The sequence below is a fragment of the Hyaloscypha bicolor genome (genome assembly GCF_002865645.1).
Source record: "Hyaloscypha bicolor E unplaced genomic scaffold K444scaffold_39, whole genome shotgun sequence".
Lineage (NCBI taxonomy): Eukaryota > Fungi > Ascomycota > Leotiomycetes > Helotiales > Hyaloscyphaceae > Hyaloscypha > Hyaloscypha bicolor.
Genome location: NW_020194541.1, coordinates 466,279 through 588,174, shown reverse-complemented (window position 1 = coordinate 588,174; position 121,896 = coordinate 466,279). Strand labels below are relative to the sequence as shown.

Genomic DNA, 121,896 nt, shown 5'->3' with positions numbered 1-121,896 from the left:
TATAAGGGAACAAAGTCAGCCGACTTCTCTCGACGGTTCTCTGTAGGAGTTCCACTACTTTCGCAAGCTTCTGATCTGGGCTCCGGCAACACCAGAGGCTCGAATCGTCACCTCACCCAACTGAAGAGCAAGACACCGGGAAAGGCCCGCTGCCGCCGAGCTCCGATCGCACAAAGGGTTCGAAGCTCGGGTTTCAACTTTCAAACCAGTCCTGCCGTCCGAACTTTCGCTGTCACGATTCGTCTATTGTCGATTTTCGGCTCGTTGCCAAAACCCCAGCTCACAATCGTCTGATATTGTTTTTAAGCAAAAGGAGCACCCTCACCAACATACTTTTAACGTAGAATGTTCTTTGAAGTTGAGGACAGTCTTTGTGAGAACTCGAAGAGCTGCTGCCTCTTCCCCCCCTTCACCCAACTAGTTCCTCGACTGCGTCATCTCGGACGATGAACTGGAAGAAGCTACGCGTGAGGGGTCTTTTATACCTTCTGTATTAGCATGGCCAAGCCTTCCAAACCAAGCCTAAGCACAATGAAGGTCCATCTCTCCATCCTTCCCCTCAAATCCTTCATGTGGATGGAAAAGAGAACGTAAAAAGGGACTTAAATATTGCTTGAAGGGAGTTTCTGCTGTATGCAAAGCGCTTTTATTGCCGTCTGTACTGACGAGCATGAGCTGTATATGTAAATGTCCATCCCACCCAAATACATAACCTGAGATCCAAAACGCCGATTCCAGAGCGCCAGATGCATAGCATCACCAAGCCATCTTGTAAATATCCATCATGTGATTCCCGTTCCCGTCCATATATGCACAACATCCTATTTCATCAATCATAAACCATGCTCATTTCCGTGCCCACTCCACGCATCCGCCGGTTCAGAATTTCGCAAAGCTCACAGACTCAACCGATCCAAACTCAGCCTATCCCTACTCGTGTTCCTCCTCACAACACCCAGCTTAAAATACCTTTCCTCACCCGTCGCTGTCCGCCCACCAATATACCACTTCTCTGTGCCCAACACATCTTTGAACCCTTCCGAACTGGAATCACTCCCCCTCCGTCCTCTGCTCTTCGGAATATACCGTCCATTTTGCATGCCCTCTCCTGCCGTGCCAGGTGAATTCGAAGGGCCAGGCGATCGACTTAACGGCGACGTGGAATGTGTGCGTGGGGAATGTAACGCAGATAGTGCCGTCGTGGTGGCACTGGAAGGTTTTGTGGATGTCGTTATGGACCGTGGTTGTGATGGTGAAGTAGTGTGTGTTTGGTGTTGTGAGGGGGAGGAGGGAGAGGGTGTCGCTTTGCCTTGTTGTATGGCGTTGTGTGCCCGGAAGGCGGCGAGGACGTTGGCGAAGAAGGGGCGTTGGGTTGACATTGTGTTGTTCATGAGTCTCTCTATCCTCCAGTCTTCAGGAGGAGAGGAAGGAGAGGAAATATGGACAGCGATGGGAAAGGAATTCGCGGAGAGCTCGGATTGCGGGGTGGATCCGGATGTGAGAAGATAGGATATTGGGACAAGGCGAACGAACGGGTCGGTTTGACCCGCGGTGCGAGTGAGAGGCAGGACTTTGAAGGCTCTGCTCTGCCGGCCGAGTATGGCTACTCACAACCAGCCAGTCGAAGAGAGAGTTCCCCGCTCGAGAGGCGTCGTCCGCTGGTATGTTCGGTGTATCTAATCGGCGTGCATGTAATCGAAAACCGTTGACTCGTCAATTCTGCTGCAGTGCGATCCTTCTGCTCAGGTCACCCAGGTTGAAGAAGATGAGAGGTGGCAGCAGTTGGTGTGGAGGGGAGAGGGCGTGGAGTGCGTAGTTGAAGAGTCTAAGTGGGGTGACGGAGGAGGAATGGAGGCTTTTGATGTTGTTCAAGGCGAGGCAGAACTCGGGATGTCAGATGTCGCTCCGTCGGGACCTCGCTTGATGAGATAATGCGGGACGATTGGGAGTGGGGACATGGGGGCCCTCTGCCAATCAGACGAGAGCAAATCCAAAGCAAGCAGGGAAATGCGGAGAGAGGAATAATCCGGATTTTGGGCAGCAGCCTGCGCCATTATTACTAGGCACGGCGTTTGCCTTGGCCCGTCGGGGGAATGGATTCGAGGAGGAGGAACACCAGATAACCGTTCTTTGTTTTGTGGCCTGATGCCTTTGAGAAGGCCTCCCTCCTACTTCCAAGCTCCGTCATTGTGGTTCAAAGAAGCAAATTCAGACTCAGCCCCGATTTGAGGCGGCCAATGAGATGGGAAGCTATGCGGGACATGCATGAGTTGTCCTTTTGATCGTGATAAGGCGATGCGGGATGGGACGCGGGTTATCAAAGAGGAGGAAGCCTTCCGTAATGTTGGTCACGTGGGCCGAAGAATGTCGAACTCTCCCATTCCTAGATACGTGAACTCTAAACAGGCAAAGTTGTTAAATAGATAGAGCAGAGTTATACAATAGTATAGTAGCTCTGTTATAGCGCAATTGCGAGCGGCTCCTAGTCTTTTGCTTAAGAAGCAATTAGTTGCTGCTTGACGCTCTTCTCTCACTATCCCACAATAGCGCAAGATGAACTAGACCATCGAATATCACTTCTAAAGCCAGCGATATCCTAATAATGAGTACAAAATATGTGATTGAACTTGGAATTCAAATTTTCACTGACTTCCATAAAACCACGTGACCATCAATTCTGAGCCTCCAAACATCTCGATCCCGGCAGCCGCCGACCCATCGAAATCCAATTCGCAGCACCACCTCACCTCCCTCTCTCTCAATTGAGCCACCACAACACCTCTTCCCACAAACCCAATACAATGTCCGGCGAAGTACGTCTCTCCCTCAGCTTGCGCTCCCTCTTTCCCCTCTTCAATGTCACTGACTGGATCTCTACGATAGTTCCACCCCTCAACCGGCATCCTGCCACCAAAGGTCCAGCCCAAGTATCAGACTTACAAGAGTCCTTACGGTCCGAAGTGAGTTTTCATGGTGACATAAGAGAGGGCGAAGTGGGAAGATGGGAAGAAGCTGATGGATGCAGATACACGGTGCAAAACAATCTTCGCGGATGGACCTTCAAGAGTGCTAGCAGACTGTATGTCTCCTTGCACCTCCACACGCACTGCCGAAACACGCACAAATCATAAATTGAATGGGGGAGAGTAGGATGGGCATATGCTGATGTGGTAACAGGGGAATGACACTCGCCGGCTTCGGCGGCGTCGCAGGCTTCTTCGCGGTCTACTTCTTCTCCGACGTCCCGCGCGTACGGAAGGATATCTGGCAGAAGATCCCGATCATTGGGCAGTATTATGTGAAGGAGGTTCCGGCTAGTGATAATGTGGGTTCAGACTTCCTTTGCGTCCGAGTTGGGCCTTGTGATGAGGAGAGAAGGAGATTTGAGATGGAATTGTAGGATTGGTGAGGCAAGGAACTGGTTCTGGAGAACGAGAAGAGGAAAGGAAGGGGCTGGGGGGAGCAGGGGATGGCGAGTGCCTTCTCTTCTCTTGCTTTGCAGAACCGCTCGCAACACGGGATTGCGGACAGGCAGTTTCTTTTGTTTCAATTCTGCTGCGAATAGTGCTGACATTCCGCACAGCCCTTCTAAACGGTGAACAACCGATCGAGTCCAGGGTAGTAGAGGTGGAGGTTTGGGGGGAAGAGCGAGCATGGCAGACACCACATTGTACAAAAGACTGCGAGAAATAGACCGTTGTTGATTTCGAACCTGGAACTTTTGCAAACCAAGTTCATGATGATGTTCTGGATATATATGGCGCGGATCCTGGCGTCGAGTGGGAGAGTGAGGCGACAGTTCCACCTCGAAACCATTGCAGGAATTGAGTAGCAAGCGTGGAGGGTCACAGCACGGCCAAGTGGTCTCCGTGCAGAAACCCTACCACTATCACCTCTCCCAATGTACCGCCAGTTCTTGAACAGTCGAGTCCCAACCTTTCAGCTATTCCCCAGTTGCCGAAACATTCGAGCCCTGTGTCCTTTGAAAGTCCCTGGAGTTGTGGAACATTCATATTCTGTCCCTTTCGAATATCCCATGGGCTATAAAGATTCGAATTCCGCTCATTCCAAACCTACCCATCTGTGGGACATTCCATATCTCCTCTATCCCACTACACCCCCAAGGTGCGTTGGTCTCACCATATTCACCTCAAGCGAGAACGATAGGGTCTATATAAGCTCTGCATAACCGTTTTCACACCATCATATTTCTCAATTTTTTTAAATTTTTTTTTGAACTGCTCATCTGCAATCCGAACGCAGCAAGAGGGAAGAATTAGATTGTTACAGACATAGTCCATCCCTCCCCATCGCTGTTCACTCTTCATTTACAAAGCATGGATGAGAGTAAAGTTATATATAAAGGTACTTGTAGCTATCCTTTGCAAGAGGAGACGGACAGCTAGCAAGGGGTAAAAGAAATACTAAAAAGGTCGACTTTCTTAAAGTCCTTTAAAAAACTATAAAAGTGTCTAAAACTATTAAAGCAATATCTCTAATTATAAGTCTATACTTACTTTTTTTTAATTAAAGGTAATGTGGCGGGGATTGAGCTGACATTTGGCTAATCACGTGTCTTTCACGTGATTCCTTGGCTCCTCATTCCTTTTTGTATTTAGCATTCTTCCTTCTCACGAAGAGGACCTTAAGCAATCCAATACACACTTCACCCGCACGATGCCTCCTTGATTCGTGGTTACACCCACTCGATTTCTTGTCATGTGTTATGTCCCCTTGTACCCCTCTTTAGTAATAAGTATAGGGTATTTTCTGGGCAATTGCCTGGAATATAGGGGTATTTCGAAGTTAATTATCAAAGAAACAGGGCAAATAGTGGGCCGCGAGCACAAATGCTCTGAAATCCTGTCACTTTATACCGAGATCTGCGTACATCGTAAATACATGATTAATACCCTCCTCCGCTTAGGGCCATAGGTACTAATATCAAAGTGAACAAACTCTATTCCGTAAACCTTGTAGTGAAAGATATCAGAAAGAAATAGAATTTCAACCGAGGGATGAGTAGCTGTTAAAGTAAGGGCCAACTCCAACCAATCACTCGATTTTCAGCACAAACTAGTCAGTTCGAACCCCCTTTGTTTTATACTAGTTTCAGGTTGAAACCCTGGCTATTGCAACACGTCAATGTTGATTATTAATTGACTCGCTGGTGGGAGCCGATTATGCAAGGAAGGAAATGTTTTCTTCTTCTTCAAAAAGTCAGCTGATCTCCAGCATTTCTCGGGCTAAAAGTCACAAAGTGGAAGTACATATCAACCCCCCCCCCCAACAAATAAGATCTAAATATTTTGCGCTCCACACCCTCCTCGCCTTCAGCACCTCGATCTAACCGGCGGTCTGGGTCGTGGTGAGAGAAAGGGATATATACGCAGGAGACGTGGTGCTTGTGAAAGTTGCAAACAACGGAAAGTACGCTGTAAGTGAACGTTGGAACCACACAGAGATTCCCTGACTCATCTACCATGGACCTGGCTAATAAATTCAGGTGATGGCGAAAATCCTTGTGCACCTTGCCATGTTCGTCCAAGTTGAATCCGACTTCATAATTGAGACTGTCTAACGTAACGCTGCTTCTGAATAGCGTTCGAGCACTGTTTGTCAATACAGCAACAGCCCTGGCCGACCGAAATTATCCTCGCAGAGTAGCCCTACATCAGATCATCGGTCTGCGACCCTCCTTGCCAGCCCCTCATTTGGTCAACCTTCTCATGATCTTCTGTTTCCTTATGAAGAAAACAGCTGGCCTTCAATACCACAGCTTACCAGCTTTAATGAGGACGCCCCTTTAGTTGGAGATCTTTCGGGTTCAGGTCTTTCATGGCAAAACTTATGCGGAACTCCTGATTCCACTTTCCGGGAATTCATCGAAGAACCACCACCACCGAGTATTTACTCTCCGCTTGCTAAAGGCTTTTCGAAATGTATACTAGAAAACGACTTGAGAACATTGCGGGACCAGCAAATGCGCGTCAGTCCTCCTTCGGACCTGTCGTCGCAAGATCAGCGGGCAAACAGGACTTCCCAAGAAAAATGGTTAGTGGAACCAGCGTTAGGAAAAACTTAATATTAATTGGATCAATTCATTAGTGCCATAATCTTTTTATAGGCAAGCCACCTCTCTCTCTTGCCTTCCACGCAGCTTATGGCTAACCAATCATAGTCCGTGCACCAAGCATTGAATTCTCCGCCAAATCAATATTCTCTGATTTCAGATTCGTGGATAAATGAAATATTCAAGGAAGATAATCAAATTTTAAGCACATTTGACAACCTGAAAGCTCAAGAATGGACAATAAAACGGCCCCCGGTTTCATCTAATCCACGTGAATCAATCTACGACGCGAACACCCAGTCCTATATTGACGGTATTTGTACTCAGACAACTTCATTCTATGATTTTACAACAAGAATAGCGTGCTATGATGAGCCTTTTGGGTATGTGCATCAGCAGAAATTCAGAACGAATTAAATTGACATCAAATCCCAGTTTATCAGTCTTTCTGACAAAAGATTTCTTGAATATGGTCGCATCCCAAGTTCTAGTGGAAAACACCAACTACATTCTCTCTATTATTTTACTAAATGCTGTTCTCGCAATCGGTTTCTATATAGTAAAAGTCGAACGAGGTGGTGATGTCACAGCAGGACTAGCGGAAGCCTACGCGCGGTTTGACGTAGCAGAAAAGTACCGGAGTCTACTTGCGGTAGGAGAGCACTCGAAAGAGAAATTCCTAGTATGGGTCTTACCTTCCTACTTTTGATATTGCAAGGAAATACCCCTAACGTTATCATAGGCTGTATTGACAATGGTACCCCTCTTGAAGTGTGAAGCTTTTTGAAAAGGCACCTTAGTTGACTATTTCATAGCTTCTATTTGCGCGAAAATGCAGTCTCGAATTAGTATCCAGTCTGCTTACTGCAGCAACTAGTACAGCAATGGCTCTTGTTCTAACCAGTATCAGCTCAATACAAGAGCTGTGTGGTACGGAACACGAGCAAATATATCTTCAACGAGCATTCTGGCTCTTGTATTCGATAGAGAAATTTCACTCGCTTCGTCTTGGCCGTTACTCGGTGCGTATTTTTCCTCTCATTATTCCGCAAGATTGACATCAAACGTTAATGTCTGAAAGAGGATCGAAGACGACTTCATCGACCATCAGCCACCTACCCAAGTCCCCGAACGCAGGAATTCATCCCCTTTTTCTCAACTATGGGCTGTGCACGAAGTAGAGCTCGATAGACTACTCCCCCAATGCCGCTTCGCAAAAATCTGCCATTTAATAACCAAGCAACTCTACACACCATCTGGACTCCAAAAATCACCCTCAGAGCTCTCATGCAGCATTTCTCAACTAAGCGCTCTCTTGAAGGAATGGAAAGACTCGACCCCTTCTTCCCACAAACCACTCGATGTCGGAACTTCCTCCAATTATCCACACGCACTATCCAGTGCAACTCAGGAGTGCCTCCACCTGTCGTACCAGTATTATGAGGCTCTGCTAGCAATCCATGGTCGTTGGCAACTAACTGATCCTTTACACCTGACTGCAGAAGATAATATATCTCTTAGCCGGAGTAGGGAGACCTGTTCTAGTGTGGCCAGAATGGTGCTGCTGATGAGCAGTGAGATTCGACTAAAAGAGCTATTCTCTGATTGGTAAGTTTCACCCTTGCATTTCTCTCGTTAGGGCCTTTACATCTAATCTCCACTAGGGCTATGACGCAACTTCCTATGTGTGCAGCTTTTATACTTTTTCTTGATCTCTTTAGAACAGAAGAAAACGATGCGAAAAAGAAAACCCTTCCGTATTTGAGTATTGCAGATGGATTATATGGTAAACTGGCAATACTAGGAGAAGGGCCATATGAAGAGATGCTCAGTTTAAGTGCTTTTGCATACAGAATATAAAATGAAGAAGATATCCAATACTTAGCATGGAAACCATATCAAGCTTGTGTGACGGACTTGGCCCCGACCTTCACGTACCTTCTCTCTGACCCACTCTCCCTCAGTGTTTCGATTTGCCCACCCTCTCCTCAGCCCGGGCCCAGGATCGGCAATGATATCTCATTTCGGGTATTAATTCGTATTAATACCAGAATTATAGAATATTATTATTATTATTAATTATAAACTCAATCTCTAATTTATAAAGTACTAATTAAATATTATTTTAATATATTTCCTGAATATATTTATTATTCTATTAAGTTTCTAATAATATATAATTAAAAATAATTAAAAAAGTCTTATATTAATAAATTAAAGCTACCAAAAACTCTTTAGTTTAATTAAATAATGCTTTATAACTCAGTTAATATTATAGGCCAGGCCTTTATATAAAGAAAACTAGTAATTTAATTAATTAAATAAAATTCTTTAAGAAAAAAAAAAAAGAAAAAAGAAATACAAATTGTATTTTATAAAACATTCGAGCTTTCTAAATAATACGTAATTACTTTATTAATTTAAGAAAGCACGTTATATAATATAGGCCAGAGCCTTTATTATATAATCTAGTAAAGGCTTCTAGTTAAATATATAAATCGGGTCTTAACCTATTATAATTAATTTAATTCTTATTTCTAATTTCTTTTATAAGGGTTTTAATAATATTTTTTATTTAATAAAAGTATTAATTTCATAAAGAGGCATACTTTATTATTTAATAATAAGGCATTAATATTAAAAGAATTAGTATTTTTTTTAAAAAAAAAATTAATAAGTTTATAAATTTGCTTAAATAGTACCTTATAATTATACTTATACTCTCTAGCTATATTTGTATAATTACTAAACCTCCTTCTTTGAATTAAAGTAACTGCATTATTATTACAACATGATTTAATAAATTTATCGTTCATTTTGTCCTGCTAGTAAACGTGATTTTTCGCGTTTTGGTGAGGGACTTCGGTTAAGCGGGAGCTCGAGTACATTGCTCCCGTGGCTCGCGTCTTAGGAAACCACGGCCGCCCGCGCTCTCTAGTTCGCTGCGCTGGTCAACCAAAATTCTCCTCTCTTTTCTAGGTATTAGGGCGGACGTGGGTGTTGTAAGTAAGCATTGCGCCACCCGATTAAGTTAGCAGGGGTCGACTTTAGAGTCGACTTCGTCAAAGTCACATAATATATCTCTATAGCCTTGTCCAAACAACGACGTGGAATCATGTGCAATCGTTGCCCCTAATGCAACCTTCGCAGTTACTGAATTGTGGGTCGCGAGGTTACAGAACCGGTGCGAATTTCTATATGCAAACCGGCAGCTATTTCTAGATGAGGTTGAGATGCCTGCCGATTGGGGAGACGTTAGATGCCGTTTGTGGAGTGTTCGGAGCAGCCCGAAGAGGATTTCAAGGCAAGCAGTACAGAATTGGAGGCGCCTGGATTGAATTACGAAAATGGCTCGCCCGATTTTAGGCTGATTTTAATACTAAGACGAACATTTGCCAATTATCGTACTGTTTGTTCGCAGTTTCCTACAGTGGCTTGTTTAACCCATGCAGAAGCGTATTGCGTGTAGGTGTCTTGTTGCAACCTGGCAACCTTCTTGGTTCTTTGTTGGATAACAGAGACTGCTACTGGTGATTGGCCCAGCCACCGCGTTTCGGCTGGGGGCATAAACAGCATAACATGAGCATGAGTTTCTTATGATATCTGGTCCTCAAGTCAGTTCGAAGACAAGATTAAGCTATCCCTGATTCTTCACAATTCAATATATTATCCTCCAAATCATGGTTATCGAATCCATCCTACAGAGGTTTTGGCAAGTTGCCATTAAACAGTGGCTGCCATGTCAACAAATTAACTTAATCCGCAAGAAGGTAAATTTCGACCTTGTGCAATCTTGGGCCTTGCCGCACATATTCCTTGGAAATCTGGAATGACATTTACATTAGCCCGTGGGGTATTTTACTCCAAATATCGATTATTTGCGACTCTATCACAAGAGGCAAGTTCGCGTATCTGAAAGCAGTCCACATTACTAACGACCCCATTTCCAGATCTGACAATAATATCTACCGTGACCCAAACAAACGAAGGGACCGCTCTTATAAACCCAAGCGCAAGAAGAATAAGGGTAGAAAGAAAACGAACTCCACAAAAGGCTCTAGTTAGTCCGGCATTAAATATGGTGGTGCTTCATGGGGGATTGGGAAGGAAAAAGCGGCTATGGAAGCCGAGTTTGTCGTCAATTGCTGCGACCGTAGGCAATTCAATTCCGTTCCATGAGCTTGCCTTCCACAACCTCTAGATTCCTAAGTCCTGTGTCTGACAATATTCCTCCTTCTGATCCCACTGCCTGTCAAGTCGAGATTGAAATTCCTGGTAAAGCGTATGAGGCCGTTGTTGGGTCAGATAGCAATAAATTTGAAGCATTACTCACTCAATCGATTATTACGTGAGAAAACAAATATAAATGTTGTTATTACATACTATAAGAAATAAATTATAAGAGATTCTTTCTAATACTTTACTTTACTCTTTTAATTAATATCTCTTATTAATATATTATAACTTTTATTATATTTTTTTTTTAAAGTAAATATAATTACTTTTTTAAATACTTATAATAGGCCTAATATATTATTATATTTTCAAAAAAAAAAATTATACTTTTTATTTTTCTATTATTTTTATATTAGTATTCTTTTTATATTACTTTTCTTATTTTTAATAATTTAATTAATAAAGAATAAATATAAAAAAGTAATTAGTTTAAAATAAGTTAATATAATTAATATAAGAAATATATATTATAAAAGATTTCTAATATTATAAAAGGAAATTAAAAAAAAGATTAAAGGAATTAAATTCGAATTTATAAAAGTAAATAGTTTTTATATTATAAAACTATAAATGCTTTTAATATAATTAATAATATTATATTTTAAAATTAAAGAAATTTAAGAAATTTAATTTAATTTATAAAAAAAAGAAATAAAAATAATAAAAATAATAAAAGATTTATATATAATTTTATTATAATATATATTTATTTATATATAATAAATACTAATTAATAATTCTTATATATTTTTATTATTTCATTTTATATATTATTCGAGGCTTTTATTTAAAAAAGTATTATAATTTAGTTTTTAATCTTATTAGTTAATATAATTATTTATATTTTATTACTTATATTCTATTACTTTTAAAATATATATAATATAGCTATTTTATTAAAGAAATATATTTGAAATATATTAAAGATATTTAGAAAACTAAGTCTCTTATAAACTAGTATACTATAAGATATATATATTCTTTTTAAATAAACTAATTTAGAACTATTAGAAATATAAATATTATTAAAATAATAGAATTTCAAAAATATAAATAATAGATTTTAGAAAAATAAAAATAAAAAGCTTTAGAATCTTTAAAAAAATTAGATAGTTATATTTTTATAAATATATATTAATAATATATTAAAAATCTCTTTTAAAAATCCCGAAAATTAAAAAATCTTATATAAAAGCTATTTTTTAATTAAGTTTCAAAATAATAAATATTTATAAACTAGTAATTTAATTATTATTCTTAAATTCTATTTTATAATTTTATAGGCCCTATATATATACTAGTAATAAAATTACTAATAATATATATAAAATACTAATATATTAAAATTAGTAAAATAATTATTATTTAGAAATAAGAATTATAGTATTATAATATTAATATATAATTCCTAAATCTACTAAGCCTAATAGAATCTAGTTTACTAGTTAAGTTATTTATAGAATATAAGATTATATAACTATATCTTATATTTTATATCTTGTTATTTATATCTTATTACTTGTATTTCTTTTCCCGAATTCCGTAATTATATATATAATTCCCGAAGAAATAATTATACTAATAATAAGTTATATTATAAATTTCTTATTTTCTAAATATTATAATTATAATTATAAACTTATATTTTTATATAATAAGAAATTAATAAAGTTTATAATTTTATTATTATATCTTTAAGCTTATTTACTTATATAATAAAACTATTTCCTATATATATTATTATTTAAACTATTATAATTATAATACTAAGCTTTCTTTTTAAGAAAATTAAATTAAATTATTAATTTCCTTTAATTATTATTAAAATTATTATATTTTTTCTCTTTTTTTCTATATAAATAAAAAATAGTTTTAATAATTCTATTTTTTAAATTAATATATAATATATACTCTTTTTAGTTTTATAAGTAGCTTTATTAAACTAAATAATATATTTTTATGAGTTAATAAAATTAGCTTATTAATAATTTAAAGAAAGTTTAAATTTTTAATTAAAAATATATATAATAATAATATATTATAGCTTTAAAAGAATAATAAAGAATTATAGTTTTATAATTAAATTTATATCAAAATATATAAAAGAAAATAAGTAAAATAATAAACTAAATACTAGAAAGAAATACTTTTATTAATAATAAATATATTAAAAGTCAAAAATAAAAGGCTTTAAAATATAAATAATTATTTTATATAACTTCTTAAATTAAGACTTATAATAAAAGTTATAAAACAAGAAATAAAAAACCTTATTATAATACTTTATTATAAAATATATATAAAAGTAATAATAATTATATTAAAAGTTCGGGAATTTAAAAGCCTTTTTATTACTATTTCATTTTTTATTATTTCGAAGTTTTTTCTTTAATTATTTTTTAAATAATAAAGTATATAATAGTAATCTTTTTATTATATATATTAGATTTATAATTTATATTATATATTTTAAACTTCGATTATTTAATTTCAAATTAATACTTATATATAATATATTTAATATTTTTTAAAAATTAATTCAAGCAGAGAAGCTTTCTTTAAATATTTAATTAATAATATTACCTTATTAAAGCTTTTAATAAACTAAATTAATTAAAGCCAGAAAGTATACAAGAAGTTAACTAAGAGCTAAGATTCTTTTTAGTAATTATTTTAAGTACTTGTATATAACGGGATATTACTAGAGCATTGGTTTTAGGAAGTTGCTTCTTTTAACTAGGGTTATCTTTAGAACATATAATGCCAAGCCGCCCAGGTGAACCTGGTCCATTATATACAGTCAGTCCAGGCGGGTAGTCCAGGCCCACGTAAAAAGAAAACAGCCCTGCCCACCCATTGGGAGCGCTGTTGTGGAGTGCTCTGGCGGAGCTCTACTACAGTTAAAAGTCGTTATTAACAGCAGCCCTTAATCTATTAACTTCTACTGCTAAAACTTGATATTACAACAACGACGTCTATGCAACACATGCATATGCCTATCTTTCTAGTCAAAGTGCGAGAGAAGCGATTGAATTGCTAATATAACGAGTGTAGACCTCTCAAGTGTATATACTACTATAGAGGGAAGCGAAATGGCAGTTTCCCAATTGGTAGCGTGACAATCACTTGTAAGAATAGAAGCGGACTTTGAAAAGCCGCGTGCATGTACCCCAATTTCAAGACAAATAAGAAATCCGCCACTTGCAATAACCCTTCATTCCATCAACTTTTGGTCTGTGTTCATTTCCCTTATATCCGGACTCAGAAATCTTGCTAAAAAGATGCAACTGAAGTCATATAACCAGAGCGACTTAACTCAAGTTTAGAGTTCTTGGCTGGTTATTGAGTCTGAGGACTAGGTTCCCTATTCTTCGGTGACAAAAGCTCTTGGCTCACTGATGAAAGAGCGCCCATCAACCTCAGTGGTGGATCCTCTCTTTGCCTTCTCAGCCTCAGTGACGAAAGAGCGCTCGTCGACCTCGGTGGTGAAGCTACGTTTGGCATTCTCAGCCTCAGTGATGAATGAGCGTTCGGTGGTAAAACCACGCTTGGACTTATCCGCAGTAGTGAAAGAACGAGGTTCGGTAATGAATGACCGTTCGGTGGTCAAGGATCGAAGCTCGCTAATAAAAGCACGCTCCTCAACCTAGACTGAGGTTCATTGAAGTTAAATCTCTTTGCAAAGCAGCGATCTGTTCCCTACAGCAATTTTAACATCCATTCGAAACCATCGCTCAGCGTGACGCGCAAAGGTACTTACACATTCAAAGTACCAGACAGCAACTCCAGCGTCTCAATATGCGTAGAAAGCAGACCTTCAAGTCGTCTGATTTTGTCCCGATCAACCACGAACCCCATTTTGGCTTGCAGTTTCTTCAGCCCCTTACCACCTAGCTTATCATGCAGCTCTTGTATTGTACCTAGCAACTCATTGACATCACTGCTAAGTCCCTTCACGACCTCGTCCCATCTCTGCAGATGAGCCTTGATCGCTGAACTTGCATCGCTACTTCGCAGCAGGGTTTCGAATTGCGCTAGACACCCTTGAAGAGTCTTGAGACGATCATAGACGCCACGAATCTCCTTTGGGGCACTTTGCGCTCTGTCTACTGCCGCAGTGATTTCGGCGATCAGGCCCAGAATGGCTCTTGAGAGGCCGGCGGCATCCATAGTGAAATGCACGGACGAAAGTCAGGTCGTCCGCAATGCTCAGTGCACTCGCATCCTCTGACAGCAGTGCATGTGTTATGGCCACAAAGTTGGGCTTCGTGGTGCAGTTTATAGGACTTGTAGATTGAGTTGTGGGCATGAAAAGAGACTAGGCTATCCTGCGATGGCACATTCATCGTGCAGCGACACGTGATGTTCAACTTAAGCAAGAGTTCATGCAACCGGCCACTTGCCGATCTGGATCTAGGGCATGGTATGTGCCACTTAGGAAATACTAAGTATTGAAATGTCGTTATTGGTTTAGTGTGAGTAGACCATGAAAACTTCCAGGCTGAACGTTAATGGAAAGTCAATGGTTCTTAACTGCCTCCGTCTATGAGAAATTAGCGCTCATGTCCCGGATGACCTCTATAATTACCGTATTATCTGGTGTATATGACCATGGTCTTATAGCCCGTTCCACACCCTAAGAATTCGCCAGGGAATGGTCTTAAGCCTAAGAGGGTCTAGTAATATGTCGATCCCACTAAAAACCGCTTAGTATATGGTGTTATACTTACCCCCTTAATTCCTCACCCCTTTATTCCTCACTCCAATTCTCCCTTCTAAACTCCCACCCGCACCACCAATTGCTCTTGATATTTTACGTACCCAATTGATTCCATATGGCTCCCGGAGTTGTGCCTGCCATACGCCTATCTACCTCCCTTAAAAGGGGGCAAACCACTATCTAAACAGCCCTCAATAGTAGCCTAATATTCAAGTCTCCTCCACGTTCTGGGCCAGCTCCCAAACCTGCTAGTCAAGCTAATACTATACTTGGCAGACATATAATTGGTAGTCCGAGAGAGAAAGAGGTTCAGGAGCTTTTTGCGGCTATTCGTCTTATATAAAGTAAAAATAGTAAACCAGGAGATATTAATATTATTTAGGGGCGATTTCCTATAGTAAAAGAGAATAAGGAATTCGATTATATACTAATAAAATAATACGCCTACTTGCGGAAGCAAAAGTTAGCTACTATTAATTACTTTTAATTAATATAAAAGAAGAAGCAAGATAGTACTTATAAGCGTTTTTCTAATTAATATACTTCTAAAAAGCTCAAAATTATATATAAGTTATTCCGCTATTGAGATATAAATAAGAAGGCAATTTGATCTTAAAAAAAGGCTCTTTTAGGGGCAAATATAGCTATTCTTATATATAGGAGCCTATAATAGAATAGTAATTAAATAGCAATTTTAAAAAAGCAAGAGAGAAAGGAAAGAAAATATTATATAAATAGATAATTTACTATACTTAATAAATATATACCGAATTATACCCTAATTAAATTATTTACTATAAATATAGCAAGAAGACTTATCTGGGCTTTTAATTTTCCTCCGGCTAGTATAATAGATTTAGAAGATAATATGAAATTTCCTTAAAATATAAAATAAAAAAAGTATAAAAGTTTCCTAAATAACTAGAACTAGTTATTAAAAATTAGATATAATTCAACTATTAAATAATAATAATAATTAAGGGGAAATTAATTATTAAAATACTATAAGGCCCTAATTACCTAGTTATTAGTTGAATTAAGCTATTAGAAATCTGTAATATAAATTAATCTCCTATATTATTTAAGTATCTTTATAGATAAATATATATTAAAAAGGGATTAGTAATAGTTCATTTAAAGAAAGAGAAAGCTGGCTATAATTAATATTAATTTATACTATAAATCGTAGTCTTTATAGATAGAGTTCCTTACTATAAGCCTCTCTTAATCTATAAAGAGAAGCCGGAAAAGGGGAATTCTCAATAGTAAATAGAATATAAAAAGTATTATCCTGGTATAGAGATGATTTTTAATAAAAAGACTTGGGCTAATATCTTTAATCTCCTTAATTAGGTTAAGAAATAGTACTTCTATATCTCTATATATTTTTTCTATAAATATGAACCTCGAATCCTTACCCTTAATTTCTTTAAACCATATATAAATAAAAAGAGAAAAGAAAATAGAAAGCCTGAATTAGAAAAAGCGAGAATTAAAAGAGAAATAAAGGAAAAATTATAATAAGAGCTCTGTAACTTATTTAATAAGTTAAAGATTATAATATTAATTATTTCTAGAGATTATATAAACTATCTTTAAGTTCTTAATATTTTAGTTAATAAGCTTATTAAGATATATATAATAGAATAATAGAATACTTAGATTAATTAGAATATAGAGCTATATAAATCAGGAAAGTAGTTAGTTAGAAATTACCGGATTTTAATAAACTATTAGATTATATATATATAGAAAAGGGTTTATAAAAAGTATAAAGAGGCTATTATTAAATGCTTCCTGAATATAAGTTTAGTATTACCTATTAACGGCTTATAAGATTATCTTTTAAAGATACGAGACCTTCTATAGCTTATATACGGCAATTAGTAAAAGGTAAGAGCATGCGGCATTACTTGTCGTACACGTGATTTACTTTACTAACCCTACCAAAATCGCGATTTTTCAGCCCATACTCTAATATAATTCCCAAAATAATTAAAGTACTAGATTTATTAAGGCTTTAGTATATAGTAGCCATACCCTTACTATTAATTACATCTTCTAGCTTATAAGTAAGCCTTTCCGTCAAATATTGCTATTCTATTAGATTAACTTTACTCTATAGCTCTTATAAGACCTCCTTTATATCCTTAATTAAAGTAGAAACAGTTTCCAACTTTATAATCTCATTTTTCATCTATTGCCAGACCTTCTTAATTAGATTTAAATCAGGAGAAGAGGGAGGCTAATCAAATCCACGTAATCTATAACTTTCGGAATAGCTTTGCTATACCCTTATGAATCTTTGCCCCGTCTTCTATAAACTTCTTCTTTTACTCTATAATTAAGGAGTCAAACCAAGGAAAAATAATAGGATTAAGGACTTGGTTCAAGTAGGCTATACTATAAATTCCCTTCTTCCCTGGCTCCTTTACCAAGAAAATAAGCAGGGACTTCTAATCCTAGCTAATCGCTCTCCAAACTATTACACTTACTTTACCACTCCTGTATAAAGATTATATATAATCTGGGTAATTCTTCTCATCCGGCCGACGTATAACCCAAATTCTCCCTCTCTGGTAAGGCCTGTAACCTCCCTAATTTGGCTATAGCTTTTCCCTTACTGGCGGAGTAAGCGAATAGTAGTATAAACAGGAGTTCTCCCGTTCTTATTAGGTTAGTAATCCTTAAGAACGGACGGAGAGAGGATATTTGAGATTTCTGAGTCTGATTCTGAGTCTTCTATTATTATTATATAATAATTAAAGAAGAAAAATGGTAGTTTGTGAGAAAAGAAGTGGTGAAGTGTGGGTTTCGGTAAGGGGTAGTCACGTGTTCGCTTAGGTGTACGACGAGCAATGCCGCATGCTCTTACTATAACGGCTGGTATTACATGGTTAGTTTCAGCCAAAGGGGTTAGTTTCAGCTAAGGTTTCAAGCTATAGTTCAAACCAAGCTCGCTTCCAAAGCTCGGCGTTTCAGTGGTTTTGGCCATACCTACTTATCCACTGCCACACTTCACTCCTTCTCTCCTTAGCTTTAGGTTCTATAGAACATTAGAATTATAGATCTTTGAGTATCGTTCTATTACTTTGTTCCTGCCGTTACAGGTACCGGAAGGAGATAAGGAGAACCCTATAGTAGTTAATAGAGAGGCTAGGGAGATAATTAAGGTTAATAATAATGATTTAGGCTATTTATATACTATAAAAGAGGTTATAAAAGGAATTATAATTAAGGAGAAGGATAAGAATAATATAACTACTAATTCAGGTATAGAGTTAGAAGAGAGGTTTAATCCTGAGATTAATAGACTATCTAAATCAGATTTTAATAAAGAAGTTAATAGAAATGAAAATATTAATAATAAGAATATATAAATATAGTTTTATTATCCTTTTCTATTATATTTTCTAGTAAAGCCGCAAATTATATATATTGAGAATTAGCCAAGAAATCTGCCAGAGATTACTTGAATTGCCTCAAACTAGCCAATTAAAATTAGCTTAGTAATATAAGACCATGGTTTTATATTACTAAGCTATTGCACCAGGAATTGCTCTGGAAATGGTCTTTTATTAGGGGGTGGTCCTGAACGAGGGGGGGGTCATATACACCAGATAATACGGTATAGGGGGTTACAGCGCTCTGACGGAAAGATTACAGGGCATTATAGCGCTTCGACACTGTAATCTCGAGATTTTTGTCCGCTAAAATCATAGCTTTCCTTGAGATGAATAATTAGTTCTATGAAAATTAATTATTCTCCTTAAATTGTTCTTCGAGAACATGGGCCAATCGTTGATTCAGACGACCGAGTAGCTTTCACTCCACATACCCTGACCCTGACCTCAAATAGCCTATTCCCATCATCCCGTGAATGACTAATAATTCCCCCCTAAATCGGATTTCAGCCTCACTCGCTTCTCGAAGCTTCCAAACTGGGGTTTCAGGGTCTCCTTACCAACCAAGCAAGGCTGACGCCTCGCCGACAACCCCACAGCCCCTCAAACTTCGTCCTTGACTTACTTCTTCCCACAATATCAGCACCTGTTCCATATTCCCGGATCATCAGGCGTAGTTGCCTAGATCCAAAGCCTGCCTATCCCCGCAGTCCGCCCGCGAGGGAGCGCTGTTGGCCGATTACGGCGCACCGCCAAGTGCCAACGAGGCTGAGCTTTGCCCCACTACAACGAACAAGACACCCCTCCATCACCTCCCCCTCTTTGATGTTGACTCTTTAACGACAGGCACGTCATCTCTGCGACACTCTCTCTCTCTCCTGCGACATCTCTCGTCTACAATCCAGAAGAAGGCAAGGAAGGAAAAAGGACAAGCGTACGCGAGCGGCGCTAAATCAAACTACAAAGAACAGAGAAGGGAAAGGAACAGATGGCAGGACAAGATACCGCGGCTGACCCGGCGAAAGCGCTGGAGTGCAAGGAGAAAGGCAATAAGTGTTTCCAAGCCGGTGATTACCATGGTGCTGAGGAACTGTATTCGAAAGCGCAAGTCCCCGTTTCCGGTTCCCCCTTTGTGCCCCCCTCTCCCCCCTTCAAGTTTGCGAAGTTCCCCCACCAAATTACAAAGTACTCAAAGAATTCTTCTGACGACTCTCTTCCCACAGTATCTCCTACGACCCAACAAACCCCCTCCTCTACACCAACCGCACCCTCGCCCTGCTAAAACTCCACCGCTTCCCGCTTGCCATAACCCTCTCCCAACAATGCATCTCTCTATCTCCTCCCCCTTCCATATCCCTCAAAGCGCACTTCCAGCTCGCACAAGCGCAGATCGCACTCCACCACCCCTCCGAAGCTCTCGAGTCAGCGAAAATCGCGCATTCTCTCTGCGTCGAGGAAGTGATTGTCGGCGGGAAGGGCGCAAATAATATTGGGCCGATCACGGAGCTGGTGTTGAGGTGTAAGAAGGAGCTTTGGGAGTTGAGGGAGGAGGAGCGGTTGAGAAGTAGACCGAGCTTGTTGAATGAGTTGGTTGCGGGGTTGGAGCGGGATCGGGAGGCGTATATTTCTGTACTGAGGGCGGAAGGCAAGGGGAAGGACGTGGAAATAGAGAGTGTGAAGGAGAGGTATAAGGGGAAGATTGGGGAGTTGAGGAGGACTTTTGAGTTGGCTGGCGTTAATGGGGAGGAGGGGAAGAGGAGGAAGGTGCCGGACTGGTGTTTGGATGATATTACGTTTTCGGTTATGTTGGATCCTGTTGTCGTACGTATTCTCCTTGCCTTTTCTCTTTAAATGTGTCCTGGAGATGGCTTGCTAATGGACGATCAGACCAAAACAGGACAGTCCTACGACCGCTCCTCAATAATGGAGCATCTCAAACGCTCACCTACCGATCCGTTGACCCGCGAACCGCTACGAGTTGAAGATCTAAGGCCAAATTTGGCATTGAAAGCGGCGTGTGAGGAATTCTTGGAGGAAAACGGGTGGGCTGTCGATTGGTAGATACTGGTGGACGAAGTGGGGCACAAAGAAGAATGAAATCAGAGAGGACAGCAACGCGGAGACGAGGAGAGTGACATTCATGTCGGTTCAATCACAGCTGGGAGCGAGGAAGTAAAATTGCAGCCTGCCAGCCAGAGAGAAGGCGTAGAGCAGAGAATGAAGAGAGATGATGGGGATGATTGTATGGTGCATGTACGGCGTTTGGGATTTGAGCGAACTTCGAAATTCATTTCTGCATTTCTGAGAGTGGTTTTCGGGTATATTTGAGGCCGCTCGCGGCTGTCTCAGCCAGTATGAAATGGATTCTACTCAATCTCAACATCGGGACACTACATGTCAGTGAACTGAGCAGGTTGGTAGCGGCGTGAATTCTTGCTTCAAGTGAAGTCCTTCAATTACAGGTTACAACATAGCCAGCCATATTCTTGCCTATGCGGTCATGAAGTTCTAGCCGAGTGGCGCTTTCCGCCCCGTTTTTGGCCAAAGTTTGGTAGAGTACAAGAATGAGAAGGAGGATTCGTACTATGTATAATGTTCCACATATGTATCGTATTGTACAATCATACCTCCACCCCACCTGCATTCCTACGTCTCTATTCACAGGATTGTTGATTTACTTGTTAGGAGAGAAGAAGTGGTTTAGATACCTCGCTGTCCCGGGACACCAAGTACATTGCATCATCGTCCTCCCGAGCTTCAAAAGTGAGGGGCGCAGCGTTTGATAGCTAGGTAGAGAGAAGGTGAAAATTTATATACTCCGCTGTATTCGGAAAGACAGGGTATTGCATCATTGGCCTAAGGTCATCGGGAACATAAAACACGTGATAGCCACCGCTTTCTGTTCTCGAGATCGGACTATATAAGGTCTTATTCTACATTGTGATAGGTAGGTAATATACCCGAGCGGCAATTCTTGCGAATACGTAACTTCGTTCTTACAAATAACAGTCCTTTCCACACTGGAATGATCCCATGGGCATTTCCCATTTCCGTCTTTGGACCTGAGCTACTGCTGCTTTAGCCCGAGTCTTGGGTGAACATTACTAGGCGCGGCATGAGCATGCATTAAGAAACCGCCTTAGCACTCGCAGGGGCTTGTTTTGGCTCTCTCAAGGCAATGGTTGCGAGGGCTTAGCGCATCGGGGGGGTGGGTTAAGCTTGATTGAACTTCTTTTTGGAACTTTTTTTTTAGAATTCTATTGCCAAGTATCGTTTGACTGGCCTTATTCACTCATGTTCTTGCAATTACTTCCTTTTGGCTTTAGCTTCGAAGGCTGCGGATCAAAATCAGGCGCGCCGGTTCCCTCAGTGTTTGTATCTTGTAGATTTGGCTCAAATTCATCCCTTGAAAACGTACTTGGAGTCTTTTTATATCGCGATTTGGACTATGGCATCTGTTCTTTTCAAAGTCAGCTTCGAGTTTTAACTTTTCAACCTTCCTTGTAGCTCCCCGATCTTGCGAATAATTATGAGTCTTCGCAGGAAATGCTAAGGCAAGGATTACGTGACGGCGAAGCTACACTTGACAGCCAAGAGAGAATTTAACATGAAAAGTATTTCGAGTGCGCTGTAGTACAAACTCCTTACCTAATGCATAAAGTGAGTCTTTTAAATGTTGCCCGTCTTGAGGTTCCTCCTGCTCGGAATTAATCTCGCTACGAGTAACAATACAGGTTATTGGTCGCCGAACCGCGGGGCGCGATTTGGTCTTCAGACAAATAGTTATTGATGGCTTAGGCATGGAAAATAATCATTGACGGCCAGTGTGTCAAATGATTAGGTTTGATTTGATTAGACCCCCACCTAAAATCAAATCAAGTCAAAATCAAGCTAATCAAATCGTACTTAATTATAATCAAAGATAATCAAAGATAATGAATTAGATTTATCACGTGACTACGCACATGACTCTGGAGCTTCGGAAGCCGAGATAAGGTTAAAATAAGGTCTAGGCTAGCCATATTCGGTATCGCTCAAGGTGCTCTTTACTAAACCAGGCCTAGCACTAATTAGTAAGCGAAGCCAAAGGCGCTAGAACCTCTATGATTTCCAGTGATTTGTTACTACTAATAAAAGAACTATAAATAAACTCTTATAGTAATTAAGGAAGAAGAAATAAGAAAGGAAAAGAGAAAGAAATTTCTGAAGAAGAAAACTATTAAGATAAGGTAATATTGCAGTAGTAGTAAAGAGCTTGAATTGAGCTAAAGGCTATCTGCAGGCTAAGGAAGCACTGGCCATATGCTAAGTCACGTGCAATGGCACCACGTGACTGGTACCACGTAATAAAAACTAGTTTGTTATTTTAGATTTAGACTAATTTTATACTCTTATATATACTTTATAGATTTTATTTATATCTAATTAATATAGCTATTAGTTATTTAATAATCTTTAAAAATGCCTAATAAAGTATATTTTTATATTATTATATAATAATTATAATTAATTATAATAAAAATCAATCTAATTAAATCACACTTAATTATAATTAATTAGCCTTGATTATTTTTTGATACACTGCTGACGGCATGGTTATGTTATGATGCGCTGTGAAGTGCGGAGGTGGCGTTAAGGAAGCCGGGTGCATCTCGAACCTTAACTAAGCAATAAATATGCAAGACCCGAGAACTTACTAGTTAAATATATGGGCTTTCCGATGTTTGAATCAAAATCTGCCTGTTTAGATCTATAGCCAACTTCCAAATTTTGCTTACACCGCACTATTACATATATCAAGGTCCCACTGGTTCGCGCTATCTGGGCTGGTTCACTATTTACAAATATTTCCAATGAACCCCCTCCCAAGTATTTGCGCATATTTCAAGACATATATCTCTTTTACAGTAAACACAAAGTTGTAATTTGGGAGTCGTTTTGGAGTACGTTTCTACCTATCTGTACATAGATGGTTCTGAGTTGAAGTCAGTAAGCAGTTAAGTGTTTTTCTCTCGATAAGGCATACCAAAGTGAGGGCATAGCTTGCAGATAGAGAAAGGTCACGCACATTGCGATTCGGCTCTCGGTCCAGATGGAACCATAATACTCGAGGACAGAAGAATGCCGGGTGCGTGGTTGGGCGAGAAAGAAAGATTGTCAACGTATTTAAGGAGGCAAATAGGAAGAATTCGTGGCGGAACTTGATGCTTCTTCCGAAGCATAGTCAAAGTTCCGATCGATCGCACCTCTAATCATCTTGTATACATTACCGGTAGCTGGTGTTGTATCTACGATGTCGCTCCAGAAGTTAGAGTTGATGCAAGTAGGGAAAGTCGTAGGATTCTTACTGAGGGAGTTTGGGTTTTGACACTAAGTAGTTGTCCACAAGCTTCAACCGTTTAAGGCACTCGGCATCATCCCCAAAGCTAATAAATTGCAGGCCAACCTGTTTCTCCGGAAGGTTGAACGCAACCAGTTTACCCACCATCTTGTCTATAGCCGGTACAATGTCGCATAATGGAGTCCATATGGCATCCGTGAAGATATACAAGTTCAGTCCGCGAGTGATTATATTTTGCCAACTCTGGCGCTGAATTTTGCTTGCGTACTCGCCTAAGATCTGTTCAAGCCGAACACTCATGTCGGTGTAGCCCAAGCCTTCCTCGTGTTTTCTCTTTTCGACGATGGTAACGAGTTTTGAGGAAGTATCTTCATTGTGCTTGGCATTTGATTGAGCGAAGTACAAGTCGATGCCGTCTTTGTCGAAGGACTTGATCATGTACGCCATAATGCCTAGAAGTTCTGTCATATCTTCCCAGTGATGCTTCCGCATGGACTCTGAATCGTCAATGATTATCACCTATTGTCATTAGTGTTGTAACAAAAAATTCATTGATGCAAGAGGAGCTTACACTATCTCTATCCTCCAAGAATTTCAGTACCCACTGGTCACGAAGAACAGGATCAGGATCTCGACTCCACATCGAAGTGCTTTTCTTCCGGTCTCGCCACAACATTGCCTCGTTCCTAGACATGTTTGCGACAACTGAGCGCCGATTCCTTGAGTTCGCAAGCAAATTCGTCGATACAGGAGTGGCTGGAAAAGCAACTGGACAACAAGTTGAAGGTCGAACAGGTGGACTTACAGCTCCCGTTAATGGCGAATATGGCTCACTTTCATGCGAGTTATCCATAGCGTTTGGTCCAAAGACATCACCATTCGTTACTGCATGTCCAGAGTTATGGGAAAATGGAATAGATGGCCTTGCAAATAAAGCGCTTCCTGGTGCTCGGTCGATCATGGATGATATTTGAGGACCATCTCTGGTGATCTTGGGCCTGATCGGGTGAACGGGCTGCTCACTGTATCGACGAGTTTCTGTATCGTAATTCTCGAAGAGAGTAGCCGTGCCTTCAAGGGGGGCACTGGTGACGTGGCCGTGCCTGCCCAACCGTGACCCGGATTCGAATGCATGCACGCCTGGTAGTGTTCCTTGGCTGCCCGACATTAAGGTCGATTGGAGCCTTACAAGTGACTCAGGCTGTGATTGATTAGAGGAACTCTCCGAACTACTCGCCGCAGAGTTGGTGTGTATGGATGGAGGCGTAAACTCGGTGCTCCCAGGTCGCTGGTGATTGTCGTAGGGGCGCACGGGAGGGTCCATCCTCTGGCCCTGCGCCCTCAAGGAGCGTGGCAGTATGTCATCAGGGATAATTCGATCAGGCGAGCGTGTGCGAAAATCATGCAGGGCTTCAGCAAATATTGTATGGGCCTTTGTGCAGAGAGTCTTGGCGTCACCCCGATGCGTTGCATCTAGAAGCATTTCTTCAATCAATGGAATGAGAGTCGGTGTAAATGTGTCGTCGGAGGACTTGAGCCTGGACTGAACCTCCCTGTGCCACTCCCCAACTATTGGAAGCCTATTGATGCCATTATGGAAGCAGTCCCCATCGTGAGAATCCGGGATTTGGTTAATGGCTTTCCGGCGAGCTTGTCGATACTGTATCAGATTTTTATAACCACCGCTCATCCAGACAGCAACTTCGCTAAGAATACAGCCTAGGGAAAAAACATCGACAGCTTTCGTCACTCTCAAGCCTCCCTGGCCAAGTATGGAATCGGGTCGATAGCATTCTGGGGCACCTGGAAGCGAAGTCCGTAAGAAACATTGAAGCATAATTAGGTAGAAATGGGGCCTTACCATAGGTACGGGTTCCTTGAGCATCTGGATCAGAGTGATCTTGGTCAGTGGGGACGATACGCTTGGAGTGACTGGTACCAAGATCTGCGATCTTGAATACAGAGGCGTATTGGGAGCTATTGCCTAAGTCGCTCAACACGAGGACGTTTGCAGGCTTGACATCTTGATGAAATCTGTGAATGTCAGAGAGCAAACCGACATGCTGGTTGGGAACTTACATTACTTCATGACCATCATGTAAGTCTTTCAAACCCCTGACCAAACCTAGAACTCTTTTCCAAAGCCGAGCAATATCTATTCCGTCTTTTGGTGGCATATTCAATTGGAGATATTGTCCGAGTGAGCCTCTGTCTGCATATTCGAGGATACAATGCCAAGTGCTCCCATGTTTGAACGCAGTGTAGAAACCAATGACATTCGGAGACGATCCTACAGCACGAAGCTTCTGAAAGGTTTGCACTTCATTGGTCCATGATTTCTCAGCATCCTTGCCTTGGTATGTTTTGAGGACGAAGATAGTCGCGGATTCGTTTATTGCATGCTATCTGCAAATCAGCAAATGGAAAAATCTCACTGGGCTTTTGCATAAGTGCTTACCGCTAACGTAGGAAGGGTATTGTATAATGGGTATATTTCAATTGTGGATATCGTTGCACTCGCACCTTTAGCTATCTGCTGCTTTTTGGTGAATGGCAGAACGTAGTCCTTTTCGAGTCTTCGATTGCAGTTGGCATCGATACTCGGAGGGCAGAAGCTCCATTGTGCATGGCAAAAATCCTCAAAGAATGTCGGCGCCGTTGGATCAAAGGGAAATTGACTGGGACGAGCATGAAGTCTGAATGGGAGGTGTTGATCATTGAGATCGTCGCACCCCATAAACACTGGGAGAGATTCAATTTTCCCGATGTATATCAGAATGCAAAATATCTTCGAATATGCGCTCACGACTCCTTTGGCACTTATCGGAACCGCTTGTCCTTCGTAGACGGCGCCGAGCAATGTGTTGAGAACCTCGCATTCATTGGACTCCAGGTGAGCACTGAGAAGGTCGTATGGCAGGAATGGCGCGTCTCCAGGGTGGCCCGACGATTTGTGGTTTTCCTTTAGCCAGTGATAGAAATTCTGGAAGGGTTCGCTGAGGTAGAAGCGTGGGGTGTTCGATTGCGACATAACCACAAGCCAGGTGTAGCACCCACCCGGTCGACGGACCAAAAATACTGGTTCATCCCATAGCAGCTCTAATATGTGAACAAAAGGGCGAACAGAGCGCAAGACAAGAACGACAGCTACTACGTTCGATGTCGTTGAGGTGAAAACATGTCGTGATCGATTATTCTCGAGGATTTGGACGAAAGGCAGCAGCTCTTGACTTCCCGAATCTCGTCACTCTGGAGGAACTAGCTACGGTAGATCAACAGAACTGTAAGCCAAAAGCCAAAATGGCAGGGATTTCGATTATGCGCCCGAACCATGATTGGCTTTTGGGTCCGAATGTGGCTGACGGGACTTGGGATCTCTTTGGCAGTTAACCATTGCCCTAATCGCCGTCATTCAAGAGGCCGTGGTTAACCTTACCCAGGCAACTAGCAGCGAGACATTGATCCAAAGTAGCAAGCATGCTTTTGAAGCAAGTTAGCTTTCTTGAAGCGGCGAAGACGGAATGAGACTACACACCGTAAATTTTACGCGTCATCCATAGCGCTCCAGTCTGGTAGAGGAGCCATCGCTCCCCTTTCTCCGTTCTCGCCCACCGTTCTGGCGCGATCGTTTGTCGCAACAACTTCAAAGCATGCCCAAGTCGGTGGAGAAATGGAAGATGTCGAAGATTGGCAAATGAAGCATGCTTAGATCGGGAGCCTCTTGGATTTATCTGCTTTGGACCTCGTTCGATTGAAACTGGGGCCGCTTTTGACTGGCTATCAGCTGCTCCACGACTTTTGAGGCTCTAATTCCCAATTGAGATACCGGCATAATAGAAACAAGATACGATTGTACATGATTGGTTTTCATGCAAGAAAGCCTCGAAATTGTTGGAAACTTGGCATTAGATGTCACAGAAACTCCCCCGATTCAATTGCTGCTTTAAGTGCACGACGCCCACGCGCTTCTGCAACTTCATCAGGAGATTAGCTATAAAACGCAGCCTGGCGAGCTTTCTCTAGTGAAGCCAGCTTCCCCGAAATCTAGCCATTCCCTGGCTTCGAAATATATCCAAAGTTTTCCACAAACAAACTGCCAAGTAATCGAAGGATCGCAATGAGTAACTACGAATGGCGTACAGTTCCTTCTTATCGTCTGTCGCAATCTGCACTTGACAGCTTCCTGGTCGGCATATTTGGGAACATGAACTTCTATATCAGGGTAAGCGCCCGAGTGTGACATGGATCAAGAGCTGAGTGAGAGCTGTGTAGCTTAAAATTGACGACTGGGAGTTTTGGGCGGATCGCGATCTGTCTGATGTAAGTCGCTGAAGGTGTGAAGGAATGGGGGGGCGCCATAAGTGTTGACCAGTGCAAAAACAGGGCGAGAAAGAAAGGCTGGACGAAAAGCGTGTGGGTTGAACAGCTTTCGGGGCGAAAGAGCCTCGGGCGGCTGAGTGGCCGAGTAGGGTTGTGGAGCGGACAGGGCGGAGGGCGCAGGGTAGAAGGCTGAAACTCAACTGAAGTATAGGCGTTTGGCTCGGTCCAAGAACAATTGATGAAGGATCAGGCGATGAAGGGGTTCAACTCCAAAGAAGAATAATTTGAAAACATGTCTTAGAAGGTGAGGTATTTTAAATTAGCTTTCAGCACTAGAAATGCCAATGTGTCACATGATTGTCCTTCGCCCCGAGTTTCCAACATTCAGTCGACTTATTTTCGTGTCATTCGCCAGAACGCCTTGCGCTGAGCCTCAGGGAAAGCCCTTCTCAGGAGACACAAATGGCCCAAGCCTCATACACCGCCATCATCATGAAACCGGGCGTCTCTCTTCAATTTCTTCACCATTTCATAATCCTATAGACTTCACTTTCAGAGCCGCGCATCTCCAGATGCTGAAATACTGAAAAAGCCGCATACGGTGGCGGTTTTGTGGATTCGCACCCTCTATCCAAGATGACTGCAAACGATGAAAACAATGCCTTTCGCGATTCTCTGAGCAACTTCGCTAGCTACCCGAGGAATCTTGTGCATCACAACACCTTTGACCATGTTCTCGAGGCACACGTTGATAGATTGGACAAGCAAGACGAGCGGTTGTTTAGCGATGAAGAAAAAACAGATGTCGAACTTTGGGAGTCTGGAGTTGGTCCTTCTGGTAAGGTACCCCGAAAATGAGTTGCAATCCGCAATGTTATGTTAAGGAGTTGCAGTGTTTTTGTCTTTTCGCTTCAATAGCAATTCGCAACTATGGAAGCATTTCCTGGGAGTGCAGCTCTTTGCGAAGGTGGACCCGCAATGCAGATTTATGTAAGAATCCTATTTCTGACTTCTGATATCTCTATCATACAACTCCACTACATACTCCTCAATTCTAACCGCCGTTCTTAGGTTTGTGCATGCGGATCACTCAAGAGCCAAGTTGAAAGTGACAAGATATATGCTCGTGACTGCGTTCACTTATCATCAAGTCATGGCCCGCTTTGTCGACTTTTTATTCTCTTTTGGGAGACAGGACTACCCTAAAGACTTTCACTTCAGTGGATTGTACCATGAGACTCACTTGTCAGACGATCAGCCCAGCTTAAGTTTGAGTGACCTTGGAAGGTCTGGCATAGATTTCAAGATGTGCTATAATCTTAAGTCGGTCGAATCATCTAGCAGCCAGCCACAATTTCCGTGGTCTGTGAGGCAACTGGCAGTATATCATTCATTCGATGTCGTCACCGGGAAAAGTTTCTGGACTATGATCAAAGGAGACGCACTCATCAAACGACGCATAAAAGCTGCGACCGAGCCCAGCAGCCATCCAAATTTGGACTTGTCAACCGCATTGCACTCCTTTCTTGTGACGCTTACTGTGCAGTTGATTATCTTCGATTGGTGTCGTGAACAATGGCGTTGGTATATAAGTTACTTAGAAGAACTTCAAGAGATCACAACACGGCGAGCTTTGACAATGAGCTTTGACCGACCTGCCCTCCCGCCTTCCAACAATCCCCCTCTACGGGCTACAACAGCACCAGCTGGGAAGGTAAAACGCGCCTTCACGCAAATAATCAAACGGGCTGCCTCTGCTACTGGAACTCTATCACCACCAATACCACTGCAATCAATACCTCAAACTGCTCCCCTCCGGCCAGAATTCGAACCCGATCTTAGTAACACCAAAAGCTTCTCGTTCTCTGATCTCCAAAAGGTGCAGTCTTATGAGGAAAAGGTCAGGGAACTGCTTCTTGTCGTCGGATCAAACATCAAGATTGTGACAGCTATCAAGGACTACTACATGGAACTAGTTGAATCCTCAGGGTTTCCCGATGAGGTAAAGCTTGGGTCTGCGAGAAAGACTCAGGACTTTAAAAAAGCCGTTCTCAGTATTGTAAATGATCTCGAGATGCAGCATTCGCGCGCTAGCATGTTACTTTCAACGCTGACGAACCGCAAAGGACTGGTAAGGAAGCTCTCTTTCCCAGCATGTGTTTACTAACAGCATCTAGTTAAATGGCGTCTTAGAATATCGTAGCATGGAGGCTAGCAAGAGATTTGCTGAAAAGGCCGAGGCTTCAACGAGAGAAATCCATTCCATGACAGAAGAGATGAACGCCCTAACCCAAAAAACCAAACAAGAAACGGTCTCCATGCGTATCATCACGCTGGTAACTCTTTTCTTTTTACCTGGCACCTTCATCTCAGTATGCCTATTCAGCTTAACTTACTTTTGTCCGCTCCCATCTCCTTTCATCCCAGATAGTGTTCTTGCTAAGGCCAAGCAACAGACGATTATGAGTACAGATATACTTCAATATTCAAAAATACCCAATACCAAAGATTATGAGGAAGATTACTCATCAGCAGCACTAAAGCGATATGTTAGTGTCACATTGCCTTTAATGGCGTTGACTTTTCTGGCGTGGTGGGTGCTGTACTGGTGGGTAGATAGGAAACAACATGTGAAAGCTCTCAAGGACCAAATTAAGAAGATGAACAAAGGGGGACTGGCAAATTTTGTGTGAATGGAACTGCTAAAGTGCTTGTGGCTCCATGGGTTCGGGGAGGCGGGCCTCCTATTGGAATTGGCACATAATGGACGCAAGGGTATAAAAGGAAGAGGAATAAGGCAAAGCAAAATCCGTTTTATTGAAAGATTATTAGAGGGACAACTTTTGAAACTTCGGGATTGTAGAGTGTTATCGGATCACTAGAAGGAGTAGCAAAAGACCAACTTTCTTGTGTTATGGGAAGGATTATGTTTTAAATATATATCTTGGCCGACATTCAGTGAGCGGGACCCAAAAACATTGCTTGCATAACTTTAGTGTGCGACCATTAGTAGATAAAGCGAGCTTATATGTGTGGATTCTTAACTTAGGATAATGGTTGCATAAAGCACCGACCAAGACTGCGAAATTCAGCGGCCGTCTAACGGTATGGTTTATGGTCAGTGTGTCAAAGGATTAATCACGTTAATCAAATTAATCAATTAAGGTGATTAGATTATGATTAATGTAATTCAGATTTTTTTTTTTGATTAGATTAGAATAATTAAACAGATTAATCATGATTAATCTAATTAATCTGTCACGTGACTGTAATAAATCACTATTTACTTAATAAGTATTAAACAACTAAGGCACCTATCAAGTAGTCCTAGTTAAACTAAGCTAGGGCTTATGTAATAGTAGCTATATACGGAGGACTCGGCCATAAGTCTTGCAACTGGCAGGGGTGGGCGCCAAGCCTAAGAACGCCACATAGCTCTGGCATAGCAACGGTGCTTAGGGCCTCAGTTGCCTGAAGGAACATCGCTATTAGTAATGTTTACAGGGCTTGAGTGCTGTTATTTAAGCAGGACAAGCCTGTAAGGCCCTGTAATTATGGCGGCCTCTGGTTGCCGTGCAACGCTCTTGCAATTTAAGCGAGTGTGGCATCAAACCCTGACAGTTGCAAGACTTTTGGCCGCGTCCTCCGTACTAGCTTTTAATAATAAACTAGTTATTTTCCTATCCCTTCGTCCGGTGAGACATTGCCAGGCGCTAGCAAGGGGGGTGTGGCTGCACGCAAGCCTTTTGAAGCGTAATAAAGCGAGGTGAGGCTTGCGTGCAGCCACACCCCCCTTGCTAGCGCCTGGCAATGTCTCACCGGACGAAGGGCTAACTACCTATTTCGCGTCCAAGCGCTATGGTTGCCCTGCCAGCAGCGCTATTTACCCCTAAGGACATCTCATACCTTGCGAATGTCTCATAGCGCCTCTTGAGATCTGCTTAGGGCACATGGCCTGGAGCCATAGGGCCTTACAGCGGGCTCAAGCCACCAAATTGTATCCTGAGGGGTGCCAAGGGTCCAAATGCCCTGTAATCCCGTCACTTTATGCCGTGATCTTCGTAACCTTTGAATACTCAAGACCAATTGTCTTGTGAAATAGATTTTGGCTGCGTACAGACATAGTCGTTGTTGTCATGTCTTTCGCTCTGTGTTCTCATATCTACCCCATCCTCCAGCACTGAAATGAATCAAAAGATTGGCATATTTCACCCGTCCTCTGATTCCGCTCCTGGGGAGAAATCCTTCTCAACCTCCCTTGACTAAAAGTATAAGTGGTAGTAAGCTCACAAAGTATGAGACAGCATGAAACCAAAACATGGATCGGATGAAAAGTATCACCGAAAGGTGCAGATATATTGAGCGAGTGACTATCCTCCAATTTCCCGACTGATTCAACGAAAGTGCAAAGATGATAATAAACAAACGAAAGACACCAGTAAACTATGCAACGCTAAAACAAAAAACGAATGACAGATAAGTCTAATCCAAAATCCAAACGCTATGCGAGATGCTCATCCATTCACTCCGGGTCCGACCCCACCCCATCAAATCCATCCAGTGTACGCTGAGAATCTAGCAGTATTGCCTGCCCTGGGTATCCCGAACAGCAAAACCAGAGACACCATACTTGTCGACTTGGGTGTTGGCCATATCTAAGAATGTGAGAGGCGCATCACATCCCTTCTGGGGGTTGTTGCCTGGCGACAGAGTCTGGAACCCGGTGCTTCCTCCAAGGTCGTATTGAAGAGTCACATTCGTTGGCAAATTGGGGCTAGAGTACAGAGTGCAAGAGCGCTTGCCATCATCGCCTTGCTTGAAAGCGTGCTTGAACACCCAATTAGTGCAGGACTCGGGAGCCTCAAGGCAGCGAGCTGCGCAGTCGCAGGCATTGTGGATGCCGTCGCGGAAGAAGAGATCGACTTCGGTGACAACACCAGTGATATCGATACCAGGGAAGTATCGGACACATCCACCATCGTTGGAAGGAGCTTGGAGGTTTGGGAATTGGTTCTTGGTGATCTTCCCTTTGCAGATGGCGTAATCGTTATACTGGTCGCCTGATGGGAACATGTTGATGTCGCTGTTGGAGTCGTCATCTTGATCGCGCACGCGGAGGCCCTTAAGGGTAGCACCGAGGACGGTGGAGCTCAAGATAAGAGCGGAGAGAACGGTGGTGGTTTGGAAATACATTTTGGATTAAGATTGATTTGGTGACTTGAATGAAGGTATTCGATTCGACTTTTGTGATAGTGTTGAAAGATCGTGGTGTTGGAAAAGGAAATCGAAGGAAATAAAGAGAAAATAGAAAAGATAAAAAATGGTTGTTTTGATTGTTTTGTTGTATGATGAGGAACTACTTCATTGATGGAAATGGGACGTTATATAGAGCTTTGAGCAACTGATCCATCTCCATATGACTGTACCAGCATCTCCACGATACATGGTGGTCGGGTTGACCGGTGCTATTCACAGAGCATCATAAAAAATATTTCCAAAGCATAGCTGCTGACTTCAACGCCCAAAATCCCAAAAGGCTTGAATGTCACCTTGGGCCTTCCGAAAGAGCAAAATATTACGACCTCCCGTTGGACTGACGGTGAAGGTTAAATGACATACTCCACATCTGTCATTGGATATTTCTCTATTCAATGACAGAAAAATATGCATAAATAGGTGGGATTTCTCCGTTTGGTCGGATTTCATCGACGAGGCTTGCCTGACAGGTGCTGAAGGGCTGAGCGACGCCAGGTTGGATTTTGTGGAGAGCTTAAAGTGTGCTGTTGCGACGTTGTGATTTGCTTGGCGTCGGCGACGTTTCGGGCTGTGCTTACTCAGGCTATTTATTAAGATTAGGTGCCTAAGGCACCTACGGGGCTGAACGCCATGGTGCACTATGGGGCTTCATACCCTGTATCCCTTCGTCTGGCGAGACATAGTCCACGCTAGCAAGGGGGGTGTGGCTGCACGCAAGCCTCTTCAAGCGTAATAAAGCGAGGTGAGGCTTGCGTGCAGCCACACCCCCCTTGCTAGCGTGGACTATGTCTCGCCAGACGAAGGGATACTCGTTCGGCCGGGCTCACCTGGTTCTCGCTTAGCACGCTTACCAGGTGAGGGAGGGCAATACGCAAAGACCACCAATACGCAAATTTTTTCCCGCCACCCCACTATTGATTTTCCAACCTACTAAAATACTACCCAAATCAGAAGCTATTAAAGAGCGAATTACTAGGGCCTCTGAGGCTATAGATCAAGATCCTAGGCTAAAAGAAATAAAGGCTATAGTCTAGTTTATAGTCCTATATAATTAATTAATAGCCTGGTAGAGGAATTATCTTATAAGTAACTCTCGGGATAGATATAATAAAAAACTCTTAGTACTATAAGATAAGTCTTTAAGAGATTATCTCTTAATACTCTATATATCTGAGCAAAGTCCTAACCTGGAAATAATCCAAATAAATACCTCTAAGCTAGTTTATTATAATACTAGTAATATTAATTCCTCTATATCTTATAGATAAATAAAAGCTTAGATTACTCGTAACTATAAGTTCCTAAAGCAAATTCGAGAGAAACTAATATTTATAAAATATCTAAGTATATATATTATAAAGGATATTAAAAAGCATTTTACTAATTTTAATAAATATAAAAGAAAATAGAATATTTATATAGAAAATATATCTAATTTTAATAAGAGCAGCTTCCAAATTAGAATAGTAACGGGAAATATTATATATATATTACTAGATTATAAAGTAGTATATAATACTAATCTAGATAATTAAGAATTAGTTATAGTTATAGCTATAATTAATTATAGTAAAAAGAAGATTCTTATATATATTATTTTTAAGGAAATATATTATCTTTATAAATATTTCCTATAGATACTTAATAGTAATATTAAATTTATATACTTTTTTACTAGTTTTATAAATAATTGCCTGAATTTATAATATCTTAAGTATTTTATTAAGTATTATTCTCTTTTATAAACGGATATCTATAGAATCTTGATTTTTAATAGATATAGTTCTTATTTATCTAATGAATTTTTATATCTTTACTAGAAAAATTATATTTAATCTTTTAGATTACCTATATATATAACTTACTTTCTTTAATTACTTAATATTATTATTTTCTAATCTTTAAAATACTAGTTTTAAAAAGAGTTTTATTAAGAGATTTTTAATAATACGGAGAAGTTTAATAAAACAGACTTCTTTATAATTTTCTAGAGGTTTTGGGATAAAGTTTTTAAGAGCCGGTATATTATAATCTCTTTCTTTAAGAAAACTAGATTAATATCTCTTAATCCGCTCAGAGTTCTATAGAAAATAAAGAAGTATAAAGAGCTTTTAAAGTATCCGTAAACTCTAACTTCTCCTTTATAATACTCTTTACTAATTTTACCTTCTTTTCCTGATTTTATTACCCCGTTACCCCGTACTTCCACTTATAAAGACTAGGCAGATTAGCCTATACTATTAATACTATATATACGAAAACGAGATATTAACTATATTAAAAGTTATATAATATAATTAATAAATAGTATACCTATTACTTCTTTGGTTTTATATATATAAGAGAAGGTAGAGGCGGTATTAGAGAGGTCAATTTTATCTAGTACCCTTACTAGATAAAGGATACTAGATCTGGGTCTTGCGGAGAAGAAGCATTTAGCTAGAAAAGAAGGAGCTAGTAAGATTATTCAGAAATATAGAGAGATTATTATAGAGTAAGGGAGAAAGTATATTAAGGCAGATAATAAGGATAAAGCTCGGGTAGTTAATATAAGGCATACTAGGCTAAGTAAGCCTTGGAGAAATAAGTACAAAAAAATAATATAAAGGTTTGAAGCTAATTACTAGGACATAATTAATTAGAAAATAAAGGCTACTAATTACGATTTATGGGAAAAATAGGGGTTGTAGTAGGCTAAACTCCATAGTTCTATATATATAGCGAAAAATTTGTGTATTAGTGGTCTTTGCGTATTGCCCTCCCTTACCTGGTAAGCGTGCTAAGCGAGAACCAGGTGAGCCCGGCCGAACGAGTAGCTGGAATACCCTGTATAGCTAGGATGCCCTGTAATGTGCCCTGTAAAGATGAATATAGGTTTAGCTGGCATAGGTAAAGGCTCAGCGGGTTAGGGTTTAGTACATGTGATTTACAGCGTTCAGGGCCTATATGCGGGGGCTACTTACCACTATAGAACAGCAGTCAATTCATTATCGTTTACTTGGTTTACATTGCTACCTACGTGACCTCAGCTCCACAGCCACTCAGTCATGTGATCAGTTGTCTTCCTAACGAAGTTAGGACTATGCTATAATGTGGCTGGCTATATTTGAAGTCTGATGGGTACTAAGCTTAAGAGTAAATTTATAAAAATGTCTGCTGGTAAACGAAATTTTCTTAAATCTAACCAAACAAACTTCCACTATCAATATTGTCCACTTGTCAATCTTCGGCTTCCTTGTATCTGACAAATCATAATTACAAAAGCATCCAGAGTTATCTGAATAGGGATATTAGAATCTTATCTTTTTAAATTCTCAAAAAATTTATTGCAAAGATATGGTATTCTATTAAGTGACCTGGGAGTTCCAGGCTGAACTTTCCAACTCAAGGGTCTTCTTGCAGAGATCGGACAGGTCCATGTCGCTCGGAGGGACGCTCAAAGTGAGCTCAATGCTACTATATTGTGATTGAAATCGTGCTTCTGATAGCATTCATGACCACCAGAATACCCAGCACCCTCTTCTTCCTCGAGCCGCATTATAACCGCGAAGGCCCAGCCTACAGATCACTGTTTATGCCCCCTCATTTCATAAATCTCTCGAGAGTGAAGTTCCTGGCCGTATGCTGGTGGCGGCTGTGCTGGATTGTCTCCAAGTTCATGCTAGTCACTGTATATCAGCCATCTGCATTCCCGAAAGGACGGGATTATGAGAGGCCATACACGAGGAGTACCATCCAATTCATGTCGGAGTTGAATGGGACGTGCAAAATACCGTTCCATCACAGGAGTATCCCCTATCTGTTGGCCTTGTGCATCTCTCTTCTTCCTCACAAACCAGGCGATACCCCCCACCATAGCAGCCAGACCCAAGAGCCCAACAATACTGATACCAACAATGGCACCTGTAGAAATACTTTTCGACGACCCAGGTGCAGCCGAGCCTGGGTCTCCTGGAGATAGTGGTGCATCAGTCGCCCCCTTACCCCCGATCCCGCCCCCAGTTTTAAGAATCGTTGTTGCTTTTTTCGAAGTCGTAGTGCGTGAGGCAGGATTTTCAAGAACGCCAGTGCTACCGGGATAATTTGGGGATCCAGCACTGCTCTGGGTATCAGCGAGTGGAGAACTAGTAGCGTTCTCCAAGGGTGAAGGGTTACCAGCGGTTCCTGGATGTGAAGGATCGCTCGTAGTCTTTGAGGGTGAAGGGTTATTAGCAGCATTTGAGGATGGAGAATCGTTGATAGCCTGTGATGGTGCAGGCGCAGGAGCGGGGTCAGGATTGGTAGTAGGCTGTGTGGTTGAAGGATTGCTTGTTGCTGACGCGGGTGCAGGACTCTTTACTACACTGCTGGGACAACATTGAACATCATTCGGGCCCGGGCACTTATTTGCAACGAAAGTGTTGGCACAGCTGCTGCCGGTCCAAAGACAAACGCCATTTGCGGAGCCGGTATTGCAAGTTGCGACGCAGCATTGGATATTGTACGCTCCTGGACAGTATCCTGCTATATATGCTCCCCCCGTGCAGGCGTTGGATGTTTTGTCACAAAAGCCAGAACCTAACGGAGTTTTGCATGTTCGAACACAGCATTGGATATTATCTGCTCCGGGGCAGTAACCTGGTACACTTGTTCCGGCGCAAGACGATGTTGAGATGCAGGTTCCAATGCCAGTCTAATCTGGTTAATTGATGTGCTGAGAAGGGACAAGATATGATTGAGAGTGCCTTTATCTTACTGGTGTGGAACATGACGTATCACGAGGTACTAATGCGAATTCCCAACTAGCGGCCAAGGCAGCTCCGCCGAGAATGGTAACCAGGAGTCCGATTGAACACATTCCTCATCGCCACCGAAACTCAACCAAAAATGAAGGCACAAGACATCATGGTCTTCATGAATAGGAAAGAATGAAAGTGCTTGGCATACCTGGGCGGGGAAAGAAGGACTTCTCCAGCCTCAGGGCGCTCCATCACAGCACCCCCCTTTTTCTGCAGGCCGCAAATTAATGTTGATAATTGCCAGCATCAACCGTTGAACGTGATCCAGTGGTTCTCACTCATCCCCTGCCTGACCTATCAACAGAGTCCATTCTAGTAAATGACATGTGGGAGAGCCCGGTCCCCGCACTGCCAGGAAATATTAATCCTGGAACGATGTGCATTTTTACGCCCGGGTTCAAGGGGAAGAGCGCAGAAGATAGGGCCAGTTAGCGAAGCAATTGCAGGGAATCTACGCTTAAATTAGAAGCTTTTCAGCTCTTTGATGATCCTTCAGGGGCTTCGCGTAAGCTGCGGCTGGACATTGAGCCGACCATTGGTCACTATTCGTAAATTAACATTGCACCGCTCGAAAGATCCAAGCCACCACGAGGTGGTATCCAAAATAAGGTTTCAAAACTGGAGCTCGGAAGTTGTGATGGATCTAATAGGAGGAAGTCTTTGATTTCCCAGATTGTGACGTATCACGTGAGGGACCAGCTTCGGCTAAAATAGGGGTTCGCGATGTAAGCGATTTCGATTTCTGGCCACCAAAAAGAAACGGGAGCTATGGGCGGAGCCCGGGAAGACGCCCAGCGAGCCCTGTCTTAGCTGACAGAAAAGAAATTTTAACAGGAATCAAAATCTCTTGCTACCGGATCCCCAGATTGATGCGATCAGCAACATCATTGACTGGTACCTCTCAGCTGTACTCAATTCTTAACCAACGAAAGATTTCCTCGATTTATTACTTATTACAATAGTGAGTGAAACGGCAAAGTCTCGCATATAAATATTAACCCAAGCTTCATAGCCAGGTCACTTTCCTTCGGGAGAAATGGGTGATACCTCAAAGTTTGCAGCATCCATCCTCCTTACTAAGGCCCACAGCTAGCTAGTCGACAAAACAGAGAAGCGAGATTTGATTTTCTGATTTTCGATTTCTGATTTTCTGATTTCTGATAATTATATATATCTGCCCCTCTATTTTTAGGATATTATAGTAGGGTTTTTTCTCTCTTGTCCCGTAACTACTATTATATATCCTGCTTTCCAGGCATACTAGTACTAGTTTAAGGGATTATATAAGATCTCTGTCTATATATATAATTAGCCTTCCTAAGATATTAATTTTTAGAGCTCCTTATTTTTAATTATTTATATTATTTTATTACTAGTACTAAGAGTCTTAAGATTATTATTTCTACTTATTTAGCTTTCTATTCTCTTTACTTTTACTCATATATCTAATACCTATATATAGTCCGAAATCTATATAATAATTAAATCCCTATTATATTAGTAATTTAGGGAAGATTTAAATTATAATAGCTAATATCTTTGAATTATATAGGCATTTTCTAGATCCTGAGAATATATTTACTTTTAGTTATATTTATATATTTTAGCTTTAATTATATAAGTTTTCCAAAGTTAGAATACTAGCCGGTTAGCTATTAATCCTATCTATTTATAATTATAGAGGTATATTTCTTTATACTAATCTTATAAATAGATTAGCTTGCGAAATTATTTTCTTTATTATATCTTTTAATTACTAATTTCCTTATTATACTTATTTATAATATATATATAATTATTAGGAAATATAGAGATTTCTTTATACTAGCCTGTTTTACGAGGAAGCTAGTAGCTTATTCTAAGGGAATTAGTATAGAGTTAGCCTATATTAAAGTTATAGCTTTAGGAATCTATAATAGAAAACCTTGTATTTAGCTTCTCTCTATATAAATAGCTAGGTAATCTATATCTTATTTATTTTATATAAAAAGCTCCTTTATTAAGGCTTTAAGACCGGTTTTTAGGATTAAGGCAATTACTTATATATTATAACTTCTCTAGGAAATTAAGTAGTTATTATAAAATTAGAACTTATTATTTCTCTTTATAATATTATTAATTTTAATTATTTAAGCTACCGAGATTACCTTATTTCTAATTATAGAACTATATTTATTACTATTATTACTTACTTTCTTTATTATATGAGTTCTTATTTATAGTCTAGACTTTACTATAACTGACTTCTCTAGCTTTATTCCTAATACTAAAATAGATACTATTACTCGCTTCCGGAATAATAATAACCCGGCTTTACCTATAGTACTAGTAAATCTCTCTATTAATAAAACTTAAATTATATATCTTATATAGGTAATACTATTTACTACTATTTCTAGAATACCTTACTTTTAAAAACCTAATATTACTAAATTCCTAAATTAATATAAAAGCTAGTACTAAAACTATTATATTATTAGTTTAGCTATAGTTTCCTGCCTTTTCTAGTATTATTATATAATTATTATATAATATATTTATATAATACTAGAGTGAGTTTTAAATAATTAGGCTATTTTTAGAATTATTTTATATTAGAAGTATTAAAAGAAGAATATTTACTAAATAATAAGAATCCGAGATTTTATAAAGGCCTTAAAAAAAAAAGACTATACTAATAAAATTAACCTATAAAAGTTCTATTAATAATATATCTTCTTTTCTTAATATCTAGTAAATAATTAATTACTTAAAGACTATATCTAAATATTTTAGTTCTTTAAAGAAATTTCCTTATTTCTTTATAAAAAAATTATTCGAAAATATAATATAAAGCTTAATATTTCTTATATAATAAATTTTAAGGCTTTTGCCTTAATAGCTATAAAGTATTATAAGTTAGATTAAGCTAATAAGGAAATAACTTATTACTAAGACTATTTTTACTTTTATAATATTTTTATTAATAGCCTTTAAGCTTAAATAATTACAGAAATAGATCTTACTTATTTTATTTCTATTTATACGGAACTAGACTATTACTAGCTATTAGTTAGTATATAGCTTATAAATACTAAAGTTCTTATATTAGATATAGCTAAACTTATTTAAGTTATATAAGTATTAGTATTATTTCTTAATAGTATTTAGGGCTCTTTTCTAAATAGTAATATACCTAACTCAAATATATAAATAGTACTTACTAGATCCGCTTTTCTAAATATAGCTTAATTTCCTTAGTTTTATTTACCTATTTCCTAATAAGAACTATTAAGACTTACTAGAGCTAGTTCTAGATATTATTTCTTATATTCTTTTTCTTTCTATTAGTTTATTTAATACCCGGAAGTACTAGCTCTTTATATAGCAGGGATTATATATTTTAATTAAGTAAATTAGATCTATACTAGTCTTATAAGTTCGGGAAATATAATATTTTAATTTATTTCTAGAATTAATAAAATATAGTAATTTAAGCTATATTCTTAATATATAAATTAGAATATTTATTCTAGTCCGGAAACTAAAGTTTTTTCTTTTTTTTTTAGTTATAAAAAATATAACTTATATATAAATTCTAATAATAAAATAAGAGATTTTACTTAGACTAATAATAAAGATAAATAGGTTATAGTTAATACTTCTAGAATAGAGAAAAAAAAGAATAATAAGCTATATAAAGAACTAAAAAATAGTTATAATTAATACCGGATATTAAAGAATTATTAGGAAAAAGAAACTAGTATTATTATAATATAATATTTTAGAAATAGGAAATAAATATTTATTATAGCTATAGATAAAAAGAAAGAAAAGACTTAATAAGATAGTTTTATACTAGACTAGCTATAGCCTATTTTTATATATTTAATTTCTCTAAGAAATTTTACTATTAAGCCTATAGCTTTATTTATAGCCCTTATTTATCTTTTATTTAATTCTTGCCTAAAAGTCTGGTATCTAGTAAATAAACTTCGAAAAGAGGCTAAGCTAGAGCTATTATTAAATAAGATTCTTAATTAGAAAATAAAAAGTATTATAACTCGAAAGCTCTTATTAAATTCTTTAGCTTTTCTAAAGCTAGTTTTCTAGAGCCCTTAATATAACTTATTAGAACTTGGCCCTAGTATTACTATTACTTTTTATAATCTAGAAAAAAATAAAGAGAACCTATATTATATAGTATTTATATTTAAGCTTAGTATATATTTTAATAAAACTATTTAAGTTAAAGCTATAATTAATACTAGTACTAAAATTAATATTATAACTTAAGGCCTTATAAATAATTATAGTTTTATAATTATAGGAAATCCTTATTTAATCTTAGTCTCTTATAATAAGAAATATTACTCTTTTAAAAAACTTTATAAAAATATTCAAATTAAAATTAAAGATATATTATTATATATCTAGATCTTTCTTATTAAAGAAACTAATTATTAACTTATTTTTAGGTAATTCTTTATTCTATAAACTAATTTTACTATTAAATATATCTAATTAAAAGCTACTTATATAACTATTTTTAATACTAGAAAAAATAAGTTTTTTATAAGCTAAGTTATAAAAGTATCTAATTTATAAAACCAGATTTAAGAAAATATCTTTCTTTTAAATAATTAGAGAATTCTAAAAGAAATATTAGAATTAGAAAAAAAGAGCTTTTAGGGAATATTTTTATTTCTTTTTTAAAAATTTAGGAGAAAATTATATATATATTTAATTTGGGATTCTTAGTAAGTACTTCTTATAATATTTCTTTATATATAAATATAAACTATTATATTTCTTTATAATTTAATATTTATTTTTTTATATAATAATAAAGCCTTTTTCTAATAATATTAGTTAATAGGCTATATAAACCTATTATAAAGAAAATTTGGCTAGTAAACTTAAGTAAAAATACTAGTTTAGCTTCTAGGAAACTAGATAATTAGAAAAAAGTACTAGAAAAAAAAAAGAATATTAATATACTAGGAATTAGATACTTTTTTTAGTAATTAATTCCGAAGTTTTCTTATATTATTTCAGGTTTATATTTAATAAAAAAGAAAGAAAAGGCCTTAAAAATTAGTCCGGAATTATTATATAAGAAAAGAGATTTATTATTTATAATATTAGATAATAAAGAAAGAGCTTTAGCTTAGGATTTTAGTTATCTAGAGCTATTAAAACTAGAAGTATTTCTATTATTAGAAATTCATACTATTCTATATAAAGCTTAATAGAAACCTAGCTTTTTAGTATTAAGGATATTAGCTCTAGTAATTAATAAGCTTATATAGAAATAATTAAATACGGGAATTTTTAAATATTATAATAGGCCTTATAGGAATCCTTACTTTCTAATAAAAAAGAAAGAGGCCTTTAAATATTATATAATATAAGTAGCTTTATAAGTAAATAAGATTATTATTAGGAATACTAACTTATTTCTAAATATAAATAAGTTCTCGAAATATTTTACTAGCTATATAATTATAAGTTTAGTAAATTATTTCTTAAGTTATAATTAACTTCTTTTAGCTAAGAAATATAAAAATATAATAGGATTTATAACTTTATATAAGCTTCTTTACTATATTAGAATTCTCTAAGAAAATATAAACTTAATTACTTAGTTTATTTAAATTATATATTATATTTTCCGAGATTTAATATTATTAGTTTATATAGCTTACCTTAATAATATTAGAGTCTAGGGTCCTATTACTACTTATAATAATACTAAAGACTTTCCTAATATCTAAAGATTTATATAAGAATATATTTAGAACTTAAACTAGATTCTTATATTATTAAAATATACTAGATTAACTATATCTAGCCCAAAATTATAATAATATATAAATAATATCTAAATTATTAGTTATATTTATTCTTTTAAAAAAAGATTACTAGAAACTATAAAAATTATTAAAATTCTAGAATAGCTAGTTCCTTAAGATATTATATAAGCCTATATTTTTATTAGTATTTATATTTATTATTAAATCTAAATTATTTACTTTACTAAGATTATAGCCTTTATTTATAAACTTTTCTAGAAAAATTAGATATTTATCTAAATATATAAATACTAGCTTATAATAGATATTTTTAAAACTCTTTTAACTTCTTTTCTTATATTAGTTATACTAGACTTCTTACTAGATACCGGATTAATTATTCTTATAATAGATACTAGTTTTACTAAATAGGATATAGTCTTAATATAAATTAGCTAGTATAATAAAAAGTATTATTCTATATAATATAAAAGTAATTATTAGAATTAAGTTAAGGTATTTTATAATATTATAAAATATAAATATAAGAGGATTTTAAAGATATTTAAGAAATACTATAGCTAGTTCTATAAAGTAAAGTTTCTCTTAGAAACTAATATAAATATTCTAATTATATAGCTTAATAATATTACTTTAGACCTATTCGGATTATTACTTATAAGATAAATTACTTAGATCCGGCTATTTAACTTTAATATTAAGTATATAGCTAGAAAGAAGTATATAATAGCTAATAGTTTATTATACTAATTATATATAATTCTAGAAATAAAGAAAAAGAAAAAGAAAAAGAATATTAAAGACTTTATAAATACCTAATTATTTTTTCTAAGAATTATACCTATTTATATATCTAGCTTAGTATTACTTATCTAAAATATTTATTCTTATTTAATTATTATTATAGAAAAATAACCCGAAATAGATTCTTATCTAGAAAACTTCTATTTTATATATTACTAATAATATACTTACTAGTTTATTATACTTATTTAGCTAGCTAAATAAAGTATTATGAAATATTAGCTATTTAAGAATAATATTATTAAGTTCCTTATATAAAACAGAATACTTTTCTAGTAAAATCGAGATATATCTAGAAAGATTATTAATTTCTTAGAAAAGTAAAAAGATATTAAGATAATAGCTTATAAGATTAGGGATTATAAGCCTAGAAAAGCTATTTTCTATAAAATTATAAACCGTTTTTAGTAAAATAAATAATATAAAGATATTAAAATATATATTAAGAATTATAAATAATATTAATTTATAGCTTATATAAAAATAAAAAATAAGCTATATCTTACTTAGGTATAAGTACTATAATATAAGATAGCTTTAGATATAGTTTATATATCTTTATATTTGAGTAAAAATAGGCTAGTATTAGCTAGAAAAAAAGGCTTGGGATAAATTAAAGAAAAAGTATTAAAAAATACTAATACTTAATTAATTACTCGATTTATTTTTAAAAATATTATTTATAAATATAAAGTTTTTCTAGAACTAGTTATAAATAGAAAACCAGAGAATAATAATACTATTATAAAAAAGCTTATAATAATATATAAAATCTATTATATTATTATTTCTGCCTTTAATTCTCTAGCTAATAAAATAATTAAGAGAAAATATAAGCCTATAGTTACTACTCTAACTAAAGCTACTAAAAATAGTATTAATAATTAGGTTTTCTATTTTCTAGCTATATTTTAGGCTAATTAAATAATAACTAAAATTATTACTAGTTATATACTTTTTTATTTTAAAAAAAGTCAAGAAAGTCTTTTACTAATAGATTTAAATTATTTAATTTAGAATATATTATTATAATATAAAGTTTCTTTTATATCTAACTTATTTATTATATATATATAATAGCTTAAGTAAAGAAATATAAACCTAAATAAAGTATTCTTAGTAATATACTATTATTAGGAATATAAAAAGAAAGTATTTAATAATACTTATATCTTAAAGCTATCTGGATATTTTTTTATTAGAAATATTATTTTTCTTTATAATACTAGGCTAGAAAACAACTATTTATTAAAGCTTTATTATTATTAGAAAAAACTATTTAGAATCTTTAGGGCTAGCTAGGTAATTAATACTTTTATAATTATAGAACTAGATAATACTTTTTAAATAAAAACTATAATTATAAGCTATTTTAAGAAATTTATCTTTTATAATATTATTCTAGAAACCTTATATAATTCATATTACTAGAATAAAGAAATATTAAAGCAGATCTATAGCCTAGTTTAAGGGAAATCTAGTATTTATAGGGAAATACTATTTCTAGAAATAGAGATTAGTATTTTAGAAGAAAAGAATATTAATTTAGATTAGGAAAACTAGATTATAACTTAGTAAAAATAATAGAAAAAAAAAAGAAATTATAAAAAAAGGAAATTAAACTTATATTCTGGCTAGGGCTAGTTTTATAGTAATTATTAGACCTTAAAAAAGAAAATAAGGAAAAGCAAGAGAAAGATATTATTAAAGGAAATAGCTATATATAAATCGAGTATTTCTTTTATATAAAAGAATATTTCTTATATTTTATTATAATTAGAAAGTCTTAAGAATAATAAGGAAATTAGAAAAGAAAAAGAGATATTATATTACTAGTTAATTAAAATTAGGAAAAAATAAGAAAAAAGAGGAATTTGGAATTAATATATAAGTATTTATTTATATATATAATAGCTATAAATAGAATTTTATAAGATAAAGTTAATAAAAAATACTAGTAAATAAAAGATTAATATATTTAATTACTAGAAGATATTATAAGTTTCTTAATCTATAGCCCTAAATCCTTAAAAATAATAAAATAGAAAGTAATTAGAAATAATATTCTTATTTAGCTCTATTTTATTAATTATATTTAAAGCTCTTATATTTTTATAATAGCCGGGATTTAATAGAAGAAAAGATTACTTTTACTAGATACTAGTATATAAGAATTAGAAGTCAGGATTTATTATTATTAGAATTTGGATTTAAGTAGGATTTAGGAAAGAAAAGTTATATAAAAAGAATATTTATTTTTATAATATATTTAGAAATAATTAGTATAAGTACTAGTATAAGAAAAATATTAGTAATAAACTTTAAAGTATTAGAACTTAATAATATCTTAATATCTTATATAGGCTTTATTATTAAGTTAATTAACTTTAAAGCCCTATATAATTATTATACTAAGTTCTTAAGTATTAGATAAGTTATAATTATTATTTATAAAGAAATACTTATTATTATAGTTATAAAGAATATAATTAGCTTTAAAATAAGTACTAGAAACTAGAATAAGATCTATAAATATATAAGACAAAATTTATTAGAAAAGAGAAATTATAAAAAGGGAATTATATAGAAATAAGAAGAAATATATTATTTACTTATTTAGTATTATAATACTATTATTTATTTTTATAGGCGGCTTATAAGCTAGTAGGATAATAAGGAAAGTATTATTAGGATTAGCTATAATAAACGGGATATTAGGAAAAAGAGCTTAAATAATAAGGAAATAGTAAGAATAGTTAATAGATATAAAGGCCAGATATAAATAAAGATATTAGGAAAAAGAAGTTATTATAGGAAGAAAGATAAAGTAAGAGGAAATAGGAATTAAATTATAAAAAAAGTAATTCGGAAAAATTAGAGAATAGAATAAATATAATAAGAAATAGGAAATAATATAGAAAAGTTATATAGAAAAAGAAATGGGCTATTCTAGAAAGAAATAAAGGAAAATATTAGATAAGTATTAAATGAAAAAGGAAAACTAGAAAGGCATTTTCTTAACTTATTATAAAAAGAATAAATAATTCTTTAAAGAAAAAGAAGAGAAGAATTAGAAATATATAAAGAACTAGGGAATAAGGAAATAGTATTTAGTAGTCTGTTTTTAAATATTAGAAAAGAAATATTAGATATTAGGAAAGAGGTAATAAAATATTTTTTACTTAGAAAAAAGTTAATAATTTTAATAATTTTGCAAATACTATAGTTTTATACTTATTACCTAATATATATAAAGAAAAGTTCGGTTTTCTAGAGAAAGAAAGTATTTTATAGAAGATTATTATAAGAAAGGAAGTTAGGTAAAATAGAAATTAGAAAAAAGAAAGAAATATTATATTACTAATTAACTAAAATTAGGAAAAAATAAGAAAAGAAAAGAAATTATAAAGTATTTATTTATATATATAATAACTATATCCGGGATTTTATAAGAAAAAGTTAATAAAGCTAAAGAGAAAATACAAAATTAATAAGTAATATTATTTTAAAGCTTAATACTAATTACTAATTTTTACTACTAAAATACTAGCTTTTTTTAGGAATAATAAACTAAAAAGTATTTAGATATACTATTTTTATCTAGAATTATATTATTTATAAGATTTATTACTCTTATATCTTTATAATAGCTAGGACTTAGTAAAAAAGAAATCTTAGGGAACTAAGAAACCAAAAGCTTATTTTTCTAGTTAGGATCTATTACTATTAATACTTGAATTTAAGCAGGATTAGGAAAAAGCAAATTATATAAAAAGAATATTTATAAGAGTTATATTTCTAGAAATATTTACTATAGCTAGAACTAAGAAAGTAATATTAGTAATATTTATTAAAATAGGACTTGTTTTCTTAGTAACTTATATAGGCTTAAGTATTAGTATATATAACTCTAAAGCCTATAGTAGTTATAGCTTTAAGTTCTTAAATATAGAAATAAGTATAATTATTATTAGTAAGCTTATTAGTATTATTATTTTAGATATTAGGAAAATAGAACTTTTTAAAGTAACTAATAATAATAGCAGAAATAATAAAGTAATTAAAATAGTAATTTAAGATCTATTTAAAGAGAAAAATTATAAATAGGAAATCATATAATAATAATTAGATATATATTTATTATATATTTAGCTAGATAATACTATTTTTAATTATTATTAGGAAAAGGGTATTAAGTATTATATTATAGGAAATATAACTAAAGGTAAGTTTATTAATTTCTTTAGCTTTTAAGGATCTAATAGTATTAGGAGAGGCAAATATAATAATTAATAGATATAGAAGTCGGATATAAATAAAGAATAGAAAAGATTAAGGTTATTATTAAAAAAAAAAGAAAATTATTAGAAATAAGAAAAAGAGACCTTTTTATAATAAAGAAATTTATCTAATATTTATTATAGGGTTCTTTTCTTTTAGAAATAATTTATATAAAGATAGTACTATTATAGAAGAAGTAAGAGAATTAGATAAAATATTAAATAAAATAGAAAGAAAGGCTAGAAGGCAAGATACTTAGTACTATTATATTAGAGATAGTAATATTTTTAGAAAAGAGAAATAAGAGAATTAAAGATATATAAAGAACCCGAAAATAAAAATATTATACTAGAATACTTATCTAGGAAAAAAAGAAAGAAAAGATTAAATATCTCAGATATAGGAGGAAATAAAGCTAATATTATTTCTTTATAACTACTAGGATATAGCTTTTTCCTTTTATTATAAGCTTTTACTAGTTATAGAAAATATATATAATTCTATTATAATTATTATTATTATATTTATATTCTTTTCTTAGGAAAAAATAGAGAAATAAGAGAAGTACAAAGAATCTTAAATATAAGTTATAGGTTTCTTTAGAAACTATTTGGGTTTCTAGGTTCTATTAGGCTTTATACTTATACGGGCTTAGTATATTCTTTATTATAATTAGGGAATAATTATAAATAATAGGGAAAAGCTATATAATAGAATTTTTTCTTTCTTATTTTATAACTACTATTATATATCCTGCTTTCTAGGTATACTAGTACTAGTTTAAGGAATTATATAAGACCTTTATTTATATATATAATTAGCCTTCCTAAAATATTAATTTTTAAAGCCTCTTATTTTTAATTATTTATATTATTTTATTACTAGTACTAAGAGTTTTAAGATTATTACTTCTATTTATTTAGCTTCCTATTTTCTTTATCTCTACCTATATATCTAATACTTATATATAGTCCAAAATCTATATAATAATCAAATTCCTATTATAATATATCTTATTATGACTCTAGTAATTTAGTACTTATATTACTAAAAGTACTTTATAATAATAATATATAGCCTAAACTTATAATATATTAATATTATTAATATCTTATTTAATTATATTAAAATACTATAATACTTTATAAATCTTTTACTATATTATAATACTATTATTAAATAAGCTTATATAAAATAATTATAATAAAATTAAAAGATTTATAGAAAATTAATATTAATATCTATATAATTAAATACTAATTATAAAAATAAAATATTTAAATATATCTTTTCTTTATATATAGATTATAATTCTATATTATCTAGAAAATATAAATAAGGAAATACTTAAGAATTTTAAGAATTATAGCTATATAGCTTTAATTACTAAAGTTATTTATATATATAAGAAGCTTAGTCTTATTTATTATATAACTATAATAGATAAGTAAATAGTAAATAAATAACTATTTATAATACTATAAAATAAGCTAAATAATAAATAAATTATAGATTATAAATAATAGTATTTATATATATACTTTTATTAATAAGATTTACTAATAATCCGGTTAGTTTTTTTATACTTTACTATTTTATCCTAGCTTAAAAAATTAGAGCCTTATTTACTAATATATTTTATTATTTATAAAGAAAACTTATATATAATATTATAACTTCTAAATCCCGAGGTAATTATATTATAAATATAATAAATATAGTTTAAAAAAAGAGAATATATTATACCTAGGCCAGACTAAATTTAGTTAATTAATAAATATAATAAACTATTACTATTTGGGATTAAGATATATATTTATATTAATACTTATTTATATAATATTATCTAAATATATATTAGAATCTTTAATTAGATTATTTATTTAGTTATATAATAATATCTTTAAATTTATATTTAAATAGGCTATTATTTTTACTTCTTTAGAGCTAATTAAGGCTCTAAACTCTCTCTTATTACTAAAGTATATTTTATATTCTTATAGATAGCTAATTTATTAGTTATATATATAGAGAACTACTTTATTTCTAGGAAAAATATTAAGAATTAGTAAATTAAATTCTAGTAATAGAAGTTTTAGAAAAGCTAGCTATACTAGTAATATATAAGTAATTCCGTTTTTCTATATCTGCCTCTTATTCTTTCTATTATTAGAAGAAAGTATTAAGTACTAATAATTATATTACTTTTTATTAAGGCTATTAGATCTAGTATTATAATACCGGATTATATAACTAATTCTAATTAGTATATATAGAACTATTTTCAGAAACTAGCCTATATTAGGAATTATAATTACTAATACTTATAGAACCGGATTACTTTATTAGTACTTTATATATAGCAGATCTAAAATAAGATATATAGGTTTATAGACTTATAAAATATTTATAGGATTAGAAAAAACAAATCTAGGCCTAATATAGTAGCTAGTAAGCTATTTAGACTATATATAAGGCCCTTAGGTAAGGTATAATACTAGAATTACCTTATAAATATAGAATTTTATAATATAATTCTTAATAATTATTTAGTTTAAAATAAGTAATATAATTTTATATAGTTCTATATAAATAGTTTACTTATATACTAATATAAATATTAATAAGTTTCTATTAAAAGAAATACTAGAATAGTATTATTAAAAGCTTATATTTTATAATATAAATATAACTAATATTTATATAAGAAATACTAATAAAAATAGTAACTAATTATATATTTAAACTTATTACTAGCTTTAATATATAATCCGAATATATATAGCCTTAGAATAATTACTAATATTAAAAGAATTAGAGAAGCTAATTAATAAATATAATATTACTATTATATAAAATAAGATCCTTAAATAAATTATTCTAATAAATATAAAATATATAAATAATATATAGGCCAAAAAAATACTTATATAATTTCTAATAATTTAGAACTTTATTTAGGAATAGTCTTTTATTAGTAATATTTCTAATAATATAAGATAATTAAATAAGCTAGTTATAGAATAATTAGATATATTAAAATAAGTATTATTTATTATTAAATATATTATTTCTGAAATCCCTTTTTTATTTTTAAAAATAATACTAATAGAATTATTAAGTTTATTTATTATATAAATATTTTATATTTTCAAATTTTTATTTCTTAAAATAATACTACTATTTTTTAAAACCTGCTCTAATACTATATATTCTATAGCCAAATACTAATATAATAATATTTAATATTATAAGTTCTATTAATTTACTAATAATAAATATAATATAAAGGCTACTACTTTTTTTATTTAGAATAGTAATATTAATAAACTTAAATCTTATTACTTTAGAATTCTGTCTATATCTGTCTCTTTTTTTATATCTAAAATACTTTAGATTCCTAACTTTTCTTAATATTCTTATCTTATATCTTTTTTTCTAGAAATATCTATTATATTTATTTCTTTAGTTACTATTATTATATAGCCGCCAGATATTATTTCTATTCTATTTCAGGCTTTTCCTATTTTATTTTAGGTTTCTTTTACTTTATTCTAGGTTTTTCTTATTTTATTTCAGGCTTCTCTTATTTTAATAGCCTTATAATTACTTCCTTTTATATTTCCTTTTATTATAAGTTATATTACTTAACCTAACTACTTTTCTAATAGTACTTATACTATTATATAAGCTTAATAGACTATAAATACAAGAGTTATTTAGGCTATTACCTAGGCTATAGTTTTTTATACTAGTAATAAGCTATCTAGAGCTTTTTAAGGTCTTATAAATTAAAATATAGCCGGATCTAGTCTTATAAAATTATAGACTATAGTTTTATAGCTAGTTCTCTATAAGTAAGTATTTAATAATATAAAGAATTAAAGAGCTAAGTAAAGAATTATCTAATTTTCTAAAGAAGTTAATAGTAAGTTTTCTTTTATTTCTTTTACTAAATTCTTTATATAAATTCTAATAAATATTTTTTAATAAATAGCTTTTAATTTAAAATAAATAATTAAATCTTTTCTATTCTTTCTAATATAGTTTCTTAATAATTATTCTCTTATTTCTCTTTTCGTATTAGTAAATCTATTTATTATTATTAATTTATTAATAATATAAATAAACTAGTATTTTATATTAGTTCTAATAATAAAAGAACTCAGGAACTTATAGTCTTATTAGATTTTATTTAAACTATCTTTAATCTTTCTTATTATAATATATATCTAGACTTTAAAAATATTTAGATAATTTTCTTTATTTTATACTAGAATAAGACTTTATATAAAAATATTTATTTTAAAATTATTTATAAAAAGCTAGAAAATACTTAGAAAAAGATTTTATATAAAGATCTTTATTTTAAAGTTATTTATAAAAAGCTAGAAAATATTTAAAAAATATAATAATTTAAGGAAATTAAATAATAAATTAAGAAAGCTTAGAAAGCTTAGGAAAATATTACTTATTAATATAAATATAAGATTTTAAAAATAAGAAGAAATCTAATAAACTAGTAAATAAATAAAAATATATATATAATTCTTTTCTTTAATTCTAGCTTTTATTTTTTATTTCTTTTATAAATTCTTTTTTTATTTTTAGGTTTAATTAACTTATATATATTAGAATTCTTTTTTATTTACTAATCTCTAGAAGCTATAAGATAATATAGAAAGTATTACTAAAGCTAATTCTAATTCTAATAATAATAATAATAATAATAATAATAATAATAATAATAATAATAATAATAATAATAATAATAATAATAATAATAATAATAATAATAATAAATAATAATAATAATAATATAATAATAAATAAATAATAATATAATAATAATAATAATAATAATAATAGATTATTAGATTTTTCTTTAATTTATTATTCTTTTTTCTAGTAAAGAAATTATAATTTAATCTTATAAACTATATAAGTATTATTTTATAATAATAAATATATTAGAAATATAAATATATTATTTCTCTTTTTTATTAGATATAAAGAATTAATAGATATAATATTTTTAGCTTTATAAATAAAACCTAAAATATTTAGGCTATTATTAGTATTTTACTTATTATATTAGATAAAAGTCTAATTATTATTATTAAATTCTCTAAGCTAATTAATCTTATTTTTCCTAAGTAAATTTATTATATAAGATTTAATAAATTATATATAAATATTTACTAAAATTAAAGTAATTAAGAAAAAATAGACCTAATATCTAATATACTTTTTCTTATATCTTATAATTAGTTTAGTATTATTTTAGGTTTTATTTTCTTATAAATATATATATATTTAGAATTTAGAATTAATACTTTAAAATAATATTCTTTAATTAGTTTTTATATAATTTAAAAATTAAATTACTAAATTTAATACTTTTATAATACTCAAATTTATTTAAGTTTATAAAGTTTTATAATTATTAGGGCTTTTATAATTCTTTATTTTTTAAGTTTAATATCTAAATTATATTATATACTTTATTTTTAATATAAAAAAGGCTTCTAAAAGTCTAGAATTATAAAGAGATTTTTATATTAAGAATATATTAAAAATATATTATATTATAATAATAAAATTATAAATATTTATATATAAATATATAATATATTAGACTAGTTATATTAAAAATTATATTATATCTATATATAAAATTACTAATTACTTTATATTAATACCGGATTTATATAATTATATAACTTTATATAATTAGCTAGCTATAAAAAAGCCTTAAAGCCCGAAACTTATAAAGAATCTTAAGAGCTTTAGGGCTTTTAAACTATTATTAATATCTAATATTTTTTAGGAAAAAAGTATAATATATTCTATAATAAGTAATTTATTATAGATTATTTAATTTTTAAGTTAAATAGAAAATCTAAAGGCTAGATTTATAATTCAAGTCTTATTAAGATTATTAAAGTCTTTACTAGCTAGTATTATAAATTTAATAAAAATATTATAGAAATCCTATAGGTTTTATTCTAATTTATTTAGAAAATATATATAGTATATTTTCTGATTTATTCTAATATTTATATATAATTTCTAAAAGCCAAATTATTATCTAAAAAAGAAATAAAAAAACTAAACTAATATTTTTAAAAACTAAGGCCTTAATAAGTTTATTTAGAAAAGTTTACTAATTTTTCTAAAAATAACTTAAGAAAAGTTTAAGTTTATTATATATTATAACTTATATAACTAGAAATAGAAACTATTTTAATAGGCTAGAAAAAGTCTCTTATATAACTTATTTATATAACTAGAAATAGGAACTTGAGTTTATTATATAAAATTACTTATATATAAAAACTTCTATTATAAATTCCTTATTTAGATTAATTAATTAAATCTATTTTTAATACTAAATCTTTATTAAAATAATTTCCTATTTCTAAAAACTTTAAATAAAATAACTAATAAGTTTTTTTAATTATTAACTAAAACTTATTAGCTAGAAAATCTATAAATAATAAATAAGATTATAAAATAGAATTTTTCTAATTATAATATTAAAATATTTTATTATAATATAAAGTAATTAGATATAAAAGTTCTATTAAATATAATATATCTTAAATTATAAATTTATAAAATAAATATAAGAAATCTTAATATTTAACTAATACTATAGTTTAGCCTAAAAATATTTATTATTCTTTATATTTAATTTAATAAAAATAAGAAATACTTATATTTTAACTTAAGAAATAATTAGAACTTTTATATAGATTTAAAATAGTAATTTATTTTATAGAAAGAAAATAGACTAGAAATATTTATATTATATTAATTTTTAAAAAAAGTTATAGTAAATATTATAATTTTTAGAAAACTTTTAAAAAAATTTCTTTAAATTAAAATAAACTAGTTTATAATTCTAAAAAATCTATAGAAATTTTATATATCTAAAAATATAAATATTTAAAATAAATATTATTTAAAATCTAATTTATAATAAAAGAAAAATAAAATATATAAAATAAAATATATAAAATAAAATATATAAAATAAAATATATAAAATAAAAATAAAATAAAATATTTAGATATTTAATAAATAAAAAGCCTAATTATAAATTATAAAAACTAGTATTAACTAGATATATATATAATAATATTAAAAAAAAAATAATAAAAAAAAACTAAAAAATAAATTAATATATATTTTATAAAAATAAATAGAAAAATATCTAAATAACCTAAAAATAAGAAATATATATTAAAGAAATTAAGATTAGAAAAAGAAAAACTATTTTCTATAAAAATAAATTAGTATATATTTTAAAATAAAAAATAAAAATATTTAATAATAGCCTAAAGGCTTTTATAAATATTAAAAAAAAAAGAAATATTAAAGTTTAAAGAAATCTAAATAGAAATTAGCCTCTTTTTTAAAAGTTTAAAAGAGAATATTTTTAAAAGGCCTAAAAGTATAAAAAATATTAGAAAAGAAAAAAAAGTATTAAAGTTTAAAAAGAACTAAATAGAAATTAGTCTTTTTTTTAGAAGTTTAAGAAAAAATATTTCTAAAAAACCTAAAAATATAAAAGATATTAAAAAAGAAAAAAAAGAAATATTAGAAAAAAAAAAAAAATTCTAAAATTTAGCTTTCTAAGAAATAAATAAATTAAAAACTTATAATATAGAAGTTCTAAATAAAAATAATCCGGAAATAGTAATTAGATACTAGTTTTAGTATTATTAGTAAAAGTATTAAAAAAAAAGAAATTCGGAAAAGGGATTTAAAAAAAGAATTTAAAAGAAAAGTTTAGAGAAAAAGAGAAAAGAAAAAAAAAAGAAAAATTATAAAATAGTTAAATACTAGCTCTTAATATTAATAATAGAAGTATTAAAAGAAAAGGAATTTAGAAAAGGAATTTAGAAAAGGAATTTAAAGAAAAAGTTTAGAAAAGAGATTTAAAAAAGAAGTTTAGAAAAGAAATTCAGAAAAGAAAAAAAAGATTATAAAATAATTAGATACTAGCTCTTAGTATTAATAGAGATATTAATAAAGATATTAATAAAGATATTAATAAAGAAAATATTAGTAAAAAATAGAAACTTTTAGTATTAATAATAAAATTAAAAAAATATAAAAGAAAAATAAAAGTTTTAGAATAAAAATAAAATAAAATAATAGTTTTATAAAAAATAAAATTACTAATATAAGATAATTATATTATTATATAATTTTATATTTACTTTTATTATTTATTAAAAATATATATTTTTTAAAAAGAAATATTATTTAGAATTCTTAAGCCTTTTTAATTTAATAATTATATATTTAAAAAATAAGAAATAAATATAATTATATATATTAAAATAAAGAAATTCTTCTTATTTAAAAATTATAATTATAATATTACTAAATATAGAAATATAAAAGTTTATATAATAAGTTATATATAGAAATTTAAAGAAATTTAAATTATTTTAAATTATTTATAATTAGTAAAATAAATTAGCTAATTATATAAATTAAATATAGTTTAATTATTATTAATATATTTTAGCTTTTATAAGTTAGTAAAAAAAAGAATTTTTATATTTTTATTTTTATAACTATAATATTTAAAATTATAATTCTTTTAATATTTAAATATACTTAATCTAGGGCTATTAAATACTAATATTTTTATTTTTAAATATTATTTATTATAAATTTATTCGGATTTAAATAATTATATTAAATATATATTTTTATATTTTAAAAATAAATAATAAAAATATAACTATACTAGCTTTAATCTTAGCCTTAATCTTAATCTTAATTTTTTTCTAAAAATAATTTTAATTCTAATATATAATATTATTATTAAAGCTTTCTCTTATTAAAAATATATTAAATATAGCTTTAGATAATAATTCTAGTAAAGGCAAAAGTAATAAAAAAGATAATAAAGCTATAAATAAGTTAAAAAAAAATATTTATAATATATTTTCTAATAATTTAAATTTAGTCTATAATATTTTCTTTTATTAATATATTTAATTAATAAATTCTTTTATTTCTTAATTTCTTTCTTATATATAATTTTTTTCTTCTTTTTCTTTTTTTATAATAATACTTTAATCTTTTTATATTATCTAATAATATTACTAAAGTAATAAAATAAATTAATAATAAAACTAAAATTAAAGAAATAGAACTATACTAGAATAAAAAGCTAAAGAAATTAGAAAAAGATAAGGCAAATCTAGAAATAAGCTTAGTATATATTTATAGAACTAAATTCTTTTAAACTTATATTATTTATAATAATAAAAAAAGACTAAAAGATTCTTTTAAATATTATATAGTTATAAAAAGCAAATTTAATAATATTTATATAAATTATAGATATAATAATAATAATAAAGTCTATATTTTTTATTAACTTAATACTAATTCTATTAAAGCTAAAAAGCCTTATTTTATATTTATAAAATCCTTTATATTAAAGCCTTAATTATTTATAAAATATAGAAAATAAGTATAAAAATAGATATAAGATTAGAAGATAATAGGAAAAAAGATTATAGTAAAGGAAAATAAAAATACTAGAAAAGAAAAAGATAAAAGAGATATAAATAATTTAAGTAATATAAGTAATATAAAAGATATAAAAAGTAAGAGAAATAGAGATATATCTCATAATCTATAGGATTTGCCTTATAGACTATATAAGCTAAGGGGGGGCTAGAAGTAGTCGAGAATAAGGTATATATACTATACTTTTTTTTTTTTTAGTAAGATATAGGAGGGGGGACAGGGAGGATACGGGCACGAAAATCAAAAAATTAGAAAATCACTTTTCGCTTCTCGGTTTTGTCGACTAGCCCGCTAATGGCCTCAGTATCATGACTGTCAAGACCAAAGTATCAAAGCTGACTATACGAAGTCAACCTTCGATCTATATACCGAAGTGATGGGGAAATTTAGCCGAACCCAGCGCACCTTGAAGGGGCGGCGTAGTTCGACCGCATTTGATAGGTCAATGCGGGTTGTTTATTTCAGCCAGCTAGTTTCATCTATCCTGGGCCGTCCTGTCTACCCACGTTCGATTACTGGCACAAAAATCCTCTCTATCGCTGCGGTGGCGGGGGAAATTCTCGACCTGGGACCCACACATGTTGAAATATTGGACGACGCCAGGAAGCTAAAATTGTGGAAGTCCGCATATCAAACCCACTACACCTATCCTACAACGCAAGAGAAAGTACGAGAGGCTATTGCCGCATACGATTATTTCCTCTATCGGAACTCACACCGAATTGCAACCCAGGTTTTCTCTATAGACCCGGGCAGGACGTATTCGCGAGCGAGGGAGCACGTGGAGCAGAGGCCATCAACGCCTGTCACGCCACGGAGACCGTCGACCGTTGATACATTCCAAAGGAGTTCTCCTGACTTAAAATCAGTGCCGGAGTTCAGTTGGGATAGCAATGAGGCACACTGGCTTTCGGAAAATTTGGGCGACCTCGCTGGAGTCTACAGGCGTTCTGGTCTGCAGCCCCCTTCTCGTCGTGCTCCCTCGAGATCAAGGAATATTGCTAGAACAACCGACAACTCTCGAGAAAGCGACTTGCCGCCAGACAGACCAAACGCGGTTAGGAATCGTTCCCGTTCTCGTCGGTCCCTTTTTGAAATTTTATTCTCTTCTAGCCCCGCACGCTCAACGGCTCCGGCACCCAAACTTCCTTCCGAGAATTCGTCAAGCCCACGTTTGTTCCTTGGGACCAACAAACTTGTAGGGTCTGTTCCAGCAAATGCGAAGAAAGGAGATATAATCTGTCAATTCTGGAATACAGATGTGACAGCATTGTTAAGGAGGCGACCAGACGCTTCATATTTCGAAGTCGTTGGGAAAGTTTATCTTTCGACGGGCTACATGGACGGTTTGCAAGCAAAGCTCAGAGAGAGGATGGTGCCTAAGGACGGAACTAAAGCCGTTCTCATCGAGATGGATCTCAAGACCTTGAGTAGGCTGACTTCTTAGACACTGTGGGTCCAATTTCATTTTCCAAAGATTGCAAACACTCGCCACTATGATTTTCAGATACTTTCCTGTCCTCTTCATTTCGCTGGAACTCAAACGTTCGAACTACATCATGATTAGCGATTAGCAATTAACGATTAACGATTAACGACTCACGACTCAAATGTAAAGGGGCTTAGTTTGTACGTACATCAATGTTGTTTCGCAGTCCAGCAGAACCTCTCAAATTAACCCTAGTGCGCCTACCGTGAGCTTTCATCCCACCCGTCCAATCATATATCATGTTCTATAGCCTATTAAATTTAGTGGCGCTTCTTTTCATGGCTTCAAGGACGCCGTCATCCCGTTTTCTCCCCTGGCTCGGCAGAAGTACCGGCTGGATGACTTGCTGATTTACAGCCAGAATCAGCCAAGTGGCGCATGGAAGAGGCCTACTGGCCGAGATTAGGTTCGTTTCTTCTCTTGGCTTAACCTTGTGACTTGCCATTTTATTCTGCCTTCTACGCTGTGCGATTCTTGGGCATCAATCGCTTGGCTGCTCATCAGCGGCCAATTCTTTTATGCAAGTGCCAGAAGAGTCACTGAGCGGGTTCATAACAGGAAAGAAGGCAACGCAAGCTCTCGACTTCGTTTTTCTTATACATAGCTATCATCATACTCACACCTGGCATCGGTCTCCGCACAATGGTCTCGAAAATGGTTATTTGGGCTCTCGCCTTGTAGTTGGCCACGATGTTTACCCGCCTTTTCTTCAGCGTGGTTTTGCAAGGTGCGCTGACAATCTTACTTCTTGGGAATTGAGACGATTAGATTTAACCTCCAGTGGCGGGATTAACGGGCAAAAATTGGGAGAGTTGCGAAATGCTGGATGTCCATTCATTGTTCAAGGCCAGGTGTGTCACGTGAGGTGTTTCCCCTTGGGTATCAAACTCCGCCCTCGGGGAACTCCGTTAGCCTTCCTTTCGGTTTGCACATGCTCTGCAATATCACAGACTCTCTCTGCCCTCAAATCTGCCCCTTCATGCTCTGTGCTTGGTTTTGTTGTTTCATACTGCTCTCTCGCAAGATGCAGCCAAAAGCGGTTTAGTGTCGCGGCCTGCAGATTTCCCCCTGTCATGCCACATCCCACCAACACCAAAACCGTGATCCATGATTATTTTGAGTGCAAGAACTCAATAGGGATGAAGTCACGCATGCTGTTCTCGAATAGGAATTTGAGGGAGTTTGAGACTGCGGACGCCCAAGGCTGGTGCATTTCTCCGCGAGGTTTGTCTTGACGGAGGAATAAGGGGCCGTCGCTTATTTCGAGGGGTTTTTGCACACAAGCATTGGGATGAGGCTTGATGAATATTATCATACATTTCTGGCCTTTTCGGTTTGGCATGCTTTCCTCAGTGAAGGTATATCACCTTTGAGCCTATGCGGCCATAAGCTGTTCTCAAGATTATCGCTTTGGCTCTCAAAGTCCGTCTAAACAATTCAAAGGATTTGGTAAGCACCATGACGCTCACCAACCGCAACGTCCTCTCGATCATCGAATGTATCTTCTACACTCCAACGACAGTTCTCAGTCTGCTCTTGTGCATTCGGCATTGCTGCCGAGGCCAAAGATCTCAAATTGCCTGGGTCTTCCTCTACATATATTGCCACATTCGAGTCGCGGAAGCAGCCTTGGGTCTTGCAACAATCACTTTCCCGTCAATCGCATTACATGGGACCACCATTCTGTTCTCCCTGATTGGAGTCCCCGCTCTGCTCCTCACGACCTTTGGACTCCTCAACCGCGTCTACATCAACCTAGCAAAGAACCTTCCCACTCGAATTAAACCCTGGTACTTCAGTCTACTGCAGATTCCATTCGAAGCCGCAATAGGTCTCTGTGCAAATGGAGCCAGCAAATCCACCGCAGATGCCTCTGACGGTACCATTTACCAGCCCCAGATTTGGACAAAGGTCGGCATTATGCTTTGTGTTGTTGGGTTCATAGTCATGGTCATTCTCACTGGAGCTATGCTTCGACGACAATCGCACGCCGAAATCAGCGAACGCCGACTCTTGAACAGCGTTACATTATCGCTGCCTTTCCTCTTCATTCGAATGAGCTACACCGTCCTCGTTACATTCGTGGACAGAGGTTTATTCGGAAGCTATGAGGGGAATGTCCTTGTCGTGGGTATGATGTCGGTTCTGCCGGAGATGGTTGTCGTTATCATATATATAGTTGAAGGGTTTATACTTGAGAAGCTTCCGAAGGATGCCAGGAAGGAGAAGTGTCGGAGGAAGAAGGGCGGGTGGCCATGCCAAGCCGAACGGTTGGATGATTTTTCGATCACTCGGACAGGCTCAGAGCAGGGCTGGAAAGATCTCGATGATGGGAGCTCTGGTATATCTCGTGTTTAGCGATATTTCAGCAGTGAGGTGAAATGAATTTAGGGCATATCTTATTCTAGTACCTTTAATCGCAGTTACTTTCCAGTTATCACGTTCTACCAAGCTCTAAAAACTTTTTGCACGGAGCGCAAGGATCACGCATGGGTTATCAAAAAGCTCGGGGTCCCTTGTCGCACGTTTCCAAAAGGGGAATTTTGCCAACCAGTCAGAATCGATTATGGCTTTCCGCCCCGAAGGGGCTGTGGTTCCTGATGCTTGACCGCGCCATTAAATCTGAAGTTGCCCCTCCACCTCCTTCCTCCCTCACAATTTTTATCATTGCTATCTCTGCATCTTCCATCGCGCCTTTTAGCTGATTCTTTGATGAATATTCTCCAAGCGGTGGCTTCCAAGTATCACAGTGGTGGACAGTTGCCTGCTGTTTCAGCTACCCCGCAGCAGCAAGGCTGAAATCTCGGAACTCCGAAATTCGCCTTGAACGAGCATTCTCCGCCCAAGACACAGCAAATTTATCGTTTGTAAAGATGGTTGGGGTTCCTGGAAGATCGAAAGCGTGCAAGACATGCAAGAAGCGAAAAATCGCAGTTCGTGACACAACTTCACTCCCCACCATTGATTCATCAATCCACTGACTTGCACACATCCAGTGTACCCTCGAACGGCCCAACTGCAAGATCTGCATTAAAAGTAATCGAGACTGTCTCGGCTACGAGCAAGACCGAACCTTCATCCTGGACTCGAGGACCAAGAAGCAGCTCGAGACGAAAGAAGTGACCCTAGTCACTCCCCCCAATGAACCAGACCTTCCAGTGGGTTCTACACAAGCTCTGACCCAATTTCAAGGCTCAATATCTACCAAAAACGCCTATTCATCACTATGGACCATTAATTGCCCTTCCACCCGCTCAGTCTACCGTGAACAAATCATCAGCGAGTTCCTATATAGCTTCAAACACAGCACGCAACTACCACTCACGCCTCCCACCAACACCACAAGCGACGGTTGGAAAAGCTGGTTTACAATGCTCCCTTCACACCCCGAATTTACCACTGCGCTCGAAGCGACCGTCCTCGCTATTTGCACTGCCAGACTCGGTCGCTTGAACAACGACCACGCACTCGTCAACGAAAGCCTGAAGTTCTATATCCAAGGGCTCTGGGAGCTGCAGAAAGCGTTGTATAGTCCGGATTTAATGTACAAAGATGAGACGGCTGCGAGTTGTATGGCGCTTGTGGCGTACGAGGTGATTGAGTGTCCAGATCGGACGATCACGGCGTGGGTGAAGCACGTGCATGGCTGTGTGAAGTTATTCGAACTCAGAGGCCCGAAAGCTTACAGTTCTGAATTCGGGCACGAACTCTTCCTCGCATTCCGGCAGATGGAGGTCAGTCTTCCTATTCCTTGCCTCCATGGGTGTGAAGTGTTAACAAAACCATAGATCCAACAAGCGATCTCGGAGAAGAGGAAAACTTTTCTATCAGACCCAGAATGGAATACGCACCCCTGGAAAGGCTACACCAAACCCCTGCCTCACCAACTCCTCGACCTGCAAGCCGAATTAACGTCCACCATCGCAAAAGGCCACGGTCTCCTCTCGTCCCCAGGCGCCACGGAAAATCCCCTTGCTCTCCTCCCTCAAATCTTATCTCTGGTCAACGACTGTTGGAAACTCAATATCCGGCTCAACGCCTTCTACAAGCGGCTAGAGAGGTCAATTTCCGGACCTGTATACTGGGCTCGACTTTCTAATGGATTCAACATTACCTCTACTCCAGTTCAAAATGCGGAGGCTAGTGGGGGAAGCGTGTTTCCAGTTGCATTCCAGTTTGACAATATTGAGATAGCGAGGACATGTACGACGTACTGGGCAACCCTCACGATTCTCTACTCGGGTTTGAAATACGTCTACTCCTTGCTCTCTCCAGTCGTGTCTTTCCTTCCACTCATTGCGCCGGGAAGTTCACTTCCGCCGCTAGAGCATCGGTCTGATACGACTTCTTTAGCAAAAAACATATGTCAGAGTATTGAGTATATTTCTGGAGGTAGTCCCGAGGGAGCAGCTATGTATGTGGTTTTTCCGTTAAAGGTGGCGATTGAGACGTTGGCGGATACTACTGCTTCGGGAGAGGGATGTGAGAGGGAGTTGGAGTGGGCGAAGAGTGTTATGGGACGCATTGGCACGGGAGTGAGGATTGTGAATAATCTCGATGTGCCGGTGGAGAGGCATGCTTTTGTTCCGACTCCCGACAAGGAACTGGATATGAGCGAAGGAACTGCAGGATGACCTTGAGAGGGCGTTTTCAAATTCGAGTGGAGTTCGCTGGTTTGTTTGATTTTGTAGCGTATCGTGAATCAATGACACGATTATAGTCTGTACGGAGTTGGTTCCCTTTCTTGGTAAACCATAGCAGCTTTCTGAGATCTTGCGCATTTAAAATAATCTCATATTTTAATGTATACTGCCTTTTTTCCATCTCCTTGAACTCAAGGGATACCACGGAAATGTTCCCCACTTCCCATCCCTATGTCTCACCGCGCCACGTGACCAGGGAGAAATCCCTACCATGTTGAACTAGCTAAATAAAGAAGCTAGGGTCACGTGCTTGCAATGTAAACCAAGTAAACGATACTGAATTGACTGCTGTTCTACAGTGGTAAGTAGCCCGTATATATAGCCCTGAACCCCCTAAGTCACATGTACTAAATCCCTATACCAGCTGAACCGATTACAGCTATACAGGGTATTCCAGCCGTATAGGGTATTCCAGCTATACAGGGTATTCCAGCTGGACAGGGTATTAAGCTAGTGTACAGCCCCATGGCGTTCGGTTCCAGGGCTTACTAAGCCTATTAGGGGCCTCAGGCCCCTAATTTCAACATACCACACTACTGTTTGTTGCATGACACGTACCCCCCCTTCTGAGTGCCCTCTGCATGCCGACCTCACCTGTTTACGGGCTAGCTCCTGGGCATGTTTCACCCCTATATAAGCTTCCCCGAAGCACCCAATTTATTCTCCTCAGAGAGTGCATTCTGCACTTGCGACACTACTATAATACTGTCTTTTGTCATCTTAATAAATATTTCACATAGTTGGAATGTGTCTAGTAATTTATTCCTTTAAGTCATAGCCATTTAGTTAGCGCATATCCTTTTAAGTTCTCCCTGAGCTCTCTCAATATTTATATATATTAGTACCCCTATTTTTTTCAGAACACCACATTACTTTTGCCTACTTAAACTCACTATTGTGGTTTCTAGTATCTTGCTACTCACAGCGAGTGTATCCGCTAGCGGAAAACACACTGCAGTGGTGCCTTGTCCCAGTACTAAGACTCATACTATTATCTATACTGTCTCTAGCTCTTCCACGTTCTTTGTGATTAATCTAATTCATGAGTCTTCCGCCTTGCTCAAGCTCTCCCTTGACAGTATAGTGAACCAGAAGAGGTTATTTTCTTGAAATCAAAGTAAAAGGAAATGAAAAAATCATGAAATTAAAAGCCTCTACTAGAATATGAATGCTTCAGCTTATCTTACACATTTAGCGTGTCTATTCACCATCTGAGGCATTGGCAACACGAATCCCTGTTCTAACCACAGTACAGACTAGCAGAAATGGTTCTATTAATGCCAAGAGTAAGTATCTCTCTTAGACAAAACATGGCTCACTACAAGCAAGAATTCCAATCATAGCAAGTGAACTGGAATCTAGCACATCAGACTTCCCATTGAGGACTGTGTTGTCAGAAAATAGACAGAACTTGCCACAAAAGGCTCAAATACAATTTAACCATTTACTTAATAGGGTGAAGAATTGTAAAGCACAGCTTATAGAAGCTGGTTTTCAGAGCATTGTTGAGGAGGTATTCAAGTAGTCTCAAAACAAGTGGCTAAGGGACACAAGATTAAAAGAGCTAGGAAAGTAATTTCAATGCTTTCTATGATCTAATAGTATAGGAATGATAATATGCAAAAACTTTACTAGTGGTATCTCTGGCCTCGGCATAGCACTCTTCGCTTGTGGTTTAAGACAGGCCCCAGAAGAACAGACGCATTTTTGGTCACAGTTACAAAGGACATGCAGGATACCAAGATCCATAGATATTATACCACGTAAGATCAATAAACAAGTTTTGAAAGCCAATGATACTCTAGCTCTATGGTGTATAGAGAAATGCCTGGTTAGGCTTTGCGGGGAGCAATTCAGGTCTTGAAATAATTGAAATAAGAAGTAAACGAGGGTAAGATATTGATCCAAAATTGATATTGGAATAACTATACTTGGAAAGACATCTCCCTTTATAACCAATTTGAAATTCGCCTTTTTGAAGTCTTGACAAAAACAAATGCAGAACTCTAAGGATATTTAATCCTTATCAATAGCTAGCCGTGGAGGGAATTACTATTGCACTGTGTATCATTGATTTCAGGAACTTGTCTCGAGATCTTCGCCCACACAAACACGGATGGTAGGGACATAGTATGAGAAAACACCCCAATGAACCGTGTGTAAATGAAGAAACTGCGACTTGGCAAGCCACTCACTTCATTGGTACTCAAACGTTAATAGCAAAATTCCCACCAGAACCTCCACAATTCGCATGTTCTCGGAGCATCATGGCAATTGTTATGTGTCCTCACAATAAAACTTCGTGGAAAAGGCAACGGGATTAATTATTTTCCATTTAATCAATATCCAAGAAGCAAATCCGTAGCCAAGACTCCGCCACGGAGTTCGTATATACGTATCCACCTGCAAGGCGACGGCAAGTGGATGTGTGCAACACCCTGTGGAAATTATCGCATGAATGCACATGCAACTGCTCCAACGCTAACATTGGAAGAAGTGCTCAACGCTTAACATGATTGAGAAGGAGCTATTACAAAGCTCAAAGAGTTGTTAATTGAAGACAAGCTGGATCTGGCTCTTGCGATTATTGTCAATTAATCCTTTGCATATCTTGTACTTCCTCAAGGTCTTGTGAAATCAGTCCTTCCGTACCCGGCCCCGGTTTTGAATATTACGGCCGTGGTTGTCATGCTTAATCTCTTCTAGCATGTCCCAACCACGTCTCCAATACCTGCCCCGAGCAAAGTCTCCTCTCCACTATCATATTACTAATGAAACATAGAGCGGTCAGCGCCTTCAGCCCATCTGAACACGCCACAAATTTATGCTATACAACTGATCTTAGCAATAATTCGCAGGGAGACTGTCGGTACTCATATTAGAGAGCTCTTCTGAAGATACCGAGCACGTAGCCTCCAAGAAGGTGAGGGCTTTAGCCGACCAACCTCCACCCCCTGGTAATTTTAATGCCTCGGTAACCTCTCTCATTAGCTGTGACACAATGGCTCCCAAAGATTTCAAGTCCACCGAAGTTTGCGCGCTACCTGCTGGGTCGACCGTGGGATCCGAACGTATACAATCAATTCTATAATATCCTTCAGAGGCAAAGCCTCCGCTGATTTGAGAAACCCAGATACTCTCTACCGCAGCTTTGGGGACAGAGAAAAAGGAGGAGGTGGGAATCCTGCTTCCGAGTCCGTCTCTGGTTCTGACCCAGGTTCGAGCGGTTCTTCTTGCTTCCACTGCCCATCAGCGAACTGGTTCCATTTGCTGTTCCAGATGCCTTGCTCGACCCAGCGCTTCTTGATCGTTTCGCGGCTTCTTCCTCGAAGATGCTATCTCCAGAGTTTTATCTTTATCTAAATCTTACACGTATCTGCATTCCAAATCCGACTTCTCTCTTCCTCTTTCAAGACTCGAGAAGGTCGGAGCAACGCCGAAATGATATCAAAGATATTTTCTTCCAGCCTGCGAGTACTCATGAAGCTCACGACTCACTACAATCAAATGTGTCTATTTGGTTTTTGCGCTGGGGCGGGCTCTGGTCTCGGCGAGTCGTTAATATTCCCAGCTGGTGTGGTTCCCAGTTACGCGCAGCTGCGAGTTCTGACCCTAGCTACTGCATGGTAAGCACAAACAGGGGTTGCTGTAGCACAATCAAAATTCCAACCCCAACACAGAGTTGAGGCAATACAACATCAACTCTCACACAGCTCTATATTTTGTACAGCCGGCGAACAACAGCAGATAGCATACGAAAAATTTGGCGCTAAATCAGTAATTCCAACTGGCCATACTCAGACAACTCCTGGGACAATTGCGCCCGTTTTGTGCGCCCGACTCTTCACGGGTCTCGCAACCTTGAACTTGGGCAGTGGGCGACAGGATCAGGGAACATGGAGGGCCTTATTCCGCGAGACAAGCACTCCAGGTGGAGAGATGTCGTTTTAGACTCTAAAGCGCCTACAGACAATAAAGAGCCTTGCGAAATCTTTCAAAGTGTTTTCTTTCCGATCAATGCCAAGGAGAACAACTCTACAAGATTGACTTATGACAGAAGCCTACAAAACGAATCAACTCGATCCTTTGGCGACGCGATTGATGCTAGCAGAGGAATGATGGCCATGAGTCAAAATGCCACTCCACGAAACATCTATGGCCCTCAAGGACGTGTTGAAGGGGGGCCGGGTGATTCCTATGGCTTCCCAATAACACGTTCAGCTGACTCCTTGACATCACCAACAAGCAACTATCTGTCTTATTCTGGTGGTTCTATAAACTCTTCCGTGAGCGATTATTCGAACGCCGGTTCGGATATCGAGTCAGTCTTGTCGCGAACCGTACCGTCAGGACTGCTCCATGGAGGCATTATTCCAGCGCCACATTCGATGCTGGGCAAATTTAGCACAAAAAGCTCGTCACAGCCACAGGGGAAGCATCAGTGCAAAATATGTGATAAACAATTCACACGTTCTAATGCTTTGCAAACGCATATGTATACTCATACTGGAGAGAAGCGTAAGCTTGATTCCTTATCAAATTTGTTCAATATTTATACTAATTCGGAATAGCGTTTTCGTGTGGGGTCCAAGGTTGCGGGAGGCGCTTTTCCGTTATATCGAACTTGCGCAGACATCGCAAAGTACACAAAGGCGACAATGAGGAAGCTGATGACGCCGGTATGGGCTATCAACTACCAAAAGATTTTACCTGTTACAAAGCCGGCAATTCAGTCACCCAAGAGCCCCAGATCTTGCATACATCAGGATTATCATTGTCAGGCCAGAGTTTGTCCTCCAAATCAAAGGAAATAACTTCCGCCATCTCGAAGGCGAGCATGTCGTCTTTAACTTCCACCGTTGACAAAAAGGTGGAGCCAGCAAAGATCAGGTTAACGCCCAATCCGGACCGTGTGGCTCGAACCTTGACAGATCCAATCCCCAAGCTAGACTCTTTTGAGAAAAACGAGACTAGCATGAATCCATCGAAACAGGGTTCAGTGGAGGTTGAAAGAGATGGCACACTTGTAAAGAAAGAACTTTCAATGCCAGCCGAAGGACCTGGCATAAGTGGAACAAATGGGAGCGATCAAAGCTTGTTGTTCTCTTCGCCATTACCATTTGCCATTTGCTCTAGCGGCGACTTCAATGTTGTCAACGGAGAAGCAGATCGATACCCAACAGTTGCAGAGTCTTGTTGCAGCGAGTTTGGTAATACTGAAAGTAGCAATAGTATCTACGAAGAGCTTTGCGATTTGACAGAAGAAGATGCCAATGGCCATCAAGAAGTCGTGGGATCTACTCTGGACCCGATCAGGCAAGCGTTGGTGGACCGAGTAATGGAAGAATTCTGGATAATTTTCAACCATAACTGGGACGTTGGCTTCCGAGAATGTGCTGGAGCATCTTCTACCTCCTCGAGCGTTCCGAATGGCTCTGGCAATTTGACATCTGAATCTTCCTTACCACTCGGCTCAAGGAAGAGGCAAAGAGAGGATGACGATCTGCCAAACGACAAAAATGGCAGAGATTATCGTGGTCCAGGGGGTTCTATTGCGCCAAGCAGCAGACCCGAAGAGAGCACCCGATTCGCATGCCCTTTTAGGAAGCATAATACACAAGTTTACAGTGTCTATAGTCATCCCATATGTGCCCTCTCCCACTGGGAGACGATTAGCCGAGTCAAGTATGTTATCTAGATCCTCTTCAGTTTGAACCTTTGCTAACAATGCGGAGGGAACATCTGTATCGGGGCCATCGAATGGCTGTCCATTGCAAAAGATGCTGGCGAATATTCAAGAACCAAGAACAACTGGATTCCCACCTCACAGTTGCTACTTCAAATATTTGTGACCTCCAACTTGGACATCCACCGGCAGGCATAACTCCCGAGCAGGAAAAGCGTTTACGGAGCAGAAAAAAGACATCCCCAAATCAGAGTGAAGCGGATAGATGGAAAGATATTTACAAACTGCTGTTTCCGAATGAAGAGATCCCTTCGCCTTGTAAGTTAATCGAACTGGCCATTGTTTTCCCTGCACTCTGCTATCAGAATGGTTCACAATTCAAAGTTTTGGGAGGGGGAGAAAGAAAAGAGCTAATATATGGATAGACTTTGAACCCCTCCAGGAAGAAGCAGCTATGTCACCCGACTCGCGAGACATAGCAAATTACGAGGACTATATCCGCCGTGAACTCCCTCGTCTACTCAGGTCAAATATCGAAGAGGCTGTTCGCAGGGAGATGCAACCCTTGGAAGCATCCTTGATAAGCAATCTCGTCGAAATAGTCCAAGACTGCCAGGACAGAGTGTTCAGATCGTATCGCGAGACGCGGGGCGTTAGCGGTGAGCTCCAGATGCCGCCAAGCATAGACGCCGAAGCAACAGTCTCCTCGACACCGCCAGAAAACATAGGTGGATCGAACTCGATGTCCCTGGACCGGGCTTCCCATCCACAATCTAACTTTATTGATACGATATTTGAACCACCACCCCACAGCTCTGAATCAATATCGACTACCCTCGCGGAACGTGATTCTCGAGGCAATATGCAGATACAATCAAATGATGTGTTTCTCTCGGATTCTGGATATTCCAGTGAACAGCTACAGCTTTGCGGACGCCTCGGTCCTTGCAATTGTGGCACCTGCTATGTTCGAGATCCGGAGGACAGTGGAATGCAGGAAGTAGGTAATGGCAATTTGCGGTGGGGTGATTGGACTCCTTATTTACAATACGGTACATAAACGCAGCGTGGCTGATAGTTTGAACTTGTTCACAACAAATTCCCTCTGGAGATAGTGTAATGGGAGTGCTGTTTGTGGAGAAGTCAGATGCCGTTTCTGGATGATGTCAAAAACCGTTTGTGGACAGAAATGGATTCTGGAGTGGAGACCTACTTCGATTCATCTACCAAATGCCGTTTTGACTAATACAATGCGCACAGAACTCCGACGTGACAGTCTTTTTGCCCCCTAAAATCACCAGACAGCTTTTTCTTTGTCCTACGTCTGGTGTTGAGTTGAGGGGTTTACTCAACCGGCGAACTTGGTCATTCTGTGCTTTCGCCACAATAATTACTCCGTTGTCCTCCGGGGATCGGCATGGGGGAATTTGTCTCGATGCCACCAAAGCCCGTCTCTCGAAGAAGTGTGTTCCAACCCTCAAGAGTGAGCAGTGGGCTCCAGAGTCGTCCATCTGTCTCGCCACACCACCAGCCTGGCAAACCTCCCATTATCTGACCAACTCGCATCGAGTCATTGCGGATAAGCTCCACCAAAACAAGGAAGCCTCCTGGTTTCAAAAGCTTTCGAGTGTGTTTCAGGGTTTCTTTCAAGGGAGCGGTTGCGTGCAAGACATTGGAAGCAATGACGATGTCATAGCTATTTGGACTGAAGTCTTGAGAGGCTGGGTCCTTAGTGATATCGAGAGTCTTGAATTCAATCTTATAGCTTGCGATTGGAAGCGCTCTGTAGCCCGTTCAAAAAAGCCACTAGAAATGTCGGTGTACGTATATGACGAGAATGAATGGCCGATTTTTTCTAGAATAGCCCCGGTAGCGCCACCAGTCCCTGCCCAAATCTCGAGAAAGCTCATGTGAGGGAATTTGTTGCAAAGCTGTGCAACGACTCCGGAAACCATGGCGTTGATCGACTTGAACCCACTTCCCTCAGTGTAGTACTGCTCAAGGCCGATATCTTTCCGCATGTGCTCAAGAATATTGGTCTCTCCTGTTAACACATCGGGTTTGAGAATGTTCTCTCCAACAGCCTTGGTCATCCTGAAATCTGCATCTTGGTTTCCATATCTACAGAAAAGTTAGCAAGTCACGGCTTCAGAAAGCGATTTCCTGCTATTGGCATTCCATACCTGTCCATCATATCATAGATCTCCTCTCTCGTATCATTAATCCACGATGGCGGGGCAAATATGTGCTGTCCCTCTTTCACTTGGTTATAGCGTCGTTCGGCGCTTCGAATCAGAGCTTGACGATACCATGGAAGCTTTTCACGCTCCTCAGGGCTAACGGAGAGATGGAGAATCTTGAGATAATAAAAGGCTGCACGCTCCGCGTCCGAAGATTTTTGCTTCTCTTCTGCAGTCTGCGTTACTTTGACAGCAACTGCATCGGGCTTGTCGAGGCACAGAAAGGACTCTTGAAAGAGATGTCTGTCGTCGTCCACCGTGGCGGGTGCAAATGGTGAAAGTATGATGCCTTCCATTTCGATCATCTTGTGTTCAAAGTTGGCCGAATATACATCCACATCTCCACCTAAAGTACCGGGATCATTCATTGTACAGTCTATTGCCACCTCTTCTGTCATGTTTTCCCCGCAAAGACCCGGGATTAAGGTGACACGTCGAAAGTAAGTCGGTGCGACAATAGACCAAAGTCGACCATCCCCGGGAGCGCTGAAAGCAGCTTGAAGTCCTTGCAAAGCAGAGTCGAGCATTGCTGGGTGAAAAAGAAGAGGCGTATCGCCTTCTTCAAAAGGATGACATTTTACTGTCGCTACCGAATGCCCGAATCTGCGCGATATGTTTGTCAGACCTCTGAACGGACCTTCGTAGCCAAAGCCAAATTCATCCCTCATCACCTGGTAGAATTGATCCACATCTACTTTGGTCATGTTTGTTACCGGTGGAACTCTCGCTGGGAAATGAGAACTCCAGTTATTTCCCAAGGTGATGCATACATTTCCGCAGCAGTTTAGGGCCAGATGACTCGAACTCTTGCCGGTTGTCGAGAAGACAGTGAAGTCGGCGGTGATTTTGTCCGAAGCAGTCTCAAGAAGGGACACTTTGGTAAAGGACACGAGCAGTTCTGTCCCACCGGTGTCGTGGATGGCAATCGCTCTGCGGATTTCGAGGTCGAAAATATCAATAGACTGGACTGGCTTCCCTTGAGCTATCTGCATGGCCGCTTCCATGGCAAGCCCAATATAACCAGTTCCAGGGAACACAACCTGACTTTGCAAAGTATGTCCGGAGAGCCATTTCAATTCGTTCGGATTCAAAACGTTTCGCCATCGCCACGATTCCGTCAGCCCATCTCCGGTCTGGATGCCAAGGAGATCATGAAATTTCCCTGCTTGGGTAGTAAATAGCTTACTTACCCTCGACTCTGTCCAAGAATTTATGTCGTATGTCCAGGGGTATGATGGCAGGTCATGGATAATCCTGATTTCGGCATGCGGCTGGCATTTCTGTTGGAATGCACCCAAGTTAATACCGGCAGAACCAAAATGGGTCCATACAAATCCAAGGGCTTCAGAAAATGCCTTCATATCGTCATCACCCCGCTTCAGAGTACCCGAGTATGGGATATCTCGTCCAACGACCTCGATTATTGACTCTTTGGCTGGTCCTTGGAGAGCAGGATGGGGGCCAACTTCCACTGCACAATTGATGGTCTCTTCCACCGAAGTCAAACATGTCTTGATGGCAGGGTATAAAAGTACAGGTTGCACCATATTGTCAACCCAATACTGCCCGCCTAGGCTTTCTGTTTCGGGCTCGATTTTGGCGTTATAAACGCTGGAGAACCATTGCGGTGCGTCTTTCCCAGGTCGCAGGATCTAGATGCAACACTCGGCAAGCGCCTTCTAATACGCTGACGAGCATCGCAACATATGGGCTGAGTGATACGCAGTGTCCACTTTCAGGACTCTTGCAAATTTCTGCTCCTCCTCAAACACCCCTTGCGCCTCAGTTATCGCATCAGATCACCCGAAAGTGTTACGCTACTTGGGGAGTTGTGGGCAGCAACACAGAGTCTTTCGACCATGTCGTCAACCTGACAAAACTCGGAGGCGTCCTCGAAATCTGTTCCGAGGGCCAACATACCTCCTTTCTCGCTTGTTGGACCAGCAGCAAGTTTGGCGAAATAGCCCCTATAATACGCGATGCGTATAGCGTCTGAAGCACCCAGGAAGCCAGCTGCATAGGCGGCCGCTATGTCGCCCGAAGAGTGGCCAACAACGGCTCGGAACTTCACGCCCGCAGCCCGAAGAAGGTCAACGAGGATAATCTGAACAGCCGTACAGAGGTTGTGATAATGCCGCCTCGCCGACACGTGACGTCGTCTTTTGTCGGCGGAAAGCTCGTCCATGAGAGTCCAACTTGGGCGGTGGCAGGCCGGCAGGCTTGCGAGAGATTGGTCGAGGCTACGCATGATGGCACGCGCCATTGAACTCGAAGCAACCAGTTTTGCTCCCATTGTTGGCCATTGAGCACCTTGACCAGTGAAAATGCCTAGTATTGACGGCGCTGCCGACAGGGCTACTACTGAATGGGTAGATGTCACTTCGGCGGCTGTGGTGTCGAGTCTATCCTTGATTTCGTCCCGAAGTTGCTCGACTGAAGCGGCATACATTGCAATTCTACGAGATAGCGCACTGCGTTTCGTGCTCAGGGTGTATGCAAGACTGGACATGTCGACCCCAGCATTGTTGTCCAGAAAGTCTGAAGTGGACTTCAGTAGCGCAATCAGCGACTTTAATGAGGCGGCTGAGAATACAAAGGGATTCAACAACGGGTCGGGTTGATTAAATCCATTGGTTATAGGCTTTGCAAGCGATGATGTCGGCGTATAGCTTTCCAGGATACAGTGCGCATTCGCGCCTCCGAATCCAAAACTATTCACACTACGTCCCGAGTCAGTAGTTGTAATGCTGACGTCGAAATAAACTTTGAATGGGCAAGTACTGCTACTCACCTGGCTCTTCGTGGCGCGCCTTCAGGCAGCTCGGGCCAAGGCTCACATACTGTAGGGATCCGAAGATGGCTTGTAAATGGCTCGAGCTTGGGATTCAAGCGGTTGAAAAGAAGATTAGGAAGATTTGTTGAGTGTTGAATAGATAAGCAAGCCTTTAAAATGCCTGCGAGTCCAGCACAGCCCTCAGTATGCCCGACAATGGTCTTGATAGAGCCAACAAGTAACTCATTATCAATCGCGTCAGTCGCGTCAGACTCTGGGAAGAAGGCTCTATTGATCCCCTATTTTCGTGTTCAACGGTCAGTGATATTTCTTTGAGGGCGTTCAGAAAATCTTTTGGAGTTTCTTGCTCATGGAAATGACGCTATAATCATTTTGGAACGGCAATTTCAGGCATGCAATTTGCGTATAAAGGTATCAAAGAACGCCAAATACTAACCTCAGCCTCCTGTGGATCGCCTGCTGGAGTCCCAGTGCCGTGGGCCTCGAAGAACTGGCAACGGCCGGATTTCGTGGTCGGATCTAGCCCGGCCCTGGCGTATGTGCTTCGTATAAGGGCAGCCTGTGCTGAGGCGCTGGGCATGGTTATGCCCTTCGTTCTTCCGTCGTGATTCAAGCCAATTTCTCGGATAATGCATGCAATGTTATCCCCATCCTCGATAGCTGCGCTGAGCGTTTTCAAAACAACGCTAGCGACACCCTCGCCGCTTGCGTAGCCGTCTGCATTTGCATCCCACATTTGGCATCGGCCTGTCGGCGACAACATGTTGAGCTTGCTTAGCGCAACATACATAAAGGGGGACAACATCAAATTTGTTCCACAAGCTACAGCAACCCGACTGCTGCCGTTTCGAAGAGACTGGATCGCTTCATGTACGGCGACCATGCTTGAGGAGCAAGCTGTATCAATAGTCATAGATGGGCCGTGCCAGTCGAAAAAGTAAGAAATGCGACTAGATGCATTGCTAGGAGCGGAGCCAGTTGCGCCATAGGTCGGAGTATAGTTATTATCCTGCGCCTGAATTGTGAAGAAATCTTGGCACATCAGGCCCACATAGACTGCAGTGTCCGAACCTGAGAGATTCTGAATGGTGATTCCGGCCGACTCGACTGCTTCATAAACGACCTCTAACAGAAGGCGCTGCTGGGGGTCAATAGCCTCAGCTTCCCCAGGAGAAATACCGAAGAACTTCGCATCGAAATTGTGGATGTCGTCAGACAGCAAATATCCTCGTCGTGTATTGGTGGTACCATGGTGATTGCCGTCTTTGTGATAAAATCGATCAAGGTTAAATCCCCCTGTTCCAATTTCCTGAGAAACATCTCTTGGATTGTGCAGCAGGTCCCAGAGTTTGGAAGTTGACGTTGAGCCGCCTGGGAAGCGACACCCGCTCCCAACAATGGCAATGGGCTCGTTTCGGGTTGGAGACATAGTATGAGATTGCAGAATATTCAATTTCATGTCAGTTAGGCATAGCCCTGGGAGAAGATAACATGCATGTATGGCAGTTGAGACTTGTAACAATTTTGGACCGACATTTCTCCCGCTTCATTGACCGGTGGAGCGGGGCACGGTATCATGCCGCCGCCGGAGGCGTTGCAAACTGACTGGACTCTTGATCTTACGTCAAGCAACATGGTAAGCTTAAATTGCCGGTCTTCGTTTGACCAATATCCTTCAATGCCGGCTTATGCCAAGTGTTCAAACGGCATGATGATTGTCTCGCGCCGGTTACGCTCACATAGGTTACATTCAAAGTATCGTGACTAGGTAAATCTGGCAGCACCTAGACTGTCTGGTTACATTCACTTAAATGACTTGTCAAAACGTAGTTTGTATAGAGGGTTCTGTTCTTTTTATGTCATATGCGCACACAATGTATATAAACCGCGATTGATGACAAATAATATTTCATAAACATTCCATTGAGTTAGAAATGTAGATTTAAAACAACACGATAGAAACTAACTGAGACTATATATAAGTTTACGTCCCGAAATCTGCTTCTTTCTGAGAAACTCAAGTCCTTCCAAGGCACCATCCAGCCCACCACTCCCAAGTTGGATTGGATGCGTTTTCAATTTGCCCTCGTCTAAAAGCCATTGCACGGTTTGAAACCACTCGATCCCAAAGTTCCGATTCTCTTCATTTGCTTCTCTAGCAAATGGCGCTGGCCAGCCTATTTCCTTGCCCCACTAGATAACGGGCGAGTTAGCAATTACTTCTTTGAGATCTTTCTAAAAGTAGGCAAACATTATCTCGGGAGAGAAATCGTGAGATCATTCGGAATAGGAAAGACCTTTCCCCCATTAACTTACGACAGTAGGACCAAGTACCCAGTCTGGTACAACAGTACGAGGCCGATCATGAAGGAACTCTGGGTATGGTTCCAAGGCGGTATATTTTCCACCTGTTCTTCCAAGACATTGGTAGCAGAATCGCATTGTCTCAGGTTCTGAAATGCAGTCCAGAGTAAACTTGAGCGACCTTCTGGTATGCTTTCGAATGTCTTCGGCACAATTTGGAAGCTTGTAGTCAAACACCGCTGTTGCCCCAAGTGATTTGACAGTTCGAAATTGTGTGGCGAACAGGTTGTAATTGGATTTAGCCCAGACCTCGAAAATGGTTACTTAAAAGTCTTGACAAATTCATAGAGTCCAGGTGATTGCAAACTCACAGTTTTAGTAGTTGTATAGCTAAAGCCCCCGTGGATGAGCTGCCACCGTAGACGAGTACATCTACTGGCTTTTTCGCCGGGTTCTTTGGTGTACCCGGGACTTGCAATGATTTGAACAGAGCTAGTCCAATTGTCGAAATACTACTACCCAGGGTCGCTGCCTGTTCGTATGAAATATACTCCGGTATTTTCATCGCTGCAATATCTGCTGCTCCTACGAAGTCGGCGAAGGCCCCCACTCTCGGTCTCAACGGATCCATTCCCAACACTGCACCACATATGCGGTCCCCAATGTTGATGTGTGTAGCTGTCTGGCACTTTGAACCAGTTGCCACCACCTCACCCGCAAAATCCATTCCTGCCACTGCACCCGGAATCCCTAACTTGCCGACGAATTTTGTGTCGCTCGGATTCAAAGCAACGGCTTTATTCTTGATTAGGATCATGTCTTCTTCTAGTCTCGGAAGATCGACGTCGTGGGATATACCCAAGCTGCCATCTTCAAGTCCAATAATTGCTTTCTGTTTCAACGGTAACTTATGAACCGTCATATTGTCTAATTTGATTGCTCGTGCAAAGGGAAGCAAGGCAAGATACAGACAAGAGGCGTCAATTTACAATGGCTCCGAAGACGGAATGAATTGGCGAGATCGTCTCGAAAGAGAGTTCATATTCACCAGGCGATGTTGAGTTAAAAGTCCGCTATGAATGAAGAAGATTTCCAGATGAAATCGCGCTTGGCATTACGGGGTGATCGGCCGGCATAGGTCCATTCCATTGAATAGTACAGGGGCCGTCTTCTTGCTCCACAGGGTTCAAAAGTTGCCGGTCCCCAACCGGCGACCGATCTACCCACGAAAGACCCGTCCAGGACCGGCTCCGACTCTCCAATGACCAGGGACCGGCAAGTAGTCCCGTCAAGAAATAAAACTCATATTTACTTCTCAGGCCACACATCTCACCAAGAGCTAGCAGTCGGGTCGCGTCAAGAAACAAGAATTATATCTACTTCTTTGGCCACATATCAGAAATTTCAACCGAAACTAGCCATGGTCCGTTTTCTGGAAGCTTGGTTACTGACTTGGTCGTGCACATTGAGCACGGCTTTCTTCCAAGCTGTGACTGGATATCAGGTCGTGGGCTTCATCATCCCTCTGCTAGTCCTTGAACTCGTCTCATTGCCTCTATGGGGACTTTACTGGACTGTCCTCTATCCTAGCTATTTCACTCCATTCCGTAACCTCCCGACACCACCTGTATATAGAATTCCTGCTGATATGCGGAGATGAATCTGAATCGAGAATAGAAAAGAACATTTTTGACCGGAAACCGAACTGTGGTCTTGCCGGATTACCCTTATGAAGATATACGGAGCATCTCCGCAACCCTACCAAACAAGGGACTAGTTCGATTCTATGAACCATTCTGCAGAGAAGTCCTCATGGTCACGAAGCCAAACACCTTAAAGGAGATGTTGACCTTGAAAGCTTATGATTTTGGTCATCCAAGATTGATCAAGCTCTTGATGAAAAGGCTCACAGGGAACGAGTTCAATTTCTTGACGCCTGTTGGACACAAGGTTTGAGCTTCTCATTTCGATACGTTGTGAGAATCAGGACTGATTTGGCTCAAAGCTCTTTCGAAAGAATCTTAGACCTGCGTTCACAAACACACACGTCAAGACTTTGCGCCAATATTCCGGAGCAAGGCAGCGGAGATGGTTCAGCTCATCGAGGCTGAGCTGAAAGTCGATCATGATTCCGTGATAGACCTCGGTGACTATGGTAACCGGGCTTTACTAGACGTCCTTGGACTTGCTATGATGGGCTACGATTTTTAAACCCTACAGCATCCCAACAACGAATTCCGAAACCAGTTCAGAAAGATTGCATTGGAACCCAACAGAACCTTCAAATGGATGCAACTGATTAGCCACTACTTTGACCTGCGCCCACTGCTGCTGACCTTCTCTCTTATACCCGGGAAGAAGATGCAGGTGAAAGAATCATCAGAATTCCTCCGCAACTTTGCCAGAAAAGTGATCAAACAAAGGCGGGAAAAGCTTCAGCGCGCCGAATCTCCAGATATCAAGGATATCACAACTGTTGCTCTGGAAAACGATGCATTTCCACCGGATGAACTTGCTGATCATGCCGTACTTTTCCTCACGGTTGGCCACAAGTCTACATCCGCAGCCTTCGAATGGACCATGTTTGAGCTTGGCAAACGACCAGAAATGCAACGGCGACTGAGAACAGACATCAATAAATCTCTAGGTTCTGCTTCATTGGGGACAGTCGAACTTGGCTCTCGGGTTCTGGAGACACCATATCTGATTGCCATCTGTAGCGGGGTTATTCGATGCTACCCATTCACCCCCTTAGCCACGAAAATCGCAGAGATCGATACATCACTTCTTGGCGAACACATACCAAAGGGGACTGTGGTTTTGTTCTCGGCTGAAGCATTAAATCATGGCCAGGAACTTTGGGGTCCTGATGCTCATCTTTTCAATCCGGACCGGTGGATGGCAGCCGGAATGGCCAACTCTGGCCGGGCCTCTAGTAACTACGCAATGCTATCTTTTTCGGCCGGACCTTGGGGTTGCATTGGGGAGCACATTGCTAGAGCGGAGCTTGCACACCTGGTAGCCGCGGTCGTGCAAAGGTTTGAGATCGATTTGGTCCACCCAGAAACAGTCGGTCGAAGCAAACCCGGGCCATTCATGAGATCCGTTGATGGGATTCATGTCAGACTCAAGTTAGTAAGGAGTTCATGAGTAGTATAGACAATTTGCATAAAGAAATAAAATCTTGAGCGAGTCCTTACGAATTGCGAACGCTCGAGTTCAGATCAATCTCTCAATGCCCCTTCGCCTTTTCCAGCCAAAAGTTCTTCCGGAAATCTCGTCACCTCCCAGTCTTTCCTATCTTCTTCGACTTTATTACAATCTCAGGGGTTGGTCAGCTCTATTTCTAGATATAACAACTAGGTGGAATCAATTTTCAGCCTCCCACTTGAACCTAAGATTCTTAGCGCCCAGGTATCCGATGTCGCTCTCCCAAGCTTATATGGAATTCTAGGAAGGCATGAAAGTCTTAATCATTCTTTAGGTCAAACCCTAGGCTAAATACGTATATAAGGATGCTCTTTCCCCGATAGTATGGCTAATTCTTGCTAATGGACAGTTTGGCAAATTATGGAATTGAAAAAGAAGTGCAAAGATGCGTCTGAAAACGGAAGTATTAGTACAGAAGAGCAAACCTTGGCTCAGAGGTCAAGTAACGGAAATTACAAGGCAGAATAGTGGTGGTGCTACTAATGAAATATGTAAAAGGTCCTTTTGCTATTGCGTGAAAATGGATGTTGTCACGTTTTCCTCCCACCCAGTGAATGTAACGCCGTCGGCCTCCTGGTGACTGATATCCTGCATAACTCGAATACCAGCAACGCCAAATTACTAAGGAGTGGAAGAATTACTCTGCAAAGAGAGTATGTTATAATTGCTAACACATAGATAATAGAGAGGTTATCTCTAATATTATATAATAAATTTAGAAATAAAAATGGGCTCTTTTTGAAAAATAAAATTAAGTTTATAATTAATTTAATATAAGATATCTTAATATAAAGCTAATATTTGTATCTAAAATGTGTTTTAAGAAGAGTTATAAAATAATTAATTAAATTAAATTAAATAAAACTATAAAGCTTATAAGTATTATAAAATATAAAATATAGTTATAAAAAATTAAATGTATATAATATAATATAATTTATAAATAAAAATTAATTTTAATATATTATTTAATAATAAAGCTATTAAAAATAAAACTTACATAAAAGCCTAATACTAAAAAAAATTAGGTTTATTCTTTATTTTCATTAAACTTAAGTAATTTATTAATAAAATATTTAAATAAGATCTACGACCTTTAAATAATTCATAAAATATATTAAAGATTATAATATAAAATAAAATATATTTAGTAAAAGCAACGTAAAAATTTTTAAATACTAATTATATGCCTTATATATAAAACGAAAATTCAAATTCTTTAATAATAAGAATATTAATAATCTTATATTTTTAAGTATTTAAGTTATTTATTATAAATATTATTTATTATAAATATTATTTATTATAAATATTATTTATTAAAATTTATAATTATATCTTAAAAAAGTTCAAATAGTAATTATATATAAAGTTTAATAAATTAATAATATAAAATAAAATTAATTATTATTTATATATTAATAATAAATATATATAAGTAAATAATTAAATAATAAGAATATATTAAGAAATTATAGTTTATTATTATATTTAAAATATTAAAAAAAGAATAGTTATTTTTAACTAAATTGCTTTTTTTTAAAAGAAATTTATATATAATTTAATAATACTAGGCTCTTAATACAGCCTTTTATTTCTATATATACTCTGTTTTTAGTAGCAGTTTTATTTAGCCTAGGCTCTCTTAATTAGCCACGCTATACTTGAGATTAATATATTATACGAAATTCAAGAAACAGAAATATTATTTATTTTAAATATCAAACTTGCGAGAACGGATATTATACAAGATATCCCATCTCGGAAGCTGCTCCCTCTTATTCTCTCAAAGCTTCAAGTACACACCGCTCCTAAAACAATGGCATGACCAAAGTAAGTGAGGTGAGCAAGATTAATCCCCGACGTGTTGTATTGCCCATTACATTCTGTTGTCTCTGCACCACAGGTAAAGGTAGTACTTGTGCTTGTTGGGTCAACATTCCAATACTCAAGGCCATGGTGGATGTAGCCATCGCTCAAGGGTGGGTCGTGTGGGACGCCGTCATCCGCATGAGTGCAGCGGTAGAATCTCGTTGCCGCCGGGCTTGAGGTTTGGTAGGTATCGTCGATGAAGGTGGCGAATGCTGCGTTGCCGGTGCGAGGCTCGCCCATCGTGTATACAGTAAGGTCATCAAAAACGGAGGAAAATTGTGCGGCGGCAAGCGCAGCGAGAGAGCCACCCAGGCTGAATAAAGTTGTTAGTATGCGGATACAACAATCAGTAGTTGAGAGAAGGGAGATTTACCTGTGACCAGTAATAACAATCCCATAGTCAGGATACAGGGAAGCTTGGTCTTGGATGAGGCGTTGAACGTCCTCGTAAATAGAAGCCCACAGCAAATAATAGCCGCCATGAACCTGACAGCCCGTGCAGCTGGGAAATGTGTCGAAGTCCGCCAGTGTATAATTTGTGTCCGACTCGTAGTTTTGAACGCTTTCTGTGCCGCGGAAGACGACGACGATCTCTTGCGCACTGTCGTCCCGGAGGATCCAACCATGGACATCAGTTGCGGTGTTGGTGATATCGGCAACCTTGGGTAGCCCATCTGGGAAGAGACAAAGGTCTCCAACATAGGTGGACATGCAAATGGTAGCCATTTGGATGAAGCGGTTGACCAGCGTAGTCGAGACACCTTGAGTTTGAGCAAGGGTTGGCGAGGCTACTGCCAGGGCGAGAGTTGCGATTAAAACAAACGACTTCATTACAATGGTTTGGAAGATAACGTGTTGACTAAAGGAAGTGTGCTGAAAGATCGAAAGTTATAAAAGCGTCTCGAGGAGTCGCTTTATAAAGAAAGATTCAATCAACCTTTTGGTTACTCACATGCATTCTTAAGGCTGTGTGACTGTTGGTTAAGTGTCACAGCAGACAATGTATTTTGGGTACCGAGGCAGTGGGGTTCCAGGCTGGCACAGACCAGAAAGCAAACAAAATAACCCCTGTACTCCCTCCCCGCCTCACTTCTCCTATCTTCCTAGTAAAAAAGACTGCAACTAGGCTGTGTGTTTTCCATCGGCAGTTAATTCTTGAATTTTTAGTGGACGACAATAACAGACGGGGAGTCCCGTGGATACTATATTTGCTTCAATATGCAGAGGAATTCTCGGCTGCATAGCCTTGCCTTATTTCATGGGGTCGATGCGAAAGGATCGTAATCAATCTCTTTTTCTCCACTTTCCCCATATTTCACTACCCCGAACCAGCGAATTTAGGAAATGACCCCCCCCCCCCCCCCGAATCAATTGCAAGACCGATGCTAACTAATCTAGGCGGTTAATACCAAAAATCTCTTCCCTCGCACCCTCTGCTTTAAATTTCAGAAAAAATCATATACTAAACTCTTAATAATTTATATATTCTTAGAATCCTATAATTCAATTTTTTTTAATAACAAAATTCCTTTTAAGAGAAAGCATAATTATATTAAGAGTTATATATATAAATATAAAGGTTTTTAGAAATTACCAAAGCCACTAGTTACTAAGTTTCTAGTAATTCTTTTCTTAAAACTTAAACTTTTCTTAGTACTTTACTCTTTAAACTTAACTTGTTTATATAACTTAGAGAGAAATACTGAAGAATATTATTAAAGAGAGCAATTCCTAAAATATTAAAAAGTGTATTATTATTTAAGTAATAAAAATTAAAAAGATTTAATATAAAGGGTTCTCTTATATTTAATTAGTATTAACTCTATGCTTCCCCAGTTACACCAATATCCAATCAAAAAAGCTTCGGAGGAGAATTATTATATTTTGGATTTTGGGTTATAATGGCAAACAATTGCTTCTAAAATACATATTTATTGAGTATAGGCAACGATAGGGTTCCAGTTCCGGCCCGGCACACATGCGCCGTGGATTAGAACGATTGTGATTTCCCCAGATGGGCTGTGTGAGGCGCAGTGGAGCAAAACTTCATCAAGTTCATCGTCTGGAACTGGCGTTGGAGGCGGAGGGTTCGACATGATGTGAAGAAGCAAAGAGGCATCACGTATCTGCACGTGCTGGAATGAGGTGTGCTTCAGGCGTTGGCCCCTGGAATTTTAGCGAGTTCTTCGGCGGGATTGAGCGTCTTATCACTCGATACACAGGAGCTCCATCGGTCGTTCATGCAACCAAAGCGTAGAATTGGATGGTAATCAACCTTTGGAGCCCAGACTGATATGTGCTGGCGGCTACGAACTAGCCAATAGGGGATAGTAGTCCGTTTCCTCCTGTTTTGATGTCAAAAAGTTCAAGACCCAGCTCCGTTTAACCTCAATTTTTACCAGATTCTGATTGGTAGGAGACGCGTAAGCAGGAGGACAGCAAAAGAAACGTACAGCCGAATCTTTTACTGTTCAAATTCCTCCCACTCCACAACCTCTCTAGCTCTATCAGATATCATTCCGACATGGAAGGGGCATCCCGTCACCAATATTTGCCAATATCGTGATCGAGCCTCCTATTCCAGAAGGCTCAGCGCATAGTTTCAAAGGAGGGTACGAGATGACGTTCGGGGGTGGGCCTCGCCCACCTTCCTGCGGGTTGGATTGTCTATGCTTTCTGTCCCTAGCTTTATATTGACTTATGCCAGTGCGAGAATCGGCGGTCAATATTCTATATTGTTGAAAGCCTAAGCACTTACGGCCTAATTGAGTTGTCCAGATTGCTTTTATCAGCTACACCATGGTACTTCCAATAGTTATTACACATATCATATATATTTAGCTAGATCCTAAGCACGGCAATCAGTGTAGGCAAAAAATACTCAAGCTACTCAAGCTACTCTAGAGTAGTCTTGAGTAGAGTAGAGTAGAGTTTGAGTAGCGTTGTTCACGCCCGTTCGTCAATACGAGCGGTTTACCAATCGGGCGCTACGATTGGTCAATCGGCCTTCCGATTAATCAATCGTAGCTCCCATTAATCAATAGGAAATGGAATACGATTCGCAAGCCACAGTGGGTCCCGATTAATTAATAAGGGGGCCGATTAATCAATCGAATGGCCGATTGATCAATCGGGTAATATTGAGGTCTCGGGAATAGCAAAAGCTTTACTATACATGCCTCCTACTACGTCTAGGCGCTCCTATAGCTACCCTAGCCCTTTTTGGTGCCCTCCCCTCCACTTGATCACCTGATTCTCCTCCTTCTCTAGCTCCATTCTCACGTGCTTACTCCTCAGCTACTCTCTTCTTTGCTCTCTCAGATGCTCTTCCAGCCTTCTGAACTAATGCAATTGAACCACGATTATTCTCCTTTGCTACCGCTTTAGGGAGGGTGATTTTATCCCTCTTATGGGTTGCACCAGTAGTAGGTAAATCAGGATAAGTCGATTGGGAGGTAATTTTATTAAGGGTACTATGCGGCCAGAGAGTAGTAAGCTCGCCATACTTAGTAGCTAAGCGGTAGCCCTATTTTAATTAGCTTTTATTAAAAGTAAGGCTTATAAACCACATACCTTTGGAGTCTTTTCCAGAACTCTTACTGGAATTCTAGCCATTTCCGTACCGAATCTGTATTGCTTTGGGATCTGGAGAATTGCAATCTCTTGAATATCATATTCAAGAGCTTTGGAATTCGCTCTCTTTACCATATTCTCCTTCTGTTTTCTCATATGCTCCGCAACCCTCCTAGTTAGCTCAGATAAAATCATCTCCTCAGCTACTTCCTCCTGTTCTGCTTCCTCATCCACGAAAAAGCTATCCTCTCTATCCTCTCCATTCTCTCTATCCTCTCCATTCTCTCTATTCTCTCTATTCTCTCCATTCTCTCCATTCTCTCCATCCTCTCCATCCTCTCTATCCTCTCCAGAAGCGCTACTCTCAGTAATACCTTCCATAGACCCTATGGCCCCTAGGGCCGTACGTATGCGGCGAGCACTCTCCTTATGGTCTAGGAAATCAGTAGGTGGCTTTCGTCCAAACCAGACCTCGTATAGTGTATTTCCCTTAGGAAGAGCTAATATAGCTATAGTATTAATTACCCATGCGATTAAAGGAAGTAACTATATTCACGATTAGATACTAGTATCCGCTCGTACGGCCCGTAGTCGTTTTTTGAAGATTCGATTAACTACTTTAATAGAGCCCTGAGATTGAGGGTAATAAGCTCGTCCGCGAAAAATCTTTATCCCTCTCTTCTTGCAAATCTTAATCACTTTCCCCTTAAACTCACCCCCATTATTACAGGCTAAAATGGAAATATACCCATTATTATTTAGCCATTTGATAAGCTCGTCCGCAGCTTCGTCCGCAGTCTTAGTCTTAAGCCTACGGATTCATACGAACTTGGAAAAGTGGCATTTCAATTGCCAGATCCACGTATATTCTCTGTCCCGATCATGCTATAATAGTATTAATGAAGTGTGGATAAAAAGGTTCGGAATTTACGAAAATCGCAGGAATTGCGAAAATCGCAGGAAAAGCTTAAAAACGCACGAAATGCAGGAAATGCAGGAATATAGGGGTAAATCACATGACTTAAGGAACACTTATACGAAAATCCATTAAATCCAGAACCATACGCTCGCCAGGATAATGAGATTGGATAGGTAGAATCCCCTTAGGATTCTTCTGAGCCTTTTCCTTATTACAGTGAGTATAGCGGGCACTTATCCAAGCGTGGTCGTTACGGGATGGGCCATACCAAATACGTCTTGCATACTCAAATATAGTATTAAAGGCTATTATATAGATTATTAGTATAAAAATTAGTAAATTCAAGGGGTACTTACCTATATATATTAATTTCTCATAAATAGTAGTCAAAATCTCAAAGGTATTATTATAGCAAAGGGTATACCGGGCTGGAATAATCTCATTGCAGCGGGTATCGTCAGTATGTCAAAGGATTAATCACGTTAATCAAATTAATTAATTAATGTAATTAGATTATAATTAACGTAATTCAGATTTTTTTTAATTAGATTAGATTAATTAATCTTGATTAATCTGATTAATACTTGATTAATCACGTGGCACCGGAATTTCTTGACTTTTCTTAGTTTTCTCTTTACTTTTACTTATTAATTATTAAATAACCTTATAACTAACTAATAATATTATAATAAAAAAATCTAAATTAAGCCAAGAACTAACTAATTACTTCTTTTCTATAATAATAAACTGATTATCTATAAGGGGCGCACGTGATGGCGCATGAACAAGTATCAGATATCGTGGATCTAGTTTCCTATTTTGGGTAAAGCTTGTATGGGATCGCATTTCCTAATTAAGTAAAGGTCTTCGCACGCTTGGCTAAACACTAGGGAATATATAAGGAGACGCTTCTAGCTTTGGAAAGGGGCATTAATTAGTCTTTTGTTAGAATCAACTCTTGGAAATCAGTTACACTTGCAAGCGTCACTCTAAAGCTTACTTACCTTGACTACTTGTGCTTCACCCTGCTATTATATGCCTCACAGCTTGGTAAGCTGCGGCCCAGGCCGCCGCTAGGTGGCCGTAGCCCTAATACGGTAAAGCGTGCTCCCTATACGGCTAGCGCTATCACGTGTCTAGTCACGTGCTCTATTAATTAAATTAATTAATTAATAATCGATTAATGGTAAATTTCCTTGATTAGATTAGATTAATGCCTATTAATCTAATCTAATCTAATCATTTGATATACTGGGTATTATAGTATTTCTTATAATATATCTAATTATCCTAAAGCTCGTATAATTGGGATTCGTACTTAATATTAGCCTAGTAGCGCTTCTCTGCTTTTGTTCCACTAGGGAGTAAAGCATCAGGATTTTGCAACCACTATCTAATATCCATACGCTTCCTAGTAGTAAGAATTTTCCTACTACCGCCCTTAGCAAGCCTTTGATCCTACGCAGCTTCGTCTTTAGCGGACTAATTATTAGTAGGATCTTCAGTAATAGGGGAGGGCAAAAACTAAGTGCCAGAGGAACGTGCTCCTGGTATAGTAATATCAAAATATTACTCTGCTCAGCCATAGACACGTTAACGAGGTATACGTAAGGCTAGAGATAAATGAAGGGTTAAAAGAGAAATATTAGAAATAAGGTAATTAATTGGGAGGTATATAGAATTAGTAATTATACTTGGAAAGTAGGTGCTTGTACTATAAACTATGTACTATGAACTATATCTAGGTAGTAAAAAGGAAGCAGAGGCCCTATACATATCTAGAAGCTCTGGAGAAGTGTCTTTACCCCTATTACATACTAAGAACTAAAGGGTTTCAGCCATTAGTCTTAAGGATATATTATTACATACTGAGAACTAAAGGGTTTTAGCCTCCTCAGCCCCGAAACCCCAATATTATGCGATTAATCAATCGGCCCCCTTATTAATTAATTGGGACTCACTGTGGCTTGCGAATCGTATTCCATTTCCTATTAATCAATGGGAGCTACGATTGATTAATCGGAAGGCCGATTGACTAATCGTAGCGCCCGATTAGTAAACCGCTCGTATTGACGAACGGGCGTGAATAGCGTAATATGGTACTTGAGTAGAGTAGAGTAGAGTACTACTCAAGAGTAGTCACGTGCAAGTCACGTGAATGTAGAAAATCAATGTTCATTTAATTATTAATAAATAAATAAGGTACCTATTAAGCAGCACTATATAATTTAAGCTAGAGCTTATATAAGGCTACTTAAATACTACTTTTCTTCTATAAAAAAACAAATTTCCCTCTTTAGAATCTTTCTTTTCCTTCTTTTTTTCGTCTCTTTTTACTTCTTCTAATTCATCTTTAAATAACCCCCAGCTTTTTAGACAAGATATAATCTCAAACGTACTCTTATTAAGTCTATTACGCAATTTAGACATAATAAGAGCACCTTGAGAGAAGAATCTCTCGCTACGGCCGAGGAAGCCGGGATTCCTAGATATTTCCTAGCTATTAGAGCTAAAACAGGGAATCTAGCGGCATTAGACTTCCAGTAGTCTAAGGGCTTAGTCTATATATATTAGTACTAATATATATAAAAATATTAAGAGAATACCGAATAGTTATTTAATAAAATTTAAGTGAAATTTACTTACTTTCCTATCTTCTCTCTTTTCTTCTAAATAAGTTACTAATTCGTCTTCTATATTAGAAGACTTATTAGTAATATATATATCGTCTTCGTCTTCGTCGGAATCAGCCATATTAATATCCGAGGAATCGGATCTAGCTTGAGATAAATTATAATTATATTTATATCTAAATAAAATTAGTTATTAATTAATTTATTAAAAAGTAATTAAAGGGATTACTTATATATTATAGTCGGTCTTTAATCTATTATATATATCCGAAGACATACCGCTAGATAAGCCAATACTAGTTAATCCTTCTTATTTAATTCGAGGATCAAGAATAAGAGCTAAATATAAAGCTTTGCTTTTATTATCTAAAATGCCTGTTTTAGGATAATATTTTCGAAGTTTAGCTATATCCTTATTAATAGTATCTGTAAATGCTTTATCCTATTAAATATTAGTATAATATTAATAATAATATAAGAAGAATTTAAAAAAAGACTTTCTTTAAATTCCTTTTTGAAATTCTCTAGTTTATTATATATCTTATATACCTCAGGTATAATATAATATATAGTAGAGTAGTTTTCGGCTTATAACTTTGTAGTAGCTTTAACAAATATTGAAATTATATTTAAAATATTATTTAAATAAGTAATTTTAATATTAGTTAAAACTAGACTTTTATTTTTAAAAGCCTTCGAATTAGAGCTATTAATAATAACCTTAATAGCTTTATATATATATAAAAAGTTCTTTAATATATTATAAGTTAAAGGCCATTGTGTTTTTTGGTCTATAAATAATTAGTATTAATTAATAATTAGATTATTTATTACTTACTAAGTTAAGGGAACCGAGCATTTTCTATATTAAAAGCTTTAATTTGAGCTTCTATTAATCGTCGGTTTTCTTGGTTATATTTAAGACCTATAATAGTCTTTCTAACCTTTCTCTAAATTAATAAATCTAAAATCTATTAATAAATCTCTTATAAATTATATAGGAAATTTACTTGTTACTTGCTCTTCTTCTTCTTCTTCTTCTTCTTCTTCTTCTTCTTCTCTATCTTCAAGTTCTTCTATTTCTTGCTTGTATAAATCAGTAGAATAAGAAGTATTGTAATTGTTCTTAATAAGAGCTTTTAAAATATCTTGAACTACTAAATTTAATATGTGAGCTATATAAGGAATATCTCTTTAAAATTTAATGCCTTGCTTATTATAATGCTTTATAAAAGCCTTTAATAAGGTATTATTTGAGCTAGTATTATCTCGAGTAATACTAAATAAAATATATTAGTAATTATATTATAAAAATATAATTATATTACTTATCTAGTAATATTACTTATCTAGTAATATTACTTATCTAGTAATAATATATTCAATATTATATTGTTTTAAAGCTTCTAATAAAACAGAAAGCATATAAATACCAGAGTATATATCGTTTAAGTCTTTTATTACTAATAAATAAGATTTTAATATAAAATCCTTATTTATAAAGTATCTAAAATAAAATTAATAATTAATAGTTAATTAACTTATATAGTAATTCCAAGAAAAGCCTTTTGATTTATACCTGTTCAAGTATCTAAAGTAATAGAAAAGGTTTCTTGAGAATTAATATTCTCTTGTAATTCTTCTTTAATATTTAAACTCTTTTCTATATAGCTCAAATTAAGCTCGTCCTTAAGTGTTTTCTTATATAAAGGCGGTACTTGACTATAAAATATTAGCTTATATAATAATAATAATAATAATAATATAAGTACTTACTAATTTAAATATTTTAAAAGTACTTTAAAGCTCGGAATAATAACTACTAGAAAAGAGATATTATTACTAATAATAAAGCTTAATAATAATCTCTTAAAGTAATTAATAGTAAAGCTATCTTCTCTTTGGCCCGATTATCTATTAAAAAGACTATTTATAGTTGGTTAAGAGATTTGAGAAGAAGAAGCTTCGCTTTTACCTAATAAATAATTAGTAAATAATTCTTTAAATAATATTAATTAACTTACTATTATTTCTACTATCGGAAAGAGTATTAAGATTAATAAATTTATGTGAGTTCCGAAAGTGAGCTAAATAATTACTTGTTTGACCGTATATTTATTAATTTAGCCAAGTTTTTCTAAAAAGTTAATTAATATTAAAACCATTAAAATTAAGATTATTAACTTACGAACAGCCTTATACTAAGTACCTAATAGTACAAGTACGAGCGTCTTCCGGGTTCTCTTAAATTGGATTTGAAGTCTTTTTTAAATATCCTTTTTTAAAGAGAAAAGGTTCTTTATTAAGGGATTTTAATATAAAATCAGAGTGATTTTGGCTTATATTAAGCTTAATCGAGGATTATTGAGATATTTTCGAGTATATAAAGTATATATAAAGTATATATAAAGCTATTTATAATATAAAGTATTATTGTGAGAGTAATAATTAAAGATATATAAGTAATTATAAAAATAAAAAAAGCGAGAACTCGAGGAAAACAACCTGTTCTTATAGAAAATTCTAATATTCTAAAGGTTTCTTAATTATTCTTCTAATTAGAAAGAAATACTATATTTCGGAGGTTCTAGTTCTTTAATTTCTAATATGTAGCTCTTATATTAGTAATATAATATAATATGTAAGCCATGGTAGTTCTGGAAGTATCGTGAAGGTTCTACCTCGCTACCAAGCCTCGCTACCACTTGATTGGGCAGTGCAGTGGCGCTAGGCTCGGGCCACCCCGGAGCCTTACCTAATTAGGTTAGCCTGTCACGTGTAACGTCACGTGTGGTATCACGTGCATACTACTCAACTACTCAAGAATATTCTAGAGTAGTTGAGTAGAGTATTGAGTAGAGTATGAGTAGTGAGAAAAAAACTTGAGTAGAATATGAGTAGGGCCCACTGCTCTACTCTACTCAACTCATTTCCCACACTGACGGCAATAAATATTTGTCTCGGAAAATCACGATCATAATGCGAGTTGAGATTTTGAGAAGTGTTTAAGATAAACTACCTTCTTCCCTCACTCGCAACTTCACACACACTGAGCTTCCTTTGAACACATAATCTTACTACTATCACAGAGTCATAACATGGATTCATCCCACTAGTCTCGCTGACCATCTCGTCCCTCAGCCAACTAATGTCTTCAACAATCCAGCACCCATCGCTCCCCAAAATGACTTCAAACCATATCAGATGAAGCGACTGATTGTCTGCTGCGATATACATGACAATCCTCTCACCATGGAGTAGATAATGTCCCTTTGAACACTCCCAAACACGCACGCGCGATTGCCAAATTCCAGCTCATGAAGGACGGTGATTTTTTCTACCAAATTGTCTTCTACGACGCTGGTGCTGATCCTATAACAGATGTTGTGCCGAAGGAGGATAGACGGTGGTTTGATTTCAGCGGTAATCTGACACGAAAATTTCTCGACTTCGCTTCCAGCGCGGTTAGTCAGCATCGCCGCTCTGCTCAGGCGCTACTCACCCTCGCCTCACCCTCTGCTCAAGTTGCTCAGTCACGTTCCCTCTCCCTTCCAGTGACCAATCATAATTTGCTTACTATTCGGTTCTGCCGCGTCAAAGTTGTCAACTCTACACGAGTATATTCAGGGGGAGCAAAGTCGGCTCCTAGGGAACCCAAACAGGACCCCCCCCCCCAAAAATACATCCTTCAATCTCTCTAGGCAGATTCTTCTCACCATAGCATGGCCCTGACTCTTTCCCAAGGAGAATGTTGCCCTCACGCCCCCTCCCAAACCTTTACTCTTTCTTTCGTATACCTTCTTCCCCCCACCACACCTACTCGACAACTTCTTCATCCGCTCCTCCAAATTTGCTTGCTTATCACTCACTCGCGTCACATCGTCCTCCTAGGAGCTGTTCCAATTAATAAAGATGAGTTAGCCAAAGGACCCTAAGGAGTTTCTTGAAAGAGCTTGACAGAAAGGGTCCGAGAAGAATAAAGTACATATTAATGACTCTAAAGTTCAAACCTATCTTGAACCCAAAACTCGAAAGGCCTATAAGAAGCAAGTAGCCAATTGGCATTAATGAGTTACATCTTTTTAATTATATATGGCTCTTAACTAATTAAATAAATTAGTTAAAGGAAAGTTTAATATAGGCATTAATCTTGACCTCGAGCTGCCGAAAGAATTCGTATAGTATCTCGCTACTAACCTCGAGTTATTAAAAGAATTCATATAATATATAGCTTTTAATATTAATAGCCTCGAAGCTAATAACCCCAATAAAGAAGTCAATCTTAATATAGCAATTAGTATAGTTATTATATATTGGAAAAACTTTATAGCTAGTTAGTAAAAGAAGTATAAGTTAGTAATATCTCCAAATTTAATAGGCCAAATCAAATTAATATGCCTTGTCCTATATTATATAATTATACTTTAGTTTTATTACTTGAATTCTAAATATAGCTAACTATATATAGTTTATTAATAAAAAGCTACTAAAGGCAATAGAGATATATATAAGTAAATAGCTATAAAGATATACTATTAAAAATTACTTTCTTTATCTCGGGAGATAAATATAATTAATGAATTAGTATCTTTATAAATTACTTAAAACAAAAGTATTGGATTAAATAAATACCTTAGTTATTATTTGCTTTTTAATACAAATTAGCAAGTATATTAAGTCTAGCTACTAGGCAAACTCAAGCTATAACTTATATTATAAAATAAAAGTCTCTCTTGGCCTTTTTTCTATACTTAATAAATTAACTAGACATAGAATATTACCTTTAAAGTATTTCGAAACAAATATAGAAATATAGAATTTATTATTAAAGTAATTCGAGATATTAAGAATATAATATAAATATTAGATAAAAGATTTATATCTTATATCTTATTTCCTTTTAATATAAGGGTTCTTACTAATCTCGAATAAGTAGGCCTAAATATTTAATATATAAAGGTCTTATATCTTTACTTTTATTTTATTAATTAATACTTTTTATACTTGCTATTCTAGTAATAAAAAGAGCTTTTAAAGACTATAAAACAATTAAAGAGCTTTTGGGTCTTATATTATCTAATAAAGAAATATATTTTTTATAATAGTTTTAGAGTATAATTAATTTGCCTTTCTTTAAAAGTATATTTATAAAAGCTATTCTAAGTAAGACTAAAAATATAAGTATAAAATTCACTCTAAATAAAATCGAGAATATAAGTATAAAAGCTACTTTAGGCAAGATTAAGAATATAAGTATATTTAGTAAATGTTTTTAAGGTATAGGCTTTTATTTAAGATATACTTAATTATTAATCTTTTATAATTTCAAAGTAATAAACTTAAATTTCAAAGTAATAAGCTTATATTTAATTAGTATTTCTTATACTAATTAATATATAAAAAATAAGCTATATTTAAAAATATATAAAATAAAGTATATAAGCCAAAAAAAACTTAAATATATTCATTAATTATTATATATCTAATATTACTATAAATAGCCAAGATATATAATCTTATTAATAACCTCTTTATATTCTTAATATTACCTTATAATTCAAAGTTAATATAATTTTTACTTATAAAGTAATAATATAAGTTTGAAAATATTCAGAAATATATTAATTTTAAAGAGCAAATTATAAATGCAAATTTAATTAAGATTCGAAATAAATTATATATATATAATATTATAAGCTTTTAAATAAAGTACTTTATAAATAGTAAATGCTTTAGCTAAATAAACTTGAGTTTAGTAAAATAAAAATTATTACTTTAAAAAGATATTACTAAATTATATTTAGCTAGATCCGATTTCTTATATCTAAGTATAATTACTTTATATTTAGTTTCTTTTAAGATTATATATTTATAAAGTTCTATTATAATAGAAATTTAATTATTATATGAATTTCGTATTATATATATAAATAAATAAAATAAAAGATAAGGGCCTAAATAATAGAAGTAATACTTTAAAGACTTTTAATATTAGTAATAAAATAAAATAAAGAATTAAAAATAAGAAGCTCTAAAAGTTAATATATTTATTAAACTAATTATATATATAAATAAAAGTCTTATATAATCTTTTAACTAGTGCCTATATATCTAAAAAAAATATATATAATAATATTTATATAAGAAAAAAGAAACTTTATTATATAGCTTCTTTCTTTTATTTATAATTATTTCCTAATTATAATAAAATAAGAATTCCAAGCTCTTTCTTTTATATATATACTTTTTATAACTAATAAAAGACTATAAAGAAAAAGGGAAAATGTATTTAAATAGCCTAAAAGAAATAATATTAATCTCTTCTTTTAATATTTAAAATATTTAATACTTTTTTTTTTCTAGAATAAAACCTTTAATATATCTTTCTTGCTTCTTAATTCTTTATATATTCTCGATTCTTTCTTTTTCTTTTATAGGAATTTATTATTCTTTTTATAATAAGACTAAATATATTAACTTTTAACCTTTCTTTCGGCTTTATTTAATATTTCATTTAATCTTCTTTTCTTTTATAATAATAATATATTAATATAAATTATTTATAAATTATTTTTATATAGCTATTTCTAAAAAAGGAAAACCCTATAGTAATATTAGAGACTATTCTTCTTATAATAAATTAAGTAAATGCACTTTTAGCCCCCTTTACTTATTTAATTCTTTATTTAATATTTTCTTTTATTCTTTTCTAAAATAGCTTATTCTTTTTTTTAATATAACTTTATTATATTATTTCCCGCTTTTAGCTATTTCTATTCTCTTTCCTTATAAATCGAAGTTATTTTCTTATAATATAATTCTAGTTTCTCTCTATTTTCTTCTTCTTTTAATAATAACCTCTTTTTTCTATTATCTTTATTTCTGTCTAGCCTTTTCCCTTCTCTTTATTACTTCCTTATTATTTAAAATTACTTCTTTAATATTTGCTTTATTATAACTAATAATAATAATATTCTTCTAATTATTTCTTTTTAATATAAGTTTCTTATAATAGTAATTAATAATATTATAATATTAAATAAGTAGGTTATATCTCTCCTTATTTTTATATAATTCTCTTCTTATAATTCTTTATTTTCTATAAATCTTATTCTATATAATTATAAACTTTATTTCTGGCTCTAGTACTTATTTTAAGGTATTTTATATTCTTTATAACTATAATAATAAGCACTTCTTTTTAGATAATAATTATAACTTATTTAATACTCAAGAACTTAATATAATAACTATATAGGGCTTTAAAGTTAATTACTTTAATAATAAAGCCTATATAAAATATTAAGATACTAATAAATTTCAATATTTTAAGGTTTATTACTAGTATATTTCCTATATTACTACTTATATAAATTATTTCTAAATATATTATAAAAATAAATATTCCTTTTATGTAATTTCTTTTCCTTAATTTTTACTTGAATTCAAGTTCTAATAATAATAAATTCTAACTTCTAGTTCTTATATATAAGCCTTTAATAAAAGCAAGCTTTCTTTTTACTAAGTTCCGATTATTATAAGAATATAAGAGCTTTAAATAAGGTTAATAAAATAAAGCTAAATAAAAATATTACTTTTAGCTATTTCTTGCTTTATTGTTTTTAAGAGCTAGGGCTATAAATTAAGAAAATTATAGTATTTTCTAATAATTAAACTCATTAATCTTTTATTAACCTTCTCTTATAAAATCCCATTTATAACTATTATATATATAAATAAATGCTTTTATATTAATTCAAATTCTTCTTATTTTTTACTTTTCTCTAATTTTAATTAATTAGCCTTATAATATTCTTTTTACTTCTCTAATATACTTTTTATACTTTTAATTTCTAAAAAGAAATAAATATAAGAAATAATTTATTTATATATACTAATTGCTTTATAAAAACCTTTTTTTCCCTTCTTTTTTACTCGCCTTACCTAGGCCTAATTATTATAATAAAATCTGCTTTAGCTAAAATATAAATATAATTCTCTTTTCTCATAATTTCTTTTTTTCTTTTTTATTTCTTTTTCTAAGTTACTATTTAATCTTCTAAGTTTAACTTAATGTTCTTTTTTATTAAAGCCCCTATTTCCGTATCTAGAAATAATACTTTCTAATAGATATTAGAACCCTCTTAAATTAGGCTATAAATTCGTTTTAAGATTTCTTTATTCTAGTAATAAGAATTATATAAGGTTTTCGAGATAATATTATAAAAGATAAACTTCTTGAAATAACTAATAGCTATAGTTTTTATTCGAAAAATATTATTTAACTCCGTAATTATAAAGGTATTAATAGCCTGGCTAGCTTTAAAGATTTTAAAGAATTCTTTCTAATAATAATAAAGCTTTATTAAATAATTATTATTTAATCTAGTATTATAAAGAAAAATAATATCTCTAATAAAAAAATATTTGAGTAGCCTTAAAATATAAGTATTATTAAATACTTTCTTTTTATATTTCTAGAAATAATATATAACTAAAAGTACTTTATTTAAATTTAAATTTTATTATTTTAGCTATTATATATATATAGCTAGTAAATTAAAAGTAAAAGAAACTTTATATTAAAGTAATATATTCTAGATTAATTAGTAAGAAACTCTTCTAATTTCTTTCTAAGTAAAAGAATATATAACTTATAATAATTTTAGTTATAATTTAATTAGCCCAAAATATATCTAAAAGATAAAAAACCCAATTATTAATATTGCCTTTTATAGCTTTAGTTAAGATACTAATTATAGGCTTATATTTCCTTTTTATTATTATAATAATTTAGAAATTAAAAGCGAAAGTTATAATATAGCGAATTCTATATATATTTATAAGTTTATTTATAATAATAATAATAATATTTTCCGGTGTTTTATTTATAACTAGTTTAAGAAAGACTTTATATTAGTAAATAATTTCTTTAAAAATAAATCTAGTAATAGATTTAGTATTAGTATTCTTTAATACTTTTCTTTTAACTTACTTTAAGCTCTTTTTTCGAGTTAATATAGGCTTATTTTTATTTAAATGTAATAATATATAAACTATATCTAATCTTATTTTATATTATAATAACTTTATTTAAGTAAAATATAGTTTACTTTTTACTTTTATATAAGCTATAAGTTAATATTATTTATAACTTTTAATATATATCTTTATATTTTAATATTACTCTTTTTATTAAAAGCAATTAGTAATTTTATAAAAAGTAATCTCTCTAGGCTTATAACTTTTAGCCTTATATACGGCTATTTTAATATCTTTTTACTTCTTTCTAGAATTAATTACTTTTCTAAATATATTTTAATTTCGCTAAAAAAGTATTTTATTTTATATAAAAAACTTAATTATATTATTTTTAAATAGTTTATACTTTATTATACTTTATTTAGCCGACTAAATAAATATAATAAGCTAGTAAATATAATATTAATAATATATAAAATAATTCTTTTTAAATAAGAAATAATCTCTAATTATATTTAGATTATAATACTTAAATAAAGAGGTACTTTATAAGTAAGTAATAATAAGCTATTAATATAAATAAAAGTAATTCTTAAAGAAAATAACTAGATATTTATAAAGTCTTTAATATCTTCTTCTTTATTATTCTTTTTCTTTATTTCCAAAATAATATATAATTAATAAAATAAATTATTAGTTATTATATATTTCTTTTTTAATATATATCTAATATTAAAGTCAAATAGCCGAATCTAAGTAATTTATTTTATAAATAAGAATTTAGGTAAGTTTAAAATAGTTTTATTAAGCTATATAACCAGAATATTAATATTAGTTTCTAAAAGAAACTTTATATTATAAAGCTAGCTCCGGCATTTCTTAAATATCTTTAAAATTCCCTTATATTTATATTTAGTAATATTATAAAATGCTTTTACTTAACTTTAATAACTACTTTTATAATATATAAAGTAGTACTTTTTATTATACTAGCTAATTTATATTAAAACCGGGCCTTATTTAATAAAACTAGTATTTATTATAAGAATAATTAACTCGATATCCGGTAAAAAGTCTAAGATAACTAAAGTAAATAAAGAAATTAAAATAGTTTTAAAAGCATTTATAATAAGCTAGTATTTATATACTTAAATAAATATTTAATTCTTTTAAAAAAGCTTATAAATAAAAGTAATAATCTTAGTAAAGTAAATAATCTAGATTTAGTAATAAATATATATATGAATAAAAGTATGGGCTTATATAATATCTTATAATATAGGCCATTTTAAGATTTTAATAATTTTAATAATTTTTTAATAATCTTTCTTTAAAGAAATAAATATAACTAATAATTTAAATATTATTTATATATTATTATAATTTTAGTTCAAATATAATTAACTTTATTTACTCTAATAATATAAGAACCTAATTTAAGTTTTAAATAAGTCTTTAGTATTATTATAAGTAGTTATAAAATTTCTAATTTTAATATTATTAAAATAAGCCATATAAATTCCTAATATTAAGTTCCGAAAAATGTAATATATAATTTAAATAAACTAAATAATTAAGTTTATAGCTCTTTAAAGAATTCTAATATAGTAAAGAAGCCTATATAATATTATAAATTCTATTATATCTCTATATTTTTTTTTAGCTAAGGGAAATTAGTTATAGCTCGAGAAATAGTTTACTAAACTCGTAATTATATAACTAATAAAGTATTTTAAAGACTTATTTATGTTTGAAAATAAATTAATATTTCTAATTATAATCTTATTTATATATAAAGCTATTTATATTATTTAATACTTAAAAGTTTTCTTTTTTTTATTAAGAAATATGAATTTTAATAAGGCCTATTATAATATTTAAAGATATTTATATCTAGACGTTTTTATATAAGCTAATTAGCTACTAAAACTAATATTTATAATATTAAAAAGCTAGGTTTCTATTATGCCTTATATAAAGTAATATAAATTTCTAAAAGCAAAAATACTTTTAGTTTTAATAAGCCTAAATAGCTAAAGTTCTAAGCTAAAGCTTCTTTTTTATTATTTAATATTATAAATAATAACTATTTTTTCTTATATAATAACTCTAGACTAATTTTTAAAGCCTTCTTTTTATTTTTTATTAAATACAAACTAGAAATAATATAAGAAAATTTACGAATTAATTACTAAGAAAATCGTTTTACTTTAAATATACTAATATCTTCTCTTGCTTCTAATACTTCTTTTTAGTTATTTAATTTACTAGAGGCTAAGCTAGTACTTTTATTTGAGTTTATAAGCCGAATCTTTTTAGAAACTAATTTATCTAATTTATTAACTAATATTATTAAAAGAAAACTTTTTTATTATATAAAAAAATAAGTATTAAATTATAAGGAAATATAATAGTCTTTATTTATATATAAGGAAATATTATAAGAGACACTTATTAAAGGCCTTAAATTAAATATATATATAATTTTATTTCTAGTATTTAAAGAAGAAATAAAAATATTCTTAGAAAGTTCTTTTTTTTTAGTTCTAATATCTCTTTTAAAATCCTTTAATTATTAAAAAAAAAGATATTCTCTTAAATTTAGATTTATAAATTAAATGCCTTTATAACTTGGCTTACTATAATAGCGAGATCGAGGCAATAGCCAGGGTTCAAAGATCCAAGAATCTCATATATTAAAAATACTAAGCTAAAGAGAAAAAGGAGAGAGAGAGAAGAAGAGGGAATAAAAGGAGGGAAATACTAGCTAAAACCACTGAAACGCCAACTAGCTAGGTGAAACCAGTTATATAATAGCTACCCCTATATAGCCCCCAGCCAGTACTATTACACTTACTAAAAACTAGTTTCTTCTTATATTAAAGATAATAATATAAGCTGCTCTAAATTAAATATATTTAATAATAAGATTAGTTTATAAAATAAAAGATTATTTAAGAATAAGTTAATAATTCGCTTTTTTAATATAAAAAATTTATATATATAATATTATATCTCTAATTTTAATTTAAATATTTTTATAAAGTTCTTTAAAAAAAGTATTAGTATAGCTATTATTTTGGAAGTTACATATTTAGTTACAGAACTTAAAGGCAATATAATATAAGTAATAGAATATAAATAATAAGATATAAAACACGAAATATAGTTATATAATTTTATATTTTATAAATAACTCGACTAGTAGCTAGTCTTTATTAGGCTTAGCAGATTTAGGAATTATATATTAATATTAATTACTTTATTAACTTATATACTAGTATTTTATATATATTATATTATATATTATATTATATATTTCTAATAAATTAATACTAATTAGTTTATATTTAAATTAAAATAAGATTTATATATATATATATATATAAATTAGAAAGAATTAATCTATACTCGCTTAAGATTTAGTTATTTAGAGGCAAAGCCATTATTTAAGTTAAAGAAAAAATTATTATTAATTCTATTACTTGTAATTCGGTTATATAAATAAAAAAGATATTTAATTTTACTAAAGTCTAATTATACTATATTAAAGAGAGAAATAACTATTAGTTCTATTACTTATAATTCGGTTATATAGGCAGAAAAAATACTTAATTTTACTAAAATATTAAAATAATTAGCTATTTAACTATTTCATTTTATTTCTATTTAATTCTTATAAAACTTTCTTAAAAATCACTTTCTTTTTAAATTTCTGGGGCTTTTAAGCTTTAGAACTATTAAGTTCTTTTAAAGTCTTAATATTTCACTTTCTAAATTTCTTATTATAAATTAAATTTTTACTTTAAATATAATATCTTTTATAAATCATTTATCTTATAAATTACTTTTCTTTTTATAAATCTATTTTTCTTATAAATTAGTATATCTCGAATTAAATATAAGCCTATAAAATATATTATAATAAAACCTATTATAATAAATAATTTCTTTATTAAATTCATCTAATTTAATTACTTTATATAAGATAATAATTTCAAGAAAATAATAAATAAATAGAAATATAAAATTAATTTAGTAATTATTAGATTAGAAGAAATAACTAAGTTCTTAAATACTAAACTATTTTAATATATTCTTTATAAAATTATTAATAATAACCTTTGAAAATTATTTAGATATAACTTTAAGAACTTTATTTATTAAAGGAACTTTAATAAGCTTGAATTCCCGAAAATATAATATTTATATAAGATTCTTTAATATAGTAATATATTTATATAGTAAAATAATAATACTAATACTATTATAAATACTTTATTTATTATTATTAAAAAAGATATATAATATATATAAACAAATAAGAATATATTAGAGATTAGACTAAATCTTTAAAAGAAACCGATTTTATTAGGCTTTATAATTCTTATAAAAAATAAGTATCTAGAATTACTTATTTTTAAAACTTCTATATTACTATTATTGCCTTTATTACTTTTTTCTTTTTTATTATTATATTTTATATTTCTACTAGATTTCAATACCGGTATAAAAGCTTTAAAAACAGAAAATATAGAAAATAATATACTTTTACTAGTTTTATTACTATTATTATAATTATATTCGAATATTTCCAAATTATCTTTTTTATTTTTAATTACTAAACTTATTAGAAAAGTAGCTAAGATTTATATTAAAAAGCAAAAGTATAATAAATCTAATAATAATTTTAATTATAAACTTATTATTTTTCTTAATATTTATTAATATATAAAGCTTTTTTTATTATATTAAAGAAACTAGCTTAAAACTACTTTTATAATAACTAGGTCTCTTAATATATATATAAAAAGGCTTATATAAATATAATAGCTAGCATAATAGTATAATTTACTAAGAATAGAATATCGGAAATAGATATAAAACAAAACTAAGCCGGAATACTTGGGCAGAATAATACTAAAAGGTTAAGGCATTCTCCTTACTTTATTTTATAGCTTAGTATTTTCTAATATATAAGATTCTTTGAACTTTGAGCCTTTAACTATTATATTAATTCTACTATTATATAATACTAAGCTTACTTGACTTGGTCTATATAGGCAATATAATACTATTAGTAAAGGACCTATATTTGTTCTTAGAAAGTAAAGATGAAATATTGCTTTTAATATTTAATAATCTCCTTAAACTATAAAGAATTAGAGAGCTTAGCTAAAAGTATAATATTTTCTATAACCTAGTTAATCTTGAAATCTGGCCCTTAATTAGAGCAGATATTGCTTTCTTTCTAGTAGTTAGTTCTCTACTAATATAAAAGAAGAAAAATATTATTTTTTATAATCTAGTTAATCTTAAAGCCTGGCCCTTAACTAGAGTAAATAATATTTCCTTCATACTAATAAGTATAAAAGAACTAGCCCCCTTTCTTAATATAGGAAGAATTAGTTATGGTTTATTAATTTAAAATAAGAAAAGATAATAGTTAGTTTTAGTCTACTAATTTAAAACTAGATAAAACAATAATCGGTTATAGTTTGCCAATATTAAATAAGAAGAACTTACTTAGTACTTATTTCTATAGCTAATATCCTTTCTAAAGCTACTATAAATAGCCCGGAACCAAGTACTATTACTATAGATATATTAGATAAAAGGCCCTAATATAATAAAATAAAGAAGCCAGACTTTAATATTATAAATTCATATTATTAGAAAAGCTATTATAATATTATTTCGAAAGAAGATATTAAGGAATAGCTAGCTAATTTGGAACTTAAAATTAGTATAAATGCCTTAAAAACAAATAAGGCCTAGCAGAAATTGCTTATATAAGATAACCTTATTAATAAATACTATATTATAGCTAATAAATAAATAAAGTACTATTAGAAATTCCATTTATATATTAACTAACTTACTAAGAAGGTTAATAAGCTAGAGGAAATTACTAGTTAACTTTATATAAGAAAGAAACTAATATAAAAAGAGGCTATAAAATAGAGATCTAAGTAAGTAGATATCCAGAAATATTACAGGTTTCTATTAGAAGAACTATATAAAAGCTAATACCAAGGCTTTCTTTTACTTTTAGTTTATAGTAATTAACTATAGCTTATTAGAATTAAGAATTTTGCCCTATTTATAGGCAAAGATAATTACTAGATTAATAACTAGATATTTAATATAAGAAATAAACTAATATAGAATTCTTCTGAATTTAATAGCAAATTACTAAAAATTGCTTATATAATATAACTAGTTACTAGAAATACCTGTAACTTTATTTATAATTAACTAGAATTCGAACTAGTTAAATAGATCTTAACTATTAAATAGATCTTTAAGATTCTTTAGTAAGCTTATAGTAAAAGCAAAGAAATAGAATACTAGAAAATAAAAAAGATATATTAGTACTTAAAGTAAAAAGACAAGCCGTTTCCGGTATTTTGGATAAAGTTTACTTACTTAATAATAAAACTGGAAAAATTACTAGATAATTAATATAATAATTTAATAAATAAGATAAATTTCGAGCTATTTAAGAGCTTGAATAATAAGAAGTTTAACTTGTCTAGAGATCTTACTAAATAATATATAAAATAAAAGAATAGGCTTTTCTTAATTAAGAACTAATAGTTTCAGAAGAAATAACTAGCAGAAACCATTTGCTACTAAATACTATTCTAAACTAGAAAGCCTGCCGGAAACCAAGAAGCTATTATAATTCTATATCTGGCAAATTAATTATAATAGCTAGTATTTTTATAGCTAAAAAAGGCAATTTGCTAGGAATTTAAGAAGAGATTAAACCGGCCCGAGAGTTTTTATTATTATAGCTATAAAAAGCCTAAATATATAAAAAATACCTGTTCTGAGTTTAATAAGATTATATTTATTAAAGAGAATTATTTAGAAAAAGCTAGTAATTTAGAGACAAATAAAAAGGGTATTAACTTCTATTTACTATTTAATAAAAAGTATAATATTAATAAGTCAGGAAAAGCCTAGCTCTAGATATAGAAATAGCTTTTCTAGAATAAGAGCTCTATTAAAAACCTATAGATCTCATTTAACTAATTAATAGAAACCAGTTTCTTATTAAATATAAAGTATACTAGAAAGACAAAACTATAACCTTCTAGTATTTAGTAAATATTAGAGTAAATATATATATTCTAATTAACTAAAAGTATATTTGTTTTCTAATAAAAATACTATAAATGCCCTTATATAAACTTAAAATCCCTATTTCCTTATAAGATTTCAATAAATAATTTAGTAAAGCTATTTAATATATAGCTATAATAAATCTAGCTATTAATCGGTATTTCTAAACTTAATAATATTTACTTGCTATTAATCTTGGCTCTTATAATATAATTTTAGGAAGAAACTAACTTGTAAAGTATAATATCTTACTAAATTATTAATAAAATTAATTTTACTAGCTAGAAGATTATAAGATAAATTAGCCGGATCTTATTTAAAAATCTAATATTTTAATAAGAAGTACTAAAAAAATAGGTATTTAGAAAGTACTTTAATTAGAATCCTAAAGGAACTAATAAGATTAAACTAGAGAAATAAAAGAATATATTTCTTATTCCCTTATAAGATCTTCTTACTAGAAAAGCCGAATATTAGGTAAGAAAAAAAGAACTAGATCTTAATATTTTTGAAATAAATAAGTTACTGTACTATTTCCTTTATTTTATTAAAATAGCTGTTTTTTAATTAAATACTAGAGATTCTAGTAACTTGGTCGGATTAGTTACTATTAATAAAATTAATTATATATTTGAGAAATAAGGTTATAAGCCAAAGAGATATTTATTATTACTTATAATAATTAAATAAATAATACTATAGTTTACTAGATATTATATTTAAACTAGTAATTTTATATACTTTCTAAATATAAATAACCCAAATACTTTTAATAATACTTTATTTTTTAATTCTAAAGAACTTTAAGAGCTTTAAATATCTTTTCCTATATAGCTATATAATATAATTAAAGCATTTTCCAAAAAAGTAATAAATATATTTCTATTATCTTAATCCTTTAATTATAAGCTCTATTTTAATAAATTAGATCCCTTAATAAAGATAATATATCTTTATAAAATAAGCTTTTATAAACTCGAAAAAATAAGAGAATATCTTATTAAAAAACCTAAAGAAAAGCTTTATTAAATTATCTAATTTTCTCTTTTTATTATTTGTTTTATTTATTAAAAAAACAGTAGTTTATAATTTTATATTAATTATTAATAGCTAAATACTATAATAAAAAAAGAATTACTATTTCTTATTACTTATTACTGAGATACTTAACTAATTAGCTAAATTATTAGTATTTACTAAATTAAATATTTAATATACTTTTAATTAAATCTATATAAAACTAGCCTTTATAATATAGGCAGCTTTTAGAATAAGATATAGATCTTTTAACTAGTAATTTTATTATTTGAATTCTATAATAGTTTTATAACTTTTTAATAATATATTAATACTATTTTAATAGACTATTTAAATAACTTTTATTTGGCCTATATTAATAATATATTTATTTTCTCTAAGAATAAAAAGAAATATTAATAGTATATTAGAATAATTCTATAGAAGCTCTAAAATACCGGATTATAAATTAATATTTATAAATACAAATTTGAAGTTTTTAAGTTAATATTCTTAGGATTTATTATCTCGAATTAAGATATATAGATAAGTTCTACTAAAACTTCTATTATCCGAAACTAGTATTAACCTATAATAAAAAGAGAAATATAATTGTTTTTGGGCTTTTATAACTTCTATTATGAATTTATTTAAGCCTATAGATATATCTTCTATTTCCTAAATTATCTAACTAAAAAGAATATTTTATTAAAGTTTATATTTAATAAAATCTAGCTAAATGCCTTTAATTAGCTTAAAGAGTTAATTTTTTCTATTTCAATATTTTTCTATTTCAAATATAACTAGGAAATCTGCCTAGTAACTAACTATTTAAATCTAGTTACTATAGATATACTTTCTCAAAAAAGTATAGAGAATAAATAATAGTATTTGGTTATATTTTACTCTAAAGCTTTTTAAGGAGCCAAAAGCTATTATAAAATTCACTATAGGGAACTTCTTGCTATTATTCAAGAACTTCGGGAATAGTAGATAGAACTAATTAGCTTACTCAATTTTCTGATTATTACTAATTATAAAGCTCTCGAGTATTTTGGTATTAAAAGGCTTTTAAACAAATAATAAATCTAATAAATAGGCTTTCTATTATAGTTCTATTACTAGATTATCTATTAATCGGGCAATAATATACTATTACTAATATCTTATTCCGAAAAAATAAGCTTATACTAATTTAGAAGCAAGTTAAGGAAGCTAAAAGAACTAGACTAATCTTTTTACTAGATCAAATTCTTACTTCTATTAAGAAAAAAAAGAATGCTTTTGCTTTTATTAAAATAGAAAGAATAAATAAGCTATTAGTTATAATTAAAGTTCTATAAACTAATTAGATAAATCCAGTCTTTAAAGACAAATAAATAAAAGCCCAGAAAAATACAGAGTTATAGGAAATATTAAATAGCTATTTACTTTATAATAAAAGACTTATTATACCAAATAAATATAATAATCTATAGACTAGGTTTCTATAATAAATTTATAATATAATAACTATTACTTATTTCGATTAAAATAAGACAAAAATTCTAGTTTAAAGACTTTATTAATAGCTTATTCTCTTAGTAAATATTAACTACTTTATAGTAAATTACTATAAATATTAAAGGTCTTATAAGCCAAGAAATAAAATATTAGGCCTATTATATCCCTTACTAGTTCTTCTGAGAATATAAAACAATTTATTTATAGACTTCTATATTTCTAGCTCTATAAATAAGAAATATAATAATATATTTATTATAGTTAATTAATTATTTAAATAATATATTAGCCTGCTAATAATTAAGAATACTATTACTAGAACTACTACTAGCCTATTCTACTATTATATCCAGTAATTTTAAGGTTCTTTCATTAAGAAAATAGGTTATATAATATTATATATAAACTTAGTACTATTATATAAACTAGTATAATTACAGCTTTATAAAGGTCTATAATTTCCCTTTCTCTCCTTCTTTCTTTAGTTAATATAATCGAGTTTTCTTTCTTGCCTCTATTTCTGCTATACTATTTCCTTATTAGATTATATCTAACTAAGGAATATATTTTTAATAGGTTATAAAGCTCTGGTTTACCTAGGTATTTAGGGAAACTATATATTAAATACTCTATTTTTATAATATAAAGGTACTATATAATTAATATAAGGGAAAATATAACCTTTATTATAAAGTTCTATAAGAGAACTCGAGTAAATACTATAATATCCGATATAAGAGAAAATAGGAATTTATTAAGCCAAAAATATAAGAAAAAACCGTATATTATTAAACTAAAGATATAAAGAAAAATAGTAATATACTAGTAAGCAAATATAGCTAGTAAGCTATAAATACTTTTACTTTTATTACTAATAATTCTATAACTATAAAATATTAAATTATTATTTTCTTATAATTATAAAATATATTACTATAGATAATAAGGAATATATTTTTAAGCTTGAGCTTTTAAGCTAATTAAACTATAAAATATAGTTCCGTAAGATATTACGAAAGCTTTATATTAAAGAAGTCTAGTATATTATTAAACTAGATAAAAATATATATATTATAGGTATAATATCTATAATATTTATAGTATTTAATATACTAATTAAAGAAAAAGGCAAGAATAAGATTAATAAAATAATAAAAGAAATAGCAAAATTAAAGCTTAAAAAGAACTTCGAGAAGCTTAGAAAAAAGCTTGCTTAATATAATAAAGATAAAGCTATTACTCTATATTATATTATTTAATTACTTTCTAATAAAGATACTACTAAAGTTAATAAGCTAATTTATATTAAGGTAATATAGTAATTCCTTAAGATAAAATACTACTAATTCTTTCTAGTTAAAGTTCTAATAATAATTCAGAAAATCCAGAGCTTTAAATATATAAAAGAAAAGAAAATATATTTTAGATAGGCTAAAGTAAAGAAATACTATTATAAACTTGGTTTTATAAATCCTATAATAAAGAATATATATTTTAACTCTATAATATTTATAATATTTAGTATAAAGTTATTAAATAAGTATAAAGTAATTATTAATGGGTTTTATATAATAATAATATATAATAATAATATATAATATAAATAAAAATTTTAAGATTTTAGTAAATAAGAAAAATAGCCTTAAAGTATATATTATACTAAAAAGTACTTTTACTATTTATAATACTTATAGTTATTTCTTTTAATATTATTATTATTATTACTACTAGTCTAATTCTTTAAAGAATAAAAAAGCGAAATATTATATATATAAAAAGTATAATTATTTTATATATAATTACTTATATCTTAATATTATATATAAAGCTACTAGAGCTAATTAAAAGAAGTTACTATTTTATTTCTCTTTCTAGAAAAGCATCTTATTTAAATAACTAAGAAAGCTAAGGCCCTAGTAGCTACTAATAATTCTAAGCAGAATACTATATTTACTAAGAAATCTAATTCTGAGATAAATACTAAAACCGAGACTATTTTGTTTTCTTAAAATAGTTTTAGTAAATATTCGGGTTTCTGGCTATTTGACTTGGCCTATATTATATATATAACTAACTAACCTTTCTATTTTAGGTCTATACTAGTTCCTATTAAATATATATTAATTTAGATTAAAGGAGAAATATTATATACTAGATAAAAAAAAACTATAAAGATATATATATTAGATAAAACTTTAATACTAGTTTCTAATTATCTTTTTATATTAGATCTAGATATTAGTCTCTTATTAGTAAGGTACCTATATAAAGCAGATTTTAAGGGAGAAATTAATTATAAGAAGCTATATTTTAGATATAAAATAAAGATAATTATTAAAGTAAAAATAATTAATAGACTTTATTTTATCTTTTATATAGTATTAGAAAAAGAAAAGCAAGTTATATTTATATGAACTAAAATTAATATATAAGATACTAATTCTTATAAACAGCCGATTATAAAGCCGAATAATAAAGAAATTAGAAATAAAAGTATTAAATAAAAAGAAAAGAATTTAAAATCTCTAATTATTTACTTATATTAGACTTTAATAGAAATAATTACTATTACTAGATATAAACTTATATATAGGAAATTTAGTTATTTTAAATTAAATAAATTATATTATTTTTATAAAGTTATAACTTTTGATAAAATAATTGAGATCCTATATAATATCGAGCTTTATAAAATCTATTCTTTAATAAAAATAAAGAATAAGATTATAATCTTAGCTCTAATTTAATTTAATATAATAAGCCTATTCTCGACCTTTATTAATAGCTATAATTATTTCCTTCTAATCTTTAATAATATAATATAAAAGAAATAGATCTTATTAATAGAATTAAAATATATAACTATATAATATTTATAAACTTAAAAGCTTAATATTAAATATAAGATAAAGAAACTAATTAAGAAAATATAATTAGATAATATCCCGGAATTATTTAAAGTAATATAAAGCTAGAAAACCTATTAAAATATAGAATTATAAAGTATAATAATAATATTATTATACTAGAATAAACCAGCTAAAAGAAATATATAGATTATAGAGAATAATATATATACTTTACTAGAGGAAGCAAATTTGCTATTAGAGTTCTGAAATAAAGTAGCTAAGGCAAAGTATTATATCCGGAATTATATATATAATAAGCTAAAGCTAAATAATAAAAGGGTTTGTTTCAAATAAATATTTTCTAGAGAAAAGCCAAGAATTAATTATATTTGAATATAGAAATATAAGTATTTCTTTTATAAAAATAAGAAATCTATAAATAAATATAAATATAAGAATAAGTTTATTAATTCCAGATAAATAGATATATTTATAGAATATAAGAAAGAAACTATAAAGTATTTTCGAATATATTCTCTAGAATATAAATAAATAATTAGATATAATATTATATAAATTAATAAACTTATTAAAGAAGATATAATTAACTTGTAATTATAAGAACCAAATGGCCTTTATAATATATTAAATATAGTAATAAATTAACTAGTAACTAAATAACTAAAGAAAGATATTTCTTTAATAGAAATATTTATAGAAAAGCCAAGTTTAATTCTATAAATAGTTATTCTATTATATTAGGGCTTAATAGATATTCTAAGCTTTATAGAGACAAATATAGAAAATAGTAATTCTAAATTAATAGTTTATAAGAAATAGAATAATAATAAATAAAATTCTAATTTTTATAAATAGCTAATTACTAGATTATAAAATAATTTAACTCTATTTCTTATTCTTAATAATATAAATTAAGCCTTAATAATACTAATATCTCGGATCTCTATATATAAGAAGACAATTATATAATTATTAGTTATAAATACTAAATCTAATAATTTTATTTCGGATATTCTAGAAGATATACTAGTTAATTAATTAAATATAAGTATTATATCGAGTACAAGTATAACTTATTAATACTTTATTAAGTATCTTAAGCAAAAAAGAGAAGAAAATATTAAGGAAAGTAAGTATTTAGTAAAAGTTATTTGAGCTATAATTATTTACTTTTAGAATAAAGACTAGATATTATTAGATAACTAGCTAGCTATAGAAGAGATTCTTAACTATATATTTATAGTAAAAGTAAAGGCTAAAATCCCAATTCTAATATTTTATAAAGAAGTAGTAAATAATTCTATATATAAGAAGTTCTAGAAATAAATAACTTTAAATAAAATAATTTAATTATTAGAAAATAATATTTAAAACGAAGTTCTTTATCTAGAAGAAGCTAATTTAGTTAATTATAAATAGGGTTTTAATCTTAAACTCACTTTTAATAAAGAAGTCGAGTAATATAAGGCAAGGCTAGTTATATAAGAATTTATATAAATTAAAGGTAAAAATTATAATTAGATATTTGCTTTAATAATAAGAATAGATATATTTTGATTTTTTTTAGTAATAATTATTAAAGAGGATCTAAAGTATTACTAGTTTAATATTAAGAATATATTTATAGAATTATATCTAAAAGAGAAGATTTATTTAAAGCCTTTTTAGGATATAAATATTAAGAACGGATTTGTATTTAAGGCGCTATAAAGCTTATATAAACTAAAGCAAGCCGTATGAAACTGGAATTAACTAATTTATTAAGAGATAAAAGATTAGGGTTTTATATAAAGTTTAGCTAACCTGTATTTATATATAAATAGAGTTATTAAGCTCCTTATTTATATTAATAATATTATTACTGCTATAGAGAATAAATTAGATATAGACTAGTTCTTTATCTAATTATTTAGTAGATTTAAGGCTAAGCCTTTAGGAGAAATCTCTAAGATTCTTAGTTATAGAGTTATTAGAAATAAAAAGAATTATACTATTTATTTTAACTAAAAATAGTATTTAGTAATAGTTCTTAATTGCTTTGGAATTATATAAAAGTCTTATAAAAAGAAATTCATTCTAGTATCTAATTATAAGTTATAATAAGTAGTTATTTCAGAAAATAAGAGAATTAATATTATAGAATATTAATAGAGTATTAGATATCTTATATTTATAATAGTACTAACTTATTTGAATATTATGTTTATATTTAGTAAATTAGTATAGTTTATAAGTAATTTAATCGAGTATTACAAATATATATTTAAGAATTTAATAAAGTATTTTTAATTTATACTAAACCAAAAGATTTACTATAATTCTAGAAAAGAGTTTAAATATTTTACTTTTTACTCTAATATTAATTAGGCCAGTAATAAAACTAATTGGAAAAGTATTAGAGAATAGATTATAATATTCTATAGAGGGCCAATCTTATAGTTAAGTAAGAAGTAGTATTTAATAGCTATTTTAAGCTATAAATTAGAATATATAATACTTACTATATATATAAAATAAGAGTAATAGGTTATATAAATCTTTAGGGATTTAGGCCGACTATAATATATTAGAAAGAATGAAATTAAAGTCTATATATTAGGAAATAATTAGAAAGCAATTACTTTAGCCAAAACCCCTTATTTTTATAATAATTTTAAGTATATTATAATTGCCTATTACTTTATTTAGGACCTTATAGAGATATAAAAGCCCCAGATAACTTATATTCTAATAGCTGAAATAGTTACTAATAGAATAATAAAACTACTACTTATAATAGTTTTAAGAGATTTAAGGAAATACTAGAAATAACTGGAAATAGAAAAGCTAGGGAAATAAAAGTATAAGATTAATATATTCGAGAGAATATACCCTAAGAAAGAGTATTAAAAAAACAGGTTATATAGTATTATATATAGATATAGTACTATTATATAGACTAGTAAGATTATAGCTTTATAAGAGTCTATAATCTCCTTTTATTTTTTTTCCCTTTAGTTAATATAATCGAGTTTTTCTCCCTGCCTCTATTTTTATTATACTATTTCCTTATTAGATTATATTTAATTAAGGGATATATTTTTAATATCTTTTCTTATTATTATTAGTAACCGAGAATTCTAGTTTATTTCAGACTTTATAAATAAACTATTAATATTAACTAGAAATAAACTAAAGCTTTTAATTATAGAATATATTTAAACTAATAGGTATATAGAAATTATTAATTAGATTATTAATACTTGACTTTATTTCTTTATTAATTACTTTTAGAATAACTAGGCAGATTTATTTCCGGTATTTAATATTATAAGTACTATTTACCTATATAAGTTAATTGGTTTATTTTCTATAATAATTAATTATAGATATAAATTTAAGCTAAATTTTAATTAAATACTACTAATAATAGAGTTTAAAATATTAAGAGAGAAACTTAATTAAGAAAAATATAATAATAGACTAAAAGAATTAATATTATTATTAATTATATCCGAGAATATATAATAATAGCCCAGAAGTATTAAGCTAAGTAAGCTAATAAGAAATAGTAAAAACTAGACTTTAATTTAGAAAATATAGTCTATATAATTAAAAAGATATAGAAAACAAATTATTTATTTAATAAATTAAATTATTCTTTTACTAAATCATTTAAAATTAATAAAATAATAGGCTATTTATATTAATTGGATTGCTTTCTATTCTATAGAATTTGGCTAATCTTTTATACTAATAGATTTTATAAGAATTCTACTAACCCATTACCTGGCTAAACTAATAAAGAGCCTAGTTTTACTAAAGTTAATAGTAAATTCGAATAAGAAATCGAGAAGATTTTCTCTTTTAAGATACTTTATAATAAGCTTTATTATAAGATTAAATAGAAGAAATAGAATATAGATAATAAATAGTATCTTATATTAAACTTTAAGAACTTAATACTTAAACTATATAAATTTCATAAGTAGAACCCTAATAAAGCAGGATTTCTTATTTAGCTAAATAAGTAAATTCGGTATATTAAAGAGAATAAGTTTAATAAAGACTACTCAGATAATAATAAATCTCGATAATAAGACTTTTATAACTAGAGAAAGAAAAGAAAAACCTAGATATTTCCTAGGTTTTATCTAAATTCTAGTATATTTCCTTTATTTTACTATTTAGTATTTATTCTCTTTTCTAGAAATCTGGATAAAATATCTTTTTTTACTATACTATATTATAGTTTGCTATTTAGATAAATTGCCTAAAAAAGTAAATTCTCAAAGCTAAGCCAAAAGTAAATACTTGTTTATATTAGTTTAAGATATTATTAAAAATGGAAAGAAATCTTTCTAATTATTTTAACTTTTATAACCTTAATTATTTATACTATTATTACTGCCTTAATAGAACTATTAATAAAAACAAAACTAATAAGAACTCCGGTAATATATTATTTGAGGCCGAATTAAGTAAGGCTATTTACTAAATCCTAAATAACTTAAGTAATAATAGTAGTATTTCAAGTTTGGTAGCTATAACTATTTATAATATAATTACTAGCCAAATTATCTTTATAAATAAAAATAGCAATTACCTTATTTAAGAATAAGTTAATATATAAAATATAATCTATATTACTCTTAAGAATATACTTAAAATTACTATAGAAGCTATTTTAGTAAAGCCTTCTAAGAATAGCAAAATAGAGGATTTGACTACTAGTAATAATAAGTCAAATAGTTTAATAGGCAGAATAAATAGTACTAATAAGAAATGCTAATATATTAATCTTACGAGCCTGCGATTATGGGTCTGTATATACAGGGCATTTTTATTAAAAAATCACGAAAGTTAGGTATTAAAGTAGTATTTAATTAGGAGTTAACTACCCATGCCGCTATATAAGTACTTGTACCCAATGCTCTTGCTTTAAAATCAGCTTATTAGGGCGTTATTATTCTGGGTAAGGGTAGCTAAGGATCTTGCGGACCGCGGTATCGCTGAGCTTGTATTGTACTATTAGGGCGCAAACGGGGACCTTTCTAAACCAGCAAGGCTAGCGCATAGCCTCCTTATATTTCGTAGGGATCTCGTAGCCTTTCTCGTACTGAAAATTGAGCGGTGGTGGTGTGTTCAGGGCTATGGTGGGTTGTTTAGGGGGCTAGTTGAATGAAGCCTGAAAAAGCGCCTGTGTATACAGACCCATGGTTGCAGGCTCGTTACTAAGCCAGGTACTAAAAAGATTAATAAAAGTAAAGGCAGTATATTTAGGAAATATAAGGTATTAGAGAATAGTAAGAAATCCAATAGAGAGAAGTCTATTAATAAGAAGAAATCTAATAAGGAAAAGAAATCTAATAATAATAAAAATGGCTAAACTAGTATTAAGATACTTATTATAATCAAGAAGCATATAATACCAAGTACTAATCTGAGACTAAAAGCTAATAAATAATTCTAAAGGCTAAATCAAAGAATAAATACCCTATAAATATTAATAAATTAGTATATAATATTATAAGCCAAGTTAGAAAGCCCCTTAGAAGTTTCTATAAGAAAAAAATTATAAAGCTTAAGGCCCGAGAATTTAATAATAAAGTAGCTGAAATATCTGGCCTTAATATATAAGTTACTAGAATAATTAATTCGAGAAGCTCTATACCAAGCTTATAAAGGCCTAAAAACGGATTAAGTAATTCAAGAACAGCTTAACTAAATAAAATAATATTATTCCAAAAAAAAAAAAAGGCAAATAAGCTACTATATTAAAGCCTGCCTTAATAAATAAACTTGATTTACTATTTCTATTCGAAAACCGCCTAATAATAATAGTTCCAGTATCGGCTATAACTTATATAGCATTTCCAGACCATATTATTAATATGAATATAGATATAATACAAGTAATAAATAAGAAGAACTAGCCGAAATATACTAGGAACTGAATTGTTTTAGCAGAATTAAGACTATATTTCGATTTCAAGTAAGCTACCGGAATTAAATAAAATAGAGTTAATAGTTATAGTTTTCTTTTCTTTTCTTTATTATAGCTAAATAATTCCCTAAATAAGGGTATTTATATTTTTCTTTAAGGGAGAGGTAATATAATAGCTAATATAATAGTATAATCTGCCAAGAATAGAATATTAGAAATAGATATAAAATAAAGCTAAGCCAGAATACTTGAATAAAATAATACTAAAAGATTAAGGCATCTTTTTTACTTTATTCTATAGCTTAGTATTTTCTAATATATAAGATTCCTTAAACTTTGAGCCTTTAACTATTATATTAATTTTACTATTATAATAAATATTTATAGCTTTTTTAAAGGGTCCGGTTTTTAATATTGAAATTTAGATAAGTAAAACACTATTATATTAGCTTTTATAATAGCTAAATATCCGGAAAAACCAATATTTGAGGCTATTTAATTACTAATTAATAAACTATATTAATTATAATATAGTTTTATATTTAACTTATAAAATACCAAATTTCTTAATAATAAAAGTATTATTATATATTAAGATTTTTAAATATATAAATATATAATCTCAGATTCTTTTATAAATCTCGGCTAGCTTATTAATAAGCTCTAGTTATTAATTACTATATATAAGAGCAAATAATAAGGTAATTCCGATATCTTTTTATTAATTAATAATATTATTCAAATAGCTAATTAAATAATTATTAGTTCGAAAATTATTAATATAAATTTAGCTATAATTTTAGAACTTGTAATAATTACTTCAAGTTATATAATTATAATAATTATATTTCAAAATTATATTTTATATATAAGAGATTTAAATACTATTTATAAAAGTATATATTAGAAAAATAAAAGACTAAGAAGGCTTAATTTAAAAATAAAAATATCTATTAATTCAGATTTCGAAATATCTATAAATTTAATAAATACTTTAGTAATATTTATATCTAGTATATAGCCGAAATTAAAGAAGAAAAAAATAATAAAAAAATACAGACAAACTAGTAAATAGTACTTTTAAAGCTTTATTAGTAAAAACAAATAAAAAAGAGAAATATTACTTAGATTTCTATTTTATTTTAATAAAAAGCTTTTTAGCTACTTTTATTACTTTTACTTTACTAATAACTATAGCTAATACTCTTATAAATAATCTTATTTCCCTTTCTCTTATATATTAAATAAGAAGCAAAAACTATATCTTAAAGCCTATTAAATCTTTAATAGAAAATACCCAGACTTTTATAATTAATAATATATTAAAATATAATACTTATTGCTTTTATAAAGTTATAATTAATACTAGAGCCTCTAAATACTTAATTACTAATTCTAATTAATTTCAAGCTTTATAGTATATTAATAAAATTATTATATTTAATAAAACTACTAAAAGTCAAATTAATATCTAGTTTAATATCGGATTTATATCTTTTATTAAATCTGTAATAATAAATATATTAATTAGGCAAGTATAATTCTATATTATACTTTTAAAGACTTTATTTTTACTTATCTTAACTAATATTAATAAGCTAGAAGTTTACTTTAATAATCTTATTAATTTTTTTATTACTTTTATTAAATATTATATATTTATAATATAATATTTCAAATACTTTTTCTTGATTTAAAATATTATATTATAAAGCTTTATTTTCGAATTCTTTATTTATAACTTTTGCTTTTTTGTAAAGATTAAATTATAATATTTATATTATTATTTTAATTATTTATTAGTTAGTAAATTATAAAATATACTAGAATAAGCAAGCTATAATATTAATATAAAATCCCTTAAATATCTTATAAAGTATTATAAGTAATACTAGAAATATAGCCAATTATTTAAATAATTCAAGTTTAATCTAAAAGATAATATTAGCTTTAATTACTTTATTATTATTAATATTTTTTATATTTCTAGTAAGCCTATGCTTTATATTATTAATAAAGGCACTTTATATTAAGCTAACTAATAGCTTTAAAATATTAGTATAATATATATCTGAAATATATTTAAGTAATATTAAATTAATAATTATTTAGGCTCTTTTAATTAGATTATAGCAAATATCAGAAAGTAGTTTATTAATAAGAGGTTCGCTTAACTTATAAATATTATAAATATAAAAATTATTTTTATTTTTATAAAAGCTTATAACTTTATTAAAATTATAAAATACTATTATAAACTAATCTAATATATTTATTTTATTATTATGGCCGAAATTAATAAAATTAATAAAAATATTATACTTTAAATAACTTTGCGAAATCTAATAATATTATTTTAATTTATTTAATTTATAATACTTTACTATAAATAATTAAATATAATACCTTATTACTTATTATTTTATAATAATTAGCGGCTTTTAAAAAGGTAATAACGGAAATTCAAAAGCTTTAAGCTAAATATTAAGTTATAAATACGTTAAATACTCAAAATAGTTCTAATATAACTAATATTTATAAACTTTCTCTAAATTCAAATATTTTTATAAAATATAAAGGAAATATTAATTAAAACAGTAATTAAAAAGGGCTATATAAGCTTATAGCTATTAATAAGAAGAACTATATATTAGCCTTATTATATAATAATATTATCTTTTATTTAACTTCTATTAAATCTTATTATATTTCCGAAATTTAGATTAATTCTAGTAATTTCAATTTCGAGTAATCTAAAGCCGACTTCGAAAAAGAAGATACAAATATTTCTTTACTAAAATATAGTAAAGAATAATCTTATAAGAATTCTAATATTAAAGCATTTCTATAAAATAAAACTTAGTATAATAATTTCTATTAAATTAAAGTTATTAAACTTTTAAAAAAAGATATATTTAAGGTTATTTCTAGATTTCAAATATTAGAAGAAATATATATTTTTAATTTCAGATTTATTAATAAGGTTAAGAATAGGAATATTAAGAAGAAGCTAAATAAGTCAAAACTTATTATTTAAGGTTATAATAATAAAGAGAAATATATTATATTAATTTAATTACCTATTATTTAATATATTAGCCAAAGAATTACCTTTAGTATTACTATTATAATAATAAATACTATGAAATTATATTTATGTAATATCTTATAAGCTTATATCTAATTAATAACCTTATTTAATTATAATTTCTATATTAATTTACTTTATAAGCTTATTAAATAGCTAAATCTAAATAATAATTTGGTTTCAAATATTATAAAACTATTATATAATATACCGCAAGCTAAAAATTACTAGTTTAAGACTTATTATTTCTATTATATTAATAAGCTTTCTATAAAACAATTAACTTATAATCCTTGCCTTCTTTATAGTAAGTAATTCTTTAAAATTATTAGCCTTTAAACTAATAATACCTTATTTATTAAAAATAATAATTTTATAAAGGCAAAGTAATTAAAGCTATAAAAGGCTAAATTTTTAGTTAAAAAGTATAAATGCTTTACTTTTAATTATAATCTCAAGTTTAATAAAAACATTATTTATATAAATATTACTGGAATTATTTTTATATAGAAATACTAGTATAAAACCTCTAAATTATTTTAGTTAAAAAAATTATTATTATAAGTAATAAAGGAACTATATATTAAGACCTCTTTATTAAGAATTAATATATTACCTAATATATTAAAGAAGTATATATTATATTAGTTTATTAATTAGAAGCTTTATATAATCTATTAATTATTATTTAAGTTATTAAATCCTTAAAAACTAATATAAAGGCACTTAATAAGTATATTTAATAATAAATTAAAAATATTATTAGAGAATTGAAATTTATAAAACTAGTAAAGAAGTTCTTATATTTAATTGTTTTTACGAATACTTTATTTGCAAATAATAAAGATTTCTTTTTTTAAATTAAATATATTTTAGTTTTAGTAAATAAAACTAGATATATTAATATTATTTACTAGTTCTTTACTAAATACAAGAAAGTTACTAGAAGTATTCTAGTTTCGGAATTATATAATATAGCTTATAGCTTTAATATAAGTGCTTTAGTTAAGTCTATAATTAATAAAGTACTAGAAATAGAATTATTACTAGTTATTTATATAAATTCGAAGTCGCTATATAAATGCCTTATTAAATTAAATATTATTTAAAAGAAATGCCTAATAATTAATATAATATATTTTCGCTAGATATATAAATAATAAGAGATTATAAAAGTTAAATAAATTAAGAAAAAATCGGATTCTATTAACTTTATAATAAAATTAAAGCTATTAAATACCCTCGAGTATCTTATTAATATAAATACTATATAATTAAATATAGAGAAATAAGTCGAGTATGAATAAATTAGAAAATAAATATATTAAATAAAAAAAAATAGAAATATAAAATAAGAGAATATATATAAATATATAAAGTATTC

At 32.6% G+C, this 121,896-nt stretch overlaps 18 protein-coding genes across 18 annotated transcripts; 10 read left to right on the top strand and 8 right to left on the bottom strand.

The window, feature by feature from the left end:
- Positions 1–896: 896 nt before the first annotated feature.
- K444DRAFT_641020 (uncharacterized protein) lies at positions 897–1,379 on the bottom strand (the record flags this gene model as incomplete). The annotated part of the gene is made up of 1 exon (XM_024884556.1): positions 897–1,379. The coding sequence occupies one exon, from the start codon at positions 1,377–1,379 to the stop codon at positions 897–899; it is 483 nt and encodes a 160-aa protein (XP_024741140.1).
- Positions 1,380–2,764: 1,385 nt separating this feature from the next.
- Positions 2,765–3,857, top strand: K444DRAFT_609195 (uncharacterized protein). Its single transcript, XM_024879531.1, has 5 exons — positions 2,765–2,813; positions 2,884–2,960; positions 3,026–3,079; positions 3,178–3,325; positions 3,584–3,857. The coding sequence occupies exons 1-5, from the start codon at positions 2,802–2,804 to the stop codon at positions 3,590–3,592; spliced, it is 300 nt and encodes a 99-aa protein (XP_024741139.1). The 5' UTR covers positions 2,765–2,801; the 3' UTR covers positions 3,593–3,857.
- A 2,083-nt stretch (positions 3,858–5,940) lies between these two features.
- Positions 5,941–7,685, top strand: K444DRAFT_626105 (uncharacterized protein; the record flags this gene model as incomplete). Its single annotated transcript, XM_024882600.1, has 5 exons — positions 5,941–6,054; positions 6,182–6,456; positions 6,509–6,755; positions 6,889–7,095; positions 7,155–7,685. 5 exons carry the CDS (start codon positions 5,941–5,943, stop codon positions 7,683–7,685), a joined length of 1,374 nt encoding a protein of 457 aa, XP_024741138.1.
- Positions 7,686–13,673: 5,988 nt separating this feature from the next.
- K444DRAFT_660582 (uncharacterized protein) lies at positions 13,674–14,479 on the bottom strand (the record flags this gene model as incomplete). The annotated part of the gene is made up of 2 exons (XM_024886483.1): positions 13,674–13,932; positions 14,070–14,479. 2 exons carry the CDS (start codon positions 14,477–14,479, stop codon positions 13,674–13,676), a joined length of 669 nt encoding a protein of 222 aa, XP_024741137.1.
- Positions 14,480–19,000: 4,521 nt separating this feature from the next.
- K444DRAFT_555322 (U-box-domain-containing protein) lies at positions 19,001–20,886 on the top strand. The gene is made up of 3 exons (XM_024876700.1): positions 19,001–19,537; positions 19,657–20,254; positions 20,321–20,886. Exons 1-3 carry the CDS (start codon positions 19,422–19,424, stop codon positions 20,492–20,494), a joined length of 888 nt encoding a protein of 295 aa, XP_024741136.1. The 5' UTR covers positions 19,001–19,421; the 3' UTR covers positions 20,495–20,886.
- A 2,286-nt stretch (positions 20,887–23,172) lies between these two features.
- Positions 23,173–26,960, bottom strand: K444DRAFT_660580 (uncharacterized protein). The gene is made up of 7 exons (XM_024886482.1): positions 26,233–26,960; positions 25,854–26,176; positions 25,636–25,808; positions 24,346–25,577; positions 23,782–24,293; positions 23,460–23,732; positions 23,173–23,408 (listed from the first exon to the last, which is right to left on the bottom strand). Exons 1-6 carry the CDS (start codon positions 26,803–26,805, stop codon positions 23,600–23,602), a joined length of 2,946 nt encoding a protein of 981 aa, XP_024741135.1. The 5' UTR covers positions 26,806–26,960; the 3' UTR covers positions 23,173–23,408; positions 23,460–23,599.
- Positions 26,961–27,659: 699 nt separating this feature from the next.
- K444DRAFT_555316 (uncharacterized protein) lies at positions 27,660–31,045 on the top strand. The gene is made up of 4 exons (XM_024876699.1): positions 27,660–28,010; positions 29,211–30,225; positions 30,272–30,466; positions 30,551–31,045. Exons 1-4 carry the CDS (start codon positions 27,892–27,894, stop codon positions 30,785–30,787), a joined length of 1,566 nt encoding a protein of 521 aa, XP_024741134.1. The 5' UTR covers positions 27,660–27,891; the 3' UTR covers positions 30,788–31,045.
- A 1,624-nt stretch (positions 31,046–32,669) lies between these two features.
- Positions 32,670–33,287, bottom strand: K444DRAFT_521301 (uncharacterized protein; the record flags this gene model as incomplete). Its single annotated transcript, XM_024874119.1, has 1 exon — positions 32,670–33,287. The coding sequence occupies one exon, from the start codon at positions 33,285–33,287 to the stop codon at positions 32,670–32,672; it is 618 nt and encodes a 205-aa protein (XP_024741133.1).
- A 3,392-nt stretch (positions 33,288–36,679) lies between these two features.
- On the top strand, positions 36,680–37,585 carry K444DRAFT_307607 (uncharacterized protein). Its single transcript, XM_024871780.1, has one exon. It carries the CDS (start codon positions 36,844–36,846, stop codon positions 37,309–37,311), a length of 468 nt encoding a protein of 155 aa, XP_024741132.1. The 5' UTR covers positions 36,680–36,843; the 3' UTR covers positions 37,312–37,585.
- Positions 37,586–37,812: 227 nt separating this feature from the next.
- On the bottom strand, positions 37,813–38,019 carry K444DRAFT_482279 (uncharacterized protein; the record flags this gene model as incomplete). Its single annotated transcript, XM_024873018.1, has 1 exon — positions 37,813–38,019. A coding segment is annotated over one exon (207 nt), but the record flags the coding sequence as incomplete, so codon positions are not given.
- A 20,998-nt stretch (positions 38,020–59,017) lies between these two features.
- K444DRAFT_714080 (uncharacterized protein) lies at positions 59,018–60,093 on the top strand (the record flags this gene model as incomplete). Its single annotated transcript, XM_024888318.1, has 1 exon — positions 59,018–60,093. One exon carries the CDS (start codon positions 59,018–59,020, stop codon positions 60,017–60,019), a length of 1,002 nt encoding a protein of 333 aa, XP_024741130.1. The 3' UTR covers positions 60,020–60,093.
- Positions 60,094–61,389: 1,296 nt separating this feature from the next.
- K444DRAFT_609189 (uncharacterized protein) lies at positions 61,390–62,509 on the top strand. Its single transcript, XM_024879530.1, has one exon. The coding sequence runs from the start codon at positions 61,520–61,522 to the stop codon at positions 62,417–62,419; it is 900 nt and encodes a 299-aa protein (XP_024741129.1). The 5' UTR covers positions 61,390–61,519; the 3' UTR covers positions 62,420–62,509.
- A 211-nt stretch (positions 62,510–62,720) lies between these two features.
- Positions 62,721–64,910, top strand: K444DRAFT_660576 (uncharacterized protein). The gene is made up of 3 exons (XM_024886481.1): positions 62,721–62,994; positions 63,058–63,795; positions 63,850–64,910. The coding sequence occupies exons 1-3, from the start codon at positions 62,935–62,937 to the stop codon at positions 64,693–64,695; spliced, it is 1,644 nt and encodes a 547-aa protein (XP_024741128.1). The 5' UTR covers positions 62,721–62,934; the 3' UTR covers positions 64,696–64,910.
- Positions 64,911–68,472: 3,562 nt separating this feature from the next.
- Positions 68,473–71,685, top strand: K444DRAFT_555304 (uncharacterized protein). Its single transcript, XM_024876698.1, has 4 exons — positions 68,473–69,282; positions 69,336–70,449; positions 70,500–70,768; positions 70,876–71,685. The coding sequence occupies exons 1-4, from the start codon at positions 68,661–68,663 to the stop codon at positions 71,508–71,510; spliced, it is 2,640 nt and encodes an 879-aa protein (XP_024741127.1). The 5' UTR covers positions 68,473–68,660; the 3' UTR covers positions 71,511–71,685.
- A 6-nt stretch (positions 71,686–71,691) lies between these two features.
- On the bottom strand, positions 71,692–76,913 carry K444DRAFT_714069 (ketoacyl-synt-domain-containing protein; the record flags this gene model as incomplete). The annotated part of the gene is made up of 7 exons (XM_024888317.1): positions 71,692–72,233; positions 72,275–72,571; positions 72,634–73,823; positions 73,881–74,323; positions 74,611–75,410; positions 75,482–75,762; positions 75,921–76,913. The coding sequence occupies 7 exons, from the start codon at positions 76,911–76,913 to the stop codon at positions 71,816–71,818; spliced, it is 4,422 nt and encodes a 1,473-aa protein (XP_024741126.1). The 3' UTR covers positions 71,692–71,815.
- Positions 76,914–77,446: 533 nt separating this feature from the next.
- On the bottom strand, positions 77,447–78,710 carry K444DRAFT_641014 (GroES-like protein; the record flags this gene model as incomplete). The annotated part of the gene is made up of 3 exons (XM_024884555.1): positions 77,447–77,677; positions 77,801–77,972; positions 78,160–78,710. 3 exons carry the CDS (start codon positions 78,708–78,710, stop codon positions 77,447–77,449), a joined length of 954 nt encoding a protein of 317 aa, XP_024741125.1.
- A 498-nt stretch (positions 78,711–79,208) lies between these two features.
- On the top strand, positions 79,209–80,938 carry K444DRAFT_641013 (cytochrome P450; the record flags this gene model as incomplete). Its single annotated transcript, XM_024884554.1, has 5 exons — positions 79,209–79,415; positions 79,466–79,738; positions 79,794–79,835; positions 79,868–79,963; positions 80,009–80,938. The coding sequence occupies 5 exons, from the start codon at positions 79,209–79,211 to the stop codon at positions 80,936–80,938; spliced, it is 1,548 nt and encodes a 515-aa protein (XP_024741124.1).
- Positions 80,939–82,758: 1,820 nt separating this feature from the next.
- K444DRAFT_583443 (putative feruloyl esterase A) lies at positions 82,759–83,771 on the bottom strand. Its single transcript, XM_024877828.1, has 2 exons — positions 83,244–83,771; positions 82,759–83,183 (listed from the first exon to the last, which is right to left on the bottom strand). Exons 1-2 carry the CDS (start codon positions 83,699–83,701, stop codon positions 82,793–82,795), a joined length of 849 nt encoding a protein of 282 aa, XP_024741123.1. The 5' UTR covers positions 83,702–83,771; the 3' UTR covers positions 82,759–82,792.
- Between the last annotated feature and the right edge of the window lie 38,125 nt (positions 83,772–121,896).

Excerpts from the sequence above, each read along its gene's own strand:
- K444DRAFT_555316 (XM_024876699.1), top strand. The coding sequence starts at position 27,892 with ATGAGTAACTACGAATGGCGTACAGTTCCTTCTTATCGTCTGTCGCAA. Across the intron at positions 28,011-29,210 it reads ATCAGGGTAAGCGCCCGAGT|ATATATGCTCGTGACTGCGT; the intron begins GTGACATGGATC and ends GAAAGTGACAAG. Across the intron at positions 30,467-30,550 it reads TACCTGGCACCTTCATCTCA|ACGATTATGAGTACAGATAT; the intron begins GTATGCCTATTC and ends GCCAAGCAACAG.
- K444DRAFT_609195 (XM_024879531.1), top strand. Across the intron at positions 2,961-3,025 it reads AAGAGTCCTTACGGTCCGAA|ATACACGGTGCAAAACAATC; the intron begins GTGAGTTTTCAT and ends TGATGGATGCAG. Across the intron at positions 3,080-3,177 it reads TTCAAGAGTGCTAGCAGACT|GGGAATGACACTCGCCGGCT; the intron begins GTATGTCTCCTT and ends ATGTGGTAACAG.
- K444DRAFT_555304 (XM_024876698.1), top strand. The coding sequence starts at position 68,661 with ATGGAGGGCCTTATTCCGCGAGACAAGCACTCCAGGTGGAGAGATGTC. Across the intron at positions 70,450-70,499 it reads GAGACGATTAGCCGAGTCAA|GGAACATCTGTATCGGGGCC; the intron begins GTATGTTATCTA and ends AACAATGCGGAG. Across the intron at positions 70,769-70,875 it reads TGAAGAGATCCCTTCGCCTT|ACTTTGAACCCCTCCAGGAA; the intron begins GTAAGTTAATCG and ends ATATATGGATAG.
- K444DRAFT_660576 (XM_024886481.1), top strand. The coding sequence starts at position 62,935 with ATGGTTGGGGTTCCTGGAAGATCGAAAGCGTGCAAGACATGCAAGAAG. Across the intron at positions 62,995-63,057 it reads GCAAGAAGCGAAAAATCGCA|TGTACCCTCGAACGGCCCAA; the intron begins GTTCGTGACACA and ends GCACACATCCAG. Across the intron at positions 63,796-63,849 it reads TCGCATTCCGGCAGATGGAG|ATCCAACAAGCGATCTCGGA; the intron begins GTCAGTCTTCCT and ends ACAAAACCATAG.
- K444DRAFT_660580 (XM_024886482.1), bottom strand. The coding sequence starts at position 26,805 with ATGTCGCAATCGAACACCCCACGCTTCTACCTCAGCGAACCCTTCCAG. Across the intron at positions 25,578-25,635 it reads TCAAGGAACCCGTACCTATG|GTGCCCCAGAATGCTATCGA; the intron begins GTAAGGCCCCAT and ends CTTCGCTTCCAG. Across the intron at positions 24,294-24,345 it reads TCTTGGAGGATAGAGATAGT|GTGATAATCATTGACGATTC; the intron begins GTAAGCTCCTCT and ends TAATGACAATAG.
- K444DRAFT_555322 (XM_024876700.1), top strand. The coding sequence starts at position 19,422 with ATGGCAGGACAAGATACCGCGGCTGACCCGGCGAAAGCGCTGGAGTGC. Across the intron at positions 19,538-19,656 it reads GAGGAACTGTATTCGAAAGC|TATCTCCTACGACCCAACAA; the intron begins GCAAGTCCCCGT and ends CTCTTCCCACAG. Across the intron at positions 20,255-20,320 it reads TTATGTTGGATCCTGTTGTC|ACCAAAACAGGACAGTCCTA; the intron begins GTACGTATTCTC and ends ATGGACGATCAG.
- K444DRAFT_609189 (XM_024879530.1), top strand. The coding sequence starts at position 61,520 with ATGACGCTCACCAACCGCAACGTCCTCTCGATCATCGAATGTATCTTC.
- K444DRAFT_583443 (XM_024877828.1), bottom strand. The coding sequence starts at position 83,701 with ATGAAGTCGTTTGTTTTAATCGCAACTCTCGCCCTGGCAGTAGCCTCG. Across the intron at positions 83,184-83,243 it reads ATTGTTATTACTGGTCACAG|CCTGGGTGGCTCTCTCGCTG; the intron begins GTAAATCTCCCT and ends AACTTTATTCAG.
- K444DRAFT_307607 (XM_024871780.1), top strand. The coding sequence starts at position 36,844 with ATGACCACCAGAATACCCAGCACCCTCTTCTTCCTCGAGCCGCATTAT.